The sequence below is a fragment of the Mytilus californianus genome, unplaced genomic scaffold, assembly GCF_021869535.1.
Source record: "Mytilus californianus isolate M0D057914Y unplaced genomic scaffold, xbMytCali1.0.p SCAF_5, whole genome shotgun sequence".
Taxonomy (NCBI): domain Eukaryota; kingdom Metazoa; phylum Mollusca; class Bivalvia; order Mytilida; family Mytilidae; genus Mytilus; species Mytilus californianus.
Genome location: NW_026262701.1, coordinates 72,691,813 through 72,835,991, shown reverse-complemented (window position 1 = coordinate 72,835,991; position 144,179 = coordinate 72,691,813). Strand labels below are relative to the sequence as shown.

Genomic DNA, 144,179 nt, shown 5'->3' with positions numbered 1-144,179 from the left:
CTCTCTCTCTCTCTCTCTCATAAAAATCTCTGGTAGTTTTCTAAATTCTATTCAAGGAGAGACACTCGAGCATTACGGAATTTCGATTGTGTCTTGATATTCTCAAGTTGTACCAAATGTATTGCAACTTGAATTCAACCACAAGAGTTTCAGAAAGAAAAATTATACCAAAGAGGCAATCAACATCGTAATTTGAAGACAGACAACCATGCACAGATGCGTTCGACTCCATTTTTAATTGACTAGGATTATCAGTTTTCCTACAGAAGGTCGCTGGGGCAAAACTCCAGGTACTCCTGCTTCCTCCACAAATTAAACGTGACCGCCACGGTATAGCCAATTGTGATGAAAGTGGCGTTAAACACCAACAATCAATCAATCGAAGACAGCCACGATGATATAGAAAAAGAGACAAAAAAAAAAACCCATCAAAATACACAAAACACTACATAGAACACTAATAATTGAGCTACACAAACCTCATACAGTTTAAACTCATGTGCTCTTTAAGGTTCAGCAGTGTTTGCTTTACTGGTGACCCCCAAAGAATTGATTGTTTCAAATATATTTATATTTATTGGTAAACAGCAAAATGTGTATGCATTTTATAGTTATATTATTTCACTCAGTGTAATTCATTCTATGTAATTATCTCCAATGACTGCAAATAAAATTTAAAATTGTTATTTCAGAATTAATCATGTGCTTAGAAACAGTGAATTCTTTCATAAGACACATTCCAGTGTTCCTCTGAAAAAGGTATGAACCCAGAGAACAAATGTTCTTTGTTATAAAGAAGTAAAATAACAAAAATACCGAACTCCAAGGAAAATTCAAATCGGAAAGTCCTTTATAAAATGACAAAATCAAAAGCTCAAACGCATCAAACGAATGGACAACAACTGTCATATTCCTGACCTGGTACAGGCATTTCCTTATGTAGAAAATGGTGGATTAAACCTGGTTTTGTAGCTAGCTAAATTTTTCACGTGTATGACAGTCGAAAAAAAATCAATTATATTGACAACAATGGGTGAACAAAACAAACAGACTTAATAGGTAAAAATGTCAAAAATAGGGGTACAGCAGTCAAATTTCACTTATAATTCATTTTCAGACGAAATGACATGTAGTAAAGGTTAGAAAAAAAGCCCACTTAACTCGAGCCTTTAATTATATGTAGACATTGATTTTTCTTAGTTCCTAAATTCGCGTGTAATATTTCACAAGGACATTTAGCAAGAATGATAAATCCTAAATTTGACAACAGTTTTTTTTTCTGTACTGTTATATGTAAAAACTCATAAAAGATATCATGCAGGCTGGTACTTTGGTTCGCCAGGCCCGCCTTTCGTTTACATAAGACTCATCAGTGGCGCTCGCATCAAATCAGTTGGAAGGCCAAAACAAATATAAATTTGAAGAGCATTAAAAATCAAAAATTCCAAAAAAGATGTGCCAATACAGCTAGGCAATCTATGTCTGGGGTAGAAAATTAAGCACTTCGAATATTTCAACATTTTAAAACAGTAAATTCACAGAAAATTCACGATCAATTGCATTTCATGTCAACACGAAAGTACTGACCACTGGGCTGGTAATACCATCGGGAAAGAAACGTGCTCATCTAAAAAAGACATGAATGCAGAAAACAAATTGTATACAAACGGATACTGTGAACTAATCTCACAAATTGGTCCCCCACTCCCAAATGTGTACATTCCAAATGTGTACATTCAAAATGTTTAAAAGACAATGTTTCGTTATTTGAAACCCAAACTATCTTTTGAATTGAAAAAAAAAAATAATGGTAAAAACAATTTTCTGAAGATTTTCTGAAACTTACATTTAAATCCAGTCATTGGTTAAGAACTAATGCGGATACAAAATGCAAACTGATTAACAAACGAACAAACATATGAACGGACACATAAGCGAATAGGTCAATATCCAACAAACAGACATAGCAGTGGTGAAAACAAGAATAGTTCAGCTTGCAATAAACCTATCGATATATTGAAATCGCTGTGGTTCTTTGTATTGGATTTTTACAACATGATCATGAGCAGCACGACGGGTGCCACATGTGGAGCAGGATCTGCTAACCCTTCCGGAGCACCTGAGATCACCACCAGTTTTTGGTGGGGTTCGTGTTGCTCAGTCTTTAGTTTTTTATGTTTTGTGTACTGTTGTTTGTTTGTTTGTCTTTTTCTTTTTTTAGCAATGGCGTTTTCAGTTTATTTTCTACTTGTGAGTTTGAATGTCCCTTTAGTATCTTTCGCCCCTCTTTTACACCCATAAGAAATGTATCAGAGGTGACTGTATCCGTCTTCCTGTCCGTAAGTTTGTGTATTTTCCCACTGTGTATCCACATTTCCTTGGGAGGCAATGAGTGGATGTGAAAGAATCTTTTAGTGTGCACATCGCACTTTCATTTTTTTTTGCCTTTGAACATGATGGAGTCAAATCAAATCATGGATTTTGAATACTGTAAATTCAGAAATTATTGCGAGGTTTTTGTTAATGCGAATACTGCGACTGGGCGAGAACCGCTATAATGAGAACTCGCATTCTGATATTTGATTCATATATGCATGTGACTAACCATGCACGAGATTTTCAGGCTCATGGGGTACCTGGTCTTAAATGGGTTTATTGCATAAGTATCTATAGTACATTCTGAAAGAAAAACATCCTGTCAAGTTATAATGACAGATTTGCTGAAATAACAATGTAATGGGTTGTTTGTATATCGACAAAAGAAGTATTCAATTCGCCGTTTTGATTAACGAATGCAGTAATTTCTAACAGCCTATTTGAACACAAATTTCAAATTATACTATAAATAATTCTTTGCTCTTTTAAAAAAATGTTTATATATAACAGCCTATTTGAACACAAATTTCAAATCATACTATAAATAATTCTTTGCTCTTTTAAAAAAAAATGTATATAAACTTGCAATGAAATTAGTTTAAAATTTGTCTACATGGTAGCTTGTAGTAGGTTTTTTAATGAAATTTTCTCTTAAATTTTACAGATTAATGCGTGTCTCTACCACACATAGCATGCGAACAGTTTAAGAAGTATGTAGCAAAATGACATCTCAAATTTTCAATCGATACGGTACATTTGTTTTAATGAATTAATTTTATTAAATCGAACTATGAGAACTCTATAGAGCAGAGAATTTCGAATTTTAAACACATTAAAAACTTGTTTATCAATTGATGCAGGGTAAAGTAATTTTAATTTGATACACAATTTTAAAACTGCTTTAGAATTTGTGTACTTGCCATCAAAAAATGAAATTGAAGTAAAGATGTATACCTTCTTCACACATATTTCATAACGACAATCAAACATCATTAAATTTAATCTGAAGGATTGATGGAATTATCTAAAAACAGTTTTGAATTTGTAAGTGTTTGATCGACCTTCAGTTTATATATTATTTTTACCAGGCTTCTGCTTATGAAGCTAATTATATTTGAATCTAGCTAGCATGCTAATATATCAACGACTGCTTAGGACTTCTATGATAAATGTCTAATATTGTTTCTGATCTTTCTGTTTACTTATATATGATGGGGAGTTGTCTCATTGGCACTCATACCACATCTTCTTATATCTATATATATCTATATATGGATATAAATGAAGACCCCAATCCAAACCTTCACGCATGTTGTATATTTTGTATAGTTTTGCCTCAAAGTAACACTATACATGTATCAAAGTAACACTATACATGTATCAAAGTAACACTATACATGTATCAAAGTAACACTATACATGTATCAAAGTAACACTATACATGTATCAAAGTAACACTATACATGTATCAAAGTAACACTATACATGTATCAAAGTAACACTATACATGTATCAAAGTAACACTATACATGTATCAAAGTAACACTATACATGTATCAAATTAACACTATACATGTATCAAAGTAACACTATACATGTATCAAAGTAACTAACACTATACATGTATCAAATTAACACTATACATGTATCAAAGTAACACTATACATGTATCAAAGTAACACTATACATGTATCAAATTAACACTATACATGTATCAAAGTAACACTATACATGTATCAAAGTAACACTATACATGTATCAAAGTAACACTATACATGTATCAAAGTAACACTATACATGTATCAAAGTAACACTATACATGTATCAAAGTAACACTATACATGTATCAAAGTAACACTATACATGTATCAAAGTAACACTATACATGTATCAAAGTAACACTATACATGTATCAAAGTAACACTATACATGTTTATTCGATTGATATGAGAAACACCCGGCTGTTTTTATCACTGGTGAATTCTTTGGTTTTTTTTTCAGGAAATATATTTTACACTAGTTGCAATAAAATTGGTATAGAATTTACTTAATTTGATTAAAGATTGCAGTACGAGGTTTAAATTACCTTACTTCTTTGTCTCCAAAACAATGTCATAATGGATAATAAAGTGATTGTTCTTAAGTGTTCATAGAATTTAAGAAAATGAAATAAGAAGTAGGCAATGGTCTTTAGTTGTGCAATCTTTTTGCCAACTGAAGTGTATGGTAACTTTTGTACTGTTGAAAAAGCCAGCTATATGTATATATATATGCATTTTGATTATTTTTGAAAATTTATTATACATGTAGGAAACTTTTTGATTTTAAAATTCAAATGACCAAACATTAATTTGCCTATTATTATACCTTCTATTCGTTTTAATTTTTTTGAAGGTTTTGCTTTAGAGTCTGTAATGATGCATGTCTCTAACATCGGAAGCATGCGAAGCATAACAGTTATGGATTAGTAAACAAAATAACATCTCAGATATTATACGTTTGATACGGTTACCTGATTTTTAAAAATCGAAGAACTAAATATATAGAGCATTATTTTTTTATATTGAAACTTCTCTTTAAAGTTCAGTCATGTATTCTCAATTCAAACATAAAACTTTTTACAAAACATATAAGTTATATGCCTTTATACAGAAAACATCGATTTAGTGCAGACGACATTACTACCTGAAAGCTGTTATAGACAAGTGTTTGTTCTATCTTTCAATTTTTACACAAGTAAACTAACTATAATACTGAGTCGATTGGACGAAGTTATCATTGTTTCACCTTCACCGGTTTACGAAGGGTTTAAATTGGCCCTAAGAATTTGATGTTTTTTTTTATTAGGCCAAAACACCTCAAATTTTACATAGAAATATTTGTGATATAACTATTAAAACAAAATCGCTTCTTTTTGGGACACCACATTAAAAATAACAACGAAATTACACCTCAAGTATGCATTATTTGTGTTGTAACGTCAGTTTTGGTCCAATTTTTAATACTTCTTAACACTTTTTAACATAATTTACTTTGGCCGCCACCCTGGATCCAGAGTTTATTTTTTTCTAGGGATTCAATGTCATCATTGGCAACTTTTGGCTACAAAACATTTTGGATCCTAGGTTGCGGCCAAGGATTTTCTCTAGCTTTTAGGTCCAAAAATACACAAAATGATCGTTTTTTGACAATATACCCAAAATGTGCTAACTCTGAAGCCTACAATATACTCTAATGAACATTAGAGATTTACCTAACCAAATAGTTAGGCTTTTGAAATAGTTCCATTTAAGAATCAAATTATGGCTATTTTGATAATTTATGATAAAGTTAAATTTTAAGGTCATATTTGGCCGAAAGAGAACTTTGCCCTTTGTCCTGCGTGTATGATGTTAGAACGGTAAATTTTATTATGTAACAATAATTGTTTAGAAAGACCAGTCTATACAAAGTGCGAATCCTGAAATATAGTTTTTACTGTATCTGTCAAGTATTTCTAATGTTGAATGATAAATAAACAGACGAAAAATTGATGATTTCTGAATAAAATAAGATATAATTATCAATTGTATATTGATTTAATAAATTAATGACACATGCAAGAGATACAAATGGGTTTATATCACGCCTACTGCCATGCAGGTGTGAAATCGGTAATCAAATAGTTACATATTGAGAATATTTCACAAACAGAGCTTGCAGAAGATTTAAAAGCAGCGGTAAAGTTTTTTTTTCAGAAAAGTATACCTTTTAACATAATCATTAATGTTGCACAACCTAAAACAGGTTTTGCCATTCAGTTTGTTGATATGCTGCTTTCGTTATTCGATTCATGTTTTCATGTCGAATAATGATACAACACTTTCATTTTCACTGTAGGGGCGATTTATTTCTTTTGTATATGCGGTGCATTTTCACAGCAGGAATCTTATTCATTTTCATCAAATAGAGTCAATTCAGCCGACTCGCTCACAAACTAAATAAAGTCAGAAGGATTTGATAATGCTTACTTTTTGAGTGAAAGTCTAACGAATTCCAAAAATGAATTCAGTAAAGATAGCATTTATTGCTTAAAATGTTCAATTCTATTTTTTCTAATAATTCGTCCGGTTATATACGTAGGGTAACATTTAGACCAAACAGCCTATTCAGTTCTACCAGTGATTTTTTATTGAAAATTGTGTACATGTATGAAGATATTTCATGATTTTGGAAACAAAATATATTGAAAAAAATTGGGGTCACCAACTTCGTTTTTTTCCCCCTTATTTGAACATTATTTGGTTGTTATTTTTAAAATTTCAAATAATCCATTAAAATCGAACCTACAAGCATAACACTTTTTCACGTTAAACTGTAGACGTGTATCTATCAATTAAAGATTCTAGAGTTTAAGATTTTTGGTGTTTTGATCTTAAAAGTATGATTTATTTCATTCCCGCCAAAAATAAGACGTAAGAATGAAAACACGTTTCCAGTATTTAAAAATATTTACCAGTGATAGTTTCTCGGTCATAAAAATTTCAAGAAGGATAGTGCTTTGTGTACTCTTTCAAATAAAGCCATAAGAAGTACACGTCACCGACCTTTTGAAAAAAGTTATGAGTAATTTGTATGTTTTTTTTTTATTATTTTGTTTTCAAGAAAAGAATCGTCTTTCTTCAAAAAACTGAATCTGACTTCATAGTACAATTTTCCTGCATTTTTCGCAAATTTAAGAAATAATTCATGGAAGCCATAGATTTGTTGGAAATTTACACATGGCCTGGGCAGTGATATTCGAATTTTATCCTGAGCGTTATCGAGGGATAAAATTAACGAATATCACGGCCCAGGCCATGTGTAAATTTACAACAAATCTATGGCTTCCATGAAATATTTCGATTCTAATAGGACAAATACGGTCATTAAAAAACTGAAGCGGGGGGTGGGTTCGCCGTGTGTGTGGTTGTTCCTTTTTACTCCCTGTTAGATAAAGCTATAACATTCTAATAAATCTGTAGCTTGCATGAATTACTTCGTAAATAGCCGCCAGAAAAAATGTGTTTAGTTCTTTTAATTATCAAATCCTACATTTGCCATTTTTTATTAACTTGTTTTTCTCGTAAGCTACCGTCAAATCCTAAGTTGACATTTCGTAACTAAGGACCATGTTGACTTACTGAAATTCGTTAATATGCAAATAATGCAAGAGGATAGAAAGTAAAACAAACCCTACCTCAAAAATCCATTTTAATGCAATTTTATACGAACTTCGATGGTTCACGTAACGGAAAACCTTCAGCTTTAGCGATTTCATTTGTATGACGTCATGTTTTGAAATGACTTAAATGCGCCGAAAGAATTAATGGACTTTCGCGGAATTTTATTTTATTTTTGTTTTATAGATTTCTCTGAGCTCTAGTGCATTAATTCTTTTTGTTATGCATCCGAATAAGAATAGAAGTTCTGTAGTCTTTTTTCTATTGCAATTTTTAAAACAATAAAATCGGAATAGCGTTTGCAAATAGGTTCCGATACATGTGGATTTACGTAGGAGGTATTTTGTAACATCCATTATTATGTATATCTCTGAGTCTGCGCTAAGTATAGATATATCGAGTATTTTATCACGGTGTTGTTTACAAAGCGAAAGCAGCACGTCATATCGGAATGGACGTTTGAAACCCACATTAAAACTTTCAATGATTACAACAATATACACATACTTTATCGGAGATCATAGTTATACATCAGTATTTGTCAAATCTCATTCTGCACAAAAGTAGCCTTTAGAAACAGTTTGTTGGAATGTTAAATTGTCCGAAATCACCCTCTACTCTGCTTTAAAAAGGGAAGTTTGCTTCTGCCTCCCTCTACCTCTCTTAGGCAAATTATTGAAAATAAAATCTATACAAAAAAAGATTTCAATCAGTAATATTTCAGACAATAAATGAGATAAATGCATTATTTTTTTCGATTTTTTTTTATTGTGCAATGAGCCAAAGTTGTATGCAAAATTTTACCAAAATCTGTGACATTGCCCATTTATTGTTACCTGACCTGACGTTTTCGGATTCGGTCTACTGTATATCTAGGGTACTTTTATTATACAAAAACATAGTGATGAAACTTCATTAATGGATACAAATAAAGCTCGCCCACACAACTAGACTAACATTTCACTCTTGAATGACGCTTGAATGACTTTTGATGCTTTATATGTCCCATGAATCTTGAACAGTGCATACATCTTACACAGTAAAGAACGTTCAAGCAACAATTCAATCACTTTGATTTATGTTTGAATGTCATGCTTATTGTTGTTACAAATACGTAATTTTTAAACTACAATGACATGTTTGGAACAGTTTATTGTTACACGGGTATAACCGCCTATACAGTTGATGCCAGACGTTGCTGCGTATCGAAGCGAAGTTGGTAGATAGAACGTTCAAGTATTTTTCGTCAAATTAAGTATTGTATTTTTATAAATCACAGTTTCATACTCAAAAAGTAAGAAGGCTCAAGAATCCGGGTCATTTTCCTAATTCCCGGGTTATTTAACGACCCGTCGGCTATCTCAAAAATCCCGGGTGAGGGGGAAATTTACGGGTATTACCCGTAGAATACCCGTAGAATACCCGTAATACGTGTATTACCCGCAGAATACCCGTAATACGAGTATTACCCGCAGAATACGGGTCAGTTGACAAGTATGAGTACATAGTAAAGTTATATTCTAAGGAAATTGTGTTTATACATACATTCAAATCAATTATTTTGTATTTTTAAAGCGTAAACAAACACAAAGTTTTTCCTCATCATCCTTTATTCTACAATAGTAAATAAAGGCAACAGTAGTTTACCGCTTTTCAATAGTCATAAGTCGAATAAGCGAAAACAAATCCGGGTCACAAAGCAAAACCGAGGGAACACATCAACTATAAGGGGAAAACAACGGAACAACAGAAACACTGAACTGCTACAAAAACATTTGAAATTATGCAGCTTTTTTACTGTTCCGTTCATTAAAAAGTCATTTGCACTGAGGAGAGTAGACACTGTATATACATATCTTTACTTCATTGTGGCTGTTGTCATGTCAGTTAAAAAGATAGTTATATAAATAGTTAAAATTACAAAAAGTAGAGGTTATTTGGTCAAGTATGGTTCAGACCGGTCGAGTATTGTTCAGACTTTGGTCGAGTTTGGTTCAGACCTTTGGCCGAGTATGGTTCAGATTGAAAAATAGGTCCAGTACAGGTCGATAATGGGTTAATATAAATAAGAAGATGTGGTATGAGTGCCAATGAGACAACTCTCCATCCAAGGCCGTGTGCACACCAAACGCTGTGTACTGTAAACCTGTTTACAATTAGTTTAATGTAGTGAACACTGGTTTCACATTAAATTTATTCTTATCTGTACATCGGTTTTAATTACCTGTATATGAAAATTGTTCACATCAGTAAACAACATTTCCACGTAATTTACATGTACATTAAATAGAATTGAATTAAAAATTTCTCTGTTAACTTTTGTATCAGTTAGGTATAGTTAGGCGTAGACCAAGTCATATTGTTTTTATTTTTCTATTTTTTTTTGGGGGGGGGGGGGGGAGGGGGAGATAAATTGTTTAAATTAACTTTTTTTTAGAAAAAAATGTATTTGTTCCAGGAAGGAAGTGAGAAAAAGTGTTTGAACTCTTGCAAATGAAATACATGGGATTCAACATGGAGTTTTAAAAATGTTCCTGTACGTTATTAAACACAAAATGCTTTGTTTTTTTTTATTAAAGTAATAAAAAGAATGGTTTGTACCAAGAAGATGAATGGACGGTACCTTAAGAAACTCGTTTTATTGATTTGGAGAACTTTGAGAGTTCTAAAGATGGCACGATTACGTTGCTAAAACAGCGTAACAATAGGCGAAAAAAGGAATTTGAAAATAATTGATTGATTGATTAATTGTTGGTTGATAAACTTCCAGTGGCAAATATTTCATACATGTTCAGGATGAGAACAAATTCACAATAAATACAATTGGTAGGTCCTTTAATAGAGGCCGTCCGAGACGGAGCCAACCGGACGCTCTACTTTGGAAGGGTTTTACGGCCGATCGGAAGAAGATCTGAGTAACCATATTACTATTTTCTAGTCACACATATGGTGATTATGGAAATGAATAGTATGGACTGGTACTAACTGTATAAATAATCTTTTCATGGTGCACATTCTTGGTATACATATGTTAAGAATATTTCACCCAACCCATACCTTTTAGATAACATACCTAATTGTAGAGACTTTTAGTCCCTGAGTAAGAATGAATTAATAGAAAAATATAAAAATGTATTTGAAAATAAGACAAATAGCTATAATGAAAATATTAAACTGTAACTTTATAAAAAAAAAAAACTTAACTGGATAGAGAATTTTATTTGGCTTCTCATGACTTCTCTATATAAAAAAATGCTTTACTAAACCGAGATAAGTGACCATACTCTAGAAATAGGCAAGGGTCGCTATCATAAAATTCATAGAAAGGATAGACTTTGTAAACTGGAGCACTAGCTTGAGGATGAAAAACAAATCCTCAGTGAATGTAAAATAAATGAAAATCTTCGGGAAAATCTCTTAGAAAATGTTTTACCTACGAAACATGCTATGTCTCTCACTTAAGTACAAAAAACTCAAGAAATGCTAAGTCCTTCTATCACAGAACATGTAAAAGTTATTGGCCCCTCTTTAAAGCAGTGATTAGAACTGAGGGTAGAAGTCACATAATTTTTCATGTTTTCAATTATTATCAATTTTAAAGTTATTTCATTGTTATATTTTGTTTTTATTCTTTGTCACAAACAACTATATGTTTATATGGCAATAAAGTATTATATTAATATTTAATAACATTTAGATTTTAACAAAGTCATTTATAAACTATCATTCAATTGCCGGCTAGCATCTACATGGGCTCATTTATACTTGAAATAGAGTTGCTGGATGGACGGTACAAAACTTTAACGTCCATTGGCAAATGTTACATTTATATTATAGCGGACGGGAACATGTAAGGGAGCTACCATTTGATTTTTATGGGGGGGGGGGGGGGCTAGGATGAAAAAATTAGCTGTAATCTCTGTCCTGCATTTTTATTTTTCACTCTATTCGGTCCTGCATTTTTTTTTTTTTAGTTTATCCTGACTTTTTTTTACCTAAATTGTCGTCCTGACTTTTTTTTTGCAAGTGTCTCATCCTGCCTTTTTTTTACTCAAAACTCCTGTCCAGCCTAATTTTTCAAATTTCATCCTAGCCGGTAATTGGTTTGACTCGGGCGAGGATCGAACCCACAAATACTGCCCTCGATTTGAGTCGCTGGAATATAATTCAAATTCAGCACGGCAATAACATTTCTCATATTTGATATAATACTTTTTTTTTTTCATAACTAACATTATGGAACGCCTAAATAGTTAAACATTTTAACTAAAAAGAATATAAGAGGGTTTGGATGGGGGTTTACAGAATAGAGAATAATGGGCAAAAAATATAAAGAATGGAGAAAAATGGACCAAAAAAAAAAGGATAGAGAATAATGAGGTCCAGACCCTCATATACTGTATACCAACTAATTTTCGAGAGCGATTAATTTTCGCGACTTTCGCGAGTGGAAAAATATCGCGAATATAAATCGTCGCGAATATGTTAAACCTCGATCTTCTCTTATATTTATAAATCAATGAAATTAAAACATTGCGAAAATAAAGCGCCGCGAAGTCGAATTGAAACGGCAAAACGCGAAATAAAGTATCCGCGAAAATAAGTTGGTTTACAGTAACTAAGAAATTCTTGTGATAAATGATGATGCAAATCCTGCATTCTGATCATTTCATGGCACTTAAACTAATGTCAGGAAAATCTATTTTGAAGGACAACATCTCGACTTCTTAACATAGAAATGTATACACCTTATCGCTAACCAGTATAGGACCTATAACAACAATGCATGATAGGACCGCACACAATTCTGTAACTAAGAAAGTCCTACAACTTAAAAGTCATCAAACATGCCAATATTATAATAGCACGAGAGATACGCTAGCTTTAAACTACCTTATCTCAAGTCTCATCAAAATAAAAATCAAGTATTTCGTGATTGAAAGAAGGAAGAATATGACGAGTATTTATGATCTATCTTCATAAAATTGATACGAAGTAAGGAAAACTAAGTCATCTACATGTCAAATTCAAAAGAAAGAACCTTTTGTTTTTGAGCAATTTAAAATTTCTGAACAACAATAAAATTGAGAATGGAAATGGGGAATATGTCAAAGAGACAACAACCCGACCAAAGAGCACACAACAGCCGAAGGCCACCAATGGGTCTTCAACGCAGCGAGAAAATCCCGCACTCAGAGGTAGTCCTTAGCTGGCCCCTGAATAAAATTGTGTACTAGTTCAGTGAAAATGGACGTCACACTAGACTCCAAAACATATAAATGAACTAAAATTAAAAAATATACAAGACTAACAAAGGCCAGAAGCTCCTGACTTGGGACAGGCGCAAAAATGCGGCGGGGTTAAACATGTTTTGTAAGATATCAACCCTCCCCCTATACCTCTAGCCAATGTAGAATAAAGAAACACACATCAATACGCACAGTAAAACAAACATGACTAACGACTAGGTATTATGTTCTTTAATGTTCTACCCAGTTCAAGCTGTTTACTTCCGGTTGTTAGAACCAGTATATCTATTTTAAGTTGAGAATTCCCTCTCCCATTGTTTCCATGTTGATTAATTAGTCTCTCTATTTAAATATATAAAACAGGACATTTTTGTGATGGAAAGTTGTACAGAAGGTTACTTCTAGATGAAAATACAAATTATGTTTGTTGACCACATAGACTACTAAGTTACTCTTCACTTCTAAATAATCTTTCCGATCTGCCATTTTTGTTTCATAACCAAAGCAATACGGAAATGCAAAGTACAATAAAAGCATTGAAATTGTTGTAAATTCCTTGACTTTTGAATCATTTTTGTTGTTGTTCAGTATGAAATAAGGCGATGCGGTATGTTCGATGTTTCATCTGTAAAGCTCGACCAAATAATTCTTTTGCACTTTCTTACATGTCTAACTTATTAATAGACTTGTCTGTCTCAAGTCAGGGGCCTATAATTCAGTATTTGTCGTTTGTTGCTGTTTATCATATTTGTTTTTCGTTCATTATTTTGTATATAAATCAGGCCGTTAGTTTTCTCGTTTGAATTGTTTTACATTGGTCATTTCGGGGCCTTTTATAGCTGACTATGCGGTATGGGTTTTATTCATTGTTGAAGGCTGTACGGTGAAGTATAGTTGTTAACGACTGTATCATTTGGTCTCTTGTAGAGAGTTGTCTCATTGGCAATCATACAACTGCATTGAAGACCCATTGGTGGCCTTCGGCTGTTGTCTGCTCTTTGGTCGGGTTGTTGTCTCTGTGACATATTCCCCATTTCCATTCTCAATTTTATTTTAACATCTTCTTATTTTTATATGGAAACACTTTTTTACCTGAAATATTGGACTTGATATTCGGTGCCAACTAGACCAAATAGGTACCTTACCGAACATACTCCTTTGTGATAACTGTAGCCAGAATAATAATAATGAAAATCATAAACTGTAGAAAGCAATTAAAATTGAAAAACAGCACTTTATAAATTTCATGCGTCCGAACCGGTTTTCTGGATTAACCTCCATTAGGAACGATCAAGGCCGAATATTTGAAAGGCAATGATGCTAAATGACTTATGAATGAATGGTTAATAATAAAAAAAAGAAAAAGCAATTCCGCATATTTTATTGATTCAAAACATCACACTTGACAACAACAAAACAACCACGATCAATATAAATAACATTAATGGTACTGTCATTCATTAACTTTATTCAAATGTAACGGGAAGATTAGTTAATAGAATGAGTCTGATCGAATGTTATGAATGCCCTGACTGCTTGACCTATTTTCTACATTTTTTCCTATCGCTAATACACAGCTGTCGCATAGTTATACTGTATACAGATAAGACTGAAAAAATTAAGGTAAGCAAAATTGTTTTAGCTTGCAATCGGCCATGGAAAAAGTAAACGATTTTTAAGTCTCTTCCACTTTGGAAAGACGTCATTCATTGGTAATTACTCAAATAAGGAGTCAACTGAATCTTTTCGACATTGATTAATTATTTGTAGATCTGTCTTTGTTTGTCAATTTTACCATTTTTATGATCCTCTCTATATATAAAGGTTTCAAGATTAAAAAAAAATTACTATAAATTGACATTTCAGTGGGAATAACTCCAAAATGGGTTATATGATTATTTCTGAAAATTTCAAGGTAGTTAGGCCCTGACCTTGACCGGCTTATAATTTTTACAATGCCAATTTTGTTCTGATTGGTTTTAACAACTGACGTATGAGCCAAAAACTGGATTTCTATTTTTTTATTTTCTGTTTTTACCAAAAGCCGCAATGTTGATGAATGAATCAGGTACCAGATTTTAATTACACCAGATTTTCTAAGAAACATTCAGGTATTAAAAGCGTGGTCAAATTTTGGCCAGTAGTTTCAAAACAGAAATATTTTTAAAAGTTTATGACGACGACGATGGACCCTTAATGATATCAAAAGCTGACGTGACCTTTTTGGTTAATTGAGTTCAAATACAAAAATGTATACCAGTCCTGTTCTTTTTAATTTTGCAGTGTATCAACTGCAGCAGAAGATCAATCTTGTATGAATCTATTCAAATATGTTTTGGACATCTCTTTTTCCCTCAAACTTTATACTTGTCGTTCCTTCATTTATCAATACATTGTTACGTAATGAGAAATCCGATTTTAGCTGCCGAAGACACGAATTCCTTACGTGCGAAATCTTGACGTCGAACTTGAATTAATTGAGTGCAAAAAAGAAAGATCTATAAATCATCACGAAATAAGCCTTTATGTCAAAGAAACTAAATCCAAGATACTAATGCGTCATCTTATTTATTGCCTAATGTTTTCTTTTCAAACTATACTGGACCACCTTAAGACGGCAACGCGTTCCCATGCATAGTCATTATCGTTCTTTGTAAACGTGCCATTTTAAGGTTACGGGTACATAAATGTTCGATCTCACGGATATTAGTGAAGTTTTGCATGCAACTAGAGCATATGGAACTTCAAATGAATATAAAAAAAATAAACTTATAGAAGTAACTTTTATACTTTCGGAGATATAACAAAGGAGAAGGTCCGGTAAGGGCTAATTTCGGCATAAAATTCGAAGTACATCTGATGAAAGATTTTTGACATTTTTTAAAACTCTCAAGTGTCTACTTCATTCGATTCAAATGGTTATTGTAAAAAAATTGGACTGGCTTTGTAATTAAAAACGCTCAAATTCAAGCTTAAATATGAAAAATCTATCAAATATGCCATTTAACGTCCATTTTCAGATGGTTTTTGTTTAAAATGGAATTGGCCGCTCTCAACATTTATATATGTTGTGTATTATCATTTAATACAACATATATTTAAATATCAAGACTGAACACAAGTGCGGCCACTTCTATTTTAGACAAAAACCGTCTTAAAATTAGCACAAATGTTTAAATTTTGAAGATATCAGTATTTTTGCATGAAATAATGATGCTAATACCTGATGCATGTCCATTGTATTATCAAAAAACAGCCCATATTTATGTAACAAAAGTATTCTACTTTCGAATAAATAACTAAGAGTTTATAATTGCATAAAAATTGCATTACTCAAAAACATGTACTACAAATTTTTATCAGTATTTTTGCATGAAATAATGATGCTAATACCTGATGCATGTCCATTGTATTATAAAAAAACAGCCCATATTTATGTAACAAAAGTATTCTACTTTCGAATAAATAACTAAGAGTTTATAATTGTACAACTTCGTAAAAACGCTATATTTTGGGGCCAAAAAGGGTCTTACCGGGCCTACTCCTTTGCTATTCTGAATCTGTAAAATGTAATACAAATGTATAGGATGCACGTAAATATCGCTAAAAGTATAGTATAATTTGATATTATAAAAATTGCATTACTCAAAAACATGTACTACAAATTTTCTATCAAAAAAATTATATGTTATTGCCACTAAAATTTTCGTTATATTGATATGAATATTATAAAGTGTCACCAAATTTGTTTTTTTTTCTGTACACATCATCGAAGTGGCTCTTTTACAACTGAAAACGTCAAAAAGTATGATTTCGATGTACAATGCAGTCATGACTTTTAGCATGTTTTTACCTTTTCGCTGCGTCTTTTTCATGCTGTGCAGAAATTCAATTATCTATACTCAAAAACATGCTGTGGAGAAAATTCGTACTCAAAATACGAATTCAGCGACACCCTCTATTTTTTTTATCAATAAATTGAAAATTTCAGTAGTAATAACATTTAAATTTTAATGAAAATTCGTAGGACAGGATTTCTAGAAATAATATTTTTAATTGAAATTTGCTGAACTTTTTTTATGATAACATGTATTTCATACATATCTACTCCTTTTTTTCGAAAAATTAATTTGTCATATCTCAGAAAGTCTAAACAAATCATATTTAATTTCTTTAGATATACATGTGCAGTTCCACATGCTTTAGCTGCATGCAAAATTCCGTTGGAACATCTATTTATGTACATGAGTACCTTAAATGATAAAATAGCTTTCACATTTTTAACTTCAATACATAGACCAATTGGTATATTTAAAAGATCATTTTTTTTTATTAGCTGTATGTTTTTTTTATTTTTTCTTTACCACAAGGCATAGGGTATTTTGCACGTTTTTTATGATAATGCCCCTGCCATTTATAAGTATATTTTCTTATTACAACATTGAAAATGTACAGTATATACTTAACCTTATGCATCTGAAATAATATAACAACCAAATGATTGCACTCATATGGGGACCAATTGTGCACCTTTATTAGCATACTTGTTCCTGTATTGTTATGAATCACAGTTTATGGCCAAACTCAGTAATAGATCCGTCTAAATTACATTTAATTGATAAATAATAATAAAAAAAAAACTAATCGTTACCTTATTGATATTTTTTAATTAAATAATCAAGAATTTTCTCATATTACTGCGGAAATTTAACTAAGGGAACTTACTTTAGATAAATCTAATACAGACAGCAATAATCGTACTTTTATAGATTTATATATTTCAGGTTCACACGGAAAACTGTACACAAGAATTTACGACAAAAGTAACAACGATTTTTCGTTCTTTATTGAAAATTTTCCCTTTGGCCCCTTCTTACGGTATGTATATTTCACAACTTGTTCGCTATGTCCGTGTCTGTAGTCGCATTTTAGATTTCAATGAACGTTATTTATGTATCACTTGTAAATTATCAGGGATATCGTTACCACTAATTGATAAAAACTTTTACTAAATTCTTCCATAGACACAAAGATTTGTTTAGGAAGTTTGGCTGTACCTCCAGATTTCTTATTAAACATAGGATATGACATCCTAAATTTGACGGTGATATTGTTTATGAAGCCCGTAAATTTAGATACGATCCATGGAAACTCACTGATCCTTTAAATAAACTTATTCTTAAAGGTTATCAATTTAACACCGTACTGAACTCCACTGTAAATTCAAAAAGGGCACAGTCCATAAAAACTGACAAAATCAAACGTAATCAACCAAAGGAACAAGTGAAAACACATTCGTCATTTTCCTGACTTGGTACAGGCTTTTTCCGAAGAAAATGGTGGGTTTTTATAGATAGCTAATCCTCCACAGTTGTAGTACAGTTATTTATAGTTCCGTTATATTGATAAAATTGGGTGGGCAACCCAAACAGGGATAATAGGTTAATGTGAAAATAATTGGGGTTCAGCAGCCAAAAACTGTGTAAACATACGTCACAGACATACAACTCAACTGACAATACCATTCAAACAAACATACAAATAAATCTAACAAAGACGCTAACAAAAAAGGTTGATGTAGTTGATAGTAAATTTGACAAAGACGCTTACAAACACAATTTTGGTAGTTGATAGTATATTGACAAGGCGCCAATAAAAAAAATGGCAGTTAATAGTACATACCGTATAGTATACACCTCCTCGATAAAGTACAGATTTTTTGCCAGATATTTGGAATCCTCTGGTTTTATCCATGTAGTGCCAATAAAAAATTTTGCCCACTAACCCCTACTTTTCTTTTCATAATATCATTACAAAAAGTTTAAAAAGCCATATTTCAAAATCTTATAAAATCCTTGTTATTTTTTCATAGTTTTTGAAAGAAAAAAGGTGCCAATGTTAAATGTATGAAAAATCTAAAGAGAATCATTTCCCGCCAAATTTTCAATGGCTTATATCCCGAAAACAAACACATGGACCCTTAATTTTTATCTGCTTTTTAAGTTCCTTTATGTATATACTATCAATTTATCATAGTTTTTCAAAAAGCTTGTTATTTTGAAACAGAGTAGCGAACATCTTTAAAAAATTATTAGCTGTCAAATTCATGCTCACCGATTTGATTGAAATTCTCATATTTGATATATAACATACTAAAACATATATCCAAAAATTAAAAAACCTGAAATAAACAATTTACTATGCATGGATTCGATAATATGTATCAACTCTTCGTGTGTATATATTTTAGTCTAGACGCCATCTATTTTAAAGGGCATGAGCTACGAGATATACAAAAAAAAAATAAAATATGATTTTATTTTGTTCAATCATTAATGAAAGTAGTATAGTGAAATGTTAATTTGCTTTTAGCAGCCAATTTACACCAATTTTATCAAAATAAAACAAAAATAACATTGCTTATGAATTATTCACTTGCAAATGAATGATTGACCTCTTTGAATTTCTAATTTATGTGACCTTTAATTTAACCCCTTTGCTGGAGATGGGTTACACATGTTTCAGCTATTAAAAAGAAAAGAATGTCGAATCATTTGGTTGACCGATTCGATCCACAAAAAAAAAAAAAAAAAAAAAAAAAAAAAAAAAAAAAAAAAAAAAAAAAAAAAAATCATTCTAACATGGTTAAAAACGATGATAAAAATACTTTATAACCTACAATATTAAATCAAACAGACCTGGAACAATCCAATTGCACGTGGACGCTATCAGCTTATGTTTATATTTGTGTTTTTCGGAGGTCATTTCGATGGTTAATAAGACAGTGGTATTTCTTAGCTTATTTTGACGAAATTGAACCAAACTGGCTGCTAAAAGCGAATCATTATTTCACTATTTCACTTTCATTAATGATTGAACAAAAATCATATTTTTTTTTATATCTCGTAGCTAATGCCCCTTTTAGTAAAATATATATATATCGATTTTGTTACATCTGGTGATCCGTTTATTTGGCAATCGCCAATGGCAGTCAGTAGGGTTTAAGAACATCCGTTGTTCGACCTGCTAGTCAAATGCGTACTGTTAAAATATACTTTTTCACTTTTTTGGTCTTTTGGAAAATGTTATTTGCGCTGTTTTTGACCCCTCTACCAAGAAATTTGTTTTGCATGCACACGTATAAAAATTGCGGTTTCTATCTAACGCAATCATAGGTTTGAATGTTGTTTTCAATTTAGACTTGCTTATATTTTTTCGTTTGGGCTTGTATTATATTTGCTTTCGGGTTTATATGAACCGTTCATCCTATCTCGACTCTTCAAAATTCAAGAGTCTATCCTAAATTGAGGTAAATTATATAGCTTTCCAAATACCGTTTCGATTCCTAACATCACCGAAGAGACATTATTTATCGAAATTCGGATATGGTGTCCTAATATTTGCACCTTTTGCGGTATACCTTCTTTTCCGCAAGTTTATTGTTTTCTGTTTGGTATTAAATTAATATTTAAGATCCATTTTGTTATATCTGGTGATCCGTTTATTTGGCAATCGCCAATGGCAGTCAGCAGGGTTTAAGAACATCCGTTGTTCGACCTGCTAGTCAAATGCGTTTTGTTAAAATATACTTTTTCACTTTTTTGGTCTTTTGGAAAATGTTGTTTGTGCTGTATTTGGACCCCTCTACCATGAAATTTGTTTTGCATGCACACGTATAAAAATTGCGGTTTCTATCCAACGCAATCATAGGTTTGAACGTTGTTTTCAATTTAGACTTGTATATATATATATATTATTATCTTCAGTAGTACGCATTTCACAAATGTTTGTGTAATCCATTCAAATCTATCGCTATCTTTACAACATGGATAGCGCACTGCATTTCAAGAAATTAAGATCTTTAACTAAAAAGAAACTACAAACTGAACATCATTTATCAAACTTAAAAAAATATATTCAAAGTAGAACTGTACCAAAAGGTTTAAACATCAAAGTGAGTCCCCAGGCACCGGGACATAAATCCAAAAGATTCATGAGCCGTTGGAATGAAATTCTGTTTAACTGTTCAATCCAGCTACTTCAACTGTTACTTTCTTTTACAACCACAAATTACAAACAAATTGTAAATGAAATATCAGATATCATCAACAATAGTAACATTTCACGTGACGATTTACCAATAATTAAACGTCGCCTCGCAGATATTGAAAAAATTGAACTATCCAAACATAAAGAAAAACAAAGGAATAAATTTCAAAGAGATAAAATTCACACTGTCTATTTAAATCAGGATATGAATGATATCAATACAACAAACCATAAGGTCCCTAGAAAAAGAAAATTCAAAAGACGGAAACAAAAAACTGAAAGCATTGTTGTAAATTTGTCATCTAAAGAACTTACACGTGCTGAAGAATCTCTTTTAAGTAAAGGTTTAAACTTCTGTCCTATCCCATCAAAGGTAAATAACTTTCAGCTAGACGAGGACTTAGACCAATTCGCTAGACGTTTACGTTTGAAAGATTTTTTCTACAATAGGGGCAAGAAAAACCTTGAAGAAGCTGGATTAACAGATTCAGATACTGACACCAATGAAGAAGTCACGCCCATCCCAAAATTTAAGAAAAAAAGTTCATGGAAACCACCTAAGAGTAAAAATGATAACTTGGAGTCATTCATTAACTACGTGAGGTCTGATATAAAGTCCTGTATAACAAATACAAGAAATTATAATTTATCCAAGTCAGAAAGCATTGCTTTGAAAGCGTTAAAAGATCAAGAGGATATCGTAATAAAACCTGCCGACAAAGGGGGCGCTGTGGTTGTCATGAATAAAACAGATTACATAGCAGAGGGAAATCGCCAACTTTCAAACTCCATTTTTTATAAACAATTAACCACAGATCCAACACTAAATAATATTCGAAGGATCAACACCATCCTTCAAGAGATGTTCGACAAAAAGCATATAGACAATGACACCTTTGATTATCTCCGACCTCTTGAGAACGAAGCAAAGGCCGGAAGATTCTATATGTTGCCTAAAATACATAAAACGGGCAATCCAGGTCGACCAATTGTTTCAGCAAATAGTCATCCAACTGAAAAGATATCAGAATTTTTAGACCATCATCTAAGACCTCATGTGAAAGAACTACCCTCTTACAGCCAAGATACGACTGATTATCTAAAGAAAATGGAAAGCCTCAATCCTCTACCAAGCAATACTATACTTGCATCCATGGACGTGTCTTCTTTATATACCAACATTCCACAAGACGAAGGAATAGCAGCGTGTGAAGAGGTATGGAACACTCGTAGTGAAAAAAATCCTCCAACTGAGTGCCTTGTTACACTTCTGAAACTAGTGCTAGAGAACAACAACTTCTCTTTCAATGAAAAACATTATCTCCAGATAGACGGTACTAGTATGGGCACAAAAATGGCCCCGTCATATGCCAACATATTTATGGGCCAACTTGAAAAACGCCTCTTGGCTAGTGCTCCATACCAGCCCTTATCATGGTTCCGATTCATTGACGATATTGATTTCAAATGGACAGATTCACAAGAACATCTTAATGAATTTCTAGGACACTGTAACTCTTTCCACCATTCAATAAAATTTACATATGAATCATCTATGGAGAAAATAAACTTCCTCGACACTACGAGTTACATCAAGAACGGGACCATTATAACGGACCTTCATACCAAACAAACGGACAAACATCAATTCCTTTCTCCTAAAAGTTGCCATCCTAAACACTGCTCCCGTGGCATCCCATTCAGCCAGGCATTGCGAATCAAGAGAATATGCTCTACTGAAAATACGCAAAATGCTAGACTTGGACAACTACGTAAACATCTAGTTGTTCGAGGATACAGTAACAACATCATTGATAGCGCTTTCGAAAGAGCAAACAAAACTAGTCGCCAAGAACTTCTAGAGTACAAAGATAAGAATAAAGCAGCTAACAGAACACCCCTTGTACTCACTTACCATCCTGATTTTAAAAATGTGTCTTCCATTGTTCAGAAGCATTGGAAAATTATAGAAAATGATTCAAATCTTAAAAAAAGTATTTTCCTCACCACCAGTCATGGCCTTCAGAAGACCTAAAAACATCCGTGACAAATTAGTGACATCTGTATTAGCAAAGCAGCCTACTCCATCTCCCGGTTGCTACAAACAATGTGGTCGAAGGAACTGCTTGTGTTGTAAAGCTGCCAATACAAGCAGTTCTTTCATCAGCTCCGTTACTAAACAAAATCATACCATCTACTCAAATTCCAACTGTAAAACGGAGAACTCAATTTATATATTAACATGTGACACATGTGGCATTCAGTATGTGGGAGAAACAATGGACAAATTTAATATTCGGCTCAATAACCATCGTTCATGGTACAAAACCAACAAAAACTGTCCTCTCACAAGACATCTTCGTTCAACGAAACATTCTTTTGATAATGTTACCTTCCAAATCATAGAAGTCAACACCGAGTGGGACACCACGGCGACAAGGAGAAGAGAAAATTTTTGGATCTACCAACTCCACACTTTAGAACCTGATGGTCTTAACGAAAAAGATGAGAAAAGATACAGGAAAGATAAAGAATAATTTAGTACACAGCATCGTCCTTTTTATCCTGTAATATTGGCCAATGGACGTTGCTAACTTCAACTACCAATTTTGTAAAAATCTTGAACTTCATCCAAATTATGTATTATTTTCAAGGCAGCTAAATTCAAGTGCAACATATACATTGAGCTGCAAAAGTTTCTTATCATCTACATCCTCTTGTGTCAGAATCGCACCTCAGGACCCACCTGCACCAGGAACGTCCAAAGTCAAAAACCCGATAGTGGGATGTATAAATACCGAGTCACGTCAAAAGTCATACGACCAAAAGAAACAAATAGCACGAAGACAAGCAAAGGGAAAACTGTAAAGTAAATAAAAAGATACACAACTTCAGCACCTAGAATCTATAACTCAAGACCATCTTGTATTATTTGTGAAGTAGACACTAAATATTTATGTACTAGGTCGTAGTACTTTCCGATAAACTAAAAGCCCTGGCTCATTAATTATTTGCTCAGACACCGATGACGTTTTACAAAGTCTGAGTAGTAGCTAACATTGTTTTTGTTTTTGATAAATTAAAACATGATAACTAAATATATATTGCTATATATGTACAGCTATGAGTATTTATGATCCTACATCTTGTCTATACTGTTTACTTATTTTTTTGGTTTTGGCAGTGAACAAGGTCATGCTTTTCTAAGACTGTTCATGACGCCCTTACGCTAAATACGTTGGATGTGTATTAATTGATACTTTATTCTGGGAAACATGATTTAATTATTAATTGTAATTGGCTTTAAAATAGCTTTCAGTAACTGCGAATACTCTTATATCGGTGGTTTGTGTCTTTTATTTTTATGTTATTTTATTTATTTGTGCTTCGTACCGATTTACTGAGTTAAGACCTTTGCAACTAATTTTTACAGTTTATTATAATGTTGTCTGTTACACCACTGTCCAAGGTTAGGGGAGGACTGAGCGCCCACAAACATAATGTCGCTCTTCCGCATGCATTTACATTTTCATGAAGTGTTTTGATATCCTTTTATCAGCTCTGAAGCTCTTATTCATCTATTCATTCATTTATTTAACTATTTAACAAACCTTTTTCAAAGTTATTATTACAGTTTAAGTAAGGAGTTGTAAGTGATATACAATGCAGAGGCGTCGATATATTCGCGACAAGAATACTTCCACACCCCTGCAATGTATTTATCAATTCCAATTTTCAACTAATATAACCTGCAATTACTTTTTTGTGTTGACATGTATTCAAAACACAGATTTTCATCACTGTTGCTTAACTACTGGATGTCCAAACAACTACTGATAAAGGTCTATTCACATGGGCTACGGATTATTCAATGTAGATTTTTATATCATAACTTTACATGTACTAGAAACCTTTTTGTTTAGCTGATGAATGGCTGCGATCTATTCCTTGTTTATTACGTTCAGGATGTTTTGTTTCATTCGTTTTAATATTTGGTAAAAACCTCATCAGCTTTATATTTTCCAATAAATTTCAGTCAATAAATGAGATAAATGTACGGAAGCCGATAAGGGCCATTAAAAAAAAAAATTTATGTCGTAATTACAGAACTTATTTATGACATTATCATTTTATAAATTTTAGTACAGATTGAAAACAGATTGTAAAGGGTTCAGTAGAACCAATGTACCACCCACAACTACTACTGTCAGTGCAAAAGTTTAATGTTGAATATCAAAAAAGCTTAGTCTGTTTATCAGTAAAATATAGTAAATAAATGAGAAAGTCTAAATTTTGCTCAGGGTATTCTCTCATGATTGTGAAGAAGCTTCTGTCCATTTTTTTAAAATATTCCATGGAGGTTTTTGAAAAAGCTATTCAAGTTTTGAAATCTTTATTCACAGACTGTACTAAAATATTGACTGCAAAAAATCTATGCCAATATTTATTAATACTTAGAATGATAATCCATGTTAAAACATGGAAAATGAGCAAAATGTTATAATCTTTACTCATGCAATTAAAAAGGCATTATTCTTTAACATGTAAGCAATTCCAAAGAAGTATAGACCACTGTATATATAATATATATGACTATGACAATGCAAACAATCCAAAGCCAATGAACCAAGACTGAAGGCACAGGAGCAAATAATTTCTGTGAAGACAAGAAATGCCAATGCTAATACAACTTAATACCAAATACCATTGACTTATTATAAGTGGTTACCTTTAAATTGGACAAAACACAAACTTTAACATAAAGCCAATACAAACGTTTCAAAATCAATCAATCTTGATTATGGAACAGGACCATATAATCTCCATAGAAATTAGATGAGCAAATGTTACTAAGATTGCATACCAATATCACTGTGTATCATCGCCACCGGAAATTGGGTACTAACGAAGCGGAGAGAAATGGAAAAAAAAGTAAACAAGGTAAGAATTCATTCAATTTAAAGCATTTCTACTGATTTGACGAGGGTACCGCTTAAGAAATGATTTTCTGATATATAATTCTTTAAATTATTAGGCCGATAAGTACAAAATTAAGACAAGATTTTGTGTTATACTCAAGAACTTGCCACTTAGTACCTGAAATTTTCGAGGTCGATCGTCCTCTGTCGCCCCATTGGCAAGATATTCAACTGTTGTTTTTCATTATTTTTCCAGACACTTTTTTAGATTATTATAGTGTGACATCATATTTACTGAAATTTGTTGTCAAAATGGTGGTTTTTAAAGAATATAGACCATAAAAAATAAAGTCTAGGGTACGACAACTTGCTCATGTTGACAAATTTACTGTATGGCAACTTGTTTTCAACTGTATGGCAACTTGCTAATTTCAAAATATTTATTTGCCGTCTTTTTTAAGAAAATAAAGTATTAGGTTCAAATATCTAATTATGCATTTGATAAAAATACAATTCGCTTGACACCATTTAAGATGTATACACAAGAAATCTACCCGAAAATTTGTGTTTAATTATAGCCAAGTCTGTAAAGATGTAAATATCAGTGAAAATACACCTCCGTCATGTAATTGTAGTAATTCCGAATACACTTATGGCCCCATTTCCCATGTTATAACAGGAGACCTTAACATCGTTCGCGACCGAGAGTTGAAATCATTCCTCAGTAAAGGACCTAAAAATCGTCCCTTGTCAATTATTAATTGGAATGAGTGTCGTAACATCATCCACGACTCACTTCGTGCTTACTGTTTGAAATGGATAAAACGGGAAAAAGCTGACAAAAAATCTTTGGACTCTTTTTTTAATTCAGTAATGAAGATAGTTGATATACGTATACAACATTTTAAAGAACATTTTACTCTTAACAACAACCATAAAATTCCTATTTCTCGTATCAAACACATTAAAAGAACTAGCCAAGGAATTTGTTTTTGTCCCGGCTGATAAAGCAGCTAATAATATCATTATAGTTTGACGTAAATTTTACATTGAGGTTCGGCAAAAGGAAATCACGAATTCACCAACATTCCAACTGACTTCATTTTCAGAAAACGATATCTGTAACAAACATAAACTATTAGCTACTTCTTTACAAGCAGAACCAAATACAATGAAAGTTCCAACTATGTACTGGCTTCCCAAGCTACACAAATCACCTTACAAATATAGATTTATTTCGTCTTCGAGTCATTGTTCCACTACTAAATTGTCTATTCTACTTACTAGTACACTTGGTACAATCAAAAACCTGATAATAAATTGTTCAAATAAGGCCTTTGAAAATAGTGGAATTAACTACTTTTGGAGTGTCAAAAACTCGTTGGAAGTACTTGATAAATTGCATGCATATATTGGTGATTTTGAATCTGTTCAAAATTTTGATTTTTCTACCCTATATACCACTTTGCCTCATATTCTTATTAAGAAAAAATTCACACACCTAATTAAATGGGCATTTAAAAAGTCGGAATGCGAATACATATGTTCAAAATCTTTTAGGTCATTTTTTAGTAGCAACAAACAAAAGAGCTATGTCAATTGGACATGCTTTGATACTATATCTGCCCTTGAATTTTTACTTGATAACTTTTTTGTTCGCTTTGAAGATTCCGTATATCGTCAAGTTATCGGAATTCCAATGGGGACTAACTGTGCACCAGTTATTGCGGACCTGTTTTTGTATTGTTATGAGTTACAATTTATGACTAAAATCAGCAAAGACCCATCGAAACAACATCTGATACAAAAATTTAACAATACTTTTAGATATTTAGATGATATATTGGCTCTCAATAATGACGACTTCAGTATGTATACTAAAGAAATTTATCCTGTTGAACTTACTTTAAATAAAGCTAATACTAACAATGACCGCTGTCCTTTCCTCGATCTTGATATCTATATCATTAACGGGAAGCTTAATACAAAAATTTATGATAAAAGAGATGATTTTTCATTTCCTATCGTTAATTATACATTTTTAGATGGTGACGTTCCCTTGTCACCATCTTATGGTGTTTTATGGTACTAAGTGGCAAGCTTTGGAGTATAACACAAAATATTGTCTTAATTTTGTACTTATCGGCCTAATAATTTAAAGAATTATATATCAGAAAATCATTTCTTAAGCGGTACCCTCGTCAAATCAGTAGAAATGCTTTAAATTGAATGAATTCTTACCTTGTTTACTTTTTTTTCTATTTCTCTCCGCTTCGTTAGTACCCAATTTCCGGTGGCGATGATACACAGTGAATATGTTATAACAGAAAAAGTCTGATCTGGTAAAAGATTAGACGGAGATTACTAATGAAAAATGTTTCTATTTCTACTGAAATAGTCTCCTGTGTAACAGCTTTCTATATGAAGAATCTGCAGACGGTTTGTTGCAAAGCAAAATTTATAGACATCACCAACAAATCACCAACAAATCCTATTTTTTCTATGAGATAAACACCTGCACTACAAATACAAATAATCAGTACAAGAAAGATAACTCTGTTCATTTTAGATGACAATATCAAACGTACAGTACTCAAATATTTCCCACTGGAAAACAGTGGTTTTCCCATGTTTTGGACTCATAAAATTATGTGTAAAAATGTAAACCAGGAGAAATTTTGAAATCATAAATTACATCTTAATATTTAACATATTTTAAAATTCTACCAAATATTCTACTGACAGTCATTTTTTAGGTTATTGTATTAAAATTTTTAACAACATTGCATTAATACACATATAAAGCAAAGTACAGCAAGATAAGATAAGAAAAAAGATAAAAAAAATTATTTCGATTCGGCAAAAGTCAAATATACAACACAATCTCTAAGGAGCTTTTGATCGAATAGATCAACATAACGTAAGCTTGCTATATTATATATTATAGCTGAGCATAAGACACATGTTAAGTACAAACAAACATATAAACAGAATGTAAAAACTTACAATGTACGAGGTACATAGGTCCTGTATACCCAAAACTCTGGAACCTATGGTACTACACCATGTACAATATTGGAACAGTATGGTTCAATAACTGTAATAAAAACATAATCACAACTGTTGTTGTTAATAGTTTGTGTTATGTATTAACATGCAAATTATTATTTTTGATACCAAAAACAAAGATAATTATGTATTTACATGCAAATTATTATTTTTGATACCAAAAACAAAGATAATTATGTATTAACATGCAAATTATTATTTTTGATACCAAAAACTAAAACTTAGATATTCATATAATTTGGTTTAAATACTTACAAAATGATTATTTCGACTGTAAGGCCATCCTTAAACAAATCCTTGTTTGATGTTGCCTACCCATGCCTTGTAGGGTTGGGTAGGTAGGTAGGGATTTAATTTTTGTTTGGCCAACAACATGAGTTACATGTTTTAGACACAAAAAAAACGACATAAGAGCAAAAAAAGTTTTTGAAAACAAATTTGAAATAATTTGTGCCATAAATTTTATCGGATAGACTGCTTTTTAGGTGGATAGGTGGGCAACATCAGAGATATATATGTATATATGTATCTGGCAACATCAAACAATAGCATTAGGCCAAACATAAAATTTTATTTTTGGCCTAATGATTAGTTAGGTGATCTGATTTAACCAATATTTTATATATGTTTATCTATTTTAAACTTTCATATGCACCTCATTTTCTGAAATCATTCATTTTGACCATTCATACAAAATCATCTGTACAATACATTCATATCAGTATATTAGAAGGAATGTGAGATATTAATTGAAGAAAAATGACCTTATTTGATAAAATCAAAAATGTCCACATAATATGAACACAAATTATATCAAGGAACAGCACAGCACCATTCAGTTCAAAATATAAGTAAATTCTAACCAAACAAAAGAATTTCCCTCCAAAAAAGACATAATTACATGTATGTATGGTAGCCGGTTAAGGCCATTTCGCGTTTTCACCCTTCATATTCTATAGGGCTAAAACGCGAAATCGCGAAGTCGAAAACGCTAAAACGGAAAGAAAAAATATTTCGCGAACTTTCGCGTTTTCGACTTCGCGATTTCGCCCTTTAGAATATGAAGAGCGAAAACACGAAATGGCCTTAACCGGCTACCATATACATATGACTTAATTAACCAATTATCATAAAGAAGCGAGAGTTTTCATAACACAAACTAATAAAACATAGAGAGCAAACAAATATCCAATCTATCAAAACTCACTGAGCCATGAAGAAGTCTTACAATAAATATAACAACTGATGCATGACTACAAACTACTCAATAAGTACTCAGAATTAAAAATATTAACTCATCAGACATATAATATCAAAATATCCAAAGTATGATACAAAATCCAAAATGAACATACTACCACATATACATCATGATGAGATTGATAGTTTCTTGTTTTTTTGGTTTTTTTTTTTTGTTCAGTGGCAAACATTTCTTGCATATTTAGGACGCAAACACATTGATAAAATAATCAACATAAAGTGGACCAAACGCGATGAGAAGGAGGTTAAGCCAACTCCAAATTTGTTTAATACATCATTGCAAAATTTACCATTTATATTGGGCCAATTCCTTTTGAATTAATTTCATACCAATCTATTTTAAAATGTCTTTCAAACTTCACTAAAACCACTGTGACAAATTCATATGCATATTTTGAGGTTGTAACACGACCAGAGAGTACTTTTGAAAATGTTACCAAAATGTAAATTCCAAAGAAAGCTCAAAACTGCAGTTTGGTAGATTTTGGTAATTCTTAGTCGTAATCACAAAAATGAGACATAAGACATAAAAGAGAGCCGAAAGATAACAAAGGGACACTCAAACTCATAAGTCAAAAGATAAACTGACAACGACATGGCAAAAAAAAAATAAAAAGACCAAAAGACAAACCACACCCTTTTTATATATTGCGTAGGTAAAAATGTACACTTTTATCATATTGGGAGGATTCCGTGTGGTGTGTTAGGAAGTGTAATAATCGAGAAAATATCACCTTTGCTAGGAGCTCAGATCTGAGACTCAGATTCCTTATGTAATGTCTCATGTAATGTTTTCTTACGGCGAGACCTTCGGCTATGAGAAATTAAAGAGCTTTTCATATGACAAGTAAGGGGAACTTTATTGGCCTTATCCAAGGACGTCCTTGCCTTATCATACCCGTCGTGTTAGTACAAATCCGGTGATACGCCTAATTCAGTAGGTCTCTTTGGGGAAGAGAGGACAGGATTGTAGTTATGACAATTGGAACATACAATGCGTCATCTGTGAAACATATATTCCATAACGGGCAACCAACTCGTGATGACGTCCGAAAAATGTTGATTTCAACTTTACCACTTAGAACTCTTGGTTTAATAGGTTCCTTGGGATCAGAAACCCTCTATAAAGGAAATCATGATAGGAAATGCAAGCCCTTGAATATCGTTTTTGCTGGAATGTTGCTTTATTCACAATTGGGAAGCTGAAATCATCTCTATTGTAGTAAAGTTTTGTTCTCAACCGACCCTTATTGTTAATTTCTAGATGTAATTCAAGATATGAGACAGACTTAACTGTATCTGTTGTATCCTTTATTTCAAGTTCGATGGGATAGATGTGTTCAACATATTCACTAAACTTTGAATCATTTAGTGAGAGGAAATCATATTTAAGAGCGGAAATTAGGGTTAAAGAATAATGCTAGCTTCTTTTCGTTCTTCCTAAGAAGCTTCTGATTGAAGTCAGTCTCATATGAATAAAGGGGTAGGTCGACAAGAAGAGGAGTTGGTTCCCATAGGAATGCTGGTTGTTTGTTGAAAAAACGGGTCCTTCAAACGTTACAAATATGTTGTCGATCAAGAAATCAAGCATCTTGATAATGCAAGTTTCAGAGAATTTCTTGTTTGATTCAGATTGTTTTTTTTTAACAAAGTACGATTTATCCCCTCAAGATACTTGTATCTACGTTGACCATTCTTTTTCGAGAAACAAAGCAGGATCAACACTTTAAATTTGTTTTTTTAGTTTACAATGGGGAATACTGGTGTAAAGGGTAGAACAAGTCAAATGTTTTAATACTATTGCAAAATAAAAGAGTCTTAGATTGTATGTACACTAACAGATCTTTGGAATTTGTAATATCCACATCTGATTCACACCGCCTCTAAAATAGTTAGTTTCACAATAACTTTGAAGCTTTAAATGCTGATAAAATTGATGTTAATAATGTAGAAAGAGGTTTCTTGGAGCACTAGGAAGACCCAGCAATATAACGTTGTCTGTAAGGATTGATTGTTGGTTGCTTAACGTCCAGTGGCAAATATTTCATGCATGTTCAGGACGAGAACAAAAAAACAAATGAATACAATAGGTAGGTCCTGTAATAGAGGCCGTCCGGCATGAAGGTCGAGGAAATTTAGACTGCCACTGGAAAATTGGATGGGGACAGAAATTTTGCCTTGAAGCTTTATTTAAAGTCGGTATATGCATGCAATACAATTACAAACATAAGCTCCGGAAAAATTTTAAAACCGACACAACAAAAGCACAACAAACAAAACATACACACCAAGTCATGCACACATACAATCCAACATAGAAAGCAGGTGTTCATATAATGCAAACATACAACGAAAAAGTTTTATCAAGCAGATTAAACACACACACTAGCGGTTTGCAACATAAAAATCACATAGAGACTAGTTAAGTAACTGAAATAAGCACAAAATAGTAGAAGCACTATAAGCATTAAACTAAAAGAAATGAACAGAATTAACTGGTTTTGGCATGAGTTGCCAAACCAAGAATTTATCAAGTTCTTAAATTGATTTACGCAGCTCATTTGGCAGTTCATTCCAAAGTTTAGCACCAGCATAACTTAAAGAATATACGCGCAGTTGTTCTAACATGTGGTAGGTCTGCTGTGTTCTGGTATCTAAAAGAGTAAGAGTTTTCTTTTAAATGGATTAAATCAGAAAGATAAGCAGGACATTCTTTGTTAAAAGTTTTGAAAACTTCAATATCCAATGATCTCATTCTTGTAGTTTTGATTTGCACAATAGATCTTCATAACTTGCTGAATAGTTTTCATAAATATAAATCTTAGAGCTCTCTCTTGAATTCTCATTTCTTTTGTATTTACCTCCCCACAAAAGTGCCTAACTAGTGGACAGTAATAAAAGTTGGACATTATGAAAGAATGATGAATTGTTAATTTTCTAAGTTAAGTCAGGTGTTTTCCAATTCTTTTTAATACATTTAGCTATTTGGATGCTTTTTACATATCATAGAGAAGACATGTTCATTGAAATTTAGTTTAAAGTCTATTGTTACTTCTAAAAGCTTAACCGTGTTTTCGCATTCCATTTTAGGTTCATCATAACCTTTTGGCTAATGTGGCCGTAATTACATCACAATTTTTACTCGAAGTACAGACATAACTGTGCACCTGAAAAAATTTTGAAGCATGGCAGGAACTAGATAGTTAAATTTTAAATGCATTTTATGTTTCAGAAAATTATAAACTTTTCTGGATTTTGCTATTCGTTATTTTTTTCATTCCAGCAGAAGGTGCCGTTGGGAAAGAGGTTTGAGAAGCTCCCCTCATATGATAAATGTTGTGAGTAGTATTGATTCAAATGGACAATAGATGTACAATAGACATCTGCAAATATTTTTCAATTCCTTTAAATGAACCTTAAATACCTTCTAAATTAAATTTTAAGTTTTTGTCTTTAGTTTAAATTCCATGTAATAACTATCAGGTGTAATATACATCATGAGTACATTTTTTTCGACTAGAATCCGACAGTGATATAGTAGTCATTTCTAAACTCATTCGTGTATACAATTTTATTACCACTTGTTTATGAATTACATTTCTGTTATAAAGAATCATATTTATGAAAATCTGAATAATTCCAGCCAAAGACTTGATGAAATAAAAATCTGTTTAGACATTTTTCTATGGTAAAATTTGGAAAAAAAGTACGTATATCGTTGTCAATAATTATGGAAAATTTGAAACATATAAATATAGTTATTTTACAAAAATGTACGCACTGGTCTATCATTGGTTTATACAGATAGAAAGTTACAGAACTATAGATAGTTACAATTAAAAAAAATATATATATATATATATATATTGAAAATAAGATAATAATGTGAACCTGGTGAAATACCACGTGACTATCTTGTAAAAAGAATGGTTCTATTATACGTTTTGTCAATTGCCTGTTCCGACATGCATGTAATATATGCCACTGGACGTTAAAATTACATTCCATCATCTTCGTCAATTATTGCTGGCGGTTTTTTTTTTCATGTATAATGTATACACTCCAAGTTATTTATATTTTATTTCATTTATATTAAAGGTTATATATATGAAATAGATATTAAAAGCCAAGGGAATTCTAAAGATGAAAGTCCAATAGGCTGACATAGTTTGATTAACAGAAGTACAGTATTTAAAAAAACCCTAATCTATGTATTTTTTTTATTTTGACCTTTAAGATTTGATTTGATTTGATTAATTTCGTATCAAAAGAAATATACCAATACAAATTTGAGTTACCTGAATTTTGCACAGGCCGTGAATATTTGTAACTCTTGACAGTGGTGTAATTTTAAAGGCGAACAGTTGAATCCCATAGAATTGAAGACTTTCTGTTGAAAAACATGTCCCATAAACGTAACAAATGTGTTATCAATATATTTAATAAATCAAACATTTTAGTTTCACAGTTCTTACCTCTTGTTTGAATAATTTTTTTTTATACAAAGTATAATTTGCCCGTTCTTAAAAAAATACATTTGTATCTACCTCCATGAACAGATCCCAGAATTTTGAAAAGGGACGTAATTCCATAAAACTGAACATATAACATGTAAACCAGATTTCTTTAAGGTCGATTTTATGCAAAAATATATATATATATATATATATTCCGATTAAAAGGGTGGTGTACGCCCTCTACGCACAGGTGACTTGTCTCTGAAAAAAAATCATCGTTATCTCTTAACATTTAGGTATATATGTATTTTTTTCGGAGACAAATGTCTGTGTCAAGGGTAGAAAAGCCAAATATTTGGAACCATCCTCACACTGTACAGTTGAATACATTTTATCTTCTTTTTATCCTCCTCCTTGTTTTTTTTTGTAACAAAATGTGGCGAGGCAGTTGCCTTCTCGGGGTTGCCTCACTGCCTAGTGAAAGTTACTCCACTGGTGTCGCACAGTTAATCAAAGTACTGAAGTACTGAACATCGGATGACCACAAGTTCTTGAGGATGGTCAAAAGCACTTGTCTCAGAAAAAAAACAACATATCTCTTTACCTGAAACTGAGGTTAATGTACAGAGATATATTTTTTTCTAGACAAGTGCGTGCGAGTATGATGAATAAATGACAGGAAATTCAACTTCACCGTAATAACTATTATATTGTAGTGATACAAATCAGTATACACTGATTTGTTGTTATATATTATATTAAAATAACAGTTACATATATATATGATTTGCATCCGTTTGTATATCATTCTATTCTACTGTTCTAATAATAGTGCAATGCAAGTGCATGGTGGACACTTTTCTGTAAAAATTCGATTTTTCTAAGATTGGATACGAGTAGGCATTCATATTTTCCCGCAAAAACAATTACAGAGTTACCGGTCCTGTCGCAAAACGTTCTTTGAGATATTCTTCCGCATGCTTTAACACAATTTTTCGGTACGTGTGCATTGATATTATCAATGATTTTTTACTTATATATATATATCTAACTACAAAACATTTTCACATTATTAATTTATGTTGTAAACAAAAATATTTTTATCAGTATTCATTGAAGAGATGTATTTATATCAAATGACAAGGAATGTTATTTTGCACTCGTTTATGTGCGCATATTTATCATGTTTATAGATCGGTTACAAACCCAAAACTAATTTACATAATGGAAATCTAGGCGACAGCAATACATCGATAATGACCTCAAGGTCATCGCGATGTAAAAATGCTGACCGGCTCGATTTGACCCTCACGGCTGAAGGAATAATTTAGTATGATAGCCTGTAATTTAGCCTATTTTGTAATTTTTACATCGAATGACCATGAGGGCATTCCGGTGTATTGCTGTCGCTTAGATTTCCATTACGTAACTTTCGTGTTGGGATTGTAACCGATCTATAAACATGATAAATACGCGGACATTATCGAGTGCAAAATAACATTCCTTATCGCATGTTATAAATTCATTTTTTCAATGGATACTCCTAAAAATATTTTTTTAGAACATGAATTAATAATGTGAAAATGTTTTGTCGTTAGAAATGTATATATAATTAAAAAATCTTTAATATCTATGCACACGTACATAAAATGTGTGTTAACGCATGCGGAAGAATATCTCAAGAACGTTTGCAATCTCCCATGCAGAGTTATCGATCCTCGCTCTCTCTCAAGAACCGATAACTCTGCATGGGAGATTGAAAGTTTGGCGGGAAAATATGAATGCCTACTCAAATCCAATCTATTAGAAAAATCGAATTATTACAGAAGTGTCCACAATGCACTTGCACTGCACTAGTATTAATATAGTAGAATAGAATGATATACAAATGGATGAAAATTATATATACATGTAACTGTAATATACAAATATTAATATAATATATAACAACAAACCAGAGTATACTGATTTGCATCACTTCAATATCATATTTATTACAGCGAGGTTGAATTCCCTGACATTTATTCATCATCCACGCACGAACTTGTCTAAGAAAAAAATATCTGTACATTAACCTCACTTTCAGGTACTAGTAAAGAGGTGTGATTTTTTTTCTGAGATAAATGCTTGTGACCATCCACAAGCACTTGCAGTCATCCGATGTTCAGTACTTCAGTGCTTTGATTTATTTTCATGGCTGTGTTTGGATATACGCATAAGGCGGCCTAGCTATGGTTATCCATAAGTACCTTTGGGTACCCATGGTTTGATATTTTGATAAATAAAGTATCAAACCTTCGGAACCCAAAGGTAACTACCGCCTTAAGCGTATATATCCAAACACAGCCATAGTATCTCTGTACCGATGTTATGCATTGGCTGAGAATAAAGATATACTATTGGTTAGTTTATTTTGGCGGTTTAATTCCTGTGGGTCAACATATATTTACCTGTCTAAAAATAACATCTGTTGAAATTAACATTATCAATAATTCTGTGTTTGGAAAAGTTTCTTATATAAGGTCAGTATTATTCTTTCTTTATAAATTTTAGTATAACGGTCCAATCGTTCATATTTTTACACCGTATGCAACTGTCTTGAATGTCGAGACTCAGAACGAGTGTTACACTTTATAACAATAAAGATCGTAAATGTATATAAACATAAGAACTGTAGATTCTACGATCTTATGTAATAACACTTCAATACCCTATTTAAATCTGGTATATAATAAAATTTGAAGATAAACTTTTCATATAAAAAATGAACGAATGCGCGAATCGAGTTGACCTGTATCATATGAACAGTTTTCCTTCATCACTATTCAAACCGGTGTGTAGAAATACCGCCAAGGACTTCTTAGAACAAAGTTTTTGCACTAAGGACACTTAAACGGTGTTTTAGGAGCACAAATAACATGGATACAAGAAGATATAAGCATATAAAGCATAAATATGAAGTTTGGTATCAATACATATTATGATTTTGAAAAACGACTTTTTAATTTTTTAATCAGCGCATGCGACCGGCACGTGACACACGACTAAGTACATATTCCCAATCATCATGTTCATTCAACCTTATCCTATAAACAATTGTCTTTTGATCGTTACTAATTGATTATTTAATAGTAGCTGGATGAAAGAATAATTGAAAGAATTTGATTAACGGTGCCTTTGTTTTATTTGTATCAAGGGAAATTGTTAAAAAAAGTCTAACTTCTATTTTTTTTTCAAGAAGTCAATTTTGAGTTATAATTTGAGCAAAAAATATAAGGACGGATTTTCTCACGTTGGTTTGCTAGAAAGTAAGTAATTTGTTTAAAATAGTGACTTTTGAACATGTATAAATAAATATAACACAATTACAAAGTTTGTAATGTCAATGTTGCATCCGGCCTATTGGACCTAATGGAAATATTTCAAATGGTCAAGCTTACAAAACTATCATTTTACGCATCTAGTTTATATATTTAAGTTTAACATGTTTAAGTTAATTATACTTACGAATCTAGTTTATATTTATGTTTAACATGTTTAAGTTAATTATACTTAAGAATCTAGTTTATATTTAAGTTTAACATGTTTAAGTTAGTTATACTCTTTTAATTTTGTATGTACTTTATATATTCATTGTATAATTTCTTATTTCCTTTACAATGACATCATCTTGGCTCTTAATGATTATAACTCCTTCTGTAGGCCTGTGTATAACAAAAATTATAAAACGATTTATCAATTAAAAAAAAACTATTCCATTAATCACACCCAGAAGAGGGTGTAGAAATCCCCCCCCCCCCTTTTCATGTGTATAATAATTTCTACGCTCCTGTTCTAATTTGCTCTATGTTTAAAACCACTGTTCAATGCATTCACAACTTTTTTTATAGGCGGACAATTTAAAGCTTGACAAATTTTCTATTATTAAGGCAACACGTAATAGTCCTAAAATTACTGTTTCATGTATACATGTATTAGATTCCGGGAAATGGAGTTATTTGCGGAATACAGCGATGTACCTTGTTTGAGGGTTTGATGAGGACTGGATTGCACGATATTTACCAAACACAATCATATAACCGCGCTAAATTGTTTTTTAAGTTTCATTTTGATTTTTTTCAGCGTTTTCCGCTGTGGACGCTCTTTTGCACCAGTGACAAATATTACAACTTTAACACAGAGTTGAAAGTAGATTAATTTGTTAATTCAGTTATAACTTACTAGACATTTGATCATAATTTTTTGTTAATTAAAATAATGTATAGAATAAAGTTTTGCAATATTACGCAACAACAATGTGACGAGGTATATTATAAAAAGGGGCATAAAAATAACCAAATCTATCTAAGGTCAACTCTGCCTGAGTTGAAACCTTAGTTACTTAAGAATTTCTGAATTAATAGTCGGATAATTTCATATTCAAGCATATGCTGAAATGGAATAAGCATAAATTGCTGTGTTGAATTTGTCATAATATCTTTATTTCCTTATTTCAATATTTATAACTTATTATTTTGCGCATGCTAGAGTTTTTGTCTCGCCTTGACGGAGTCAAAAAGAGAGACATAGGTATGCTGTTTCCGGCATCGGCGGCTGCGGCAGCAGCGTCAACAATGTATTAGTTTGTGATTAGGTCTAGTTTATGGTGAACCACTCGTGGCAGGTCAATGATATTTGGTATTCAGTTATATTAGCATTGGCACATCGCATTATTACGGAGATTATTTGGCCCCGCCCTCTCAGTCATGGTCTATTGACTTTGAAACTTTGCTTAGTTTATATGTACTAGTTTGTGATTAGGTCAGTTTAGGGGGAACCACTAGTGGTAGGTCAATGATGTTTGGTATACAGTTGTATAAGCATTGGCATATCTCATTTCCATGGAAATTATTTGGCCCTGTCCCCTCAGTCATGGTCTATTGACTTTGAAACTTTTGCTTAGTTTTCATGTATTAGTTTGTGATTAGGTCAGTTAAAGGGGAACAGTTAGTGATAGGTCAATGATGATTGGTATGCAGTTGTATAAGCATTAGCACATCTCATTTCATTGGAGAATATTTGGTCCTAACCCCCTCAGTCATGGTCTATTGACTTTGAAACTTTTGTTAGTTTATATGTATTAGTTTGTGATTAGGTCAGTTTAAGATGAACCACTAATGTTTAGTCAATGATATTTGGTATGCAAATGTATTGGTATTTGCAAGCTTCAATTCCATGGAGATTATATAACCCGACCCCCTCATTATGGTTCATTGAATTTGAAACTTTTACATAGTTTACAAGTTAATGTTTGTGTTTAGGTGTGTTTAAATGGAACGACTTATGAAAAGTCGATGGTATTTGGTATGTAGTTGTATTAGCATTGGCACATCTCATTTCCATGGAGATTGTTTAGCCCTGTACCTTCAGTCATGGTTCATTGACTTTAAAATTGAGAATGGAAATGAGGAATATGTCAAAGAGACAACAACCCGATCAAAGAGCAGACAACAGCCGAAGCCGAAGGGTCTTCAACGCAGCGAGAAAATCCCCCACCCGGAGGTGGTCCTCAGCTGGCCCCTAAATAAAATTGTGTACTAGTTCAGTGAAAATGGACGTCACACTAAACTCCAAAACATATAAATGAACTAAAATTAAAAAACATACAAGACTAACAAAGGCCTGACTTGGGACAGGCGCAAAAATGCGGCAGGGTTAAACATGTTTTGTGAGATCTCAACCCTCCCCCTATACCTCTAGCCAATGTAGAATAAAGAAACACATAGCAATACGCACAGTAAAACTCAGTTTAAAAGAAGTCCGAGTCCGATGTCAGAAAAGGTAACAAAAGAAACTAAGCAAAATGACAATGATACATATTGATAAATGAACAAAGGACTACTAGCAGTTGCTGACATGCCAGCTCCAGACCTCAATTAAACTGATTGAAAGATTATGTCTTCATCATATGAAAATCAAGTACAATCCCTTCCGTTAGGGGTTTAGTATCATACCATCATAAAGTATATGAGAAGAACATAACCCGTATCGTGCCAACAACTGGCATATTTGCATAACTTACATGTTAAAGTATTGCTATTTTAATTTCAACATTTGCATTATCAAAATAACAAATAAGTGAGACATATCTCTCTGTTACAGCAGATTCCATTGAGTGTGTAGCCAAAAGTATTTATCTTTGGTTAGCTTGCTTGTTAGCTGAACCGTGAAGTCATTATTAGGTCAGGTATACTACCCTCCTTTCGAAGTAGCATAGTCCAACAGACAGATCGATTGGTTTTCTGTCGGACTAGTCTATTCTTAAAGTAGGGTAGTTTACCTAACCTAACAATGACTTCACGGTTCAGCTAACAAGCAAGCTAACCAAAGATATTACCTTTGGCTACACACTCAATGGAATCTGCTGTAACAGTTTATTTCTATATGCTTCTATTTAAAGAAAAATATATTTCATAGCGATCTGTTTGTTCTTCAGATCTATTCTTTTTGTTCCATTGAGACAAACAAACAATTGTATATAATGAAAAACTGATGAAAAGGACAATTTGTAGCACCTCTTATGAGTACGGAGGAGGTTATGTCACTTCAAAATAAAGATGAGTAACATGATGTATTTAAATAAATAAAACAATTGTCAAATTTTTTACCTCCTTTATATTTTTATTCCGAAATGGCATTTAAGAGATTTAAGATGCCAGAGGTTTACAACAATTCGCCTTAACTTGCTTCCGTAATTCGGAGATTTGCATTGCAACAAACACAGCTTAACAAAAGAGATAGATATATGTTGTTAATTCCTGCCAAAAGGCGTTTTTAAAACGAACTGTGAAATTAAACCCGTGTATTTCCCTATTGTAATAGTGTTGGGCAATACGGAACTCTGTTTATATGTTTGTATGAATGATTTCCTCCGTTGTCGTTTTGACTTGTCCTCATTGTTTCTGATGTTCATTGAGCGTTGATACATAGTTGTTTGTAATGTTTAATTATTTTTTTTCTCGCCTGCGAGACATAGGTATTACTATCAGGCGGCGGCGTAAACTATTTGTATAAAGCTTTAAATTTCATCAGAAGATAGAAGACCTGGATGCTTCATACCTTGTATGCATATACTTTATGTTACGAAGTTTCCGTCTGTCATATGCCCATTGTCCTTGACCTCATTTTCATGGTTCAGCGACTGCTTGAAAAAAGAATTACAGATATTTTGTCATGTGAATTTCTCACTTATTATGAGTAATAGGATAACTATATTTGATATATGGGTTCCTTGCAACATCTACATGTCCGTCAGACAGGGTTAACCTGACCTCGATCTCAATTCATGGACCGATGACCAAGGTTAAAGTTACGTGATTAGGTCCGTTTCTCAGATTCTACAAGCAGCAGGTCAACTACGGTATATGTGGTGTATGGAATGATTGTAAGGAGTACATGTCAGACTGGCAGGTTTCAGATGACCTTGACCTCATTTTCATGGTTCATTGGTCATTGTTAATTTTTAATGTTTTGGTCTGTTTTTCAAGTACTGTAATCGATATAGGTCAACTAAATTTGGTGTATGGAATGATTGTAAGGTGTACATAGATATAAGAAAAATGTGGTATGAGTGCCAATGAGACAACTCTCCATCCAAGTCAAAATTTATAAAAGTAAACCATTATAGTTCACAGTACGGTCTTCAAAACGTCTGTCTAGCTGATGTCATCTGACCTTGACCTCATTTTCCTGGTTCGTTGGTTAACGTTTAGTTTTGTGTTTTATTAGTCTGTTTTTCAATTACCATAAGCAATTGGTCAACTATATTTGGTGTATGGAATAATTGTAAGGTGTACATGTCTGTGTGACAATTTTTATCTGACCTTGACCTCATTGTCATGGATTTTTTAAAATGTTAAGTTTATGTGATACTTGTTGTAAAACCTTTATCTTCAAGACTTTCAACATAAAATCAATGGTCAGTAAAACAGGCGAGACATTTCAGCGTGTGCACTCTTGTTTTATTTTTCGTCGAATTCCTCCTTATATGCTTCGTTACATTATGTTTCTTTCATTTCGAGAAGTGGATTAATCATTTCAGCCGGGAAAACATTATTTTTAACTTGTGATTTTTTAAGAGATTAGCTAAATATTATATACTTCCATTTGAAAGCATTCTAATAGTGTACAATTGATTAGTATAGACGTTTCTCTATTTAACCTGTTGAACTATTTTAGTTATTTCCTTTATTCTAAAACCAAGCCGACATTTATGTATACTGTATCAAGTAGATTTATCGTGCATGCCACATTAACATAAAAATGATTACTACATTTTTCAGCACGCCCCAGCCTTTGAAACAGAGTAGCTTTGCTGATTGGAATAAAAATGGTACGATCCAATGGATGGTTTACATTTTCAAGAAGAAGGGTTCAATTAATTTTGTAAGTTATCTTAAGTTTCACAGGGTTTGTCAAACATTCAAATAATAGAACAATTGTTCATGCTTATATAAATGGTTGCACCTTTAAAAGCATGCATGATTCCTTTTTGTCGAGCCTGCGAAATTTATTTCGCGAAAGCGAGACATAGCGGTCCTAGATTCCGTCGTCGGCGTAGTCAACATTTAGGTTCAGTCTGTGAAAGTTTTTTTAGACATCAATAACTTTGTCAAACCTTCATGGACATTTTTGAAATTTGACAGAAGCTTGTTTATGACCAAAATACAGTATCTAGAGCAAAATTTTGAAAATATTTATTTTCATTTTTCCATATTTTACTGATAAATGGACTTGGTTTTTTCTACAGTTAACATTCAGATTCAATCTGAGATTAAAGTTTTTCGGTCATCAATAACTTTGTCAAACCTTCGTGGAATTTTATGAAACTTGGACAGAAGCTTGTTTATGACCAAAATACAATATTCAGAGAAAAATTTTGAAAATATTTATTATCATTTTTTCGTATTTTAGTATAAAAATAAGAAAATATGGTATGATTGCCAATGAGACAACTCTCAACTAGAAACCAAATGACATAGAAATTAACAACTATCGGTCACCGTACAATGAGCAAAACCCATACCGCATAGTCAGCTATAAAAGACCTCAAAATGACAAATGTAAAACAATTCAAACGAGAAAACTAATTGCCTGATTTATTTACAAAATAATGAACAAAAACAAAACATTTGTAAGCAACTGATACATACAGGAGCCTGTAATTCAGTGGTTGTCGTTTGTTGATGTATATCATATCTGTATATACCTGCATGAAGACTCGAGGTGCTATATGATCAAAAGGAACCTTGCCTTAGAAAGATAAAACCCTAGTTTTCTTATTTTTTTCAAATACCGATGGAGAAAATATAAAAAAGAAGATGTGACAACTCTCCACAAGAGACCAGTAACAGAAATAATGGAATATGTAGTATATTCCCATTTTGTTAATTCCGAAATACTAAATACTGACTTTAAGAAAACCCTCGACGACTAACATTCCAATAGCAATGGTGTCGACCCAGTGACAATATTTTATATAAACAGTTAAACATTAGCGTTCATCTTGGGATTTGATATAACTATATGACGCATATAAGTAATATCAGACATACCGTTCTGTAATACTATGAATAAACATCGTCTATATCGCTTGAATGATGAATATGTTCAGCTGTTGCAATACCATCTGTATTTTTGTCGAGCCTGCGACTTCTGTCGCAGAAAGCCCGACATAGGGATAGCGATCCGGTGGCGGCGGCGTTAACAAACTTCTTAATAGCTTAATATTTTAGAAGGTAGAAGACCTGGATCCTTCATACTTTGATTATAGTTTGATGAAGTTTCTGTCTGTTACCTGTTACCTGTTATTTTATGTAAATCCCACCTCTATCAGGAGAACCTGGAGTTCATCCAGTAAAATTTTGTTTCACAATATTTACAGTCTGTTTCCAGTCACTATAAATTATTTTTAAACAATTTTATCTATTTACAACCTATGAGTTTGGTAGACCTTACAACTTATAAATGTTTTATTTACTTTCAAGGAGAGCACTACGTTTTTCATGAAGAGATTAACACAGACTTCTTGTAATCGATTCCACGGCACCAAATTAATGTCATTTTCTCTAACACATAGTACCAATCTAAAAGACTACAGTCCAAGATTAATTTTACCATTTTCGAGTTGCTAACACATATGTCAGACCATGCAGCAGTTCCAATCTTTGGTACAACGACTGTATAAAGTTTTGAGATGAAAATGTCTCTAATACTTGTTAAGGTAGAGCACACGACACGAAAATGTTCTAAGTTTTCAGTTCCTTCCTCACACAGTGGACAAATTGAAGTTTTTTTACCATTTGAAAATTTTGAGCGGTGGTACTGTAGAATGTATGTATCCAAAAGCATTTTGGTCTTATAACAGGCTTTACGTTTACACATTTGTTCCGAACCTGCACTCTTCCATATAGAATTAACAGCACCAATTTTACAGTTTTTGATATTCAAGTACCGTAATGACGGCTTTGATTTGGCTTCAGTAAACAGTTTTTCGGACCAAAAGCCATCAACAGACTTCTTTACTTTCATTTTTCACTTGTATTTTGTCTCTGGTTTATGTAAAACCTCTGAGGCACACGGTAAATTATATTGTTTCAAAATCTTGTCAGCCCTTATAAACCAGCTTTTTGAATTTTTTCCTTTTGTAAACAGTTGACGTTTAGCAAGATCATTTTCAACAGAGTCGCTTCTAGCTATGGTACCAAACGTTGTCAGGATCTTTTTATGTAGAAGTGCAATGATACATGTAGGTAATTGACCTATAAGTAGATAAGCTCCAGCGTTGGAGGCTCTAGCGGGAAGATTTTGAATTTGTTTCAGAAAGTTATTACAGAAGATATCCAAGCGGGAAATATCTTTAGCACTAAGATTTACTATTTCAAGTCCAAATAACAAACGTGGAACCACATACGTTGACCAGAGTTTACATGACACCTCTGGGTTAAGTCCATTTAAACCATGCAGTCCTGAGCCCATAAGTGCGTAAGACGTCTGTCTTGCAGTTTTTAGACGATTTCCAACGATTGTCCTTGTTGACTCTACTTCACGAGAGTCTCTATCAATTCCTATATGTTTATAATTTTCTACAGTTTCTAATGCTTCTGAGCCAATGTGGAACTTTTCCATTTGATTCCAAAGGTTGCAATTTAAAGATGAGTTCCGTATCATAACTTTAGTTTTTTCCTTACTTATCTTATATTCTTCTGTCTCTGCAAAATGGGAAGTATAGTTTATCATAGACTGGAGTTCATCCGGTTTGGGGGAGACAAGTAGCAGATCGTTTGCGCACATTGGAGTACCCACAAAATCATCTCCAATTTAAAAACCCAAAATGTCACTTTCTAACTTCTTTATTAGTGGATTAACGAAAAGTTTGTAGACGGAAGGTGACCATACGCTGCCTTGACGGACGCCTTGGAGTTCAGCAAACGATGTAGATAACTTGCCTTCCCAGCGGACTGCAGAGTTCATATTTGTGTACCAATCATTTAAGATTTGCCAACTTTGTCCAGACATTCCACTTTGAAATATCCTTTTTAGCAGAGAGGCATGCCAAACAAAATCAAAAGCGGATGACGCATCGACAAAAGTAGTATATAGTGTTTGTCCTAATTCTTTTGCTTCTATGATTGCCTCAGTAAGGGGAAGTGCTGCAAAAGTAGGATTGACCCCGGCAGTAAAGCCACGTTGAAGTCTGCTCTGTACCTTTAGTAGTTTAGGTTCCTCTAAATAAAGATGTACCGATTCCATCAGTTTTCCCATTACAGGAGAAATTGTAATACGTCGATAAGATTTCGGTAGGCAGATAGGTTTTTCCATGACCTTTGAACAACGGTGAAACAATACCTTCTTTGAAACACTGTGGTACACGCTTAAATTTGAATGCTTCATTTATCAAGTTTGTAAGTATTTGGGCTGTTTTTTCACCTCCATATTTAAAATGTTCAGCAGAAATTCCAAATTGGTCATGCAGTAGCTTTTCCAGTTTTCATTTTTGAAATGCATTTTTGAATTGTTTCAATATCAAATTCAATAGTTTTTTCTGTCATATGTCCTTTGTCCTTGACCTCATTTTCATGGTTCAGTGACTACTTGAAAAAAAAGTTAAGATTTTTAGTATTCTTAATTTCTCTCTTATTATGATTAATAGGATGTCTATATTTAGTATGTGCGAACCTTGCAAGGTTCTCATGTCTGTCAGACAGTTTTCACTTGACCTCGACCTCATTTCATGAATGAGTGAACAAACAATCACACAAACAATTTGAAAAATCCCGTGAAGTTCGCGAACTATTTTGGATGAAAAGATTTCAAACAGTTTATCCTCTCGGTCACAATGACAAAATATTGGGATAGGGGAACATATCTAAAACTTCTATTGATGTCATGAATATTGTCGATAAACGGCTAAGAAATAATAGGTCTCATGTTAAACGTAAAAACCGTAATCTACGTAATAAACCCCGTATAAATTAAACACTTGCTAATCTGTTATCTATGATAAAAAAAATAATGGTAGACATCAATTACTATGCAAACTTGGTCATATACCAATAAGTAAACTATATGATATTTTTCTGGAGTGTGATAAAATTTCATTTTTCAGCCCGTTGTATGAATACACCTGTATAATTACAGCCATTTGTCATCTCAGGCTGTTTTCTAGTATTGATAAACCTGAAAATCATTAACGGCATTTTTTTAAGATTAAAATATATAAATAGAGGTATTGATTTTACTATTAAACCTTTCTAGTATATTCAATGACTCTACCATCCATAGTCAAATACCTCCATATTTTGATAACACAGAACCACCTATTATTTCGTATTCGTACAAAAAAAACAGCAGAAGTTTGATTTTTAATTATACGTCAGTAACATCAGACGTCAATATAGAAAATAATGCTCCTTCCACTTGAGACTGTGAAACATCTAGTTTTAGATATGTTCCCTATGGTCATGTCATTACAGGAGACCTCGACATCGTTGAAGACCGTGAGGTCAAAACTTTTCTTAGGAAAGGACCCAAATATCGTCCTCCATCTATTATAGATTGGAAACAGTGACGTCAGGTCATTAAAGACGCTCTGTCTGCCTTCTGTAAAAAATGGTGTAAACGTGAAAAATCTGATAAAAAATCTCTAGACAGTTATTTGAATAGATTTATGAATACTATTGATATTCGTATATCTCATTTTGAGAACAATTCTGAAATTAATAATAAGGTTCATGATATATCCATTTCTAGAATAAAAAATAAATTCCAAGTACTCGCAAAGCGGTTTGTGTTCGTACCGGCAGACAAAGCAGCCACTAATGTAGTAGTGGTGTGACGCATATACTACACGGATGTTCTCCAAAACGAAATTATCAATTTTTCTACATTCAGGTCCGTACGCTCCACAGAGAGTTAAATTGTAAACAAGCATATCACTGCCACTACCCAGCTTAAAGCCTCTTCCGAACATTTGAAAGTTCTTTTGTAATAATTAAGCTTATGAAAATAATGGTATTAATTATTTTTGGAGTGTTGAAAATTCTTTAGAGGTTTAAGATAAAATACGTGCTTTTGATGGTCCTTTTAATTCTGTTGACAGTTATGATTTTTCTACTCTCAACACTAAACTTCCACACAATCTTGCCAAGAAAAAGTTTTCGTATTTAATTAAATGGTCTTTTGAAAAATCTCACTGCAAATTTATTTGCTGTAACTCGTTTAAAGCCTTTTTCTGTAATGAAAAAGGAAAGTATGCTAGATACACATACTGGAAATGTGAAGATATGATTGAAGCTTTTAAAGTTTCTCCTGGACAACATATATGTACGTTTCGGCGATAAAGTGTATCGACAGGTAGTAGGTATTCCTATGTGCACTAATTGCGCCCCTTTAATAGCAGATTTATTCCTATACTGCTATGAATCAAAATCATTGCTACATTTAATTGACACATTCAACAATACCTACCGTTATCTTGATGATATTTTTTCATTAAATAATCCAGAATTCTCTAAATATTTTACCGAAATTTACCCAAAGGAACTTACTTTAAATAAATCATAACATAATCAGCAGTAGTTGTCCTTTTATAGATTTAGACATTTCTATTTCTAAAGGTAAAACTCCATACAAAAATTTACGACAAAAGAGATTTTTCATTCCCTTTTGTTAATTTTCCTTTTTTAGACGGCGATGTTCCTTTGGCTCCATCATACGGTGTTTATATATCCCAACTCGTTCGTTATGCGCGTGTGTGTAGTGATGTCATAGATTTTAACGAACGTTATCAATGTATCACTGGTAAATTATTAAGTCAGGGATTTCGTTACCATAAATTACTTAAAACATTTACTAAATTCTTTCATAGATACAAAGATTTGATTAGTAAATTTGGCTGTACCTGTAGAAAACTGGTTAAAAATGGTATTTCACATCCTAAATTTTACGGTAATATTGTACTAAAAGCGCGGAAATCACTATGTGATCCGTGTAAACTTATCGAACCTTTAAACAAACTTATTAGTAAAGGTTATCTTATTAATGTTGTAATAAGATCTTTGAATATTGTTTTCATTGGCACTAACATCGATTTTGTCATCAACAAATTAAAACATAACTAAATTAGTATTCTTTTCGAATGGTTTTTTTGGATGCATATATACACATGCACGTTTATTTTCTATTTAGAAATTGTTTTATCTATACAGAACATCATACATATTTATTATAAGGTTAAATCCCAACTATCCTACTGCCTGTCGTTACTTTTATTTTGGCATTGCACAAGTCATGTCTTCCTTGACTGTCCATGACGTTAAAACACTAAATCCCTGCCTGGGATGTGTTTTAATTGATTTTAGTCTCTGATGCATGATTTTTTTTATTTTTTATTGTTTTTGGCTTTTAAGTGTCAATCTGTCTAAGAATCAGGCAGTGGTGAAAACATGACAACAAAAACCCACTCAACTTTACATTAATTTAAGTTCAGAATGTATAATGGTGCATGAATATAACATTTGTTTCCTTTCCCTGTTCTGGTAATTCAAGATATAATTTGGTTGAAATGCACTAGAAATTAACAATAAAGGGGAGATAACTCCGTAATTTGCTATCATTCTAACCAAAATTTATCTAGATATTGCTCGAATTACCAGACACACAGAAAAGAAAGACCTACCATTTCTAACTCGGGATGAGGGTACTATCTTCAAAATAGGGTGGTTAGGTCGGTGGGTTTTTTTCAGCTATGTTTTGATTTTTGTCGAGCCATCGACTTTTGTCGAAAAAGCGAGACATAGCGATCCTACATTCCGTCGGCGTCGTCGTCGTCGTCGGCGGCGTCCACAAATATTCACTCTGTGGTTAAAGTTTTTGAAATTTTTATAACTTTCTTAACCTATCCTGGATTTCTACCAAACTTGGACAGAAGCTTGTTTATGATCATAAGATAATATTCAAAAGTAAATTTTGTAAAAAAAAAATTCCCCATTTTTTTCCGTATTTTACTTATAAATGGATTTAGTTTTTCTGCCAGAAACAATACATTCACTCTGTGGTTAAAGTTTTTGAAATTTTAATAACTTTCTTAAACTATCCTGGATTTCTACCAAACATGGACAGAAGCTTGTTTATGATCATAAGATAGTATCCAGAAGTAAATTTTGTAAAAAAAAAAATCCATTTTTTCTGTATTTTACTTATAAATGGACTTAGTTTTTCTGCCAGTTAACATTACATTCACTCTGTGGTTAAAGTTTTTAGAATTTTAACAACTTTTTTAAACTGTCCTGGATTTGTACCAAACTTGGACAGAAGCTTGTTTATGATTAAAAGCTAGTATCTAGAAGGAAATTTTGTTAAAATTTTGTTCCATTTTTTCCGTATTTTACTTATAAATGGACTTAGTTTTTCTTCCAGTTAACATTACATACAGTCTGCAGTTTAAGTTTTTAAAACATTTATTAGATTCATAAACTATCCTGGATTTTTACCAAACTTGGACAGAAGCTACTTACAATTAAAAGATAGTATAGAGAGGAATATTTTTATTAATTTTTTTCCTCATTTTTGTTGAGCCTGTGATTAACAGCAAAAGTAGGCGAGACACTGGGTTCCGCGGAACCCGTACGAATTTTTTTCTAAATTGCCTGATTCTTACAAAGACTGGCACTTAACTAGCTTTCAGTAACTGTGAGTACTCTCAAATCGTACTTTCGTGTTAATTTGACCTGTTGACACAATTTGTAATGCATTTCTGTTATTCAATGTTTACTTATTTTGTGTTATATCTTCTTACTATTTTCAAAATTTAACCACCGAACCATGAAAATGAGGTCAAGGTCAGATGACACCTGCCAGTTGGACATGTTCACCTTACAATTATTCCATACTTCAAATATAGTAGACCTATTGCTTATAGTATCTGAGATATGAACTTGACCACGAAAACTTAACTTTAAATAAGATGTGGTATGAGTACCAATGAGACAACTATCCAACCAAGTCACAATGTGTAAAAAGTAAACAATTATAGGTCAAAGTACGGCCTTCAACACGGAGCCTTAGCTCACACCGAACAGCAAGCTATAAAGGGCCCCACAAAGACTAGTGTAAAACAATTCAAACAGGAAAACCAACGGTCTAATCTATATAAAAAACGAGAAACACTTATGAACCACACCAACAAACGACAACCATTGAACAAAGGCTCCTGACTTAGAACAGGTGCATAAAAATGCAGCGGGTTTAAACATTTTAACAGGCGCCAACCTTCACTCTAACCTGAAACAGTGGTATAACATTACAACATAAAAAGACACACAATAAAATATCAATTGAAATGGCTTAACTCGATCAAAAAGACAATACACAAAAACAAGTAAATATAGACTGAACGAATAAGTTTGATCTATGACACAATATAAATTAAAAAAAAAGATGTTTCAATGTCAAAAAGACTATAACCTAGGACAAAATGGCGTTAGATAAAGTAACGTACACAGGTAAATTTAAATATAATAATTTTGCTGTTATGAGTACAGAAACATTTTTTACAAAATAAAATTGTTGTTCATAGTACGAGTACAGAAGTAAAACAAATTTCGTCATACTAAATACTTTTCAAAGGTGGTACATATTAAAAATAGTAAGACGAGATATAACATAAAATAAGTTAACATTGTCTAATCTATATAAAAAACGAGAAACACTTATGAACCACATGCATCTTATTACAGGAAGCAGTGAAAAAATAAGCACAAATAGTAAAAATAAAGTAACTTTAAAAGGTCAGGATATTGCTGTTACATGACGCGCAATATCTTAACAAACCAATGCATTCTTCACTTTACTAAATGTATTTCATTTACGTTTTATTAAAAATATCAAATGTCTAGCTTAAAGTTGCTTACGGGAGTTAAATTACATTATTGATTTAATATATATGTTGAAGAAACTTGTGAAAAGGAAATATACCAAAACAAACTATTAAATTTGAATCCATAAAAAATATCAATGCAGTGTCTTCTTGTTGGAGCATGATCTGTTTACCCTTCCGCAGCACCTGAGATCACCCCTAGGTTTTGGTGGGGTTCGTGTTAATAAGTCTTTAGTGTTCTATGTTGTGTTTTGTGTACTATTGTTTGTCTGTTGGTTTTTTTCAGTCATGGATATGTCAGTTTATTTTCGACTTATGAGTTTGAATATCCCTTTGATATCTTTCGCCTCCCTTTTTGGATCGACCAATCGTGTACAGTAACAGTGATGATTGATGGCCGAAACGATATCAGTTTGCATCGTATGATTAACAATTGTTATTAATATACCTGAAAATCCTTTACCAATTTATGTCTTTTTTCGTTTTTTGCTATGGCATTGTCAGTGTATTTTCGACTAATGAGTTTGGTTATCTTTCGCCTCTCTTTTAGGACAACAAATTCACCCTTTTCCGTTTTGAAAATGTTTGTGAGAATGTTTGTAGTGCATCATTGTGTTTAGGAGCTTTTACTTTCTACTTTCAGATTACAACTATGTATGGTGTTACTGTGTGGATTTCTGTTTCTCAAACTTAAAGGTTTACAATCTATGCTATATTTTGGAAAAAATGATTTATTTTGGAATACTGAACACATTTTAGCTGATGTTCTCGAAAAAGGAGGTTCAAATGTAACGCCATTCAATACATTTTTGATTAATGATGCCTTTCTTGAAGATCCAAAGAAAGTGTTTGAAGCATCTGATCACATACAATTATTGCTTGTTGTGAAATCACACCTGCTTAACTTCGGCAAACGAGACGCTATCCGTAAAACATGGGGACATGTTAAAGAACTACGTGTGAAAACTGTCTTTGTCGTAGGATACTTACAAAATATGACAGATGTTGGTTATTTCGAATCGAAACTGTATAAAGATATTATTATATTGAACGTAGAAGATATATACAAGAACATAGTGTATAAATCGATTTATTCAATTATATGCCTATCGAAACTTAATATAACAGCTGAATTTGTACACTTAGTTGATGATGATCGCTTAGTAAATACATTGAATGTCTACGATGTTGCAAAAGAAAGCATTGCACAATCAGATGTTGGTATGTTAGGATATATGTTTCATTCAACCAAACCATTTAGGAGAGTAACTTCAAAAAATGTGATGTCATGGGAGGAGTATCCTTTCGTTTACTTTCCGCCTTATATCATAGGAGGAACACTATTAACAAATATGAAAACAATACAAGTGCTAGCAGAAGCAGTAAAATATGTTAGGATTATACAAATAGAAGATGTCTTCATTGGGATAGTGGCAACAGCTTTTAAGATAGACATGCAGCATCATTCTGGGTTTTTACCGTATAAAAAGCCCGTTAATCAATTACGTAATGTTTTATCATGTCCTGGGTATGACATACCATATACATTATTAAGAGACTGGGAAATATTAAAAAAAATATCAAAATGAAAATTCGTAGATCGTATATAAGTTTCACTGACTAATAAAGTCTAGATAAAAAAGAGAGAAATAGCATAGAACATAGCATCATGAATTATATTGTTAAAATCAAGCTCTTACCTATTCGAATACGTACGAAATCTGTTCTAAAATCAACTGTATTTAGAAACAAAAATCCTATTTGACAAAATACATATTGTTCTTTCTATTTAATATGAATAACCACCTCGACTGCCGATTGATTACGTGCTCCTCAGGACGAGATGTCGGCGGTATGATATCTATAAACAAACAACAAACTGCATGTGACAGTCCCAGGGGGAATGATATCTGTAAACAAACAACAAACTGCATGTGACAGTCCCAGGGGGTATGATCAGCCCAGTAGCAAGTACTTCTGTACTGCCATAAAAAGTACGGATATTTTTTTAACAAAACTCACCGTCATAAAAAAAATAGAAATCATTTACACTTGTTGATAATTGCTGTTTTACGGTTGTTTGGCTATTTATTTATCAAAATATAAAAAGAAATAAAATTATTTTACATTTTTCTCCAGAAACTTTCATACTCGGGACATATTTTGATCATCCTCTAGATCATCCGTGTGTTGGTTAGTATTTTAGGGTGTGGAAATATAGGTGAAAGGATATTCCAGAGAAGAGTTTATTGATCTTTATTAAATCCAGTGAACACAGTGAAGGATCAAAATACATTCTAATACAGGTCAATAGGTTCCAAATACGTCATAATACGTTCCATAATACAATTTACTGAAAAGAAAACAGAAATATATTGTCATTCACTAAATAATACATTCGAATTCTATGATCAAAACATTGCAAAAGGCATGTTATCCAGAGAACAATAGACAAATGAATATATACCAAAATTGTAAACTTCTTATTTTACCCAGTCGGAAAAAACATAAAAACTTTTATGCTTTTCTTTGCCATAAATAATCAACTACTGTTCAAATTAACAAACGCATGTACATGTATGGTCACAATAAATCAAGAGAACAAACAACTGTCTAATTCTTAAACCAAATACGGACTTATGCCGCACTACGCAAAACTCAATAACTGGTTAAGGAGAGATAACTCTTTAACATATGCTAACTTTACCAAACGTTTTGACCAACCAAACTGACATATAGCCCCCCCCCCCGGAACAAATAAACAAACCCCGTTTGTTTTCAATGGTCAAGGCGTTTTGGTCATTAAAAAGTCTTAAATAAATCCAATATTTTAATAAACAAGCATTCCTATAGTTACGTCTTCATCTAATATTCAATCAACTAGCCAATGAATGTATGCATACTATACTCAAAATCACTATCTACTGCATAGTCCACTATACATTTGTTATACAGAGCAAACTTTTAAATATGATGACACCAGCAGAGACCTTGGTTCTTATTAAATGGAAATACAATTAAAGCAACACATTGATCAGATACACTGCCTCAACAAATATAACCACAAAAATAGGTTTATTTCTGGTATTGTTAACCAAATCCGTCATTACAAATGACAACGCTGTTGCTCATGAAAACGCAGTATTTTTCTCTTTAATTGCTTAAATGCAATATTTTCTGTTTACCAAACTTCAAAAATGACTGCAATGAAGCAAACTCTAAAAATAATCAGATAGTCACCGTGCCTGTAGTGTATGCCCTTATATTTTTACAGTTATGTTTTTTTTGCTTGTGAGATAGCTGTCTACATATTCCATTATATTAATGTTCTATTTCTTTTACTGTATTTTTCTGTATCATTTAGTCTCTTGTAGGGAGTTGTCTCATTGGCAATCATACCACATCTTCTTATTTTGATATTTCACAAAACCACTAAACTTCGATCACAAGTCATAAGACGATAAACATATATAATAAATACAACAATGTATAACTGCTTATTCCACACACACAAAAAAAAACGAAAAATAACAAGTAAAATACAGAAAATTTTAAAGTACCAGCTGATCTCATTCAACAAATTAAACATTTCAATAAACTAATAATAACCACAGAAGTCCAGACAACAGAAGTCCAGACAATCATTATACATGTTTACATAGATAGAACAATCGACTGGGATGTCAATTTCATAGCAGTGTTTAGACAATTGTCATTTTCGTCCAATTATAACACAGTGGTCTGCTAAGGACAGGTATTGATCGTTTTTGTCGAGCCTGCGACTTTTGTTGCAGAAAGCTTGACATAGGGATAGTGATCCGGCGGCGGCGGCGGTGTTAGCTAACTTCTTAAAAGCTTTATATTTTAGAAGCTAGAAGACCTGGATGCTTCATACTTTGTATATATATGCCTTATGTTACGAAGTTTCCGTCTGTCATATGTCCATTGTCCTTGACCTCATTTTCATGGTTCAGTAACTACTTGAAAAAAAAGTCAACATTTTTTGTAATGTTAATTTCTTTCTTATTATGAGTAATAGGATAACTATATTTAGTATGTGCGTACCTTGCAAGGTCCTCATGCCGGTCAGACAATTTTCATTTGACCTCCACCTCATTTCATGGATCAGTTAACAAGGTTAAGTTTTCGTGGTCAAGTCCATATATCAGATACTATAAGCAGTAGGTCTACTTTATTTGGTATATGGAATGATTGTAAGGTGTACATGTCCAACTGGTGGGTGTCATCTGACCTTGACCTCATTTTCATGGTTCAGTGGTCAAAGTTAAGTTTTTGAGTTTTGGTTTTTTTTTTCTAATACTATATGCAATAGGTCAACTATATTTGGTGTATGGAAATATTTTATGATATCATTTTCATGGTTCATTGGTCAATGTTAGGTTTTCATGTTGAGTTTGTTTCTTAGATACTATAAGCCGTAGGTCAACTATATTTAATGCATAAATTGATTGTAAGGTGTACATGTCTGTCTGGCATGGTTCATCTGACCTTGACCTCATTTTCATGGTTCATTGGCCAATGTTAAGTTTTCTTGGTTAAGACTGTTTCTTAGAAACTATAAGCAATAGGTCAACTATGTTTGTTTTATTGAATGATTGTAAGGTGTACATGTATTTCTCGTTTGGTTTAACTGACCTTGACCTCATTTTCTTGGATCATGTTAAGTTTATGTGTTACTTGTAGTAAAGCTTTATATTTAGGACTATCAACATAAAATCAATGGTTAGTAAAGAAGGCGAGACATTTCAGCGTGTGCACTCTTGTCTTCTTGTAGCATGCATATAGACGTTTAACCTAACAGCCCTGATCACCATTATAGCAGATTATCACAAGCAATTTCCCACATTAGATGGTTAGTATATCCCCTGTAGACAGAGTTATAAATGGATTAATTATAAATAAGAATTGAGAATGGAAACGGGGAATGTGTCAAAGAGACAACAACCCGACCAAAGAGCAGAAAACAGCCCATGGTCAGCAATGAGTCTTCAACGGAGCGAAAAAAAAACGCACACGGAGGCGGGTTTCAGCAGGACCCTAAGCACAATAATATATAAATTCTATTGTTTTCTTCGCACGTTACTTTCGTTTGACGTGAACTGTTCCTATATTTTTATTTTAAGGATTTTAATTCCCTGATAAAATGATATCATCTAAACATTAACAAGAGTGCACACGCTGAATTGTCTCGCCTGTTTTACTGACCATTGATTTTATGTTGAAAGTCTTAAAGATAAAGGTTTCACTACAAGTATCACATAAATTTAACATTTGTAAAAATCCATGACAAATTAATGACGTCAAGGTCAGATGACACCAGCTAGACAGACATGTACACCTTACAATCATTCCATACACCAAATAAAGTTGACCCATTGCTTATGGTAATTGAAAAACCGACCAAAACACAAAAACTTAATGTTAACCAATGAACCATGGCAATGAGGTCAAGGTCAGATGATACTGGCTAGAGAGACATGTTCACCTTACAATCATGCCATACACCAAATCAATTTTTTTTTAAATCACACCAGATTAACAATGGCTAGAAGCTGCTGTCTTGGGACAGGCGCTAAAATGCGACGGGGTTGAACATGTTTTGTGAGATCTCAACCCTCCCCATATACCTCTACCAAATGTTGAATAAACAAACGCACAGTAAAACTCGTTTCAGAAGAAGTCAGAGAGTCCCGATTTTTTAATATGGAACCTGGGACTATTATATTAACTTATATATTATGTCCCAGATGTAACAGAAGAAACTAAGCAAAATGACAATGATCAACATAAATTAACAAAGGACTCACAATACTGACATGCCAGCTCCAGACCTCAATCAAATTGATCGAAAGATTATGTCTTCATCATATGAAAATCAACCACAATCCCTCCCGTAGTATCATGCAATCATAAATTATACGAGAACATAACTCATATCATGCCAACAACTGTTTTTTTTTTTATAATAAACATATTTAACTATTTCCGATGCAAAGACCGTATGAGTTAATATTAATTCCAAAAAAATGTCATCTTTACTGACTTGACAACGATGTCGTAATTATGTCCTGTTTAAAGACTCGCCTATTGAGCCTTTATGTATGAGTGGAAGGTTAACAACAGAATGGACCATACTTTATGTTATGCCTGTTCAAGTCAGGAGTCTGTAGTTCAGTTGTTGTCGTTGTCGTTGGAGGTCTCTTATTGTCTCGCCTGCGACGAACGTCGCAGTATGCGAGAAATAGGTATTACTATCCGGCGGCTGCGGCGTAAACTATTTGTATAAGCTTTATATTTCAGAAGGTAGAAGACCTATCTTGTATGCAGATACCTTATGTTACGAAATTTCCGCCAATCATATGTCCATTGTCCTTGACCTCATTTTCCTGGGTCAGCGCCTGCTTGAAAAAAAAATTGAGTTTTTTTGTCATGTGAATTTCTCACTATGAGTAATAGGATAACTATATTTGGTATATGGAATCCTTGCATCGTCTACATGTCCGTCAGACAGAGTTCATCTGACCTCGACCTCATTTAATGGATCAGTGATCAAGGTTAAAATTACGTGATAAGGTCCGTTTCTCAAATACGATAAGCAGTAGGTCAACTATATTTGGTGTATGGAATGATTGTAATGGGTACATGTCAGACTGGCAGGTTTCATCTGACCTTGACCTCATTTTAATGGTCCATTGGTCAATGTTAAGTTTTTGTGTTTTGGTCTGTTTTTCAAGTACTATAATCAATAGGTCAACTATATTTGGTGTATGGCATGACTATAAGGTGTACAAGTCTGTCTTGCAGGTACCATCTGACCTTGACCTCATCTTCATGGTTCATTGATCAGTATCAAGTTTTTTGTTTTTTGATCTGTTTTTGTCTCGCCTGTCGCAGTATGCGAGACATAGGTATTACTATCCGGCGGCGGCGGTGGCGTAAACTATTTGTATAAAGCTTTATATTTCAGAAGGAAGAAGACCTGGATGCTTTATACCTTGTATGCGGATACCATATGTTACGAAGTTTCCGTCTGTCATATGCTCATTGTCCTTGACCTCATTTTCATGGTTCAGCGACTGCTTGAAAAAAATTTACAGTTTTTTTGTCATGTGAATTTCTCACTTATTATGAGTAGTAGGATAACTATATATGATATATGGGTTCCTTGCAACATCTTAATGGCCGTCAGACAGGGTTAAACTTACCTCGACCTTAATTCATGGATCAGTGATCAAGGTTAAAGTTACGTGATTAGGTCCGTTTCTCTGATACTACAATCAGCAGGTCAACTATATGTGGCGTATGGAATGATTGTAAAGGGTACATGACAGAAAGGCAGGTTTCATCTGACCTTGACCTCATTTTCATGGTTACTTGGTCATTGTTATATTTTTTTATATTTTGGTCTGTTTTTCAAGTCCTGTAATCAATAGGTCAACTTTATTTGGTGTATGGAATAAATGTAAGGTGTACATGTCTGTCTAGCTGGTGTCATCTGACCATGACCTCATTTTCATGGTTCATTAGTCAATGTTAAGTTTTTGTGTTTTGGTCTGTTTTTCAAGTATCATAAGCAATAGATAAACTATATTTGGTTTATGGAAAGATTGTAAGGTGCACATGTCTGTCTAGCCGGTGTCATCTGACCTTGACCCCATGTTCATGGTTCATTAGTCATTGTTAAGTTTTTGTGTTTTGATCTGTGTTTCAAATACTAATAGCAATAGGTCAACATTGGTGTATGGAATGATTGTAAGGTGTACATGTCTGTCTAGCCATTATCATCTGACTTTGCCCTCATTTTCATGGATTTTTAAAAATGTTAAGTTTATGTGATACATGTAGTTAAACCTTTATCTTTAAGACTTTCAACATAAAAGCAATGGTCAGTAAAACGGGCGAGACATGTCAGTGAGTGCACTCTCTTTAAAGTACTATAAGCAATAGGTCTACCATATTTGGTAAATGAACAAATTGTAAGGTGTACATGTCTGTCTGGCAGGTATCATCTGACCTTGGCATCATTTTCATGGTTCATTGGTCAATGTTAAGTTTTTGTTCTTTTGTCTGTTTTTTTTCCAGTACCATAAACAATAGATCAACTATATTTGGTGTATGGCATAACTATAAGGTGTACAAGTCTGTCTGGAAGTTACCGGTATCATCTGACCTTGACCTCATTTTTATGGCTCATTGATCAGTATTAAGTTTTTGTGTTTTGGTCTGTTTTATAAATTCTTATAGCAATAGGTCAGCTATATTTAGTGTATGGAATAATTGTAAGGTGCACATGTCTGTCTTGCAGGTATCATTTGACCTTGACCTGATATTTATGGTTCATTTAAATGTTAAGTTTTTGTGTTTTGGTCTGTTTTTCAATTAGCATACGCAATAGGTCAACTATATTTGGTGTATAAAAAAATTGTAAGGTGTATATGTCTGTATGACACAATTTCTCTGACCTTGACCTCATTGTCATAGATTTTTTAAAATCTGGTGGATAGTTGTCTCATTGGCAATCATACCACATCTCGATCCTTATTTTTATCTGACAATCTATGTAAATCCCATAGCCTCGGTGGTTTCGTGCATACAATATTTGCTGCTGGACGTTAAACCTCCTCTCATCCGTATATCTATATGGTTAAATCTAAATTGTATTGATAATTTAAATCAATTAGTTTATCTTTTGGGTTTTGTCGAGCCTGCGACATTTATTTCTTTCAAATTCTAAGAATAATTATTTTTCACAAAAAAGTCTCTTTTTGTCTTGCCTGCGACGAAATGCCTGCGAAATTCGTCGCAGTATGCGAGACATAGGTATTACTATCCGGCGGCGGCTATTTGTATAAAGCTTTATATTTCGGAAAGTAGAAGACTTGGAAGCTTCATACCTTGTATGCAGACACCTTGTGTTACGAAGTTTCCGTCTGTCATATGCCCATTGTCCTTGACCTCGTTTTTATGGTTCAGTGACTGCATGAAAAATAATACGTTTTTTTTTTTGTCATGTGAATTTCTCACTTGTTATGAGTAATAGGATAACTATATTTGGTTAATGGGTTCCTTGCAACGTCTACATGTCCGTCTCGACCTCAATTCATGGATCAGTGTTCAAGATTAAAGTAACGCTGATTATGTCCGTTTCTCAGATACTACAAACAGTAGGTCAACTATATGTGGTGTATGTAATGATTGTAAGGGGTACTTGTCAGACTGGCAGGTTTCATCTGACCTTGACCGCATTTTCATTTTTCATTGGTCATTGTTAATTTTTTGTGTTTTGGTCTGTTTTTCAAGTACTATAAGCAATAGGTCAACGATATATGGTGTATGGAATGATTGCAAGGTGTTCATGTCTGTTTAGCTGGTGTCATCTGACCTTGACCTCATTTTGATGGTTCATAAGTCAATGTTAAGTATTGTGTTTTGGTCTGTTTTTCAAATACAAATATCAATAGGTCAACTATAATTGGTGTATGGAATGATTGTCAGGTGAACATGTCTGTCTAGCCAGTATCTTCAGACTATGACTTCATTGCCATGGTTCCTTGGTTACAGTAACATTAAGTTTTTGTGTTTTGGTCGGTTTCTCAATTACCATAAGCAATGGGTCAACTTTATTTGGTGTATGGAATAATTGTAAAGTGTACATGTTTGTGTGACAGGTTTATTCCGACCATGACCTCGAGCTCATTGTCATGGATCTTTACAAATGTTAAATTTATGTGATACTTGTAGTAAAACCTTTATCTTTAAGACTTTCAACATAAAATCAATGGACAGTAAAACAGGCGAGAGATTTCAGCATGTGCACTCTTGTTAATGTTTAGATGATGTATAATCATTTTATCAGGGAATTAAAATCCTTAAAATAAAAATATAGGAACAGTTCACGTCAAACGAAAGTAACGAGCGAAGAAAACAATAGAATTTATATATTATTGTGCTTAGGGGCCTGCTGAAACCCGCCTCCGTGTGCGGAATTTTCTAGCTCCGTTGAAGACTCATTGGTGGCCATGGGATGCTTTCTGTTCTTTGGTCGGGTTGTTGTCTCTTTGACACATTCCCCGTTTCCATTTTCAATTCTTATTTATAATTAATCCATTTAAAACTCTGTCTACACGGGATATACTAACCATCTAATGTGGGAAATCGCTTGTGATAATCTGCTATAATGGTGATCAGGGCTGTTAGGTTTAACGTCTATGTGCTACAAGAAGAAAAACGACCTGTCCTTAGCAGACCACTGTTTTATAATTGGACGAAAATGACAGTTGTCTAATCACTGCTATGAAATTGACATCCCAGTCGATTGTTCTATCTATGTAAACATGCATAATGATTGTCTGGACTTCTGTTGTCATTATTTACGGAAGCCGATACGGGCCATTCAAATTTTTTTTTTTTATGTCGTAATTACGACATAACATGTCGTAATAACGACATCACTATGTCGTAACTTCGACATAACATGTCGTTATTACGACATCGCTATGTCGTAATTTCGACATAATATGTCGTTATTACGACATCGCTATGTCGTAATTTCGACATAACAAGTCGTAATTACGACATCACTATGTCGTAATTACGACATAGCTATGTCGTTATAACGACATCGCTATATATATAAAAGAATATGTATTATGTTTGCCAAGAGACTAAATGACACAGAAATTAACAACTATAGGTCATCATAATGCCCTCAATAATGAGAAAAGCCCCCGCATAGTCAGCTTTAAAAGAGGGACGAAAGATACCAGAGGGAGAGTCCCCGAAATGACAGCTGTTTACAATTTAATTCAAACGAGTGAAAATAACGGTTTTAATAATGTACAAACAAAGACCGAAACACGAATATGTAACACAGCAACAAATGACAACCACTGAATTACAGACTCCTGACCGCTATGTGATAATAACGACAACCCATATAGTTTAACTTTTCACTTTTTGAAGCGATAGGAATTTCAAAATGGTCGCCAGTAAAGGCAAAGTTTTTAGCGTAAATAAATTCATCTTTTTGTTTTGAGAATATTGAACACTTTATGCAATCAAGCTTAATTAAAGTTATTCACTAGCACCTCAGACTTGCATATACTAGAACTTTATTTATAATCAAGTCAAATGAGACCCAGTTGAATAGGGGAGCAATTCAAGCTCCCTGGAGCCTCTAATTATGTTTGGCATTGCAGGATCTGAATAGCCCTTGGCTATCTTAGATTTAATGCAATCAGTATGCATCAGCATCAGGGTACAGCTCATTTGCATATCATTTGCATATTTTTACAAATACTCGAAATTTAGACAATTTCTGATAACAATTCAGCATGCCAAGGGTTAATATCCCTGAGTTTAGAAACCATTTATTTTCAGTTTTCTCTCCAATTTTGATGTTTTTTCGTCTTATTTGGGGCCTACAGAGGTTATCAAGGCTTTGGGATACGCTGGTTTGTTCAAAAACGCAACTCTCAACAAGAAACCAAATGACACAGAAATTTACAATTATAGGTCACCGTACGGCCTTCAACAATGATCACAGCCCATACCGCATAGTCAGCTATAAAAGGCCCCGAAATGACAAATGTAATACAATTCAAACGAGAAAAACTAGCGGCCTATTTTATGAACAAAAATAAACGAAAAACAAATATGTAAACTAAAGACTTGGGACATACACATACATAAAGAATGTGGCAGGGTTAAACATGTTAGCGGGATCCTAACCCTCCCCTTAAGTTTGTAGGAATAGTTGTCCTGGGGAACAGTGGTTAAAAGAACTTGGGGTACAAAGTTTTAATAGGGCTTCAATGGGGAGGACGCTTGAAGAATCTCATTAAGAACCAACAATAGCAATGCAGTAATAATTTGCATCAAGCCTCAGTAGTTACTGTACATTAAGATTCAAGTGTGTACAAATGAAGGTACATAGATCCGTGGGTCTGAGCACTATGAGTCCAAAGTTTAACATAGTCTTTATTGGGAAAAGCTTAAAATTCATCTTATTCAGATCCTGCAATGCCAAACATAATTAGAGGCTCCAGGGAGCTTGAATTGCTCCCCTATTCAACTGGGTCTCATTTGACTTGATTATAAATAAAGTTCTAGTATGTGCAAGTCTGAGGTGCAAGTGAATAACTTTAATTAAGCTTGATTGCATATAGTGTTCATTATTCTAAAAAAAAAAAAAGATGAATTTGTTTCCGCTACAAACTTTGCTTTTACTGACAACCATTTTGAAATGCCTATCGCATCAAAAAGTGAAAAGTTAAACTATAAGGTTGCCGTTATTATCACATAGCGGTCAGGAGTCTGTAATTCAGTGGTTGTCATTTGTTGCTGTGTTACATATTCGTTTTAAGGTCTTTGTTTGTACATTATTAAAACCGTTATTTTCACTCGTTTGAAATAAATTATTAAACAGCTGTCATGTCGGAGACTCTCCCTCTGGTATCTTTCGTCCCTCTTTTATAGCTGACTATGCGGGGGCTTTTCTCATTATTGAGGGCACAATGATGACCTATAGTTGTTAATTTCTGTGTCATTAAGTCTCATGGCAATCATCATACATATTCTTATATATATATAGCGATGTCGTTATTACGACATAGCTATGTCGTAATAACGACATGTTATGTCGAAATTACGACATAGAGATGTCGTTATAACGACATGTTATGTCGAAATTACGACATAGAGATGTCGTTATTACGACATAAATTTTTTTTTGAATGGCCCTTATCGGCTTCCGTAGTAGACCAAGTCATATTGTTTTTATTTTTCTATTTTTTTTGGGGGGGGGGGGGGGGAGGGGGAGATAAATTGTTTAAATAAACTTGTTTTAAGAAAAAAATGTATTTGTTCCAGGAAGGAAGTGAGAAAAAGTGTTTGAACTCTTGCAAATGAAATACATGGGATTCAAAAATGGAGTTTTAAAAATGTTCCTGTACGTTATTAAAAACAAAATGTTTTGTTTTTTTTATTAAAGTAATAAAAAGAATGGTTTGTACCAAGAAGATGAATGGACGGTACCTTAAGAAACTCGTTTTATTGATTTGGAGAACTTTGAGAGTTCTAAAGATGGCACGATTACGTTGCTAAAACAGCGTAACAATAGGCGAAAAAAGGAATTTGAAAATAATTGATTGATTGATTAATTGTTGGTTGATAAACTTCCAGTGGCAAATATTTCATACATGTTCAGGATGAGAACAAATTCACAATAAATACAATTGGTAGGTCCTTTAATAGAGGCCGTCCGAGACGGAGCCAACCGGACGCTCTACTTTGGAAGGGTTTTACGGCCGATCGGAAGAAGATCTGAGTAACCATATTACTATTTTCTAGTCACACATATGGTGATTATGGAAATGAATAGTATGGACTGGTACTAACTGTATAAATAATCTTTTCATGGTGCACATTCTTGGTATACATATGTTAAGAATATTTCACCCAACCCATACCTTTTAGATAACATACCTAATTGTAGAGACTTTTAGTCCCTGAGTAAGAATGAATTAATAGAAAAATATAAAAATGTATTTGAAAATAAGACAAATAGTTATAATGAAAATATTAAACTGTAACTTTATAAAAAAAAAAAACTTAACTAGATAGAGAATTTTATTTGGCTTCTCATGACTTCTCTATATAAAAAAAATGCTTTACTAAACCGAGATAAGTGACCATACTCTAGAAATAGGCAAGGGTCGCTATTATAAAATTCATAGAAAGGATAGACTTTGTAAACTGGAGCACTTGCTTAAGGATGAAAAACAATTCCTCAGTGAATGTAAAATCAATGAAAATCTTCGGGAAAATCTCTTAGAAAATGTTTTACATACGAAAAATGCTATGTCTCTCACTTAAGTACAAAAAACTCAAGAAATGCTAAGTCCTTCTACCACAGAACATGTTAAAGTTATTGGCCCCTCTTTAAAGCAGTGATTAGAACTGAGGGTAGAAGTCACATAATTTTTCATGTTTTCAATTATTATCAATTTTAAAGTTATTTCATTGTTATATTTTGTTTTTATTCTTTGTCACAAACAACTATATGTTTATATGGCAATAAAGTATTATATTAATATTTCATAACATTTAGATTCTAACAAAGTCATTCATAAACTATCATTCAATTGTCGGGCTAGCATCTACATGAGCTCATTTATACTTGAAATAGAGTTGCTGGATGGACGGTACAAAACTTTAACGTCCATTGGCAAGTGTTACATTTATATTCCGGACGGGAACATGTATATGTGATAAGAATCCTTATTTCGTAATACATCGATACTATACACTCTGATAAATTTTACATTCTAGTTTCCAAGGAAACAATCCAATGCATGGCATGAAATCTTTTCTGACGTATTATGCTGACTCTGAGTCGAACAGGTTTTGCTCTTATCGATTAATACCGCCGGTAATTGGTTTGACTCGGGCGAGGATCGAACCCACAAATACGGCCCTCGAGGCGAACATGATACCTCTGATTTGAGTCGCTGTAATATAATTCAAATTCAGCACGGTAATAACATTTCTCATATTTGAAATAATACTTGTTTTTTTTTCATAATTAACATTATTGAACGCCTAAATGGTTAATCATTTTAACTAAAAAGAATATAATAGGGTTTGGATGGAGGTTTAAAGAATAGAGAATAATGGGCAAAAAATATAAAGAATGGAGAAAAATGGATCAAAAAAATAAAGAATGGAGAATAATGAGGTGCTAAAATATAAAGAATAGAGTATAATGGACAAAAAGTATAAAGAATAGAAAAAAATGGCATAAAAAAATTAAAGAATACAGAAATGTAGAACCCTATCCAGACCCTCATATAACTAAGAAACTGTTGCGATAAATGATGATGCAAATCCTGCATTCTGATAATTTCATGGCATTTAAACTAATGTCAGGAAAATCTATTTTGAAGGACAACATCTCGACTTCTTAACATAGAAATATATACACTTTATCGCTAACCAGTATAGGACCTATAACAACAATGCATGATAGGACCTATAACAACAATGCATGATAGGACCTATAACAACAATGCATGATAGGACCGCACACAATTCTGTAACTAAGAAAGTCCTACAACTTAAAAGTCATCAAACATGTCAATATTATAATAGCAAGAGAGAGATACGCTAGTTTTAAACTGCCTTATCTCAAGTCTCATCAAAATAAAAATCAAGTATTTCGTGATTGAAAGAAGGAAGAATATGACGAGTATTTATGATCTATCTTCATAAAATTGATACGAAGTAAGGAAAACTAAGTCATCTACATGTCAAATTCAAAAGAAAGAACCTTTTGTTTTTGAGCAATTTAAAATTTCTGAACAACAAACATGACTAACGACTAGGTATTATGTAACCCGAATAATTCAGTCCCTCCCCGTAATCGACTCTCCCACTCGCCATCGTAGAGCAGCGGAATATAGCTATAACGACTGAAGTATTCGGGTTATGTATTATCTTTAATATTCTACCCAGTTCAAGCTGTTTACTTCCAGTTATTAGCACCAGTCCCGGGGAACCAGTATATCTATTTTAAGTTGAGAATTCCCTCTCCCATTGTTTCCATGTTGATTAATTAGTCTCTCTATTTAAATATATAAAACAGGACATTTTTATGATGGAAAGTTGTACAGAAGGTTACATGTACTTCTAGATGAAAAAAAAAACAAATTATGTTTGTTGACCAGATAGACTACTAAGTTACTCTTCACTTCTAAATAATCTTTCCGATCTGCCATTTTTGTTTCATAACCAAAGCAATACGGAAATGCAAAGTACAATAAAAGTATTGAAATTGTTGTATATTCCTTGACTTTTGAATTATTTTTGTTGTTGTTCAGTATGGAATAAGGGAGCTACCATTTGATTTTTATGAGGAGCTAGGATGAAATTTGAAAAAAATAAGCAGGACAGGAGTTTTGAGTAAAAAAAAAGGCAGGATGAGACACTTTGCAAAAAAAAAAGGCAGGATGACAATTTATGTAAAAAAAAGTCAGGATAAACTAAAAAAAAAAGGCAGGACCGAATAGAGTGAAAAATAAAAAGGCAGGACAGAGATTACAACTTTAAAAAAATGCAGGACAAAATTTTTCATCCTAGCCAACAAAACAACCACGATCAATATAAATAACATTAATGGTACTATCATTCATTAACTTTATTCAAATGTAACGGGAATATTAGTTAAAAGAATGAGTCTGATCGAATGTTATGAATGCCCTGGACTGCTTGACATATTTTCTACATTTTTTCCTATCGCTAATACACAGCTGTCGCATACTTATACTGTTTACAGATAAGACTGAACAATTAAGGTAAGAAATATTGTTTTAGCCTGCAATCGGCCATGGAAAAAGTAATCGATTTTTAAGTCTTTCCACTTTGGAAAGGCGTCATTCATTGGTAATTACTCTAATAAGGAGTCGACTAAATCTTTTCGACATTGATTAATTATTTGTAGATCTGTCTTTGTTTGTCAATTTTACCATTTAATGATTCTCTCTATATATAAAGGTTTCAAGATTTAAAAAAAAATGCTATAAATAGACATTTCAGTGGGAATAACTCCAAAATGGGTTATATGATTATTTCTGAAAATTTAAAGGTAGATAGGCCCTGACCTTGACCGGCTTATAATTTTTACAATGCCAATTTTGTCCTAATTGGTTTAAACTGACATATGAGCCAAAAACTGAATTTCTATTTTTTATTTTATGTTTTTACTAAAAGCCGCAATGTTGATGAATGAATCAATTAAATTACACCAGATTTTCTAAGAAAAATTCAGGTATTAAAAGCGTGGTCAAATTTTGACCAGTAGTTTAAAAACAGAAATGTTTTTAAACGTTTATGTTGACGATGATGGACCCTAAGGGATATCAAAAGCTGGCGTGACCTTTTTGGTCAATTGAGTTCAAATACAAAACTGTATACCTGTTCTTTTTAATTTTATAGTGTATCAACTGCAGCAGCAGATCAATCTTGTATGAATCTATTCAAATATGTTTTGGACATCCCTTTTTTCCTCAAACTTTATACTTGTCGTTCCTTCATTTATCCATACATTGTTACATAATTAGAAATCCGATTTTAGCTGCCGAAGACACGAATTCCTTACGTGCGAAATCTTGACGTTGAACTTGAATTAATTGATTGCAAAAAAAAAGATCTAGAGATCATCACGAAATAAGCCTTTATGTCAAAGAAACTAAATCCAAGATACTAATGCGTCATCTTATTTATTGCATAATGTTTTCTTTTCAATCTAAACTGGACCACCTTAAGACGGCAACACGTTCCCATGCATAGTCATTATTGTTCTTTGTAAACGTGCCATTTTAAGGTTACGGGTACATAAATGTTCGATCTCACGGATATTAGTGAAGTTTTGCATGCAACTAGAGCATATGGAACTTCAAATGAATATCAAAAAAACAAACTTATAGAAGTAACTTTTATACTTTCGGAGATATAACAAAGGAGAAGGTCCGGTAAGGGCTAATTTCGGCTTAAAATTCGAAGTACATCTGATGAAAGATTTTTGACATTTTTTAAACACTCAAGTGTCTACTTCATTCGATTCAAATGATTATTGTAAAAAATTTGGACTGGCTTTGTCATTAAAAACGCTCAAATTTAAGCTGAAATATGAAAAATCTATCAAATATGCCATTTAACGTCCATTTTTAGATGGTTTTTGCTTAAAATGGATTTGGCCGCTCTCAACATTTATATATGTTGTGTATTATCATTTAATACAACATATATTTAAATATCAAGACTGAACACAAGTGCGACCACTTCTATTTTAGACAAAAACCGTCTTAAAATTAGCACCAATGTTTAAATTGTGAAGATATCAGTATTTTCGCATGAAATAGTGATGCTAATACCTGATGCATGTCCATTGTATTATAAAAAAAAACAGCCAAAATTTATGTAACAAAAGTATTCTTCTTTCCAATAAATAACTAAGAGTTTATAATTTTACAACTTTGTAAAAACGCTATATTTTGGGGCCAAAAAGGGTCTTACCGGGCCTACTCCTTTGCTATTCTGAATCTGTAAAATGAAATACAAATGTATAGGATGCACGTAAATATCGCTAAAAGTATAGTATAATTTGATATTATAAAAATTGCATTACTCAAAAACATGTACTACAAATTTTCTATCAAAAAAATGATATGTTATTGCCACTAAAATTTTCGTTATATTGATATGAATATTATAAAGTGTCACCAAATTTGTTTTCTGTACACATCATCGAAGTGGCTCTATTACAACTGAAAACGTCAAAAAAATATGATTTCGATGTGCAATGCAGTCATGACTTCTAGCATGTTTTTACCTTTTCGCTGCGGCTTTTTCATGCTGTGCAGAAATTCAATTATCTATACTCAAAAACATGCTGTGGAGAAAATTCATACTCAAAATACGAATTCAGCGACACCCTCTAAATTTTATCAATAAATTGAAAATTTCAGTAGTAATAACATTTAAATTTTAATGAAAATTCGTAGGACAGGATTTCTAGAAATAATATTTTTAATTGAAAATTGCTGAACTTTTTTTATGATAACATGTATTTCATACATATCTACTCCTTTTTTTCGAATAATTAATTTGTCATATCTCAGAAAGTCTAAACAAATCATATTTAATTTCTTTAGATATACATGTGCAGTTCTAATGCTTTAGCTGCATGCAAAATTCCGTTGGATCATCCATTTATGTACATGGTTACCTTAAATGATAAAATAGCTTTCACATTTTTAACTTCAATCCATAGACCAATTGGTATATTTAAAAGATCTTTTTTTGTATTAGCTGGATGTCTTTTTTTAATTTTTCTTTACCACAAGACATAAGGTATTTTGCACGTTTTTTTATGATAATGCCCCTGCCATTTATAAGTATATTTTCATATTACAACATTGAAAATGTACAGTATAGACTTAACCTTATGCATCTGAAACAATATAACAACCAAATGATTGCACTCATATGGGGACCAATTGCGCACCTTTATTAGCATACTTGTTCCTGTATTGTTATGAATCACAGTTTATGGCCAAACTCAGTAATAGATCCGTCTAAATTACATTTAATTGATAAATAATAATAAAAAAAAAAACTAATCGTTACCTTATTGATATTTTTGAATTAAATAATCAAGAATATTCTCATATTACTGCCGAAATTTAACTAAGGGAACTTACTTTAGATAAATCTAATACAGACAGCAATAATTGTACTTTTATAGATTTATATATTTCAGGTTCACACGGAAAACTGTACACAAGAATTTACGACAAAAGTGACGACGATTTTTCGTTCTTTATTGAAAATTTTCCCTTTGGCCGCTTCTTACGGTATGTATATTTCACAACTTGTTCGCTATGTCCGTGTCTGTAGTCGCATTTTCGATTTCAATGAACGTTATTTATGTATCACTTGTAAATTATCAGGCATGTCGTTACCACAAATTGATAAAAACTTTTACTAAATTCTTCCATAGATACAAAGATTTGTTTAGGAAGTTTGGCTGTACCTCCAGATTTCTTATTAAACATAGGATATGACATCCTAAATTTGACGGTGATATTGTTTATGAAGCCCGTAAATTTAGATACGATCCATTGAAACTCACTGATCCTTTGAATAAACTTATTCTTAAAGGTTATCAATTTAACACCGTCCTGAACTCCACGGTAAATTCAAAAAGGGCACACTCCATAAAAACTGACAAAATCAAACGTAATCAATCAAAGAAACGAGTGAAAACACAATCGTCATTTTCCTGACTTGGTACAGGCTTTTTCCGAAAAAAATGGTGGGTTTTTATAGATAGCTAATCTTCCACAGTTGTATTACAGTTATTTAAAGTTCCGTTATATTGATAAAATTGGATGGGCAACCCAAACAGGGATAATAGGTTAATGTGAAAATAATTGGGGTTCAGCAGCCAAAACTATGTAAACATACGTCACAGACATACAACTCAACTGACAATACCATTCAAACAAATATACAAATAAATATAACAAAGACGCTAACAAAAAAGGTTGATGTAGTTGTTAGTAAATTTAACAAAGACGCTTACAAACACTATTTTGGTAGTTGATAGTATATTGACAAGGTGCCAATAAAAAAAAATTGGCAGTTAATAGTACATACCGTATAGTATACACCTCCTCGATAAAGTACAGATTAAGGATGTTCGCTTCTCTTGTTTTAGAATTTTTGCCAGATATTCGGATCCTCTGGTTGTCGAGCCTTCGACTTTTGTCGAAAAAGCGAGACATAGCGATCCTACATTCCGTCGGCGTCGTCGTCGTCGTCGTCGTCGTCGTTGTCGTCGGCGGCGTCCACAAATATTCACTCTGTGGTTAAAGTTTTTGAAATTTTAATAACTTTCTTAAACTATCCTGGATTTCTACCAAACTTGGACAGAAGCTTGTTTATGATCATAAGATTATATTCAAAAGTAAATTTTGTAAAAAAAAAATTCCGTTTTTTCCGTATTTTACTTATAAGTGGACTTAGTTTTTCTGCCAGGAAACATTACATTCACTCTGTGGTTAAAGTTTTTGAAATTTTAATAACTTTCTTAAACTATCCAGGATTTCTACCAAACTTGGAAAGAAGCTTGTTTATGATCATAAGATAGTATCCAGAAGTAAATTTTGTAAAAAAAAAATTTCCGTATTTTACTTATAAATGGACTTATTTTTTCTGCCAGGAAACATTACATTCACTCTGTGGTTAAATTTTTTGAAATTTGAATAACTTTCTTAAACTATCCTGGATTTATACCAAACTTGAAAAGAAGCTTGTTTATGATCATAAGATAGTATCCAGAAGTAAATTTTGTAAAAAAAAAATTTCATTTTTCCGTATTTTACTTATAAATGGACTTAGTTTTTCTGCCAGGAAACATTACATTCACTCTGTGGTTAAAGTTTTTAAAATTTTAACAACTTTCTTAAACTATCCTGGATTTGTACCACACTTGGACAGAAGCTTGTTTATGATCAAAAGCTAGTATCTAGAAGGAAATTTTGATAAAATTTTGTTCCATTTTTTCCGTATTTTACTTATAAATTGAGTTAGTTTTTCTTCCAGTCAACATTACATACATTCTGCAGTTTAAGTTTTTAAAACATTTATTAGATTCATAAATTATCCTGGATTTTTACCAAACTTGGACAGAAGCTACTTACAATCAAAAGATAGTATAGAGGGGAATATTTTTATTAATTTTTTTCCTCATTTTTGTTGAGCCTGCGATTAACACCAAAAGTAGGCGAGACACTGGGTTCCGCGGAACCCTTACGAATTTTTTTATCCATGTAGTGCCAATACAAAATTTTGCCCACTTACCCCTACTTTTCTTTTCATAATATCATTACAAAAAGTTTAAAAAGCCATATTTCAAAATCTTATAAAACCCTTGTTATTTTTTTCATAGTTTTTGAAATAAAAAAGGTGCCAATGTTAAATGTATGAACAATCTAGAGAGAATCATTTCCCGCCAAAACCTCAATGGCTTATATCCCGAAAACAAGCACATGGACCCTTAATTAGGTCTTTCCACCTTTCCGTGGAAAGACCTATTGGTTTTCTTCTGATTATTTTTTTTTTCTTCCGCCTAATTTTTTTCTTGCGGTGTATTTTTGTTTCAAAAGATGTCGCTTAGTTTTTTGGTATATGATATCATACAGTCTATACGCTTTTGAAACTGACCTTGCTTAACTGCACACTTTTCTTTGTAAGAGTTATCTCCCCAAACACTGTTTTTCTTGTTATGAGATCTCCTCCGCAACCGTAAAAGAAAGCGACAAATTTATTTTTCCAAATTGCTCGTTATATCCTCAGGATGTTAGGTTTTATTTAGACCGAAGCTTTACGAAGACTCCATATGAGAGTTATTTCCCCTTTTGTATTTGATATATGTGAAATGTATTTGTAACTGGAAAACCATAAGTGATAGAGGCCTAGGGTCTTTTGATTTGAGGTCCTTGGTCCATAAAAATGAAAATGAGGTCAAGGTCAAAGGTCAAGGTCATGTTAAAAATTTTTGATTTTGGCTTGTTATCACTAATTTTCAGAAATCTTATAAGATATCGACAAATTTTTTTACAGAATTGTTAGTTGCGACATGTCGTAACACGTAAATTTGAGTTGAAAGGGTACAGAGACATTTAATGGGAGTTTTCTCCCATATAATATTCAAAATTACACGTATGGTGATATAACTCATTCATCATATATATTTGAGACCAAGGGTCTTTTTATTTGAAGCCCTTGTTTCATGACCTTGAAATTTGGGTCAGGTCAAAGGTTGATTCGACGTTCTATATTTTGACCTTTGCTTTTACCTCATATATATACATGAAAAAGCCATGGGACTTTTTGCATTAGGTTGCAAGCCATTTGACCTTGAAAAAGCCAACCGGAAGTGACCTTTTGTAAACCGGAAGTAGCTATTTATTGTACTAAATTAATGTAAAGTATATAGAACTATATATTTTTGGAATCAGTGTCAAGTAAACTTTCAAATAATACCGGAAGTGACATTTTTCAATCCGGAAGTAAAAAATTATCTCCCTTATTTATATTTTTTTTGTAAAGAAACCATATATTTTTGGAATCAGCGTACATTAAGCTATCATTTGACGCTTGAATTGACATTTAAAATCTAATTTTAATATTTTTCATATAAAAATAGATCCTTACTGGAGGAAAGACCTTCAATTGTTCTCTGAACAATTGGTTTTTAATTTTTATCTGCTTTTTAAGTTCCTTTATGTATATACTATCAATTTATCATAGTTTTTCAAAAAGCTTGTTATTTTGAAACAGAGTAGCGAACATCTTTAAAAAATTATTAACTGTCAAGTTCATGCTCACCGATTTGATTGAAATTCTCATATTTGATATATAACATACTAAAACATATATCCAAATATTAAAAAACCTGAAATAAACAATTTACTATGCATGGATTCGATAATATGTATCAACTTTTCGTGTGTATATATTTTAGTCTAGACGCCATCTATTTAAAAGGGCATGATGAGCTACGAGATATACAAAAAAATAAAATAAGATTTTATTTTGTTCAATCATTAATGAAAGTGGTATAGTGAAATGCTAATTTGCTTTTATCAGCAAATTTTATCAAAATAAAACAAAAATAACATTGCTTATGAATTATTCACTTGCAAATGAATGATTGACCTCTTTGAATATGTTTTTATGTGATCTTTAATTTAACCCCTTTGCTGGAGATGGGTTACACATGTTTCAGCTATTAAAACGAAAAGAATGTCGAATCATTTGGTTGACCGATTCGATCCACAAAAAAAAAAAAAAAAAAAAAAAAAAAAAAAATCATTCTAACATGGTTAAAAACGATGATAAACATACTTTTTAACCTACAATATTAAATCAAACAGACCTGGAACAATCCAATTGCACGTGGAAGCTATCAGCTTATGTTTATATTTGTGTTTTTCGGAGGTCATTTCGATGGTTAATTAGACAGTGGTATTTCTTAGCTTATTTTGACGAGATTGAACCAAACTGGCTGCTAAAAGCGAATCACTATTTCACTATTTCACTTTCATTAATGATTGAACAAAAAAAAAATCATATTTTTTTTTATATCTCGTAGCTAATGCCCCTTTTAGTAAAATATATATATATATCCATTTTGTTACATCTGATGATCCATTTATTTGGCAATCGCCAATGGCAGTCAGCAGGGTTTAAGAACATCCGTTGTTCGACCTGCTAGTTATTTGTGCTATTTTTAGACCCCTCTACCAAGAAATTGTTTTGCATGCACACGTATAAAAATTGCGGTTTCTATCCAACGCAATCATAGGTTTGAATGTTGTTTTCAATTTAGACTTGCTTATATTTTTTCGTTTGGGCTTGTATTATATTTGCTTTCGGGTTTATATGATCCGTTCATCCTATCTCGACTGTTCAAAATTGAAGAGTCTATCCTAAATTGAGGTAAATTATATGGCTTTCCAAATACCTTTTCGATTCCTAACATCACTGAAGAAACTTTAATTGTCGAAATCCAGATATGGTGTCCTAATATTTGCACCTTTTGTTTGCGGTATACCATCTTTTCCGCAAGTTTATTGTTTTCTGTTTGGTATTGAATTAATAGTTAAGATCCATTTTGTTATATCTGGTGATCCATTTATTTGGCAATCGCCAATGGCATACAGCAGGGTTTAAGAACATCAGTTGTTCGACCTGCTAGTCAAATGCGTTTTGTTAAAATATACTTTTTCACTTTTTTGGTCTTTTGGAAAATGTTGTTTGTGCTGTATTTAGACCCCTCTACCATGAAATTTGTTTTGCATGCACACGTATAAAAATTGCGGTTTCTATCCAACGCAATCATAGGCTTGAACGTTATTTTTAATTTAGACTTGTATATATATATATGCACACGTATAGAAATTGCGGTTTTTATCCAATGCAATCATAGGTTTGAACGTTGTTTTCAATTCAGACTTGTATATATATATATATATATATATCATAGGTTTGAACGTTGTTTTCAATTTAGACTTCCATATATATATATATATATATATATATATAGGGTAAACAAAATGGAAACACCACTGTAAAAACCTCTTGCGTCAGAATCGCACCTCAGGACCCACCTGCACCAGGAACGTCCAAAGTCAAAAACCCGATAGTGGGATGTATAAATACCGAGTCACGTCAAAAGTCATACGACCAAAAGAAACAAATAGCACGAAGACAAGCAAAGGGAAAACTGTAAAGTAAATAAAAAGATACACAACTTCAGCACCTAGAATCTATAACTCAAGACCATCTTGTATTATTTGTGAAGAATACACTAAATATCTATGTATTAGGTCGTGGTACTTTCCGATAAACTAAAAGCCCTGGCTCATTAATTATTTGCTCAGACACCGATGACGTTTTACAAAGTCTGAGTAGTAGCTAACATTGTTTTTGTTTTTGATAAATTAAAACATGATAACTAAATATATATTGCTATATATGTACATTTTGTACAGCTACTCTTATATCGGTGGTTTGTGTCTTTTATTTTTATGTTATTTGGTTTATTTGTGCTTCCATTGATGGGACCGATTTACTGAGTTAAGACCTTTGAAACTAATTTTTACAGCTTATTCTAATGTTGTCTGTTACACCACTGTCCAAGATTAGGGGAGGACTGAGCGCCCACAAACATAAAGTCGCTCTTCCGCATGCATTTACATTTTCATGAAGTGTTTTGATATCCTTTTATCAGCTCTGAAGCTCTTATTTATCTATTCATTCATTTATTTAACTATTTAAAAAACCTTTTTCAAAGTTATTATTACAGTTTAAGTAAGGAGTTGTAAGTGATATACAATGCAGAGGCGTCGAAATATTCGCAACAAGAATACTTCCACACCCCTGCAATGTATTTATCAATTCAAATTTTCAACTAATATAACCTGCAAATACTTTTTTGTTTTGACATGTATTCAAAACACAGATTTTCACCACTGTTGCTTAACTACTGGATATCCAAACAACTATTGATAAAGGGCTATTCATATGGGCTACGGATTATTGAATGTAGATTTTTATATCATAACTTTACATGTACTAGTACTAGAAACCTATTTGTTTAGCTGATGAATGGCTGCGATCCATTCCTTGTTTTTTACGTTCAGGATGTTTTGTTTAATTCGTTTTAATATTTGATAAAAACCTCATCAGCTTTATATTTTTATGTTATTATTATATCAAAAACAATCTAGGTTTTTTTATAGCCGTACTTATGAATATGAAAAATAAAGCTGGTAATTAAACGTTATGAAAAAAAAATATTAACGATATAGCTATTATAAATTATATTTCTATATGCATTGTTTTCCAATGCGCCAAACCTGCAAGTTTCCAAGGGAAATCAAATATATTTTTTTCTGGAAAATATCAATATTGAATTTAGTTTTAGACATTTACAAACGTACTCAGTTTGGGCCGAGTTAAGTCGCTTTCTCCGACAAATATTACTTGAACTCATTAAACTGATGAAAGAAAATCTCACATTTTTCGTCGTTCCAACTCTCTCCAAAATATGTCTACCAAACGCAAAACACAAAGGCAAAACACTGTTGGTGCATAATTCAACATTTAACAGATTGAAGAGTTCTTTTTGTGAGCCAATAGAAAAAATGCCAAATATACACCAAACACGGACATCTGAGAAAAATTATATACAATTTGTTATTGGAAGGTCTATCCAAATTCAAGCATATGTTCTTTTGATTTCAGATTTAAAAACTGAAGACTATGGCTAAGCTTTCTGGACAGAGCATCAACATCAAACATTGCCTTACCATCTTCCTCTTCCTAATAATTTTGACGGTTGTTTGTTTCTTGACAGGTGGATTTAGTTCTACCAACTACAGTTTTGATCCTTATTTTAGCTTATGGAAAATGGCCGACAATTATTTTATATATAATGAGATACATAACATTGATACATTTGCCGATTGTTATATGCAACTTTTTAGGAATAGTCATGTTCAACACACATCCAGAAAAGCCCAAACTTAAAACATCCCCAATGTCTTTACCTTCCATCTGTTTCAGAGTTGTGACAAAAGGTAAATATCCACATCTTGTGAATCGAACTGTTGACAAAAATATCAAAACATGCTTAGAGGTAGGATTGCATCATTATCAGTTTGAAATTGTAACCGATTCTCCAATAGGCTTACCAAATAATAGTTGTATCCGTGAAGTAGTCGTTCCATCCACATATTCCACTACAAATGGTAGCCTCTACAAAGCAAGAGCCTTACAATTCGCATTAGAAGATGAAGTTAATATACTATCGGACAATGACTGGATAGTTCATCTGGATGAGGAGACAGTATTAACCGAATCATCTGTAATAGGGATAGCTAATTTCATTCATGATGATATATATTCATTTGGTCAGGAAGTAATCATCTATGCAAAAGAAGAAATTGTGCGCTGGATAACTACCCTAGCAGATTTAGTACGCATCGGAACTGACTATGGAAGATACCGATTCTGCTTTAAATGTTTACATAGGCCAATATTGGGGACCAAGGGGAGTTTCTTAGTTGTGAAAGCATCAGTTGAACTAAACGTTACCTTTGATTTTGGTGTTGATGGTAGTTTAACGGAAGATTGTTTCTTTGCATTAAAAGCCTGGATGAGATGTTATACATGTGGATTCATCGAGGGAGAAATGTGGGAGAAGAGTCCCTTTTCACCAAAAGACTTTGTTCTACAAAGAAAACGTTGGATTCAGGGACACTTGAAGACATTATTTTGCAAGACTATTCCTATGAGATATAAACTTGGAATATTCTTCATAGTTCTTCGTTACTTTACCATTTTGCTTTCAATACCAAACATGGTCCTTGTTCCGCTTATCCCGATACCAATACCACAAACTGCATCCTTTTTGTCTGGTTTCACTGGCGGTGTGATGGCATTTTTATATGTATTCGGATGTATTAAGTCATTCGACTACAGACGTTTAGGCTTATTCAAATTTATCTTTCTTTGTATTTTACCAATTTTACTACTCCCTGTTTTATAACAATGGAATATTGTGCGGTGTTTTTAGCTTTTCTAACATCCGGAGGCTTTCACATTGTTGAAAAAGAGTTGCCAAAACAATTATTCATCAAAGTTTAATTTTCATAAATATTAAAATGTTATTTCTTGCAGAAAACTTGTGCATGCATGAAAAATTAAAGCAGAGGCAGCAATAGACAAAAAACACTTTGCAAACTCCAAAATCAGGAAAACAGTATACGGGTAAACTTATCAATCCGTTAAATAAACTTATTCTAAAAGGTTACCAATTCAACACTGTAATTAGATCTTTGAATATTGCTTTTACTGGTATAAATAATGTCGATACCTTTATTTTGGCATGAAACAAGGTCATGTTTTTCTCTGACTGTTAATGACGTCTTTACACTAAATCCATTGTATGTTGGATGTGTACTGATTGATATTTTAGTCCTGGTTTAAGGTTTGTTTTTCATTAGTTGTTATTGACTTTGAACTAGCTATCAGTAACTGCGAGTACTCTCAGATCGGTACTTAGAGTCCTTTTTGTTGTTAGGGATGATGGATGGATAAATACCCTGCCACGTCCGGTCTGTGTTTATGTTTGATGTTTTTTCTGCTTTGTATCGATCTAATGAGTTAAGCCTTTTTCAACTGATTTTTATAATTTGTTCTTATGTTGTGCTGTTACACCACTGTCCCAGGTTAGGGGGAAGGTTGAGCTCTCACAAACATGTTTAACTCCGCCACATTCTGTATGTGCCTGTCCCGAGTCAGGAGCCTGTAGTTCAGTGGTTGTCGTTTGTTCATGTCTGTCATATTTATTTTTCGTAAATTGTTTTGTTATAAATTAGGCCGTTAGTTTTCTCAATTGAATTGTTTCATATTTTTTTTATGTCGGGGGCTTTTATAGCCGATTATACGGTATGGGTTTTTCTCATTGTTGCCCTCGGAATGACGTACGGTTGCCTATAAATGCTTACATCTACTTTATTTGAACTTTGGTGGATAGTTGTCGCATTGGCAATCATACCTCATCTCCTTGTTTTTATATAGACAATTGTTTTCTTATTCATACAGGGGCCTCGGTGGCCGAGTGGTCTAAGTAGACAAACTACTGTATCAATAGCCAGTCAACACTGATATTGTGAGTTCGAATCCCGCACGGGGCAGGTGCATTCGACTCCAATCTTAATTGACTAGGATTGTCAGTTTTCCTACCGATGGTTGGTGGTTCTCTCCGGCTTCCTCCACCAATAAAAATTGACCGCCACGAAATAGCACAATAGTGTTGAAAGTGGCGTTAAACACCAACCAATCAACCAATCAATCTTATTCATACGATATGTATGCAGTCATTAGACTCACTCCTAGTTCTTAGTGGAGTCCGGGTAGCTCAATATTAAGTTTTGTGTGTGGCTGTTTTATTCTATCGCAATTAACTTTGAAAATAAATATCTAAATTTAAATCTAGTATCTGTATTTCATCTGTAATATCTGTCTGTTGTGATGGTAGCAGTTTGTTCCGACAACGTCTGCAAATAGCTGAAAGGTAACTTAATCTACAATATAGTTATACTATAATGGGTAAATATAGAATTTATATATTTGTACGAGTTTTTTTCCTTTAGTATAATTTTTTAACTGCATAATGTATTTTTTGTCTACTGATACAGATAAATGGAGCATAGATATAATAGCCACCAAGTCACAATTTATAAAAGTAAACCATTATAGGTCAAAGTACGGTCTTCAACACGGAGCCTTGGTTCACACCGCACAGCAAGCTATAAAGGGCCCCAAAAATTACTAGTGTAAAACCATTCAAACGGGAAAACCAACGGTCTAATCTATATAAAAAACGAGAAACGAGAAACACTTCTGAACCACATCAACAAACGACAACCACTGAACATCAGGTTCCTGACTAACCTTGATGTATAAGTTTAAGATACATCAAGTGTTGGCAGGGAGGCAAAGAAGAATTAATGCTGTGTCATAGCTTTGATATAAAAAAATATATTCATATTTGCATAGCGTCTTATTGTATCTACATATTTCATCAGCTGATGCGTTACCTAGGGTGGATGCAGAGAGGGGGAGTCCTCTTAATATATCCTCAGATTAATCCTTATTATATTCTATTTAATGAAGCTTATTCTACAGAGCAGGCACTTGTCCAGTGTCCATGTAGAATTCTGCATATCTGTTAACTCTTTGTTTTAGATTGATATAGCACTGACATTTATCTTGCACTTCATTAAGTTGCATAAAAATTTCATGAAACCTTTTCACTTTAACATATTTTTACCTACCTGTCCCAACTGGCAAAACCTATCCGATATTTCTGTAAATGATTTAAACATGCTCTACCCCAATTTTTGTAATACACCAAATATATATATAAAGACATGTATCAATAAAACTCTACGAAGGTGGCTTTCATGGTTTAAGAAAACAACCTTAACTTCATTTTTCATAATGATATTTTAAGGACATTCTGCTTTCGGAGTATATAACATGTTCAAAATAGTCAAAAATCAACTATTTGTTCCGTAAAAAAAAAGAACTACAATCTGATAATTAGACTGAATATTTTATCAATAATTGGTTTTAAGGATTTAGGATACCTACATTGTACATGTATATCATCCAAACACAACTGCTGCAGAGGAAGTAATTATACTATTTGTCTGAATTTCTTTTTTTTTATAGGTCGAATGCTAGAATACACAAAAATACCTATATAAACTAAGGAGAGTCTTGCTTCCATGGCAACGAGACCATGGTGATGAAAATTTTTGTCAGTTTTATTACCTCATCATGGTTCATTCCTTGAATTTGAACCTAAAAATAATAGTTTGGCCATCATTTTTCATATTTGGGTCATTCTTATAGAGAAAAGATGTTAATATTCTATTTCCGGTAGGATTTGAATACCTTTTGATTTTGACGCAATGAGCGAAACAGATGCAGGGGAAATTGGCCCTATTTCTTTGGAAGAACAGTCCTCATTAGTACAGTCTCTTGTCGTTAAGGAATATGTTCAAGCAAGGTCTCCAAAACAGTCCAAATTAAAAAAAGAATTATGATCTAATATTGCAAAGAAACTAGTTCAAATCGTGCGTGTTGTTTTCATTCATCTAAACTGAACACAAACTTGTATATCAAAAACTTTGAAAATTGAAAGTTTTCAAGTTGCTATTTGGCTATAGGAAACGAAAATTTGCGATTGACAAAGCATGCTTATATTATTGATAGTAACATTCTATATTCAAATAAATGTAAACCTAAATGAATAATTATTAACACTGCAACTCAGTTAAATTTCGTGAAATGTTTGCAACTGGACCTTAAGCAAGCAAAAATGAATTAATTATGTAAGAATGGCTTGGAATGTATAACATTATGCATCGATTAAGATTTTGTTTGTGCATATTCAAAAAACATAAAAGTAGATCTTTTCTGTAATATTTTTACTTTGGTTCGTGTTCTTTGTTGTCTCTTTAAAAGCAAAATTATGTATGGGTTTTTAGTTCATTCTGCTTTACAAATAATAGATATTCAATCGCAATTTTAATAGAGTGAACGGCATTTCGGAAAAATGACTTTGAAATAACCCAAATTACACTCTTGGACAGTGATATATATTTATATGGCCTTCCAAATACCGTTTCGATTCCTAACATCACTGAAGAGACATTAATTGTCGAAATCCGGATATGGTGTACTAATTTTTGCACCTTTTGTTTGCGGTATACCATCTTTTCCGCAAGTTTATTGTTTTCTGTTTGGTATTAAATTAATAGTTAAGATCCATTTTGTTACATCTGGTGATCCGTTTATTTGGCAATCGCCATTGACAGTCAGCAGGATTTAAGAACATCCGTTGTTCGACCTGCTATTCAAATGCGTTTTGTTTAAATATACTTTTTCATTTTTTTGGTCTTTTGGAAAATGTTGTTTGTCCCCTCTACCAAAAAATTTGTTTTGCAAGCACACGTATAAAAATTGCGGTTTTTATCCAACGAAATCATAGGTTTGAACGTTATTTTCAATTTAGACTTGTAAATATATATTTATATATAATGAAAATTGGAATACAGGAAAGCTTCAGATGTACAAAAAATGTAACAAAATCAAGATTATATGTACTAAATTATATGCTTTCTAGAAAATTAAGAAACATAAACCCTAAAGCGACATTGCTTAACTGAGGCCGAATAATCATGCCTGTGATAAACTATAAGTGCTAAGAGAAATTAGTGACTGAATCAGTTTTACCAATCACAGCTGTTTGTACAGGTTAGAAATTACCTCGACTTCATGGACATTTACTTTTTAAATTTTTGAAATGTTTATGTTTTCTTGAATGCAAACTTGTTTTAAATACCAACAAGAAATTCTTCGGTAGCATAACTTCGGATTCCTTAACGCTCATCTTTAAAAAGTACTTGCACAGCTGATTCAATGTATCCTCCCAAGGATGAACAACTTGAAGGATAACCCATGAAAACGTTACCGATTATTTCCAACGGCATCCTTTCAGTGTCATCTTATACATAATTTATCGAGAAATGGTCATGACACGACTTATCGAATTAGACTATTTACCGGATTTGTAATAACATAAGCAACACGACGGGTGCCACATGTGGAGCAGGATCTGCTTACCCTTCCGGAGCAGCTGAGATCACCCCCAGTTTTTGTTGGGGTTCGTGTTGCTTATTCTTTGGTTTTCTATGTTGTGTCATCTGTACTATTATTTGTCTGTTTGTCTTTTTATATATGGCCATGGCGTTGTCAGTTTGTTTTCGATCTATGAGTTTGACTGTCCCTCTGGTATCTTTCGTCCCTCTTTTAAAGTCATTGTAATAGATTTCAGAACTTGTTAAATGTTTATGATACATGTACATGAACTTTAAATATAGCTTCACTATTTTTTGGAAGACTGCAAGATCTTTTATAGATTTTTATCGTTATGAAATGGTGCAGTCCTATATTGCAATACAGAAAAAATTATTCTAGTTCACCCCCTTGAATCCTTTGATCGCCAAAACAGGAATTTTGGCCTATCCTACTTATATATTCACGATAACCGCTGATTCTCATATTTTTTTCCCTTTTCAAATAGAAGGGACGTCGTGGCTGAGTTGTATACTTTGTTTGCGTGGCCTAATCTCAATTGATTCATCCTGTCATCAATGTCTTGGTCTTGAATCTAATTTATTTTGGATCAGACCGTTTTATTTTAGGCAATTTGTAGTCAAAAACTTACCAGATGTGGGAATAGTCAAACTGACAATGGATCAGATCTGTGACTGAAGTTTTCGACTTTTCGTTTACAAACCGTTTGCCTGGCGGCACATGAATTTTAATCTGCACTTAACCTTTTTGATCATTTAGTTGACTCTATTTTCACTAGCTACACTTTCATAAATTTCTTGGCCTTAATATTTAAATGGTTCAATGATTGTTGCTTGTTTAACGTCCAGTGCATGTTAATGCATATTTCGTGCCTGTTAATGACGAAAACAAACAATACAAGGAAGGTCTTTCGGGTAAAAGGATCGGAAATTCGGACTGTTACAGTAAAATAAGGGTGTGTTGGATATAGGCCGGATATTTGCCCTGATATAAGCCGCGTCCAGATTTGACTATTGTTTAGGCCTTTTTCTGTTTTATCAGCACTTCAATGCTTGAATTAGCTCTTTGATTTTCAAATAGTTTGGGCCCGAGCATTACTGAAGAGACTTTTATTGTCGAAATGCGCATCTGGTGCAGTACATTTAGGACTAGTTCTCTCGTCACTACATATACGGACATATTACAGAATTGTCGCAGGGACTCTATGACATGCAAACAGTGTGGTACTCTTCCTACACGATGATTGGTTGATTGATTATTAGTGTTTAACACCAATTTCAGCACTTTTGGATATTTCGTGGCGGTCATTTATTAAATGTGGAGGAAGCCGGAGGGAACCACCGACCTTCAATAGGAAAACTGACAATCTTAATAAATTAAGATGAAGTTGATCGCACCTGCCCATGCGGGGTCTGAATTCACAACCTCGGTGTTGAAAGTCTAGTGATAAGAAGATGAACTACTTAGACATCTCGGCCACCGAGGCCACACTCCCTACGCGAGGCATCGAATTTAGTGTCCCTATTCTGACCGGACGTGGTTGCGTATTTAAATATCCAACACAGCCAAACTGAATAACCTAGCATATTTATATATACTTCAGGTCGGGAGAGGTCAAGAGGTAACCATATTTCTATACCTCAGTAAACTCATGGCGTGTCCTAATAATTCTTTAGCTGTTGTTGTGATTGTATAACATGATCAGGGCACTGAATTTGAAAGTTCATTACTTTTTGAGCTTCTGTTTCGGACTAAATATGATGCATTCAGTTTTGAATAAGTGTATTGTCATGTAGTACTAACTTTTCGTCTATATTAAGGTGATGTGGTATGATGGCCATTGAGATCAATGGACGAGGATCTCAACAACTAAAGATCACAATGCAGTCTCCAACAAAACGGTCAGTTATTGTATAATTGAAGGTCTTTGCCGAATGTCTGCTAGCTGACATCGGGCTCTTTGAAAATATCATAGTGTTGTCGTCAGCGTAGAATTTGCACCCGGATTGAGTGCTGATAGACATATCGTTAACGGGACAGAAGAAACACAAAGGGCCTTAAATGCTTTCTTGCGGGACATTGCAATTAATATTCATACGACCGGTCAAATTTTCGTGAACAAGTTTCTTTCTTCCAGATACTTTGGATTCATTTATTTTCGTCGGTAACAACAATCGTGGATTGAGGAAAACTTGCATTTTCGTGGATACATGTATTTGATTTCGTGGTTTTGAAAGATTGTCTATACATTCCTATAGAAATCCTTAATTCGTTGAACATTTAAATTCGTGGTTCCCATTCCACGAAATCCACTAAAATTGGTAGCTAATGAATCCACAGTAGATAGGCTTCAAACCAATTGACACTTTTGACGACAGTAGCTCCTTTTATTTTTCAAATAATATTTGATGATCTATAGTGTAAAATGTTTTTTGGATATCTACCATTAGTATCCCTCTCAATAGTTGTTTTGCAGTCTGTGACTTAAAATGTTCAAACAAATCGAATTGGACACTGCCTCGGTTGTTACGTGCAATTCATGCATTTGTCTTTAAGTTAGTTGTTTTTGTGGTTAATACCGACTAGAATAGTGAAGCCCTTTCCAATTTATTTTCAAAGTTTACTATAATATTGTGTTGTAACATCACTGTTCCAAGATGGGGGATGGTCGCGCGCTAACAACCAAACTTTATCTATTTATACATTGAAATTGACCGACACTACTGATATGTTGATTGTTTCCTGTCAGTTTCCTTAGGAAACATTTCATTTGGAAGAAATTTTGAGAAAAATCACAGTTGAAACTATGAACATGCTCAAGATATTTCTCCTCTTTTCCACGAATCTGCGATAAAGTGGGAATAAGAATATAAATCATCGATGAATATGAATTTTTATACATATTTTTTTAAACAAAACACATTGGGAATTTTTCTGCTAAAAGTAATGTTTTAAAACATCTTTTTGAAGAAAGACAACTCAAGCAGTATTAAGAGTAAGTACGTAAAAAAAGAAAAAGGACGTTATTTGATTACAAGTGAATGGAAGGGTTAATCATGTAGTCCCATAGCTGTAAAAGTAAATCTGATGTTTTTTCTTTCATGTTTAATGTACATCACAATTATAGAAACAGTTCTTCATACGGCATGTAGGAACTTTTCTGTGCTCTCAAATTTGCACAAACATGCTCTCTCTCTCTATCTCTCTCCCCCTCTCTCTCTCTCTCTCTCTCTCTCTCTCTCTCTCTCTCTCTCTCTCTGTAGTTTTCCAAATGTTATCCAAGGACACTCGTCGAGCAGTACTTTACAAATTATGTTTAATATTATGTAATAAATAATTATGTGATTTAAGAGGGCAAAATCTTTAAAATTAACACTTATTTATTATTGAGATACATAACTTCTCAAATATGTACTTCTTCGCCTTTTCTTTTTCGTCTTATATTTTTATATATCATTTATTCCTTCCAATCATAGCTTTCAAACAGCCAAACTAAACAAAAGAAAATGACTTTGTGTTCGATTTGTAGATAAAAAACAAAAATTTTGACTATAAATACACTATTTCGTTGTGAAATTTTTAGATTTTAAAAGTCAAAGGTGTTGTAATAAATTTTGAGTTATAAAAGTAAAAAAATACATATGCGAATAAGATAAGCGAGTTGTAAAAACAGCAAATTTACAGTTTGTTTTACTATGTCCTTTACATACAGTCATACAATAAAGGCAGGTAAAAAAGAACATATTGGAAGTGATCGTGTTTCAAATTTAAAAAAAGGATTATCTATATGTACATTCATTATCGACAAAGAAGGAAGTACAGTCAACATTATTTCAATCATGAAATACACTGTGATCGCGATTCTAATGACTGTTTATTTAGAAGAAAACAAAGGTAGGATTAATAACATGTAGTGTCAGTAAAAACTAACACACGTCTACATGGGATTCATCAGCTGCTCTCGAATCAAAATAGTTGGATGGCAGAATCAAACGATTAGGCTATAAATTGTATTACATGAGCAGGTCATGCAGGATTTTCTAACCCTTCCAGTGCACTTGAGATTTTATCCCCGGTTTTTTATATTGTTCTTGTTGCTCAGTCTTTAGTTTGCTATGATGTATAGACTGTTGTTTGTTCATAGTTTTATCGTTTTTAGTCGAGGACTGGTCGGTTTATCTTCCGACTAATTAATTTTTATTGGTATTGTGCGCATCTTTTATGTACATCACGTTTAATAATCTTACATGTGACAAACATTTATTTCTTTATATTAAACCCAATCCCGCATGCAGCTGTGGCCAGCCTGTTGAGGATAATATTCACTATTTTTTTGAGTGCCCTTTACACAACGAAGCAAAAGAAATATTGTTTTTGAAATTAGAAAGATATCTTATATCTATTGAGCTTTTATTTCAGTCGGTTAAAGAGCTCTTAAGAGCTCATGTTCCTTGTTATTATGTATACTAGAACACACCCGCGAAATCGCGGGCATTTAGAGCTTGGTTGAAAGTATAGTCACTATGTTAACTGTTGTAGGATGAATTGTTGTAAAAGATTTTATGACTGGAGAGTTTCAGGAAAGGTATCAAAAGTCATAGGTACTTGGGGACACTATGGTATTCATTTTAGCCACCCCTTTTTTCCAAAGTCCGTTACTTTTTGTTTTCTGTTAATTTCATTTATACTAGAACACACCCGCGAAATCGCGGATATTTAGAGCTTGGTTATGTAAACTGTTGTAGGATGAATTTTTGTAAAAGATTTTATGTCTGGAGAATTTCAGAAAAGGTATCAAACTGAGTCATAGACACTTGGAGACCGGACAATTATTTTAAGCCCTCTTCCTTTTTTTCAAAGTCCGTTATTTTTTTGCTCTCTGTTAAATGCCATGATTTTCGCGTTTCTGTATACTATGAACATACATATAATATAAATAAAGTTTGTTTGCTATTAACTATCATTTCCAAGTTTCTTCTCCACGGCGATAACTGCTATATTATATAGAGATTCTCTATATATTTTATGATTATAAACATAGTATACATGCAGAATAACGCGAAAATACTTGTCCTGTCCCCGCGTAATTATGAAAATTGTGTTTAAAGAGGGGAGAAAAGGGGGGTATCTGCACGGAAGAACGCGAAATAAAATTGCCATTTCACGATGAGCGAACAATTAAAAATTTCTTGCACATTGATCTTTTTATCGATTTCAAGAAACACGATGAATAACGAACCTTTTTCACGGCTGCACGTGAAATAAAAACTTGCAAAACACGTTGCACGATAATAACCCTTTACCCCCTCTTTTAAAGTTTAAAATCGGAAGTCTTGGGTATGACTTAAAAGTCGGTCTGATGACGGAAACATAATCCGGACGCCTTTTTCTTCGTTTTTCTCCCAAAATAACCCAAACTGAATAATCATAAGAATGGATGACAAATGCGACTATGCATGGTACCTATAGGACACAGAGGCATGGTGATTAATTTATTGGGGAAGGAAGAGAAGCGACACACAAAATGAGGTCTTCTCGTTTAATAGTATAGATTCGCGTTTTTCTGTATACTATGAACATACACATACACTAAATAAAGTGTATTTGCTATTTACTATCAATTCCAAGTTTACTATCCACGGCGGTCACTGATATATTATATATAGACTCTCTATATAATATATCAGCAGAGACATATATACATATATCCGTCTCTGATATCAGTGACCGCCATGGAGAGTTAACTATGAATTGATAGTAAATAGCAAATACATTTATTTATAGTATATGTATGTTCATAGTAGAAAGAAAAACGCGAAAACAATTTTCCTGTCCCCAAGTACTTATGAAAATTATGTGTTATTTTAAAACAGTCCTAAACGGAATTCTTGTCTATGACTTAAAAGTCCGTCCGATGACGGAAATAATATCAGGACGCCTTTATTTTCGTTTTCCTCCCAAAATAGCCTAAACTGAATAATCATAAGCGAGGATGACAAATGCGATTACCCATGGTACCTATAGGACACAGAGGCATGATGATTAATTTATTGTGGAAGGAAGAGAAGCGACACACAAAATGAGGTCTTCTCATTTAATAGTATAGATATGCAACCCGACTTTAAATAAAGATTACTTTACTTTACTATTGGCTGGCGACGATGACCTTTCATTTCAGCAAAACAAAGAAATTTTTAAGTCTGTACAATCATATATCAGAATTACACAAAGATTTAGAACATTCAACTAAATTCTGAATTCCTACTTTCCAACTCTTCACTATAGTCCAGTCTTATATAATATTCCATACTAGTATTATATTGTATTGTTTGTTTTTATGTTTGTTTGTAGTTTGTATTACATGCATTCCTTCTATGTTTTTCGTCATTATCTAATGTATTTTGTATTTATATAGGGAGAGGACGTCACTAATGTTGTTATAACTTGAGTCCAATCCCTTTTGCTACTTTTGCAAATAAAATATGTTTCAACTTAATTTATTTCTTAAGCTAATTTTCCAATTGTATTATACCACCAAACAAACAGTTCGGTTGTATATTAGAATAGTAAATAAATGACCAGTAGAACTGTGAACTATCATGATAATTCTGCTCTTAGTAAGTTGATGTAAAATAAATCTGAAACGCATTACATGGTAAAGAATCATCCCATAAAGCGTGATAGGAATTTTCAGGAAGTTTTTATTTGTAGTTCCGTAAAAAAGGGACGAAAATTCTATACATGGCCAGTATGTGCTAGAATAATGTATAAGTATTCGGTAAACTGAAAGTTGATGAACGATGAATCTGTAACCGCGTCACATGGTATATGATGCTGGCATGAAGCTTGATAACAAATTTCAGGGACCTCTTATTTGCAGTTTCCCAAAATAAAATGCACCGAAATTTCATACATGACCATTATGTCTAGAATATATATTAAGTATTCGGTAAACAGGAAGTTGACGGACGATGAATTTATCCGAGTCACACGGTATAACTTGCCGACATAAAGTCTGATAACACATTTCATGTAGCTATATTACTTATAGAATGTGACGGAAATTTAATGGGAAAAACGGACATACGGACGATGGAGACATGGGTACAACAGTATGCATAATTCCTCCTGAGCGTGGGTATAAAAACATTACCACACATACATTGTTATGTAGAATAGATCCTACATTTCATTGCAAACCAATTGCTTTTTGTAAAATGATGATATTTCAATCATAGAATAACGTCATTCTTTTTATATTTACTGGTTTTATGAACAATTTATGGCACTTCAACAGAACAGTACAATTTGGCCTCATAACTCAATCAGGAAGTTGAAATTTTCTTTTTAACACTATCCAGGTAAATACATTTCATTATATTTATGTAATGAACTAATAGTCAAAATTTTTACAGGGGTACTAAAAAGGGATTTGAATTCAGTCATACAATGTGTGACTTAATTTTAGATAAAGTTATAACGGTTAAAACTTGTTAAAAATGAATGATTTTACAAAGAATAAAAGGAGAAAATGATTGGTGGAATTAGTCCTAGTGTATAGATTACTATGTTGATTAATTGTTTGATTTTGTATACATAAAGAATATTTTCTCTTGCTTTATTCTACACGGCCTCTAAAAATAACATGAATAAATTTCGGTTAAATAGTACTCAGAAAGGAGTAGGTAGGGTTCATTAAGGCATGTCCCCCCCTCCCCCGAATAAAAATACAAAAAAAAAACCCCCGAACTTTTAGGAATAATTTCAAAGTTGCACATGATATATGAAAATGCATAATATTGTAAAAAATAAATGAAATAAACAGGATTTTTGACGTCACACTTACGTCATTATATGCCCATATTTCTAATGAATTTATGCAGTTTTTGCATTCATATTTCTCTGTGAAAGCATGACATTTATATAGTGTTGTTTTTATTTTTTAAGGACATAATAAGTAATTGATAATTGAAATATCCCGTATGTCAAAAACTGTGTCAAATACTATCACAATACTTTTGTTTTTCTGTAAGAATCTTTTTCGCTGTTTCCTTCAGCAAATCATTTGCATACAACAGAACACAGTTACATCCCCTTTTCTCCTAAACCCCTAATCTGAATTTGACTGACCACTCTAAGAATTGTAACAAATTGTGCACCTATTTTGTTTTTAATTTTATTTGGGGGGGGTGGGGGGGGGGGGGGGGGGGGTGGGAGGGTTGTTCTCTCACATGTACCAAAGCATAAATGTGTTCCAGTACCATCTCAATATATGTTTTTTGGCATCGGGAATCGGCTTAGAATGTAGATCGATTTCCGCCAAAGTCGTAGCACAACAAAATTTTTTTATACCGAAAGCAAAGTTTTACCGCTTATCTTTCACAGATAATTATATTTGAATTGTATCTTACATTGCGTACCATTATATTGATTTTTGTTGAAATCCTAACCCAAAAAGAGGTTTCTCAAATTTGTTTAAATGTTTTAACAAAAACCATGTTTTGGCAACAATATTATTTTTTTTCCCGCGTCGGGTTTTCTCCGTCCGTCCGTCCGGATGTCCGCAATCAATCAATACTTTTGAGGAGACTATTTGAAACAATTAAAGTTTTGATACTTATGAGGATTATTTATCATCAAATTTTCTTGGCTGAGCTTTATCGTCAGTTTGATTCTGACAGGTTTAATGAGAGTTATGGGATTTTGACCATTTATTTTTAGCATTGTAACAACATCTCCTTGTGTACGTTACTTCTCAGAGACCGCTTTACAGAAAGGTCTTATAATAAGTACGATTGTTTACCATCATGTACAGTTAACTATATTATACAGACATTTTGAATGACAATATTTTATAGTAGTAATGGGACTTTGACCATATATTAGTATTGTATATAACACTCGTGAACGTAACTCCTTTGAGATAGTTTTGCAGAAAGTTTTCATACTTGGCATGGTGGTTTGCCATCATGTAAAGTTGACCGTATTATATATATTGATCCGACTATTTTTACTTATTGGACTTTCAATTTCAAAACTTGGCACTAATATTTTCAATTCTCATTTCTGAACCAGCCACTGCCCTAAGGGGATATTATATAATAGCATAGGGCGGTTCAGAAATGAGAATAAAAGTTAACAAATTAAATAAATATAAAAAAAAACAAGAATATTTGTCCATGATGATTCGCTCGCACACTCCTTTTCCATATTCAGTGAACTTTGAAATTTGTGTCAAAATGCTAGTTATAGCATACAATTTAGAAAGATCATAATATCATAATGAACATGTGTACTAAGTTTCAAGTTCATCTGACTAAATCTACATCTTAAACTACCTGAACCAAAAACGTTAATCTAATCCAGTACGAACGAACGGACGAATGGACAAAGGAACTGTCGTAAGCGAAGCATAAAAATAGAAATTTAAATTTCTTATTTCGTTTATTTGAAAACATATACATTGTACTAAGGAATAAGTTTAAGTCATCTCACATTAAATTTCTATTTTTATGCTCCGCATACGACAGTAAAGCTCATGATATTTAAAGAGATTGTGACGGGTTACAACTACATATTAGGTGTTGTAGAGAAGACAGTGGCGCATCGTTTATGAAAATCCCCAGAGTGATTTATATTCGAAAATTTGAAGTTAGGGTAAAAAACTGAAATTGACAATATAAAATTAGGGGTAGGGCACTCTCAGTTAATTTTGATCCAAATTATAGAGATTGTGACAGGCAACGACAATAAAGGTGATGTAGAGGAAACATTGGCGCATCGTGTAGGAAGAACTCCAAAGCGGTTCATGTCCAAACATCTGCTGTGAGGGTTAAAAAACTGAAATTGACAAAATGAAATTGTTACGGGCAACGACTATATAGGTGTTGGGGGTCTCATCACGATTCACGAGTTGATTTTTTTGTCAATCACGATTCACAGAAAATAAATTTCCATAATCACGGATCACGAAAATATAAAAAAAAAAAAATCTGTAGAAAAACAGATCACGATAGCGAAAATGCGCCGATCACGAAGAACGAAAATAACTCATCAGGCCCCTCAGACATTTGCGGATCGTTTAGGAAAAACTCTATAGTGGTTTATGCTCGAAAATCTGAAGAAAGGGTAAAAAATCTCAAATTGACAAACTGAGATTTTGGGGACAGGGCACTTTATGTTAATTTTGGACCAATATATATATAGAGATTGTGACGGGCAACGTCTGTAACGATTATTGTTTTAAAAAAGTAAAAAAAACAAAGTTTTTATTTCACAATTCGAAAAACGTAAATTGATTGCCTGATGTTTGTTTGTGAAATAAACTTTCTAGACCACTCTACCATCGGCAATCTACGGAAGCGTATTAGGGACAGAGCTAAAATAAAATTGGCAGTGAACCTTATTTTTCAAAATCGAAATTTTGACTTTATACGAAAGTCAAAATTTCAAAATAAAGTCAAAATTTTGAGATTTTAGAAAGTCAAAATTTCCAGTTAAAGTCAAAATTTTAAGATTTAAAATGTCAAAATTTCGACTGAAATAAAGTTCAATGTCAATTTTATTTTTACTATGTCCTAATACACTTCTGTAGCAAATGCAATCAATATACACGGACTTTTAAAATAATCATTTTTTATGTTGTAGTATCTTTCATTTTTATAATTACGAAGTGAACAAGAAACAATGATTTTGGTAAATGAAATAAAAAATTCAGTCCTAAGTTGACATATCTCAGTTCCAACTTTTCATATCGCAATTCCGAGTTGACATTTTGTAGTTACTTGCGATTTGGTATTTCTCACTGCAAGTTAACATTTTTAAGTTCGACCTTGACGTTTCTTAGATCGACCTTGCTATTTCTCACTTCAAATTGTACGTTTCTGACTTCAGAAGTAATGTAAAATTGGAACTGGGAAATGTCAAGTTAGAACTGAAATGTTGGCCGTGAGAAATATCAATCTTGAAGTGAGAAATTTTACTAACAAAATGTTACTACCGGTAGCTCGTTGATGATCGACAACTTAAACGTCAGGAGGAGTTAATTGCTGTTATTTTTTAAAACCTTACTATTTAGTTTCATCAATATGTCATTGTTTTCAGCACTTTACCAATTATCAACATTTCCCAATTCTGCAGTTGAAGGGAAAGAATTTACTTTTAAATGCTCGTATGGAAACAGTTTGGTAGAATTCCGAATAAATGAAAAACCAGTTTGTATCATTAAAGGATTCAATCCTGATTACACTTGTAACCTAGCTGGAAGTTACGACATAAGATTTACATACACCTGTGATTCATCTTCGTATAACCTAACCATACCAGGAATACTTCTGACAGAAAACTTACATGGCACCCAATGGGAATGTTTAAATGTATTTGATTCTTCTCAAACGTCAGGCAAGAAGGAATTAAATATAACTGGTATGTAGCGTAATAATTTCATATAACTTTTTGTTGTTTTTTGTACATATTTGCATTTACAGCAATGTTTAAATATATTCATTAATTCACAAACACCAGACAAAAAGAAATTGTATATAAAATGTATCTCCGGTATGGATTTCAAATATATTTTCATTTTATTAAACATATTTGAAATGACACTTATAAATTATATAAACCTTTAACCTCATATTTTGAAACATACTCCTATTGATTTGACAAATTACCAATACCAATTATTTGATACCCAAACAGAGAAAGAAGTTTGCTACAAATTCACTTAAACCGTTCTCAGTGTGCTTGTATTTTAACAAATATGATATATTTATTCGACAATATCAATTTTCTGGTCAAGTAAAATTTAGAGTAAAGAGAAAGAGTGTGTTGGCAGATCAAAAGTGAAGATGATAATTTATTGTGTCAATCTTAAAATTTATGTCTGACAAATGTTTTTGGGGAAATTTGCGTCCGTATTGTTTGTTATTGATAATATTGTCAGACGAAGATCTCGGTTATTTGGCAAATTCCATTAAATCTGATAATCTCTCCTGGTTTAAAAAACATCATAATATTTGCAATTACAGGAATGTTTCAATATAATAGTTCCCGAATCATTACTATTTACGCCATACACACGTTTCGTCTACATAAGAGTTATCAAATAGAGACTATGCAGAGTTCATTAGTTTAACAAAAGAGGACAATTTCGGTAAACGAATTTGAAGCATACTTAATGCCTTACATAAAAGAAAAAAAAACACAGCATGATTCTTAATCATTGCATATGAACACCATTTTTAACCGGTATAATCTCCTCTTTTGTCGCATTTTTTCAATGCAAGGATCGCCTCTTGTTAGACTTTTGGCCCTAGACTCCAGTATTTGGTATACCGGTATTTATCATATAATATATCATTGTTTTATGAAAGAGATATAACGATAAACTGTCAAACAATTTTTAGATGTATAACAGTTTTGTAAAGAGCATAAATCAAAACCAGCTTATAGCCGTAAACATGCATTTCATCTCATTAATTCTTGTCTATCTTCTGCATTTTTTATAAGAATCTTTGTACTTTAAACAGTCTCCAGGACAAGTTTGCACTTCCGCTGAGTGCAAAAGTTGTCACCTTAATTTTTGGAGTTAAGTCAAAATGAAGTTGATAACTTGGTTGGTATTGGTTCCCTGATATTCATCCTAAAAATTTTTGGCTCTAGCACCACTGTTGAAAAAGTTATGCCCCTTTTTTCAACAATTTCCTCAGAGGAAAAGTAGTTTTCCTCAAGGGAAATCAAATTTCCCTAAAGGAAAAAGATTTTTCCTTAAGGGAAATTGTATTTTCCTCAAGGGAAAATGATTTCCCTTAGGGAATTTGCTGCATTAATATTTCCTTTGAGGAAATTCTATTTCCTGTGAGGAAATTTGCGGCTTCAAATTTTCCTTTGAGGAAATTCTATTTCCTGTGAGGAAATTTGAGGCTTCAAATTTTCCTCTGAGGAAATACTTTTTCCTCTGAGGAAATTTGCAGCTTCAAATTTTCCTTTGAGGAAATACTTTTTCCTGTGAGGAAATTTTGTCAACTGCAAACCAAACACTTTTCCTTGAGGCAAAATTCAATACCACAAATTTCCTCTAAGGAAAACATTGTTCTCCAAATTTCCTCTAAGGAAAACATTGTTCTCCAAATTTCCTCTAAGGAAATTTCTGTACATCAACTTTCCCTGTAGGAAATGCTTTCCCCTATTTTTACTCATTGTAAATTTCTTCACTATACAAACAGTATGAACATAATGTTTACAAGACTTAATAAATGATACAAATGATATTTAAAACTTTAATAAATTTTTGACTCAAAATTATCATGACATACAAAAACAATACAGTGAGTCTTACTGTTTAGGTCAAGGTATTGTACATAATTTATGACTTTAACTTTGATTTTTAAAATATTTTTTGTAGCAAAGTATTCTGTTTTCTTTGTTATTGTTTCAATTGTATACATTAATAAGCAACCAATTTGAATGTCACACCATTTGTGGTGTTCTTAAGAATGCGTTCATATTTGCAAATTAAATAATAAAATAAACACTTTTCTTGTAAATTTTAATTTTCCTCTGTTTCAGCTGCTGTGTACAGTTATTCAATCCACTACGTAAAAGTTCAATGCATAAATTATTCCACTCACTAAACAATTTCCTTCAATTCTTAGAGAAAACATTTTTGCAATTTGTTCTTCGAAGATCTTCTTCAGTATATTTGATATGAGGGAGCTATGTAAATGAGTGGATAAAGCTGGTGTTCCTTTCAAAAACAAAATACTATTCTTTTTCTTTATTTCTCCCTTCTTTCGACGAATATATATAATATGTTGTTGCATTTATATAATTGTGTTTTTCTGCATCTATGATAGAACTCCATTTTGTTTATAGCCATTATCATGTGATTATAATGAATTTCCTATTCTTTTTGCAGGAAAGCACACATTCCATTTCACATTAATCCAATTATCTCACCATGTAGATAGATATCAACTTTCAGTTTCCTCTTCAGTATTGACCTATTCATCATGAAAACCAAGATGTCTGATCACCTATAAATACACAAAATAAACAAATAAAATGTTATAAATGGAGAGAGAAACAGCAATAAAAAAGCTTATTTTGTCATGTTAAAAAACATTTTAAGAATATTTCCTTTCTTACTTGTGAGTTCTCTTAATTCCGTGCTTTTTGTCTATTGGGTTTTTTATATTACCCCGGTAGTTGATTTTGTGCATTTTATCAATCTTTCGAGTTGAGGCAATTGCAACGGTTATTTTACAGTTTGTTCTTTATATGTTGAGCTGTTAAACCACTGTCCAAGGTTAAGGTAGGGTTGAGTGCTCACAAACCTGATTTTTTTAATACATGTATTAGTTTTTATTGATTTTTAACTAGCTGTCAGTGTTGTGAGTACTAACAGATCTTTGTGTCGTTTTGATTAAGGGAAAGGTATAAATTTCCTGCTTAGTCCGGACTTTTTTTTTTGCAGGAAATCTACCGGTATGTCATTTGTTGTCTGGTGAAGAGTTGTCTTATTGGCAATCATGCCACATCTTCTTATTTTTATATAACCTTGCCATATTCTGATTGTGCCTGTCCCAAGTTCGGAGCCTGTAGTTTATTCTGACACTAAAATTTAGTGGTTGTTGTTGTTTCATATCTGTCATATTTATTTTTTTTTTAATTTGTTTTGTTATAAACTAGGCAATTAGTTCTACAGTTGGGATTATTTCAATTTTTCGTCTGAGGGCCTTTTATAGCTGAGTACTTTGACAATAGGGTATGGATTTTCTCATTATTGAAGGCCGTCACTGGCCTATAATTGCTTTCTTAGAGCCATGATCAATAGTTTTCATATTTAATATACCACATCTTTTTATTTTTATAATAATCATGATAATCATCTTTCAAGGGCAATAACTTTTATAAAAGTGGCCTTATGAGTCTTATCTAGCATCACTGATGAACGTTTTGTAGACGAAACGCGCGTCTGGCGTAAATACAAAATTTAATTCTGGTATCTCTAATGAGTTTACTTAGCATTTAGGTTTTGTTGACTTCTGCAAATTTTAAATTGCCTATCATTTCTGCTGTTCATAATTTCTCTGTATCTTCTATAGTTCTTGTCCTACACATAAAAAGAGTAAACATTATTATTTAATAACATCGTGCATCAATAATTATTTTGCTGTTTAATGTATATATCAATACGTGTTTAATAAAAAGCTGTACCATGAGTACTTGATAAGCTTGTTGCCCTTTTAGCTTGGGTTTATGCTTTAAATGAATTTTAATGATCAACTACATTATAGAAAAACTGTGAGCACTGTGCAACTAAGACCCCCCCCCCTAAGGGCCTGTGTCGCTCACCTGACTCTATTTGGGTTTTTGAAATCATATAAAAAAGATAAAAATCATAACAGATACTTTTATAATGATTGACGCCATATTTGGTTTAATATTGTCCTACTCCGCTGGTGGCCGTCTTGGATGATGGATCAGCTACAGAGTAACAACACTTGGTCAACACCTCATAAGGAACATTTATGCTATGTTCGGTTTCATTCCATTCAGTGGTTCTCTAAAAGAAGACATTTGTATGTATTTCCTATAGGGTCCTATCTTAAACTAAGTCCCCCCGCTGCAGGCCATCTTGGATGATAGATCGGCAACAAAGTGACAACTCATGGTCAGCACCTCATAAAGAACATTCATGCCATGTTTGATTCCATTCCATTCAGTGGTTATCTAGAAGAAGTTCAAAATGTAAAAAGTTAACAACGGGAACGGACGACGACGACGCCAAGTGATGAGAAAAGCTCACTTGGCCTTTTGAGCCAGGTGAGCTAAAAAAGGACATGCACACAGAGTGGTATTCATTGAAACAAAACATGAAAATAATTTGGCTCCATTTAGGGATATTGCAAGTGTATATACATTTTGTAAGTTTAAGGCCGTGATTTTTGAACAAATACAATTCTAAAACCTTCGAAAGTGTGAAAATGGACAGTTTTAAACAATTTTCCAACAACTAAAATTCCATAACTCTGCATCTTATATAAAAATTAATAGGGGATGATACTCTGGCTTGCATATCATATAAAGTTATAAAGGAAGATAACTAAGGAACGGTAAAATTTATACTACTAAAATTATAACTTGATCTGATTTTGTGGTAAAAAGTATTGCGTTAAAGTTAATAAAATTTGGTTGAGGCAAACTTAATTTAGAGGACGGAAACGAAAAATTCATCATTTTTTCCATCTGTAAAGGACATAACTCTAGAACAGTAAAAGTGACACCACCAAAATTCAAACTGTTTTTTGTGGTAATAAGCATTGTGTGCAAATTTCATAACATTTGATTGAGGCAAACTAAAGTTAAAGATAGAGAGCGGGAAACCAAAAATTCAGCAATTTTTCCATTTGTAAAGGGGCATAACTCTAGAACGGTAACACTGACACCACCAAAATTCACACTTGATCTGAGTATTGTGGTAATAAGCTTTTGTAAAAGTTTTATAACATTTGGTTGAGGCAAACTAAATTAGAGAACAAAAACCAATGACTTTGGGACAGACGGACAGATGGTCAAGGGTTGACCCACTATCACATGGCTATGGGTCATAAAAATGAAAAGGGAGTTTATGTCAATATATAAAATCAATTCACCAAAGTTTCATAAAAATTGGTGAAAGCATTCTTGAGACTATCCAAAGTCTCAATATACAACAAAAACTTAAATCAGGTTTTTTTTTTAAATTGAAAGGGAAATTATCATGATTATGTTAATTGGCAATATTAATAAATGCCTGCAATAATTTCTGAAATTTACAGTATATAGGCTTTTAACCCCATCATATTTTTGCACCTGTCCCAAGTCAGGAGCCTATTGCATTTGTCAGTTTTGTATGATTTTTAATTTTAGTTTCTTTTATATATTTCGGAGTTTAGTATGACGTCCATTATCACTGAACTAGTATACATTTTTGTTTAGGAGCCAGCTGAAGCACGCCTAAGGTTGTGGGATTTTCTCGCTGCATTGAAGTCACATTGGTGACCTTCGACTGTTATCTGCTCTTTGGGCGGGTTGTTGTCTCTCTGACACATTCCCCATTTCTATTTTCAATTTTATTTTAAATTCTATTATCAATGTTAGGCTTCTTGTTGATTTGTTTTACATTTGTCATTTCGAGGCCTTTTATTATATTTACAGCTTTCTATATGCATAGGTGGTTGAGGACAGGATCCTGTTTTGAGCCCCCCCCCCCCCCCCATAGTCCCTCCCCTTATTATCGTAAATCTTAGATTTTTCAATATATATCACTTATTTGTACAATATATATACTAATATACCATATTTTTATTTTAAATTATATTATAAATGTTCGGCTTCTTGTTGATTTGTTTTACATTTGTCATTTCGAGGCCTTTTATTATATTTACAGCTTTCAATATGCATAGGTGTTTGAGGACAGGATCCTGTTTTGAGCCCCCCCCCCCCTTCCTCCCATAGTCCCTCCCCCTTATTATCATAAATCTTAGATTTTTCAATATACATGTATATCACTTATTTGTACCATATATATACTAATAATTCTTATATGATTTGCATATCTATAAATACTTGAAACGGATTGGTCAGTTAGAACTTTTTCCCTTGGTTTACACTTCGATAAATTCCGAATCTACTTTCGTAACCTTCACTGTGATCTATTCATGCGCGATGTACATGCATGCAGGGATCCCGGGATTTTAAGCAAATTGAGTTTGAAAAACAAATTCATAACTGTTGTTTCTATTCTAATGCATATATTACAAAAAGAAATATTGCACTAAAGCTTTGAAAATGTATAAAATTAAAATTAAATAAAATTCCGAGAAATTTCACGAATGATCTTAGCGAATTAACCTCTTGGCAAAACATGACGTCATACGAATGAAAACTTTCAAGCTAAAGATTATCCCGTTACTTGTACGCTTCGAATTCGGATAATATCTCATTAAAATGAAGTTTTTGAGGTAGGTGCTATTTCATTTTAGATTTTGTTGCATTTATCGAACATTTAACATTTATTGATTTTAGAAAGTCAATATGGCGGTTAACTCCTTAGTTAAGACATGTCAATTGTGCATTTCATGGTAAAAGCCATTTAAAAAAAGATGTTAATTAAAAATCGTGAATGTTTGGCTTAAGAATTATATTCTTCTGACTTTTATTCAGTTTGTGAGTTAATCGCCCCGGTTTACACATCAATAACCTCTAGAAAAAATGTGTTTAATCCTATAATATACCATATTTTTACTCTTAACATGCATGTTTACTATCAACGTGAATCTCGACTCCTGTCCTCAAGCACCTATGTCTATATGGTGTGAATTTTGCTCATTGTTGATGGTCGTACGGTTATCTATAGCTCAGCGAAGCAACATCACAACTGTTACCAAGTTTTGAAGTCAGAGGACTATATTCATCTTTCCAATTTTCGGATCATTTGTTGATTTTTCATGAATATGTGCCATTCCAATATGAAATAGCTATATCATGTATATATTAAAAAAACCTTTAAACTAGGATACTCATTTGGGGAACTAATGATTTGTTGGTTTTTCCCTAGTCCAAATAATTATGACGTCTGGCAAGGCTATTTTTTTTCTGGGACGCCTAAATAGCCTTGCAAGACGTCATAATTATTTGGACTAAGGTTTTCCCCACCATCGACATCGTCCTGTGGACGAAACGAGTTTGGCGCATTAACAAAAAGATCATGTCTGTAGTGACAAGTTAGTGTGTGTGCTTACCAATATTTGAATTTTATGAGCCTTCTTTTTGAATACTTATTTCATTTTTTGGTACAATACTGACGTCGAGTGCTGTTGTTGTTGTGCTGTTTATTTTTTACAAAAGCGATCAAGTAATGCAGGGGAAGGAAACTTACTTAAAAGACCAAAATGAGCCGCAACTAATGGTACATACATATTTTACTATGCAGTCAGTATCCCAATATACATGTATATACTCTTAGACTCATTTCACAGAAAAATCGTACAAGTGAAAATACTCGTTAGTCATGAACATTTAAGATCACTTAAAATTTAGATTTTATAACTTAAATTACGAAAGATGATAATTTGTCAAATAAATAAGCCCTTGTAACCAGGTGCTAAAAAAAACAGTTAAAAGTGCCGGGATCTGACAGAGCTTTCAAGAGCTATTTCTGTTACTGTGAGTTTTTTTTATATATTTATCACAAAAAGCTAATGCTAATTTCTTTTCTCTTCATATGAAGCCCCCACCCCTCCTCCAGCTTATCTGATTAATTTACGATCACTCTGAGTAAAGAAATTAAGTCACAATTGCTTATATAAGGTATTTTAAATTCTGGTTGATACTGAGTTGTTTCATCACCAATCATACTACATCTCCTTATTTTTTTTTTACAATAAAGCTATATTTAGATGCGGTATAGTGATGAATGTGTAAACATGCAGCATGCTTGTAAATAATTGTTAAAATACAGCACAAAAGATGCATAATATATCAAACTCGAGTCAACGCCATGTCAAAATCTAAAAAAAACAACAAAAAAAACCCCGACCAAATGACAAATAGTCTATTAAAACAACTATAGCATACCAAAATTATTAAATTTGTAAAGACTTGCATGCAACTAGGCCTATACAGTAGCTCTACGTTCTTATAGATCTCATAACATTACGATTAAAAGTCAGATTGTGTGTGTGTAAGTTTATTAGAATATTGAACGAGACACGTCCTAATCAGGTAAAATCCAAAATAACAATTTACAAATTCAGATCCACTGCCTGTTGTATATTGCTTACATGATTGTATATTGCCAAACGAATAGATATGTTTGGTACGGGATGGCGGCTTCGAAGCGGAGACAAAAAGGCCCAGATAAATGAAAATGTAGAATTTTGTTGTTGAGAATTTTTTTTTAAAGAACTAGATTCATATCTCAGAATTTGAATATAGCATCTCGTTTTCTTTAGATAAATTGTTAGCTATTACTGGCTATAATAATTACCCCCTTATAAGTATTCGCAAAACATGAAGTTAATGATCAATGAATATGAAAACATTTTATAAAGTATAAATATTGGTAAACGGACAGCAAGTCATAGGATTATTATTGTTCGAATAAATTAGTTAACAATAACTGTTGAAAGGTTATGAGAGAAAAATCTGGATGAATTTATTTTTAATAGAATGATTTATTTTACAGTAAAGGCTTCATATTTTTAATCATTTATTTGTAAAAGAAAGGTGACATGTTAAACACCATGGAGCCAGTAAATTAACATACTACTATGATGGATTTTTTTCTTTACAATCATTGATCATTATTAATATTTAAGAATAAATTTTGTTTACAAATTCGTTTTAATAAATAATGGTCCAAGAAAAAAACTTTTTGAAAATTAGTCTGTTAGTTTCCAAAGAAAAAAATATCTTAAAAATTGAACTGTGAGTTTTCAATCGTTACGTTTTGTTATACTTTTTTAGTGTTAATCTCAGCAAAGACAAATTTGGTGATAAAAATAGATTTGTTGGTCTTTAAAAAAAACAAACATACGTCATAATGTAATCTTATAAAAAAGAGGGGGCGATGGAAGAAATTCAATATTGATCCTTCAAGGGACAAGTGAACGTGGGAGATATTCATTCCCTACTGTAAAATATTGAGTTTTTGGTTGATTAATGTCGGGTGTGTCTGACGTACCGAATAATATATGATAGGTACATGTAGGTCTTGTAATTGAGACCGCCCGTGATACGGTCGGAAAATTTCGACTGCCAAGGAAAAAAGAGGGACAGAAAATTGGCCTCATACCAAGCTACTTACAGTCCACTCGAAGAGTTGTTGCAAGGATTCAATGTCCCCATTCGGACGTGGCTGAGCACAGCCCAATGGACGTTCCACTATCATTACTGCTAAGGATTTATTGCCGGTCAGAAGAAGACCTGTAACGACGCTATTTCTATAGTTACTCTAGTTCGCTAACGAATTCGCTTCTTGTTCCATTGAATATGTTTATTTAGGAAAGAGTTATCTAATATATATGTATATATATATAGGGGAAAAAATAAGGCTGAAAATGCACCAAATATTTATATTCAATATGAATATTCACATTTTGTCTATTACAACAACCAATTGTTCAAAAATTGTTGTAATAGACAAAATGTGAATATAAATATTTGGTGCATTTTCAACCTTATTTTTTTTCCCTATTTTATGCACAGCGTGGACAAAATTTAAAACTTTTTAATATATATATTTTTTTTTTCTTGAACTACTATAAATAAAGTAGTTCATTTTAGAATGTATTCTTTAAAGGTTAAGAAAACAATAAGTTAAAATGGCTGGTAAATACATGGCTTCATGGCTAATACCAAAAAGGTATAGCTAATTTCCCGTTTATTTTTTTTCGTTGTTTGGTTCACATGTTCAAATATAATAAATTGATGAATTTAATAATTTATTGATATCCTTAATCTTTGTTAATATATTTACTTCAGTAGAAAAGAAAGTTAATCTTCTCATCTGGACTTTAATCTGCATATCTATTATCTATTTTGGGATTGAAAAAAATATCTTTAAAAAATGCGGTTTCGAGCCTATTTCTTTATTTTAATTTGGTTACACGTTCAGCAATAACTGATACAAATATGATATATTACCAATGATAAGGCCATATATTTGAAGCTGTTCAAAATTTTGTACATTATAGCTGGGACTATTATACTAAAAAAATAGTTAGTATAATAGTCCCAGATTATAGGTACGTGTATCAGATTGGACATTTTTTTTAATTGTTCTATTATATAAATAATGTTACTATAAGTTATCTCAGGTCTAAACAAAATGTTACTATGAGTTTTGTTTGATAACTTTTTGTTTAATTCAGTTAAAAGTTTGGTTTTTTTTATAAGAAAAGTTCTGCTAAAAAGTTTATGATGATCTCTTTTTTTCAGCATAACAAACGGATACTCTTTAATGTACACTAGATGGACTTTCCTCTGTTCCGATGAAGGCAGTGCACGTCTTTCATTTAAAAGATTAAATCGTAGTTTTGCAACAGACGGCGGCACATCGGGCATTGACTTACCATTTTATAATTTGTAACAATTATGATTAACCATATATTTATGAGTTATAACAAAATTATGTTTTATACATCTTTATTTATGTTGATCGAGCTTTGAGAATGATATGAAAATAATAAAATATATATTACAAATTTTTTTTTATCTCAGGTCTAGTTATCTAGTATAAAATATATCCACTGGAAATAAGCCCTTTAAAACACAAATCCCCGTTTATTCATTGCGAAGTTTATTTGCTAGTGTTTTTTTAATCCTTGTTTTTTAATGATTTTATTATATTATCTTTTTTGTGAAAATTTTGAGTGGTTGAACATGAAATGGACACCGATGCTACAAAAAAAATTTGTTTAATGTCATCTGTTGCAATATATACTATGTATTACACGTGGACAGGATGTTTCCCAGAAAATAAAGGTATTCAAAATAAGTTATACACACCCCAAGGGTACACGCCACTGTCATATGGAAAATTACTGGTTCACCAGTAAACTGGTAATCAGCCATGCAACTAATCAGTTGACTGACCATGCCACTACAATTTGAAAAGTTTGTCGTTAAATCAAAATGAAATATTTATTTTAATTTAAAATTGAACAACTAAAAGGATTTATCATAATTATGAAAGGAAATAATTCAACAAAATCCCCAAAAGATTATATATTTTTTAATTTTTTTCCGGGGAAAATAGAAAACTGTATCAGAGACATATATATATATATATATAAAGGGTCCCATCAAGGATTTTATAGAAATCCTTGGTCTCATGAAATGGATCTCACACAGACATGCATAATTGAAATTTATACATTTATTGATTCTATGATTTCTTGAGAAATCAGGAGCGAAATATAACAAATATTTAGTTTTGATATGTAATTAAATTTACCTTTCCTCGCTATAATTCATTTGACATAATATTGGGGGATTTAAGGGTTTGTCCGTGCAACGTTAGTATTTCACGTGACTTATTTTCGCGCTTAGCCTTGAAGCTCATTATTCAGACTGTTTCAGACAAGATGATGAAAATAACGTGCAAGGCACTTTTTTTACGATCATCGTGAAGTGCACTCTCCCCTCTTCAAGAATTGTATATTTGTAAATCCTCGTCCTTTTTAAAATTACCACACTCTTTGTGATTACCGTTATGCTATTATGCTAACAGTAACCCGGGACTTGATTTACATGTAATATCAGGGGCGATTCTAGCCAGGATAAAGGGGGTCCAAATATATGTCTTCATTAAATGCAATGATCGTTCACAAAAAGGGGAGTCAAACCCGCGGATCCCATCCCCCTTCGATCCGCCACTGATTGTGAATATAAATATAATTGTTACTTAAAAGTCATAGACTAGTACTAGCTCCGAGCACCTGTTTTGGGATATATACAGCTAATTAACCGTAAATAACTGCGAGATAATGAATAACAAGTTGATAATTGTCTATTCTCTGCTAATTAATGTACCTGCAATTCACCCTGATTCATTTGTGAGACCACCGACACTAATAATCTTACCTCAAAGTTAGAGGTTCTCCGTTACTGGGAACTTCATATCGGATCGGATCAATTTATTGGTTCCATTCCCCCTAGTAATAATGATCCATTTGCAGTGACGATGACATTCAAAGGTATGGGTCAGGTATACTCATTACTGTTGATTTTGCATGATAACATACATGTTATGTTAACTCACTTCTCATTCCTACGGCGTCAGAGAGAAAAAAAAGCCTTGCAATGCGTCATAATTATTTGGACTACTTCCATATTATGTCTTTCAAAAAAACACCAAACAATAATTTATTTCACTGATAGAGATTGGGCTGACGAGACATTTCAGCATGTGAAATCTTAATTGTTAGTCCAAGTACACAGTTATCATCCATTGATTTTCATTTTTTACATAAAGATTCCCTAGTGTGGACCATGTATTACTTCAAAATTTATTTATTTATATTTTTTATGCATAAAAAGTAAGTACAATGAAGTAGGGGGATGAAATTATTTTATTTTAGTTTGAGAATCACTCATACTTCTTGTATGATGTCACCTTAGCCTACAAATTACCAAAAAGAAACACTTTTTTATTTCCTCTAGCTTATGTGTATGCCTTTTCATATACATGTAAAAATGTGTTACTGCCTATATTGACCTTAAATGTTATTCAGTCTTCCATGGCCTAATGGGACCTTGTTCTACTCATGTGGTATGCTATAAGCAGATAAGTAACTTTCTTTCCTTTTGAAATAGAAATAATTTTTTAAATATACATGAAGAATTTTTATATTAGACGCCTCAACCCCCACCCCCCCCCCCCCCACCCCCACCACCACCTTAATTTTGAAATCTCTATTTTTAGGCATAGGCTCATATAAATTCGACTTTTGAAGAATTGAAATAAATCTGAGACAGCAAATGAGTATTCAGCTGCTTTACATTAGAATACATTATGTACATACATGTGACATACATAATTATATATATATTAATAGTTATAAAGACATTTAAAAAGCAATTTTTTGCAATATTTAAATTATGTAGGCCCAAATCTTGGTAGTTAAACGTTAAACTTTAAACGGCAAAAAATTAACACCCAAAGTTCAAACTTATCAGTCAGAGGTACTACTTAAACAAGTGATTTCAGAATCACTCCCTCGAGTGATTTTGGCTGTGAAATATTAAAAATTTTCACACAGACTTTTTAAAATCACTGAAACAAGTAATTTTAGAAGTTAAAATATAATCACTTTAATAAGTATTTATAACATTTTCTTGATATTTTTCCCACAAGCTTGATTTTTTTGTTGGTAAAAAGACAACAATTCCATTGAAAAAACAACTATGTATATGCAGAAATTGTCTTTTGCTTGATAAGCCTGACACTTTTACAGTTTTTTTAAAATATGCAAAAACTGGAATAGTTTGTAGATCCGGTCATAACCTTGAAGTAGATCATTCTAACTCTAAAGAAAACCAATCAGGTTACCTAATATTGTTGATCTTTGTCTGATAGTAAGAGTAGTTAATGAATTTTTGATTACAGAAAAATTCCCAAGGGTACTTTTAAAAGCTTTAGGCACTAACTTACTGCCCAAGCACACTGGTGAAATTAATATACACAGAAAAAGGGATAATTGATTTATGTAGGAAAATTATTATATTATAGAAAAGATTGTGAAAATATGGAAAATCAATGAAATTAGCATTTGAAGATCAAAGAAAACATTAAAATCACTTAAAGGTGATAACTGAATTTATCAAATCACTGAAATAAGTGATGATGAAATCACTTGTTAAAGTAGCACCCCTGACTGCTTATAGTCTTTAATGTATATATGCTATTGCCATGAAACTAGGTAAACTGTCTTATAATTCCCTAATCTTAGTTCATGCCAAGTCTGATTAAAATTAGTATTTATACTCTATAAGGTCTCTAGTGTGGATATAGTGTATAACTGGTCCAAGGACACAGTTATCGTCCTTTGGTTTTCGTTGTCTACGAATATAGTCCCTAGTGTGAACAGTGTATAACTTGCATTTTTTTTTGATACACTTTCACAATTTATTTCCTGATATTTTATGCATGAAATATTAAGTAAGGGGATGAAATTACATGTTAAAAAAAATTGGGTGCTGAATCTTTATGTTAAGTAGTGATTTGGTCCAGTTAAAAAAGGTCAAAAATTAGAATGTCTGAAGCTGTCAAACTGAATTTTAGCCCCCCTTAACACAGAATTGTCAATATTTTGAGTTAGAGCTGGTAGAAGTTTCTATAATTTTGATATTATTTGTATCAATAGTAGTACACTACACTGTAAAAATCTTTTTGAGATAGAGCAGGTGCAATTTTTTTAATTTGAATTTATTGTCTAAAAGAAATGCACTACGAAATAACTGTGTTCTCGGGCCTAAGAGATGAATTCCTTAAATGTAGATTTTGTACTTTGGCAACTTTCCTGAATGATTTGTTGGTTTCAATTTGTCAAACTCAATAAAAGTAAAGGATTTACATCTTTGTTTGACAGAAGTTCTGTTAAAATGTCCCATTTTGGCATTATACGGCTAAAATAAGCATTTTAAAGCAGTTTCCATTTTATGCCTAAGAGCCATGCTGACTTTCTATCTGACAGCTTTTTATGTTCCTGATATTTGTGTTTCTATGCTTAAATCAAATAGCATGTTTAATCTTGGGTTTTGTTTTGCACTATTCTGTAATGATTTTAGTATTTTTTTTCTCTGACTAATTTTTTTCTAACAGATGTGTAGTTTAAAAAAATACGTTCTTTATTTGATTCTTTTCATATTTTGTTTTCAGATCTTTGAATGAAATATTTTGTTCCTATTTTCTTGATTTCATAATTGTAATTTTTCTGTATCATCTATTGCATTTCAAGAAAGTTTTGTTGTTCCTCGAATTTTCAGGTAACAAATCTTTAGTGCCTCTATACACATATTCAAGCAAACAAAGTTTTGAACATTTCTCCCATTCAGTTCGTTTAGGTTTGAAACTTTTGTTATGATTTTCTGTTAATATATATGGGACCTCGATGGCTAAGTGTTCTAAGTGATTGAACTACTGTATAACTGGCGTGTCAACACTGAGGTTGTGAGTTCGAATCCTGTATGTGACAGATACGCTCGACTTCAATCTTTATTGACTAGGTTTGTCAATTTTCCTTCAGAAGGTCGGTGGTTCTCTCCGTGCACTTTTGCTTCCTCCCCGAATAAAAAACTGACCCCCACAAAATATGAAAGTTGCGTTAAAACACCAAGCAATCAACCAACCAATCAGTTGGTATGCATATTTTTTACGCCGAGAGATCATTTTTTGTTAATTGGATTGTTTTAACTTAAAATCAAATTGTGGACATCATCATGGTATGTGTTAACAAATTGAGTCCTTTCTTCAATGATATAGATTAATGGCGATACTTTTCCTTTCTACTTAATATCTATTTGAAAATTTTCCTCCAATAACACAGAGAAGTCTTTTCCTTCTAAAGATGGAAAATTTTCAATACTACCTGAAAAACAAAGAATAAAAAAAAATATTCTATTAAAATATTTTATGTTTATCAAATGCATAGCTGTCACAGCTATTTGTGTGGGTTTGTATATACGAGAAATGTAAATATGCTATATATACTTACTGGAGGTGTGATGAGATGATTGAAGCTATTAATTTTCACCTTGATAGTATTTATGTGCATTTCGGCAATAAAGTCTATCGACAGGTTGTAGGTATTCCTGTGGGCACCAATTGCATCCCTTTAATATCAGACTTGTTCTTGTACTGTTATGAATCACAGTTTATGACAAAACTCAGTAAAGACCTGTCTAAATTGCATTTAATTGATAAATTCAACAACACTTACCGTTATCTTGATGAAATTGTTTCTTAAATAATCACGAATTTTCTAAATATACTGCCGAAATTTACACAAAGGAATATACTTTAAATAAATGAAATATAAACGGTAATAACTGTCCTTTCCTAAATTTAGACAATTCAGTTTTACACAGGAAAAATTTACGACAAAAGGGACGATTTTTGTTCCCTATTGTTAATTTTCCTTTTTTTGATGGTGATGTTCCTTTGGCACCATCTTACAGTGTTTATATATAACAACTCGTGCGCTATGCCCGTGACTTGGGTTTTGGATTTTAATAAACGTAATCTATGTGTTACTGGTAAATTATTAAGTCAGGGATCTCGTTACCACAAATGACATAAATAAAGGTAATAGTAGTATACCGCTGTTCAATAGTCATAAATCGATTTAACTTAAACAAAACCGGGTCACAAACCAAAACCGAGGGAAACACATCAACTAGAAGTGGAAAACGACGGAACAACAGAAACACTGAACTGCTACAAAAACAAACGCCAACATACATAGAAACGGGACTTTTTGAAACAGTTCAATTGCCATATTCCTGACTTGGTACAGGACATTTTAAGGAAAAATGGTGGGTTGAACCTGGTTTTATGGCTAGCCAAACCTCCCGCTTATATGGCAATGTTAAAAATACTGCTAAAATGACAATAGTATGTGACAGGAATACAGTACAAATAAATGCAAGAACACTCAGGACAGAAAAATACATAAATTAATAATATAATAGTACATTTAAACATGTAAACCACAGAATAACAACGAACACCTAAAATTAATTAACGACAGTATACAAGTACAGCACAATAGAATTATGAATTGTGCGTCACTTTAATGTATCAACGCCTCAAAAAGTGACGTCACAGGTAAATTTCTAAAAATAGAATTATTTTCAAAATGTGATATTTGAATACCCACAACATTCATGCATTTATTTAAATAAGAATCAAGAGATTTTTTTCTCCAGATTTTCCCCGTTTACATCAATGTTTACAATACGACGAAAGAGCGTCTTTTGTGACCTGACAACACTGTTTCCAATCTATTTCAGATGGAGAACGATATTTTGGTACTTTTTTCAAAAAGGTTTTAACCTCTCGATCTCGAACGATATTGAGGTCCCAATAATAACATGGCCATAGGGATCATATCTAAAATTCGACGATTCATAGTTTCAAGTTAGAGGAGTATTATTTTCTACATTGACGTCTGCTGTTACGGATGTATAAATAAAAATTAAACTTCTGCTGTTTTTTTTTGAATGTATACGAAGTAATAGGTGGTTCTGTGTTATAAAAATAGGGAAGTATAAAGTTCTGAATGGTAGAGTCATTAAATATAATCGATTAGTTGATGAAATCAATACCTCTGTTAATATATTTAATTTTCAGAAAGTGCCTCTGTTAATATTTTTAATTCTCAGAAAAGCCCAACTTTCATGTCTGGTCATGGCATATTGTCATTTGACTCATATTTCAAATATTTTCGCACTATTCGAACACGATGAGATCGAGCGTTGTCATCCTTAAAGATAGGTCTATCGGACAAACCCAGACCATCAAAATGTGACGATACAGTCCTATCAAGATTAGCATTAAGGTGTCGTCAATAATATGAAGATCTGACATACGGTCATTCGAGTAGCCTCTTCATATTGTTTGGCCACCGCCCTTCATACGCGTTTGTTCCAAAAACATTCTTGTCCGTAGAGGCCGTAATTTTCTCTTTCAAAACACAAATTCTACTGTTAACCCGTTTTGACTCTCATCTGACCAATGTATTCTTCTCCAGTAGCGAATAGTCCATTGTTGATAGTTTCCAGCCCACTGCATTTATTCCCTAAGACACCTTACAATAAGGTCTGATAATTTGATTGGTCGATGAGCCCAAAGGCAAAATATTTGTCATGTTTAAATGGAAGGACACAGTTTATTAAAGGTGAACGACCAGGATCCCTTCTAACTTTTACAAAACAGGGACCGGTTGCAACTGTATTAGGCTTCGTATACTAGCAATATGGAATAAGAATCCGACTTCCATTGCCGATTTAAGCTAAATTGTACAATCTCTTCTGTTTAGCAGTGGAAAAGGTGTTTGATAATTGGAAAATTTTGATATCCCAGATTATTAGAAAATTAATTTCTAATTTGCATCTTAATTTCGATTTTGTACACACTAAAATTCTTGCTTTGTTTAGAACAAAAAATCCGTCGGGTGAATATAATACAGTGAAAAACTTGAAAATAGGATGTTTAACGCAAATATGATCTCTACACCTCCTTGACTTATTTCAATATGAATTGAGTGCAATTTCATGTGAGGATAATATACTGTTAATTTCCAGGACACAGTGACAAAACATAAATTAAAATAAATCATGAACAATAATAAAAAGTCTATGCAAAGCCAAAGGGATCAAACATATTATCTTGTAATTCTTACATTGTAAGTCTGCAAATCCGTAATTTCAAAATTCCAATATTCCAATTCTGAGTTTTGACAGGGAAAATGTGTCATGAAAGTTCAACAGTGATCTTGGAACTCTGCAACCACGTGATGCGACATTCTTGTACTCCATTCAGTCATATACTGCATTACATCTTTGTAACATGAATACTAATTTTTCCTAAATTTTTCGAGAGATTAGACTATTCTTATTTAACAAGGTGTGCATTACGAATTACGAAGCTTTTTATCCTATTGGACTGTTCTATCCACACGTTGGCCGCTTGGCATAGGAGAGCATAGAATGGGAGGAGCTTAAACAAGTGTATTAAATTAGATCACTATGATAGAGGCGAAGGATACCAAAGGGACATTCAAACTCATAAGTCGAAAATAAACTCATAACGCCATGAGTAATAAAGAAAAAAAGACAAGTTGGCAAGAAACAGTGCACAAAACAACATAGAAAAACCAAAGACTGAGCAACTATTATGATGGAGATAAATTAAGAAAAGCGTGTCAGACACGCGAAATTAAGAACGTTATTTTGAATTTACAAGCACTTTGTTGCTACCACTGCTGGTTGACTGTTAGTCCCCGAGGGTATCATGAACTAAGTAGTCATTGCTTTGGTATTGGCGCAAATCAATACACGGTCTGTAACATAAAAGACTCTAATATACTGTTATCGAACCAAATCTCGAATGACCTTTGAAACGCTTCTACCAGATACGAGTCACTTATTGTCTTTGTTTTGTCAATTTTTAGTTCCAATCACTATGGTAACAATTTCAAGTGCACAAGTAGATGAAAATCCAGTGAAGGTTATAAAAGGAAACTCTAAAGAGTTTACATGTAGAACTGATTCCGGTCGACCTCCTGCTACAATACAATGGTATCTTTCAAATGTGAACATTACATATTCTGCTACAAATCAATCTAACGAATGTGCTAGAGACTGTTCTGACGAAAAAACAATATCATCGAGTCAATTCATATACAAAGGGAATACAGATGATCTCGGTAAAACTATATACTGCACGGCTTTAAATATAGAGGGATATAGAGTAAGGTCCAAGAACAAAACAATCGATATATTATGTAAGTATATTTTAAACCGATATACTGACGGACTTTTAAAATGCAACACTAGATTTTTCTCTTTTGCACTTTGAAAGTACAATTTTTTTTCTTTCCTTAGTAGCAATATTCCATAAGTTACTTCTTAATGAGTTTTACCTTCCGCATCTAGTTCGATATGTACATGCACAGTTTGCATTTACCGAAATATTTTCATAAGCATAAATACATAAAATAACATCAGCGAAACCTTTATCATGATTTAAAAAAAATAAAGGATTCATTTGGCGCCTTCGAATATGTTTTCTTAAAAACTTTACCAGGTACGCTCAAAACCGAATTTGAAAGGCTGGAAGGTAAACATATGTAAAATAATATATATATATATATATATATAAGTACGTCTGAACCAGTGACAACTCTACGACAGATTTTATCCACCGGATCACCAGTGATGGTGATACAAGACTGAAAACACATTCTGTATATATAATTCGTCTGAATAACAGCCCAACAATATTAGATCTGTAAATTTGCGCATGCAATTTTTTGTTCTTCCCTGGCCGTGATTCGAACTCATGCTACTGAGATATCATGGTATCAAATCGCCTTTCACAATGCCCGGCGCGCTAGACCACTCGACCACCTAGGCTTGATAAAAAATCAAGCTTTCGGTGGCCGGGTGTTACCTTTCCTCATCAGTTTTTATCTAGGGTCGTAACACAGTACATGATATATAAGGCATGAAGATGGAATATTGCAGATCAGCTAAATTATCGATCATAGAGGATCTTACAAATATATATATATATATATATATGGCCACAGACCACAATTAAATTCTCTATTAGTTCTTTATAACGTTTTGTTTCATTAAAAAAAAATGCACCGATTCTTTTTGTCAAATAATTTGTGTGTGTAAAGTACAGTACTAGTCCAAACATATATCAAACATTCAGAAAAATCGCTCCCCAGCATCTTACAAATTTAGCCAATACACATCCATACCCCTATGGACAAGTCAAGAGATGTTCCGAAAACTGTAAATATCACCTTTTTGCACCTGGCCTAATCACTCTTTCCATATCAAAATCAGTTAAAATACAACATCCAAAAGTTTATTTCACCTCTCTTCTTTCATTTCCATCCAAAAAAATTTAATAAATAAGTGAGGAAGGGAAAGAAAAAAAAAAGAGAAAAAATACACTCTAATTAAAAGGAACTATATTCGTGGACAACGAAAAGCGGGATCATTAATTGTGGTCTTTGGCCATATGTATACAACCAAAAAGACCGGAAAATAGCCAAAGCCACCTTAGGGCGGCTGTGCTCAATTAATCTGCAACCTTTTTTTCATAATTTCTTTATTTACAAAATGTATTTATGTAATAAATAATGACTTTTATGAATATCAGACAAGAGAGAGGCGAAAGATACTAGAGGGGCATTCAAACTCATAAGTCGAAAGTAAACTGACAACGCCATGCCTAAAAAAGAAAAAGACCAACAGACAAGCAATAGTACACAAACACAACATAAAAAACTAAAGACTGAGCAACACGAACCCCACCAAAAGCTGGGTGTCATCTCAGGTGCTTCGGAAGGGAAAGAAGCTCCTGCTCCACACGTTTCATCCGTTATGTTGCTCATGTTATTACAATTACAATCCCGGTAATAAGTCTTATTCGGTAGGTCACATTCAGGAAAAGGGGACGGGATTGTAGTTAAGACATTAGGAACATATCCGTTATCACGACAACTTGGGAAGTTATACCCCCGGGATGAAATGATGGCATTTGTAATTGTACTTTTTTAATATCATTAGTCAAGGTTTAAAATTGAATTAATATAACACTATTTCACAGTTTTAAACAGATGATTTGCAATAAAAGTGGCGTTTTATTTTAGACTCGCCTACAACACCAGCAATTACCAAGACTCCAACAGGTCCTGTAAATGAAAATACAACGATAACTCTTACATGTATAATAAAGGGAGGTAATCCACTAGCAAACATTACATGGTATTGTAATGGATCAACACAAGTCGATTCAACTGGAACTCTAATGAGTTCTAATGCATCTATTTCTTATATTCAGTTAATAGCGAAAAAATCGTATAATGGATTTGTCTGCAGCTGCACTGGTTCACATCCTGCATGGACGCAACCAAATTCCACAATTCTTGTATTACACATAAGATGTAAGTATATTTTTTGCCATAAAAGTTATCCGACGAAGTTAAAACTACCATACGATAGATTCACATACTTTCTTGCCGGCAAATTTTAATACAAAGCTCCATTCTGAGATACTTAATTTCAGAGTTTTTGAATATTTATACATAGTAGTTGTTAGAGTTTATTCATATACACACGCAATCCAGAAAAATCAATTCAAAACGAAAAAAAGGAATCCAATGTATTAAAAATAACTATACAAATAATATCACTTTTGTAAGAAATGGTAACATAAAAGATTAAACATATGCTGACTGGTGTGTACCTAGAATGAACCTTTGTTAAAAGTGCATAATTATATTTGAGGGGCCTCAGTGGTTATTTTTTTCAAATACAATCTTTTCAAGGAGGCATATTAAAAAAAACCTCTGAGAAACCGAAAGCAGAAGCATAATTTCTTTACACTGATTTATATTAACAATAAAAGTGAGGAATCACAATACGAACTATTTCATTGTAAAATTGGAATGATAATCGGGAAACGCGGTCCAAAGTGGTGGTATGGAGACCCTGCTCTCTGCCAACTTTAAATCGTAGAATTCTCTACGACAAAGTTTTGTTCGAAACGAAGTATAAATGATAGGCAAGACCATATATATGCCCAAACCAGATGGCACAGGTTGGAAAATTCACGGAACTACTGCAACTGAAGTCCAAAGTTGGGGTATGGTGACCATATCCCCTCCGTACTTTAGTTCATAAAAAGTCCTTACGGCAAAACTTTTGACTACACTAGTAACAAATGATAGGCAATTGCCTAACGTTGCCTGGACCAAAAGTCCCAGGTGGGTAAAGTTACGGGACGTCTAAAACTGAAGTCCAAAGTTGGGATAAAATGACTCTACCCCTCTCTACTTTTATTCATAAAAAAGTCCCTACGGCAAAACTTTCGTCCACACTAGGTACAAATAATAGGCAATTGCCTAAGGTTGCCTGGACCAAAAGACTCAGATGGGTAAAGTTACGGAACGTCTACAACTGGGATCCAAAGTTGGAATAAGGTGATCCTACCCCCTCCGTACTTTAATTCATAAAAAAGTCTCGACGACAAAGCTTTTCTCCACACTAGGAACAAATGATAGGCAATTGTCTAAGGTTGCCTGCACCAAAAGACCAAGGTGGATAAAGTTACGGAACGTCTACAACTGAGGTCCAAAGTTGGGATAAAATTACTCTACCGTCTCTCTACTTTAATTCATAAAAAAGTCCCTACGGCAAAGCTTTTGTCCACACTAGGAACAAATGATAGGCAATTGTCTAAGGTTGCCTGCACCAAAAGACCAAGGTGGATAAAGTTACGGAACGTCTACAACTGAGGTCCAAAGTTGGGATAAAATTACTCTACCGTCTCTCTACTTTAATTCATAAAAAAGTCCCTACGGCAAAGCTTTTGTCCACACTAGGAACAAATGATAGGCAATTGTCTAAGGTTGCCTGCACCAAAAGACCAAGGTGGATAAAGTTACGGAACGTCTACAACCGAGGTCCAAAGTTGGGATAAAATTACTCTACCGTCTCTCTACTTTAATTCAAAGCTTTTGTCCACACTAGGTACAAATGATAGGCAATTGCCTATGGTTGCCTCGACCAAAAGACCCAGGTGGGTAAAGTTACGGAACGTCTACAACTGAGGTCCACGAAGTTGGGGTATGGTTACCTTACCCCCTTTCCCTCTTTAATTCCTCAAAATGTTGCGCACCGTACATTGATACATAAAAATAACATAAAATAGTGCTCATGCCTTAAATAAAAAGAAGAACGAACTCCCCTTTTACCAAAAGAAATCAATTACTCAAACAGCTTTGTTTTGAAAGGTATACATTTAAATAGGTTATATACATTGTCTATTCTTTTATCCTTTAATACATCAGATTGTTTAACAAAATATAGAAAATTCTCTGCAAAAACTACAAAATAACTGACGACAATAACTGATAACTAGATCTTATCAAGGTGGTCATTTTTGATATATACAGTTTCTCCCTGTGTACTTTAGTTTCATTTTTGTCATTTACAGTTTTCGTTTCTAATATAGAGTTTTAAAAAAGGGAATATCATAAAAGAAAATGGTAAAGATCATTATTTAAGAGCAAAATCTACTTTAAGGATTCTTCTTACAGTTTTGGGTTGAAATTGGTTGTAGGTAGGTCTTTATTTGGAATTAAAAGCATTTCTGTCCTCGCATATTTTCATTTATAAAGGTTTACAAGATACAAAGCCAATACTTGCATTTAAAATTTGTTTTGAACCCTATGGTCTTTTAAGCATCTATATGGTCTTGTCTATCATTTGTATTTCGAATCGACAAAAACTTTGCCAGAGTGGTTTCTAAGATTTAAAGTTGGCATAGGGTAGGGTATCCATACCCCAACTTTGGACCTCAGTTGCAGAATTTCTGTGAATTAACCCACCTGGGCCATCCGGTCTGGGCAACTTTAGGGCCTTGCCTATTATTTGTACTTAGTATGGACAAAAGTTTTGTCGCAGGGAATTCTAAGATTTAAAGCTGGCAGGGGGTAGGGTCTCCATACCCCAACTTTGGACATCAGTTGCAGATATTCTGTGAATTTACCCTCCTGGGCCATCTGGTCCGGGCTACTTTAGGATGTTCCCTATCATTTGTACTTAGTGTCGACAAAATGTTTGCCATAGAGAATTTTAAGAATTAAAATTGGGATGTGGTAGGGTCTCCATACTCCAAACGTGAACCTCAGCTGTCGAAGTTCCGTAAATTAACCCACCTGGGTCATCTCGTCCGTGAAACTTAAGGACTTTGCCTATCATTTGTACCTTGTGTAGACAAACGTTTTGTTGTAGGGAATTCTAAGATTTAAAGCTTGCAGGAGATAGGGTGTCCATACCCCAATTTTGGACCTCAGTTGAGGCAGTTCCGTGAATTTACCCATCTGAGCCGTCTGGTCCGGGAATCTTCAGGGCCTTGCCTATCATTTGTACCTGGTATGGACAAAAGCTTTGTCGACGGAAAATCGGAAAATTTATAAAAATTAAAGTTCGGAGGGGGTAGGGTCTCCATACCACAATTTTGGACATCAGATGCAGAAGTTCCGTGAATTTACCCACCTTGGCCAACTGGTCCTGGCAACTTCAGGGCCTAACCTACTATGGACAAAAGTTTTGTGGTTAAGCATTTTCTAGGAATTAATGTTTGGAGGGGAAAGGGTCTCTATACCTCAACTTTTGAACTCAGTTGCATGAAGTCCGTAGAATAACCAATCTTCAGTCATCTGGTCCAGGCAAATTTATGACATTGTCTATCATTTGTTTCTAGTGTGGACAAAAACTTTTCCGTCGAGATTCTTTTACGAATTAAAGTTTGGAGGTGAAGGGTCTCATAACTCAACTTTGGAACTCAGTTGAAGAAGTTCCGTAAATTTACACTTCTAGGCCATCTGGTCCAGGCAACATTAGGGCATTGTCTATCATTTAAAATTCGGATAGGAAACGGTCTGCATACCCTAAATGTAGGCCTCAGTTCCGTGAATTAACCCACCTTGGCCATATGGTCCGGGCATCTTCATAGACTTGCCTAGCATTTGTACCTAGTACGGACAAACACTTTGTCGTAGGGATTATTTAAAGAATTAAAGTTGGGAAGGGGTAGGGTCTCAATACCCTAACTTTGGACCTCAGTTGAAGAAGTACCGTGAATTTACCCACCTGAGCCATCGGGTCCGGGATACTTTAGGATACTTTAGGTTGTTGCCTATCATTTGTACCTGGTATGAACAAAAGCTTTGCCATAGGAAATTTCTAACAATTTGGGAGGAGTAGGGTCTCCTCATACCCAAACTAAGGACCTCAGTTGAAATAGTTTCGTGAATGTATCCACCTTGGTCATATGTTTCGTGCAGCTAAATGGCTTTGCCTATCATTTGTACATATACTTCGTATCGACAAAAACTTTGCCGTAGATAATTCTTAGGAAATAAAATTGGGATATGTAGGGTCTCCATACCCAAAATGTGAACCTCAGTTGATGCAGTTTTATGATTTTATCCATCTGGGACATCTGGTCCGGGAAACTTCATGCCTTGCTTATTATTTGTACCTAGTGTCGGCAAAAGCTTTGCCAAAGGGAATTTCTAAGAATTAAGGTTTGGAGGAGTAGGGTTCATACCCCAAATGTGGACCCCAGTTAAAGCAGTTCCGTGAATTTACCCACCTGGGCCGTCTGGTGCGGGCAATTTCATGTCCTTGCCTATCATTTATACCTAGTATGAACAAAAGCTTTGTCGTAGGGAATATTCTATGAATTCATGTTGGGAAGAGGTAGAGTAACCATACCCCGACTTTTGACTACAGTTGAAGAAGTTCCTTGAATTTACCCACCTGGTCCATCTGGTCCAGGCAGCTTTAGCGCGTTGACTATTATATGTACCTAGTGTGAAGAAAAGCTTTGCCATAGGTATTTTTTAAGTATTAAAGTTGGGAGGGGTAAGGTCTCAATACCCTTATTTGGACTTTAATTGCAGAAATGAATTTACCAAACCGGACTATCTGGTGAGGTCAATTTCAAGGCCTTGCCTATTATTTGTACCTAGTGTTGACAAAAGCTATGCCAAAAAGAATTTCTAATCATTAAAGTTGGTAAGAGTTGAGTTCATACCCCAAATATGGACCTCAGTTGCAGCAGTTTCGTGAATTTACCAACCTGGGCCATCTGGTCCAGGCAACTTCAAGGCCTTGCCTATCATCTGTACCTAGTATGAAACAATTAAAGTTGGGAGGGTAGGGTCTTCTTATCCCTTCTTTGAACCACAGTTGCAGAAGTTCCGTGAATTTACCCAACTGGATCATCTGGTCCAGACAACTTTATGGCATTGCCTAACATTTGTATATAGAATTGACAGAAGTTTTATCGTAGGGAATATTTAACGAATTGAAGTTGGGAAGGGGTAGGGTTCATACCCCAAATGTAAACCTCAGTTTCAGCAGTTCCGTGAATTTACCAACCTTGGCCATATGGTCCGGGCAACTTCAAGGTCTTGCCTATCATATATACCTAGTATTGAGAAAAGATTTGTCGTAGGAAATTTGCAGAAGTTCCGTGAATTTACCCACCTGGGTCATCTGGTCCAGACAACTTTATGACATTGCCTAACATTGTAACTTGTATTGAAAGAAGCTTTATCGTAGGGAAAAACAACGAATTGAAGTTAAGAAGGGGTAGGATCACTATAACCCGACTTTAGACATCAGTTGCAGAAATCCTATGAATTCACCCTCCGTGGCCATGTGGTATGGGCAACTTGAGGGCGTTGTCTATAATTTGTACCTCGTGTGGACAAAAACGTTGCCTTTGAGATTTTTAAACGAATTAAATTGGAATGGTGTAGGGTCATCATACCCCAATTTTGTACCTCAGTTACAGAAGTTCTGGGATTTTACCAACATGGGCCATTTGGTCCGGGCAACCTTATGCCATTCCCTAACAATGTATCTAGTATTGACAGAAGCTTTATCGTAGGGAATAAACAACGAATTGAAGTTAGAAAGGGCTTCAGTCACCATACCCCAACTTTCGACATCAGTTGCAGAAATTCTGTGAATTCACCCACCTGGGCCATGTAGTATGGGTAATTTGAAGGCGTTATCTATCATTTGTACCTAGTGTGGATAAAAACGTTGCCTTAGAGATTTTTTTAAGAATTTAAGAAATAAAATTGGGATGGTGTAAGGTCACTATACCCAAACTTTGGACCTCATCAGTTGCAGAAGTTCTGGGAATTTACCCACATGGGCCATTTGGTTCGGGCAACTTTAGAGTGTTTTTTATTATTTGAACCTGTTGTGAACAAAAGCTTTACCGTAGGTTATCATTTACGAATTAATGTTGAAAGGAGGTGAGTGTCCATAGAACAACTTTGGTTTTTTTCCCGATTATATGTCCAATGTTAAACTGAAATTGTTTGTTTTGTTGTAATTCGACCCTTTTCTTGTTGATTCAAACCCTTGCAAGAAAATTGTCCTTCTGATTTCGTTTCTTTCAGTCTGTTCGCCGAGTTCTTTAAAATATGCCTTTTTGAAAAGCTCTAATAATTAGATATAAGAAGATGTGGTATGAGTGCCAATGAGACAACTCTCCATCCAAGTCAGAATTTATAAAAGTAAACCATTATAAGTCAAAGTGCGGTCTTCAATACGGAGCCTTGGGTCACACCGAACAGCAAGCTTGGATTTGAACATTTTGTCGTTTACTTTAGCTAAAATCTCCATATTAATTCATATCTTGTGCTAGTTGTGTGCCACTGTCACATAAAACACATTTCCTATTGAAATGTAACAAATAAGTTGCAAGTTTTCAATCGTACCAAAACGAAAACTGTGGATATTTATTTATTCTGAAAGCATTTCTGTACTTGACGTTCCAAAAACGGTATTTTGTTTTGTTTTAAAAGCATATCAGCATGTGAATTTAATTTTATATTTACATTAGATAAGTTTGGTTTAAATTAAATAAATATTTCATTATCATAAAGACAAACCGTTTCAAATCAATGGTAATAAAAAGGGTGAGGAGCAGCTAAACGGAATTTCGAAACGGCTGTCAAGAAAAAAATATGTCGTTTTAAATGAATCTATATATATATATATATATATATATAAACAAGTCTAAATTGAAAACAACGTTCAAACCTATGATTGCGTTGGATAAAAACCGCAATTTTTATACGTGTGCATGTAAAACAAATTTCTTGGTAGAGGGGTCTAAATACATCACAAACAACATTTTCCAAAAGACCAAAAAGTGAAAAAGTATATTTTAACAAAACGCATTTGACTAGCAGGTCGAACAACGGATGTTCTTAAACCCTGCTGACTGCCATGGCGATTGCCAAATAAACGGATCACAGATGTAACAAAATGGATCTTAATTTTAATCTAATACCAAATAGAAAACAAAAAACTTGCGGAAAAGATGGTATACCGCAAACATGAGGTGCAAAAATTTGTACACCATATCCGGATTTCGACAATTAATGTCTCCTCAGTGATGTTAGGAATCGAAACGGTATTTGGAAGGCCATATAATTTACCTCAATTTGGGATTAACTCTTGAATTTTGAAGAGTCGAAATAGGATGAACGGATCATATAAACCCGAAGGCAAATATAATACAAGCCCAAACGAAAAAATATAAACAAGTCTAAATTGAAAACAACGTTCAAACCTATGATTGCGTTGGATAAAAACCGCAATTTTTATACGTGTGCATGCAAAACAAATTTCTTTGTAGAGGGGTCTAAATACAGCACAAACAACATTTTCCAAAAGACCAAAAAGTGAAAAAGTATATTTTAACAAAACGCATTTGACTAGCAGGTCGAACAACGGATGTTCTTAAACCCTGCTGACTGCCATGGCGATTGCCAAATAAACGGATCACAGATGTAACAAAATGGATCTTAATTTTAATCTAATACCAAATAGAAAACAAAAAACTTGCGGAAAAGATGGTATACCGCAAACATGAGGTGCAAAAATTTGTACACCATATCCGGATTTCGACAATTAATGTCTCTTCAGTGATGTTAGGAATCGAAACGGTATTTGGAAGGCCATATAATTTACCTCAATTTGGGATTGACTCTTGAATTTTGAAGAGTCGAAATAGGATGAACGGATCATAAAAACCCGAAGGCAAATATAATACAAGCCCAAACGAAAAAATATAAACAAGTCTAAATTGAAAACAACGTTCAAACCTATGATTGCGTTGGATAAAAACCGCAATTTTTATACGTGTGCATGCAAAAAAAATTTCTTTGTAGAGGGGTCTAAATACAGCACAAACAACATTTTCCAAAAGACCAAAAAAATGAAAAAGTATATTTTAACAAAACGTATTTGACTTACAGGTCGAACAACAAATGTTCTTAAACCCTGATGACTGCCATTGGCGATTGCCAAATAAACGGATCACCGATGTAATAAATGGATTTTAATTATAAATTTAATACTAATCAGATAACGATAAACTTGCGGAAAAGATGGTATACCGCAAACAAAAGGTGCAATGGTTTTTGTACACCATATCCGGATTTCGACAATTAATGTCTCTTCAGTGATTGTAGGAATCGAAACGGTATTTGGAAAGCCATACAATTTACCTCAATTTTGGATAGACTCTTGAATTTTGAGGAGTCAATATAGGATGAACGGATCAAATAAACCCGAAGGCAATAATAATACAAGCCCAAACGAAAAAATATAAACAAGCCTTAATTGAAAACAACGTTCAAACCTATGATTGCGTTGGATAAAAACCACAATTTTTATACGTGTGCATGCAAAACAAATTTCTTGTTAGAGGTAGAGTAACCATACCCCGACTTTTGACTGCAGTTGAAGAAGTTCCTTGAATTTACCCACCTGGTCCATCTGGTCCAGGCAGCTTTAGCGCGTTGACTATTATATGTACCTAGTGTGAAGAAAAGCTTTGCCATAGGTATTTTTTAAGTATTAAAGTTGGGAGGGGTAAGGTCTCAATACCCTTATTTGGACTTTAATTGCAGAAATGAATTTACCAAACCGGACTATCTGGTGAGGTCAATTTCAAGGCCTTGCCTATTATTTGTACCTAGTGTTGACAAAAGCTATGCCAAAAAGAATTTCTAATCATTAAAGTTGGTAAGAGTTGAGTTCATACCCCAAATATGGACCTCAGTTGCAGCAGTTTCGTGAATTTACCAACCTGGGCCATCTGGTCCAGGCAACTTCAAGGCCTTGCCTATCATCTGTACCTAGTATGAAACAATTAAAGTTGGGAGGGTAGGGTCTTCTTATCCCTTCTTTGAACCACAGTTGCAGAAGTTCCGTGATTTACCCAACTGGATCATCTGGTCCAGACAACTTTATGGCATTGCCTAACATTTGTATATAGAATTGACAGAAGTTTTATCGTAGGGAATATTTAACGAATTGAAGTTGGGAAGGGGTAGGGTTCATACCCCAAATGTAAACCTCAGTTTCAGCAGTTCCGTGAATTTACCAACCTTGGCCATATGGTCCGGGCAACTTCAAGGTCTTGCCTATCATATATACCTAGTATTGAGAAAAGATTTGTCGTAGGAAATTTGCAGAAGTTCCGTGAATTTACCCACCTGGGTCATCTGGTCCAGACAACTTTATGACATTGCCTAACATTGTAACTTGTATTGAAAGAAGCTTTATCGTAGGGAAAAACAACGAATTGCAGTTAAGAAGGGGTAGGATCACTATAACCCGACTTTAGACATCAGTTGCAGAAATCCTATGAATTCACCCTCCGTGGCCATGTGGTATGGGCAACTTGAGGGCGTTGTCTATAATTTGTACCTCGTGTGGACAAAAACGTTGCCTTTGAGATTTTTAAACGAATTAAATTGGAATGGTGTAGGGTCATCATACCCCAATTTTGTACCTCAGTTACAGAAGTTCTGGGATTTTACCAACATGGGCCATTTGGTCCGGGCAACCTTATGCCATTCCCTAACAATGTATCTAGTATTGACAGAAGCTTTATCGTAGGGAATAAACAACGAATTGAAGTTAGAAAGGGCTTCAGTCACCATACCCCAACTTTCGACATCAGTTGCAGAAATTCTGTGAATTCACCCACCTGGGCCATGTAGTATGGGTAATTTGAAGGCGTTATCTATCATTTGTACCTAGTGTGGATAAAAACGTTGCCTTAGAGATTTTTTTAAGAATTTAAGAAATAAAATTGGGATGGTGTAAGGTCACTATACCCAAACTTTGGACCTCATCAGTTGCAGAAGTTCTGGGAATTTACCCACATGGGCCATTTGGTTCGGGCAACTTTAGAGTGTTTTTTATTATTTGAACCTGTTGTGAACAAAAGCTTTACCGTAGGTTATCATTTACGAATTAATGTTGAAAGGAGGTGAGTGTCCATAGAACAACTTTGGTTTTTTTCCCGATTATATGTCCAATGTTAAACTGAAATTGTTTGTTTTGTTGTAATTCGACCCTTTTCTTGTTGATTCAAACCCTTGCAAGAAAATTGTCCTTCTGATTTCGTTTCTTTCAGTCTGTTCGCCGAGTTCTTTAAAATATGCCTTTTTGAAAAGCTCTAATAATTAGATATAAGAAGATGTGGTATGAGTGCCAATGAGACAACTCTCCATCCAAGTCAGAATTTATAAAAGTAAACCATTATAAGTCAAAGTGCGGTCTTCAATACGGAGCCTTGGGTCACACCGAACAGCAAGCTTGGATTTGAACATTTTGTCGTTTACTTTAGCTAAAATCTCCATATTAATTCATATCTTGTGCTAGTTGTGTGCCACTGTCACATAAAACACATTTCCTATTGAAATGTAACAAATAAGTTGCAAGTTTTCAATCGTACCAAAACGAAAACTGTGGATATTTATTTATTCTGAAAGCATTTCTGTACTTGACGTTCCAAAAACGGTATTTTGTTTTGTTTTAAAAGCATATCAGCATGTGAATTTAATTTTATATTTACATTAGATAAGTTTGGTGTAAATTAAATAAATATTTCATTATCATAAAGACAAACCGTTTCAAATCAATGGTAATAAAAAGGGTGAGGAGCAGCTAAACGGAATTTCGAAACGGCTGTCAAGAAAAAAATATGTCGTTTTAAATGAATCTATATATATATATATATATATATAAACAAGTCTAAATTGAAAACAACGTTCAAACCTATGATTGCGTTGGATAAAAACCGCAATTTTTATACGTGTGCATGTAAAACAAATTTCTTGGTAGAGGGGTCTAAATACATCACAAACAACATTTTCCAAAAGACCAAAAAGTGAAAAAGTATATTTTAACAAAACGCATTTGACTAGCAGGTCGAACAACGGATGTTCTTAAACCCTGCTGACTGCCATGGCGATTGCCAAATAAACGGATCACAGATGTAACAAAATGGATCTTAATTTTAATCTAATACCAAATAGAAAACAAAAAACTTGCGGAAAAGATGGTATACCGCAAACATGAGGTGCAAAAATTTGTACACCATATCCGGATTTCGACAATTAATGTCTCCTCAGTGATGTTAGGAATCGAAACGGTATTTGGAAGGCCATATAATTTACCTCAATTTGGGATTAACTCTTGAATTTTGAAGAGTCGAAATAGGATGAACGGATCATATAAACCCGAAGGCAAATATAATACAAGCCCAAACGAAAAAATATAAACAAGTCTAAATTGAAAACAACGTTCAAACCTATGATTGCGTTGGATAAAAACCGCAATTTTTATACGTGTGCATGCAAAACAAATTTCTTTGTAGAGGGGTCTAAATACAGCACAAACAACATTTTCCAAAAGACCAAAAAGTGAAAAAGTATATTTTAACAAAACGCATTTGACTAGCAGGTCGAACAACGGATGTTCTTAAACCCTGCTGACTGCCATGGCGATTGCCAAATAAACGGATCACAGATGTAACAAAATGGATCTTAATTTTAATCTAATACCAAATAGAAAACAAAAAACTTGCGGAAAAGATGGTATACCGCAAACATGAGGTGCAAAAATTTGTACACCATATCCGGATTTCGACAATTAATGTCTCTTCAGTGATGTTAGGAATCGAAACGGTATTTGGAAGGCCATATAATTTACCTCAATTTGGGATTGACTCTTGAATTTTGAAGAGTCGAAATAGGATGAACGGATCATATAAACCCGAAGGCAAATATAATACAAGCCCAAACGAAAAAATATAAACAAGTCTAAATTGAAAACAACGTTCAAACCTATGATTGCGTTGGATAAAAACCGCAATTTTTATACGTGTGCATGCAAAACAAATTTCTTGGTAGAGGGCTCTAAATACAGCACAAACAACATTTTCCAAAAGACCAAAAAGTGAAAAAGTATATTTTAACAAAACGCATTTGACTAGCAGGTCGAATAACGGATGTTCTTAAACCCTGCTGACTGCCATGGCGATTGCCAAATAAACGGATCACAGATGTAACAAAATGGATCTTAATTTTAATCTAATACCAAATAGAAAATAAAAAACTTGCGGAAAAGATGGTATACCGCAAACATGAGGTGCAAAAATTTGTACACCATATCCGGATTTCGACAATTAATGTCTCTTCAGTGATGTTAGGAATCGAAACGGTATTTGGAAGGCCATATAATTTACCTCAATTTGGGATTGACTCTTGAATTTTGAAGAGTCGAAATAGGATGAACGGATCATATAAACCCGAAGGCAAATATAATACAAGCCCAAAAGAAAAAATATAAACAAGTCTAAATTGAAAACAACGTTCAAACCTGTGATTGCGTTGGATAAAAACCGCAATTTTTATACGTGTGCATGCAAAACAAATTTCTTGGTAGAGGGGTCTAAATACAGCACAAACAACATTCTCCAAAAGACCAAAAAGTGAAAAAGTATTTTTTAACAAAACGCAGTTGACTAGCAGGTCGAACAACGGATGTTCTTAAACCCTGCTGACTGCCATGGCGATTGCCAAATAAACGGATCACAGATGTAACAAAATGGATCTTAATTTTAATCTAATACCAAATAGAAAATAAAAAACTTGCGGAAAAGATGGTATACCGCAAACATGAGGTGCAAAAATTTGTACACCATATCCGGATTTCGACAATTAATGTCTCTTCAGTGATGTTAGGAATCGAAACGGTATTTGGAAGGCCATATAATTTACCTCAATTTGGGATTGACTCTTGAATTTTGAAAAGTCGAAATAGGATGAACGGATCATATAAACCCGAAGGCAAATATAATACAAGCCCAAAAGAAAAAATATAAACAAGTCTAAATTGAAAACAACGTTCAAACCTGTGATTGCGTTGGATAAAAACCGCAATTTTTATACGTGTGCATGCAAAACAAATTTCTTGGTAGAGGGGTCTAAATACAGCACAAACAACATTTTCCAAAAGACCAAAAAGTGAAAAAGTATTTTTTAACAAAACGCAGTTGACTAGCAGGTCGAACAACGGATGTTCTTAAACCCTGCTGACTGCCATGGCGATTGCCAAATAAACGGATCACAGATGTAACAAAATGGATCTTAATTTTAATCTAATACCAAATAGAAAACAAAAAACTTGCGGAAAAGATGGTATACTGCAAACATGAGGTGCAAAAATTTGTACACCATATCCGGATTTCGACAATTAATGTCTCTTCAGTGATGTTAGGAATCGAAACGGTATTTGGAAGGCCATATAATTTACCTCAATTTGGGATTGACTCTTGAATTTTGAAGAGTCGAAATAGGATGAACAGATCATAAAAACCCGAAGGCAAATACAATACAAGCCCAAACGAAAAAATATAAAGAAGCCTAAATTGAAAACAACTTTCAAACCTATGATTGCTGTGGATAAAAACCGCAATTTTTATATGTGTGCATGCAAAACAAATTTCTTGGTAGAGGGGTTTAAATACAGCACAAACAACATTTTCCAAAAGACCAAAAAAATGAAAAAGTATATTTTAACAAAACGTATTTGACTTACAGGTCGAACAACAAATGTTCTTAAACCCTGATGACTGCCATTGGCGATTGCCAAATAAACGGATCACCGATGTAATAAATGGATTTTAATTATAAATTTAATACTAATCAGATAACGATAAACTTGCGGAAAAGATGGTATACCGCAAACAAAAGGTGCAATGGTTTTTGTACACCATATCCGGATTTCGACAATTAATGTCTCTTCAGTGATTGTAGGAATCGAAACGGTATTTGGAAAGCCATACAATTTACCTCAATTTTGGATAGACTCTTGAATTTTGAGGAGTCAATATAGGATGAACGGATCAAATAAACCCGAAGGCAATAATAATACAAGCCCAAACGAAAAAATATAAACAAGCCTTAATTGAAAACAACGTTCAAACCTATGATTGCGTTGGATAAAAACCACAATTTTTATACGTGTGCATGCAAAACAAATTTCTTGTTAGAGGTAGAGTAACCATACCCCGACTTTTGACTGCAGTTGAAGAAGTTCCTTGAATTTACCCACCTGGTCCATCTGGTCCAGGCAGCTTTAGCGCGTTGACTATTATATGTACCTAGTGTGAAGAAAAGCTTTGCCATAGGTATTTTTTAAGTATTAAAGTTGGGAGGGGTAAGGTCTCAATACCCTTATTTGGACTTTAATTGCAGAAATGAATTTACCAAACCGGACTATCTGGTGAGGTCAATTTCAAGGCCTTGCCTATTATTTGTACCTAGTGTTGACAAAAGCTATGCCAAAAAGAATTTCTAATCATTAAAGTTGGTAAGAGTTGAGTTCATACCCCAAATATGGACCTCAGTTGCAGCAGTTTCGTGAATTTACCAACCTGGGCCATCTGGTCCAGGCAACTTCAAGGCCTTGCCTATCATTTGTACCTAGTATGAAACAATTAAAGTTGGGAGGGTAGGGTCTTCTTACCCCTTCTTTGAACCACAGTTGCAGAAGTTCCGTGAATTTACCCAACTGGATCATCTGGTCCAGACAACTTTATGGCATTGCCTAACATTTGTATATAGAATTGACAGAAGTTTTATCGTAGGGAATATTTAACGAATTGAAGTTGGGAAGGGGTAGGGTTCATACCCCAAATGTAAACCTCAGTTTCAGCAGTTCCGTGAATTTACCAACCTTGGCCATATGGTCCGGGCAACTTCAAGGTCTTGCCTATCATATGTACCTAGTATTGAGAAAAGATTTGTCGTAGGAAATTTGCAGAAGTTCCGTGAATTTACCCACCTGGGTCATCTGGTCCAGACAACTTTATGACATTGCCTAACATTGTAACTTGTATTGAAAGAAGCTTTATCGTAGGGAAAAACAACGAATTGAAGTTAAGAAGGGGTAGGATCACTATAACCCGACTTTAGACATCAGTTGCAGAAATCCTATGAATTCACCCTCCGTGGCCATGTGGTATGGGCAACTTGAGGGCGTTGTCTATCATTTGTACCTCGTGTGGACAAAAACGTTGCCTTTGAGATTTTTAAACGAATTAAATTGGAATGGTGTAGGGTCACCATACCCCAATTTTGTACCTCAGTTACAGAAGTTCTGGGATTTTACCCACATGGGCCATTTGGTCCGGGCAACCTTATGCCATTCCCTAACAATGTATCTAGTATTGACAGAAGCTTTATCGTAGGGAATAAACAACGAATTGAAGTTAGAAAGGGCTTCAGTCACCATACCCCAACTTTCGACATCAGTTGCAGAAATTCTGTGAATTCACCCACCTGGGCCATGTAGTATGGGTAATTTGAAGGCGTTATCTATCATTTGTACCTAGTGTGGATAAAAACGTTGCCTTAGAGATTTTTTTAAGAATTTAAGAAATAAAATTGGGATGGTGTAAGGTCACTATACCCAAACTTTGGACCTCATCAGTTGCAGAAGTTCTGGGAATTTACCCACATGGGCCATTTGGTTCGGGCAACTTTAGAGTGTTTTTTATTATTTGAACCTGTTGTGAACAAAAGCTTTACCGTAGGTTATCATTTACGAATTAATGTTGAAAGGAGGTGAGTGTCCATAGAACAACTTTGGTTTTTTTCCCGATTATATGTCCAATGTTAAACTGAAATTGTTTGTTTTGTTGTAATTCGACCCTTTTCTTGTTGATTCAAACCCTTGCAAGAAAATTGTCCTTCTGATTTCGTTTCTTTCAGTCTGTTCGCCGAGTTCTTTAAAATATGCCTTTTTGAAAAGCTCTAATAATTAGATATAAGAAGATGTGGTATGAGTGCCAATGAGACAACTCTCCATCCAAGTCAGAATTTATAAAAGTAAACCATTATAAGTCAAAGTGCGGTCTTCAATACGGAGCCTTGGGTCACACCGAACAGCAAGCTTGGATTTGAACATTTTGTCGTTTACTTTAGCTAAAATCTCCATATTAATTCATATCTTGTGCTAGTTGTGTGCCACTGTCACATAAAACACATTTCCTATTGAAATGTAACAAATAAGTTGCAAGTTTTCAATCGTACCAAAACGAAAACTGTGGATATTTATTTATTCTGAAAGCATTTCTGTACTTGACGTTCCAAAAACGGTATTTTGTTTTGTTTTAAAAGCATATCAGCATGTGAATTTAATTTTATATTTACATTAGATAAGTTTGGTGTAAATTAAATAAATATTTCATTATCATAAAGACAAACCGTTTCAAATCAATGGTAATAAAAAGGGTGAGGAGCAGCTAAACGGAATTTCGAAACGGCTGTCAAGAAAAAAATATGTCGTTTTAAATGAATCTATATATATATATATATATATATATATATATAAACAAGTCTAAATTGAAAACAACGTTCAAACCTATGATTGCGTTGGATAAAAACCGCAATTTTTATACGTGTGCATGCAAAACAAATTTCTTGGTAGAGGGGTCTAAATACAGCACAAACAACATTTTCCAAAAGACCAAAAAGTGAAAAAGTATATTTTAACAAAACGCATTTGACTAGCAGGTCGAACAACGGATGTTCTTAAACCCTGCTGACTGCCATGGAGATTGCCAAATAAACGGATCACAGATGTAACAAAATGGATCTTAATTTTAATCTAATACCAAATAGAAATCAAAAAACTTGCGGAAAAGATGGTATACCGCAAACATGAGGTGCAAAAATTTGTACACCATATCCGGATTTCGACAATTAATGTCTCTTCAGTGATGTTAGGAATCGAAACGGTATTTGGAAGGCCATATAATTTACCTCAATTTGGGATTGACTCTTGAATTTTGAAGAGTCGAAATAGGATGAACGGATCATATAAACCCGAAGGCAAATATAATACAAGCCCAAACGAAATAATATAAACAAGTCTAAATTGAAAACAACGTTCAAACCTATGATTGCGTTGGATAAAAACCGCAATTTTTATACGTGTGCATGCAAAACAAATTTCTTGGTAGAGGGGTCTAAATACAGCACAAACAACATTTTCCAAAAGACCAAAAAGTGAAAAAGTATATTTTAACAAAACGCATTTGACTAGCAGGTCGAACAACGGATGTTCTTAAACCCTGCTGACTGCCATGGCGATTGCCAAATAAAGGGATCACAGATGTAACAAAATGGATTTTAATTGTAATCTAATACCAAATAGGAAACAAAAAACTTGCAGAAAAGATGGTATACCGCAAACATGAGGTGCAAAAATTTGTACACCATATCAGGATTTCGACAATTAATGTCTCTTCAGTGATGGTAGGAATCGAAACGGTATTTGGAAGGCCATATAATTTACCTCAATTTGGGATTGACTCTTGAATTTTGAAGAGTCGAAATAGGATGAACGGATCATATAAACCCGAAGGCAAATATAATACAAGCCCAAACGAAAAAATATAAACAAGTCTAAATTGAAAACAACGTTCAAACCTATGATTGCGTTGGATAAAAACCGCAATTTTTATACGTGTGCATGCAAAACAAATTTCTTTGTAGAGGGGTCTAAATACAGCACAAACAACATTTTCCAAGAGACCAAAAAGTGAAAAAGTATATTTTAACAAAACGCATTTGACTAGCAGGTCGAACAACGGATGTTCTTAAACCCTGCTGACTGCCATGGCGATTGCCAAATAAACGGATCACAGATGTAACAAAATGGATCTTAATTTTAATCTAATACCAAATAGAAAACAAAAACTTGCGGAAAAGATGGTATACCGCAAACATGAGGTGCAAAAATTTGTACACCATATCCGGATTTCGACAATTAATGTCTCTTCAGTGATGTTAGGAATCAAAACGGTTATTGGGAGGCCATATAATTTACCTCAATTTGGGATTGACTCTTGAATTTTGAAGAGTCGAAATAGGATGAACGGATCATATAAACCCGAAGGCAAATATAATACAAGCCCAAACGAAAAAATATAAACAAGTCTAAATTGAAAACAACGTTCAAACCTGTGATTGCGTTGGATAAAAACCGCAATTTTTATACGTGTGCATGCAAAACAAATTTCTTGGTAGAGGGGTCTAAATACAGCACAAACAACATTTTCCAAAAGACCAAAAAGTGAAAAAGTATATTTTAACAAAACGCATTTGACTAGCAGGTCGAATAACGGATGTTCTTAAACCCTTCTGACTGCCATGGCGATTGCCAAATAAACGGATCACAGATGTAACAAAATGGATCTTAATTTTAATCTAATACCAAATAGAAAATAAAAAACTTGCGGAAAAGATGGTATACCGCAAACATGAGGTGCAAAAATTTGTACACCATATCCGGATTTCGACAATTAATGTCTCTTCAGTGATGTTAGGAATCGAAACGGTATTTGGAAGGCCATATAATTTACCTCAATTTGGGATTGACTCTTGAATTTTGAAGAGTCGAAATAGGATGAACGGATCATATAAACCCGAAGGCAAATACAATACAAGCCCAAACGAAAAAATATAAAGAAGCCTAAATTGAAAACAACTTTCAAACCTATGATTGCGTTGGATAAAAACCACAATTTTTATACGTGTACATGCAAAACAAATTTCTTGTTAGAAGGGTCTAAATACAGCACAAACAACATTTTCCAAAAGACCAAAAAAGTGAAAAAGTATATTTTAACAAAACGTATTTGACTTACAGGTCGAACAACAAATGTTCTTAAACCCTGATGACTGCCATTGGCGATTGCCAAATAAACGGATCACCGATGTAATAAATGGATTTTAATTATAAATTTAATACTAATCAGATAACGATAAACTTGCGGAAAAGATGGTATACCGCAAACAAAAGGTGCAATGGTTTTTGTACACCATATCAGGATTTCGACAATTAATGTCTCTTCAGTGATGGTAGGAATCGAAACGGTATTTGGAAAGCCATACAATTTACCTCAATTTTGGATAGACTCTTGAATTTTGAGGAGTCAATATAGGATGAACGGATCAAATAAACCCGAAGGCAATAATAATACAAGCCCAAACGAAAAAATATAAACAAGCCTTAATTGAAAACAACGTTCAAACCTATGATTGCGTTGGATAAAAACCACAATTTTTATACGTGTGCATGCAAAACAAATTTCTTGTTAGAGGGGTATAAATACAGCACAGACAACATTTTCTAAAAGACCAAAAAAGTGAAAAAGTATATTTTAACAAAACACATTTGACTAACAGGTCGAACAACAAATGTTCTTAAACCCTGATGACTGCCATTGGCGATTGCCAAATAAACGGATCACCGATGTACTAAATGGATTTTAATTATAAATTTAATACTAATCAGATAACGATAAACTTGCGGAAAAGATGGTATACCGCAGACAAAAGGTGTATATATATATATACAAGTCTAAATTGAAAACAACGTTCAAATCTGATTGCGTTGGATAAAAACCGCAATTTTTATACGTGTGCATGCAAAACAAATTTCTTGTAAGAGGGGTCTAAATACAGCACAAACAACATTTTCCAAAAGATCAAAAAAGTGAAAAAGTATATTTTAACAAAACGCATTTGACTAACAGGTCGAACAACAAATGTTCTTAAATCCTGCTGACTGCCATTGGCGATTGCCAAATAAATGGATCACAAGGTGTAATAAATGGATCTTAACTTTAAATTTAATACCAAACAGAAAACAATAAACTTGCGGCAAAGATGGTATACCACAAACATGAGGTGCAAATATTTTTTGTACACCATATCCGGATTTCGACAATTAATGTCTCTTCAGTGATGTTAGGAATCAAAACGGTTATTGGGAGGCCACATAATTTACCTCAATTTGGGATAGACTCTTGAATTTTGAGGAGTCAAAATAGGATGAACGGATCATATAAACCCGAAGGCAAATATAATACAAGCCCAAACGAAAAAATATAAACAAGTCTAAATTGAAAACAACGTTCAAACCTTTGATTGCGTTGAATAAAAACCGCAATTTTTATACGTGTGCATGCGAAACAAATTTCTAGTTAGAGGGGTCTAAATACAGCAAAAACAACATTTTCCAAAAGATCAAAAAAGTGAAAAAGTATATTTTAACAAAACGCATTTGACTAACAGGTCGAACAACAAACGTTCTTAAATCCTGCTGACTGCCATTGGCGATTGCCAAATAAACGGATCACAAGGTGTAATAAATGGATCTTAACTTTAAATTTAATACCAAACAGAAAACAATAAACTTGCGGCGAAGATGGTATACCGCAAACAAAGGTGCAAATATTTTGTACACCATATCCGGTTTCGACAATTAATGTCTCTTCAGTGATGTTAGGAATCAAAACGGTTATTGGGAGGCCACATAATTTACCTCAATTTGGGATAGACTCTTGAATTTTGAGGAGTCAAAATAGGATGAACGGATCATATAAACCCGAAGGCAAATATAATACAAGCCCAAACGAAAAAATATAAACAAGTCTAAATTGAAAACAACGTTCAAACCTATGATTGCGTTGGATAAAAACCACAATTTTTATACGTGTGCATGCAAAACAAATTTCTTGTTAGAGGGGTCTAAATACAGCACAAACAACATTTTCCAAAAGATCAAAAAAGTGAAAAAGTATATTTAACAAAACGCATTTGACTAACAGGTCGAACAACAAATGTTCTTAAATCCTGCTGATTGCCATTGGCGATTGCCAAATAAACGGATCACAAGGTGTAATAAATGGATCTTAACTTTAAATTTAATACCAAACAGAAAACAATAAACTTGCGGCGAAGATGGTAATATATATATATATATATATATATACAAGTCTAAATTGAAAACAACGTTCAAACCTATGATTGTGTTGGAAAAAACCGCAATTTTTATACGTGTGCATGTAAAACAAATTTCTTGGTAGAGGGGTCTAAATACAGCACAAACTACATTTATATATATATATGTATTTATTCTAGACACTAATTAAAAACTGACAAGGAAAGGTAACACCGAAAGATAATTCAGCTGATCTGTAACAATTCCATCTCCATGCCTTATATATCATGTACTGTGTTACGACACTAGATAAAAACTGACGAGGAAAGGTAACACCCGACGACCGAAAGCTTTATTTTTATAGAGCATAGGTGGTCGGGTGGTCTAGCGCGTCGGGTATAGTGCAAGGCGATTTGGTGCCACGATATCTCAGTAGCATGAGTTCGAATCCCGGCCAGGGAAGAACAAAAAATTTGCTTCCGCAAATTTACAGATCTAACATTGTTGGGCTGTTGTTTAGACGAATTATATATACAGAATGTATTTTCAGCCTTGTATCACCATCACTGCTGATGATCCGATGGATAAAATCTGTTGTAGAGTCGTCACTGGTTCAGACGTACTTATAATATAATTATTTCTGTGACTGCATCTTACATTAATTTGTAGGATCCTTTACAATAGATAATTCAGCTGATCTGTAACAATTCCATCTTCATGCCTTATATATCATGTACTGTGTTACGACGCTAGATAAAAACTGACGAGGAAAGGTAACACCCGACCACCAAAAGCTTTATTATTATAGAGCCTAGGTGGTCGAGTGGTCTAGCGCATCGGACATAGTGCAAGTCGATTTGGTGCCACGATATCTCAGTAGCATGAATTCGAATCCCGGCCAGGGAAGAACAAAAAATTTACTTTTGCAAATTTACAGATCAAACATTGTTGGGCTGTTGTTTAGACGAATTATATATACAGAATGTATTTTCAGCCTTGTATTACCATCACTGCTGGTGATCCGATGGATAAAATCTGTTGTAGAGTCGTCATTGGTTCAGACGTACTAATATAAAAATTATTTCTGTGACTGCATATTACATTAATTTGTAGGATCCTTTACAATAGATAATTCAGCTGATCTGTAACAATTCCATCTTCATGCCTTATATACCATGTACTGTGTTACGACGCTAGATAAAAACTGACGAGGAAAGTTAACACCCGACCACCGAAAGCTTTATTTTTATAGAGCATAGGTGGTCGAGTGGTCTAGCGCGTCGGGCAAAGTGCAAGGCGATTTGGTGCCACGATATCTCAGTAGCATGAATTCGAATCCCGGCAAGGGAAGAACAAAAAATTTACTTCCGCAAATTTACAGATCTAACATTGTTTAGACGAATTATATATGCAGAATGTATTTTCAGCCTTGTATCACCATCACTGCTGGTGATCCGATGGATAAAATCTGTTGTAGAGTCGTCACTGGTTCAAAGCTTTATTTTTATAAATGCGTTTTGTTAAAATATACTATTTCACTTTTTTGATCTTTTGGAAAATGTTGTTTGTGCTGTATTTAGACCCCTCTACCAAGAAATTAGTTTTGGATGCACACGTATACAAATTGCGGTTTTTATCCAACGTAATCATAGGTTTGAACGTTGTTTTCAATTTAGACTTGTTTTTTATTTTTTCGTTTGGGCTTGTATTATATTTGCCTTCGAGTTTATATGATCCGTTCTTCCTATTTCGACTCTTCAAAATTCAAGAGTCTATTCCAAATTGAGGTAAATTATATGGCCTTCAAATACCGTTTCGATTCCTAACATCACTGAAAAGACATTAACTGTCGAAATCCGGATGTGGTGTAGTAATTTTTGCACCTTTGGTTGCGGTATACCATCTTTTTCGCAAGTTTATTGTTTTCTGTTTGGTATCAAATTAATAGTTAAGATCCATTTTGTTACATCTGGTGTTCCGTTTTTTTTTGGCAATCGCCAATGGCAGTCAGCAGGGTTTAAGAACATCCGCTGTTCGACCTGTTAGTCAAATGCGTTTTGTTAAAATATACTCTTTCACTGTTTTCGTCTTTTGGAAAATGTTGTTTGTGCTGTATGTATATAAATATATATAGATAAGTAAAGGAAGAATCAATTTTGTCTTTATGAACATGTATTGCATGTTGTCTTCCTTCTGGAAATGATTGTCATTAGATTTCAATAGACGTTTCATGTTAATGCAAGTCTTCGTTTTTTAGGCATAGTCTGTTTGGCTTGTATTTCGTATTGTTCGCTGTCTTTTGTTCGATAGATTGATACTACTTATTGTTCGCTAGCTTGAGTCTGGTAACAAAATATGACAATTAAGATTACAATAGCAATGAATCATCACCTTACATTGTTGAACTGAGAACCAACACGAACACCTGTAAGAGTGTCATTTCAAATATTCCGTTTAGAGTAGTTTTCGGTATCCTGCGTTTTCAAGAGTTGCGAATATAAACATTAAAAGGTGTATTGTTAGAAGAATCAAAACTTATTTTTCAAATAGCAAAATCTGGGATATTATCATGAAGCGTTATCTTTGTTAAGAGGTATCCATTTCATAGTAAGAACATAAAGCTAAATATCACTACAACTATTAACCTTGTTCATCATTTTCAAAAAGGCTTAATAAATTAAAAAAGAAAAAAGGGCCAATACCCTTATTTTTCGTTTACATTGCCTCTGAACATTTTAATATCTCCTGCAAATATATCTATTTGTATATTTGTATAATATAAGTACGGTGGTGATTTTCTTCGCCAACGAGTTATTTTCCCGCGTTTAATCTGTGTAGATTTCTTGTTTTTGTTTTCTGTTTAACGATGTTTTTATGCCTATATATTATTAAATTTATACCACATTAGATGCTCCAGCAATGCCAACAATCACGCAAATACCAATTGGACCAGTTATTGAAGGAAACATGCTGATATTGACTTGTGAAATATCGGGAGGATATCCCTTAGCTACTATTACTTGGATATGTGACGGTTTTACGCAAATTACAACAAGTCATAGTCCTCTACATGATAAAGTTGTTTCCCGCATTGAACTTAATGTAACTAGAAACAGTGATTTTAAAGAATGCATATGCAGAGGACAACATCCTCTCTGGACAGAAAACAAGGAGGAAAGACATACCCTTATTGTTTACTGTAAGTAATGTTATTTTGAAATATCAACATCCAGATATTAAATATATAAATCAATTAGGTGGAATTTGTTCCACAATTGCCTTTAAATCGTACACTATAGAGTCAAATACCTGTTTCAAAAGAAATAATTTAGGAACTCTTATGAGTTAATTATCGGTATCAAGGGCACATACGTGATAATAATTTGTTGTTAAAGTAAATATCAAACCGTTATTCTCATTTGTAATCACAACATCAATTTGCTCCTTCTCATTGTTCATCTGGGTTTATAAATAGGCGACAGTGGTTAACACATTTCAGATGGAATCTATTGGAATAATTTGTTTAAAATAAACAAGATTTTGGAAGATTGCAATTTCATTCTTAAAAAAATACCACTTTATTTAGTGTTCTCCTGTCTGCACAAAAAGTTTATAGCCTAATAATTTATCTGATTAGTTCAACGTTTTCTTTAAAATAAGACATTAAAATACATTTCCAAGTCGTAAAGATATTAGCATAGATAATCCTTAAGTTGTTTCAGTCTGCAATTATAGTTGCCGTATCAATTATATTTTCCCACACATTTGTTGTTAACAGTGTTTCTGTTTCTGTTTGTTTTGTTTCGATTTTCTTATAGTTTTAGAGCTAGCATTGAAAGCAGTATCTATAAAAATAAGAAGTTGTATACCCTAAGGTGAATGAAGAATAAAAAGATGAGTACATATATATATAAATAACTATATTGTGTTATTTGAGAATGTTTGTCCTTCACTTTTATAGTTTGACCATGGACTTTTATGCCCTTTTTTTCGACTCGTTGTGTTTTAATTATTTTTCAGTCTCTCCGGACGAATCCCCATCAATAACTCAAACACCTGTGGGTTCTGTTGATGAGGGTTCCCAGGTATATCTAACATGCGAAGTACAAGGAGGCAAACCTTTAGCAAAACTTGAATGGCAGTGTGATGGATCCTCACCAATCACTTCTACTGTAAGCCCATCTACAGATATAACCATTTCCAGTGTAGAAATAACAGTAACTAAGTACCAAAATGGTGAAATGTGTACATGCTCTGGTGTTCATCCCACATGGAACCAGAACAAATCAACCAGTATACAACTTGACGTCAATTGTAAGACGATAAATTCATATTCACAAAAATGAAACAAATTCCAATAAAGCACATGTCAGAACAAAAATGAATACATACTGTACAATATTATTATATTCAATATAAGGCTTCAACATAAAGTTCAAATATTTGTACTTCGTGCTATTGTTCTTATTGAAAACAGGCTTTCATTTCTATCAATACACTACAAAAATTCTTTTGATTAAATTTGTTCAAAACATGGCTTATTGTTATTAGAATACATAATATATTGTCGTTAACATTTTTATTTGACACGGTTGTGTTAATTCATGGAATTAATTGAAGAGCATTTACTATTATCTTTGTAACTGGAAACAAATATTTCGCAGAGCATAAAATACCGGTAAGTTATTTCTATTTGACTTTCCATTTTTTGCCTATGTTTTTAAGATCCCCCGGAATTATTCCCACCAATTACACAAACAGCCAGTGGACCAATTATTGAAGATAACAAGGTTATTCTAACATGTGAAATCATTGGAGGTAATCCTTTAGCTACTTTATCCTGGCAATGCAATGGGTTCACACTGCTTGCATCAATTGGCAACCTGCCAACAAATAAATTAGTTTCTAGCATAGAGAAAAACGTTACCAAAGCAGATAATGATAAAATATGTACATGTACAGGACAGCATCGGCTCTGGACGCCTAACCAAAAGATAAGGATTCACACTTTAAATATTTACCGTAAGTACTTTGAACATAGATATGACAACATGCAATGCATGGCCTATATGTAGTATGTACACAACTTTTAGTTAATTCCCATTCAAATCTTTCCCAGACTGATTTAAACTTTTTATTCCATATAACGTTTTGATTTGTTTAATGAAAAGGGGTAGCCAATTTTTAATTAACATGCTGTCATTATTCACATGATGTTATAAAATCAAACAATTATGCTTGAAATATATTTGAATTTTAAGAGAGATGATATATACATTGTTGTAGTTTTATATGCATACGTTTAAGCAACGTAACAGTCTACTCAATCGCGCCTGAATGCTAAAGGGGAACCAATGTGGTTTTTTCCTGAATTGATTATTGACCAGTTTTAGAATTTTTATTCTTGCAGGCGGCTGATACGCCTTATAAACAATTTACTTTAATTCAATTTTATTCTATGCAATTATTGCAGATGCATATACGTACCGAAATCTGCTGTTTTGTGAATTTTAATTCAAAAGATTCGTAATACCGTATATCGGGTTTTTTTTTCGCCTGTGTTTAATTTTCGCTTTGTTCGTGGTAGCTAAAGAAGCGTGAAAATTTCACCCCGCGTAACTTTCCCTGCATATTCCACGATTTATCAAATTTTGAAAGTTTTATCCATTATACTGATAACTATAGAGTCTTTTGTGGTGTTCAACAGATCAGAAAATGAGCATACTTAATTAAAATCTCTGTTTTCATAATAATTAAATTGACTAAACATGCGTGTCACACCTTTTGAAAACACAGTTATCAAATGTTAATTAGTGACGAGCTTTTTTTTGGATAGGTGTCATAACCCAAACAAT

At 33.2% G+C, this 144,179-nt stretch overlaps 2 protein-coding genes and 1 pseudogene across 3 annotated transcripts; all 3 read left to right on the top strand.

Annotated features, from left to right (window-relative positions):
• The first annotated feature begins 5,024 nt into the window (after window positions 1–5,024).
• Window positions 5,025–54,480, top strand: LOC127703031 (beta-1,3-galactosyltransferase bre-5-like). Of its 2 annotated transcripts, XM_052207413.1 has the most exons (5): window positions 5,025–5,081; window positions 17,596–17,704; window positions 33,410–33,461; window positions 42,902–43,004; window positions 52,640–54,480. In XM_052207413.1, exons 4-5 carry the CDS (start codon window positions 42,949–42,951, stop codon window positions 53,583–53,585), a joined length of 1,002 nt encoding a protein of 333 aa, XP_052063373.1. In that variant the 5' UTR covers window positions 5,025–5,081; window positions 17,596–17,704; window positions 33,410–33,461; window positions 42,902–42,948; the 3' UTR covers window positions 53,586–54,480. The 2 variants fall into 2 exon arrangements, with proteins under 2 accessions (XP_052063373.1, XP_052063374.1); XM_052207414.1 differs by lacking the exons at window positions 5,025–5,081; window positions 17,596–17,704; window positions 33,410–33,461 and adding an exon at window positions 36,998–37,102.
• Window positions 54,481–78,531: 24,051 nt separating this feature from the next.
• Window positions 78,532–79,804, top strand: LOC127702756 (beta-1,4-mannosyltransferase egh-like; annotated as a pseudogene).
• Window positions 79,805–95,431: 15,627 nt separating this feature from the next.
• On the top strand, window positions 95,432–143,399 carry LOC127702755 (synaptogenesis protein syg-2-like). Its single transcript, XM_052207059.1, has 6 exons — window positions 95,432–95,748; window positions 115,050–115,382; window positions 117,270–117,563; window positions 141,233–141,523; window positions 142,345–142,638; window positions 143,050–143,399. Exons 2-6 carry the CDS (start codon window positions 115,061–115,063, stop codon window positions 143,397–143,399), a joined length of 1,551 nt encoding a protein of 516 aa, XP_052063019.1. The 5' UTR covers window positions 95,432–95,748; window positions 115,050–115,060.
• The last annotated feature ends 780 nt before the right edge of the window (window positions 143,400–144,179 follow it).

Coding starts and splice junctions, on each gene's coding strand:
- LOC127703031 (XM_052207413.1), top strand. CDS start 42,949: ATGGTACGATCCAATGGATGGTTTACATTTTCAAGAAGAAGGGTTCAA. Junction 43,005..52,639: donor AGAAGGGTTCAATTAATTTT/GTAAGTTATCTT, acceptor TTCTACTTTCAG/ATTACAACTATGTATGGTGT.
- LOC127702755 (XM_052207059.1), top strand. CDS start 115,061: ATGGTAACAATTTCAAGTGCACAAGTAGATGAAAATCCAGTGAAGGTT. Junction 117,564..141,232: donor TCTTGTATTACACATAAGAT/GTAAGTATATTT, acceptor ATACCACATTAG/ATGCTCCAGCAATGCCAACA. Junction 141,524..142,344: donor ACATACCCTTATTGTTTACT/GTAAGTAATGTT, acceptor ATTATTTTTCAG/TCTCTCCGGACGAATCCCCA.